At 40.5% G+C, this 144,179-nt stretch overlaps 2 protein-coding genes across 5 annotated transcripts; one reads left to right on the top strand and one right to left on the bottom strand.

The window, feature by feature from the left end:
• The first annotated feature begins 32,815 nt into the window (after nucleotides 1–32,815).
• On the top strand, nucleotides 32,816–48,026 carry MSH6 (mutS homolog 6). 3 transcript variants are annotated; one of them, XM_065835354.2, is made up of 10 exons: nucleotides 32,816–33,141; nucleotides 34,574–34,776; nucleotides 37,425–37,594; nucleotides 39,051–41,595; nucleotides 42,901–43,166; nucleotides 43,740–43,857; nucleotides 46,000–46,089; nucleotides 46,809–46,963; nucleotides 47,169–47,368; nucleotides 47,857–48,026. In XM_065835354.2, exons 1-10 carry the CDS (start codon nucleotides 32,864–32,866, stop codon nucleotides 47,936–47,938), a joined length of 4,107 nt encoding a protein of 1,368 aa, XP_065691426.1. In that variant the 5' UTR covers nucleotides 32,816–32,863; the 3' UTR covers nucleotides 47,939–48,026. The 3 variants fall into 3 exon arrangements, with proteins under 3 accessions (XP_065691426.1, XP_065691427.1, XP_065691428.1); XM_065835355.2 differs by having other exon boundaries at nucleotides 32,817–33,141; nucleotides 39,054–41,595; XM_065835356.2 differs by lacking the exon at nucleotides 32,816–33,141 and adding an exon at nucleotides 33,272–33,380.
• Nucleotides 47,993–123,403, bottom strand: FBXO11 (F-box protein 11). 2 transcript variants are annotated; one of them, XM_065835357.2, is made up of 23 exons: nucleotides 122,925–123,403; nucleotides 86,816–86,943; nucleotides 86,615–86,696; nucleotides 79,831–79,975; nucleotides 77,779–77,908; nucleotides 76,678–76,761; nucleotides 76,469–76,601; nucleotides 71,678–71,784; nucleotides 71,471–71,582; nucleotides 66,339–66,445; nucleotides 66,112–66,249; nucleotides 56,570–56,787; nucleotides 56,143–56,228; nucleotides 55,967–56,061; nucleotides 54,805–54,927; nucleotides 54,629–54,714; nucleotides 54,218–54,294; nucleotides 53,961–54,104; nucleotides 52,937–53,047; nucleotides 51,326–51,433; nucleotides 49,915–50,023; nucleotides 49,410–49,508; nucleotides 47,993–49,329 (listed from the first exon to the last, which is right to left on the bottom strand). In XM_065835357.2, the coding sequence occupies exons 1-23, from the start codon at nucleotides 123,031–123,033 to the stop codon at nucleotides 49,200–49,202; spliced, it is 2,661 nt and encodes an 886-aa protein (XP_065691429.1). In that variant the 5' UTR covers nucleotides 123,034–123,403; the 3' UTR covers nucleotides 47,993–49,199. The 2 variants fall into 2 exon arrangements, with proteins under 2 accessions (XP_065691429.1, XP_065691430.1); XM_065835358.2 differs by having other exon boundaries at nucleotides 79,831–79,972.
• Nucleotides 123,404–144,179: the final 20,776 nt, after the last annotated feature.

Raw genomic sequence — 144,179 nt, 5'->3', positions numbered from 1 at the left:
ATGTGTTAGGATTGCTCAAAGCCTCTTTATGGTGTTTAAATTCATGAGTGACCGCAATCACAGCTGATTTAAAATCACTCTGGGTTCTCAAGGGAGACCTAAAGTACCATTTCATTAAAACACCTAGCCAGTTTTTAATTGTCTGAAAGGTTATCTAGTTTTTCATGTCTATCTGATAAAACATATTTTTTCTCCTTATTACCCTTGGTGTTTCTCTTAGACCAACAGTACTACTACTGGCACTTTAAAACACTCGGTGCTGAAAAAACTTAAAAAATCAATGAGAAATACAAGAACATTGAAAATCAGGGAAAAATACGTAGCTTTACTCTGTGACAGTTTAGAGGGAAATAAATGCATTGGGTGAAATTAAAATAGATTTCCCCGGAAACCAGAAGATTTATTGCAGGAAGATAAAAGCTGTTTGGAGGAATGGTAACCCTTACAGGTATGTAGTCTGCAACTGTGAGATCCTGGAGAGCTGCAGAGATCCTGAGTCCAGCCATGTCCCAGCTCTGTACTAGGGCATGACACAGGCATCCAGCATCCTCCTGAGAGCAGAAAGCTGGGTGAATGTGCAGGATTTCCAGATCTAGGTAGCTTTGCTGTCTCCTGAAAGAATCATAGTCACAGAATCACAGAACAGTTTGGGTTGGAAGGGACCTTCCAAGCTCATCCAGTCCAACCCCCTGCCATGAGCAGGGACATCCTCACCCAGATCAGGTTGCTCAGAGTCCCGTCCAGCCTGGCCTGGAATGTCTCCAGGGATGGGGCATCTACCACCTCTATGGGCAACCTGGGCCAGGGTTTTACCACCCTCATTGTAAAAAATTTCCCCATATCTAATGTGAATTTCCCCTTTTTTAGTTTAACACCATTACCCCTTGTCCTATCGCAGCAGGCCTTGCTGCATAAAATCCTTATATCTTATGTGCTGTGTCCAAAGGGCTTTGCAACATCTCATACTGGATTTCAAAATAAATTTTCTCCTGCTCTGCTTGTATAATTTTCAGCTCTAACTCTGGAAATGCCATAAACAAAAACTGAGGGACTGGAATCATGGTTATAACTCCCTGCTTGGTTTTCATAATGTAGATGTTGGTACACAGAAAATGGGGGCTTTTTTGCAGTGCCTCTGGAAGTTTTTTTGCTCCTTGAATCTCAACCTATTTACATATTGGGAAAAGACCCAGCTGAGCAAGACAAGCAAATGTAGCACTGACAGTCACAAAACTACAACAGATATTCATGACCATTGCGTGGCCTCCAGAGAGTGAAGAGCTTCCCGCTGTTAGAAATTATCTACTAGAATATTTCTATGTTTTGAAGCTTTTGACAAGAATTAGATTAACCTTAATAAGTTACTTATGAACTCAGACTTATTAGAACTCATCTGGCAGCTATCTGAGTGTCTGAGAAGATACAGTGAGCTCCTAAACAATTGCTTTAATTAAATGCAATTAAGGACTAAGAGATATCAGATGCGTGCAATCATATTCTCTTGATCTAGCAATTCATATTAATAACTCTCAGAGAGCATTTTCAAATTTGTTATTTGCTGGTGCTCACTCTTTTTTATTTTTTAATTTTTAATTTATTCCCATTATACATCTCGTTGTTTCCAGCTGGCAAATTCTGCTTTATTACACTGCTATTCAAATCCTGTTCAGGGAATATAAGCCATGCCTAGCAAATCCAAACACTGAAGGATTCTCTCTGTCCAGTGGAAGCTACCCGAAGACTAAAAATAGTAGCTCCAAAAGTTCTCTGTGAGTGTAAAATGGAACCCTTAACGAACATGTTTGGACTCATTGGGTGAGTAATGTGGTTGTGCTAACTACGTTTATTTGCTTTGTCTGACACGTAGATTGGCTACCAGCTCTGTCTCTAAATAATTTTTGCAAAAGTAGCACGGCACCCTTACAAAAAGCATAGCTTGAACCATATTATGAATTGAACTATTAAAAGACCTAGCTAGTAATTCCTTCCTAGCAGATAACAAAGTAGAAACAAGTATCAGAGATTTACTATAGAGGGAAATTATAATTTCAAAGCTGATTCTATAGATGTAAAGTATTAAGAGAATTAGACCTGTTCTGGAAAATGTTTAACCAAATCACTTTTTCCACCCATACAATTGATATTTCTTTTTTTAGGTGATGAACAATCTACATTGTGGTTGATATATTGCCTCTTAGAAGTTCTTTAACCCACATCCCAGGAATAATTAGACTGAAATAACTCTGTTCAATGCAATGTAAAATAAAGATAATAGTTCAAGGATCTGGCCACCAGTCTTGTCAAATTGTCAGCACTCATTAATGACAGGTTTGAATCCGAAAAAACTAGAGAGTCTTTCCACTTAAAAAAAACCTAAAAAATATACCTTTGGTAGGTGATCCCTTGTTCACTGAACATGCCAGGCAGCTTGAGCTGCTGAGACAGGTGGGTGTGCACAGAATGGCACCCAGGTAATCCAAGTCTCCATAGGTGCACTGCAGAGAAAGGCTTAGCTTTTCTATAATGGCATGACTTCCTTCCCAATCTTGTCACAGAGCACAAAAGGACAATGGCCCACCAGGTTCTGCAAGAAATGTCCCCTGTGAAGAGGGGCCATGCCCACAGCTGTCAGTCTGGGGTTCCTTGAACTGAAATGCGGCGATTAGGAACGACGCATACCGAGATGCAGACAGAGATTCAATCAGAGACAGAGATCTTGCTCTGGAAAAAAGCACAGAGCCTGGCCCAGCGGAGAGCTGACCTAGGCTGCTTTCTTTATTCACCATCGACAATTTATAGAATTTACAGGTACAGGCCTGGACTAAGATGTTTACATAAGATGTTTTTGCACTACTTGTTATTAAAAACACACTAAACTCATGTCATGTTTGTCTCACTTGTTTTTCCACTCATTCACAGACCAGGCCCAAGGACATTCACACATCCCATGCACTTGGGGGCAGTTATCAGGCCCAAGATACCATTCTCATGAGTCTGGGCTATAACTCTTTACAATTATGAGAAATGCACTTTAACACAATCTCTTCAAGGCCCTCTGTATTTTATTATGATCTGATTATGTTAGTATTATTCTTTGACCATCCAGATGGTCATGTTAGTATTGATCTTCTTTTATCATCCAGGTGGCTGGAACCGCACATCTTGCTTTCCCACATTTTTACTTTCCAATATTTCCCCCTTTTTTGTTTTAAAACATCAGGTTCTCAATGAGCCCAATAAGGACTCTGGCTTTGTTCTTCTTTGCATTCTGTATCATTCTCTGGATGACTCAGAAGACTACAAGAAAAAAACATCACACAAGCATATCCAATTCCCACAAAAACCCATATATGCAGATTGAGACGTGAGAACAAAGTTTTTCAGTCTAATCACTTTATGCTATTAGATAATGTTAGCCATTATGTCTTACAGTGCTGATTCTTATGAACTATGCAACTATTTTGCAGACTACTGGCTTAATCCTAAATCAGGCCTTGTACATTAGCTAAGACTGTTGTTTTACTTGATATCACTCATAAACACTATAATTCAATTTCAGTGGTATTATGCATGTTTAGCACTCTGATAACAGAAAATACAGGTTCAAATATCAGCTAAGGAGATTATTGAAATACAATATCATAAGAATAATGAGGATCCACAACGTGCATGTAGTCACTCACAAGAAACAAAACTAGAGGCCTTTTACTTCAGGGTACTCACAAGAAGTAATCACTCACTCAAATAAGGAAGTGAGGTGTTATTAAACCCAGGAAGTTTCCTTAGATGGTATTCCCGTCTAAGGAAAGGACTCCAGTTTACAGACCCGCAGCTCCGAGAAGACCACTCAAAGGGGGTCTTCGGCGGGAACCCCGTTTCATTGTTTTGCCAGATGTGGCTGTGGGCATTACAACATAGTCCAGAAGCTTCTCAGTTAGTCTGGGCACCTCCTTTGCTAAGGACCTTGTCAACTGACCAAGGGTCCTACCCCTCCTGACCCATCAGTTGGTAAAGGTGAAGCTGACTGACAACACCTTGGTACCATTCTAGATGTATGTATGTGGGGACAGGCACAGTGGGGCATAGAAGGTGCTAAAGAGCCATCAAACTCCTCATTGAAAGCTCCAGATTTCAGGGGAATGTGCAACTGCCTCACAATCCAGCCTGTGACCACAGTCATCTGACAAACTACTTTGGAGTGGTGGTGCAGTCACCTCTTGCCTCCAAAGTCAAAAGGGGGCATTCTGTCGGTGAGTTTGAATGCCCACTGTGGATCATCATACCTTATGTGTCATTTTCTTGTTGCAAATCAACCTACAATAGAACAGAATAATACAACAATTACAAATATTGGAGAAAGCTGGTTAGCCATCCTAATAAGGAAAACGAATGCATTGAAAGATTTCTTTTACCAGTTAATAATCTATACAATTCTGATATGCTAATACCTCTAATTTAGAAGCTCAAAACATCTTCCATGGTTACTTCGGATACCTTACACATTAAGACCCAGAATGGAAACAAAACCAAATTACTCTGAACTACATCTCCATCCCCCCATCCCTGATAAAACAGACAGAACTTCTCTGACAAACAATTATTAATAGGTTTTGTTGTAACATTTTAGTTGTCCCCAGGTAACATCACTGGCCTCCTTCTTCATTCTCTTCTGTTTCTTCATTACCCTCTGCTGCAGGGACAGTTGCTGCATCTCTGGTATTGGGTCCTGCATGGTGTTTGTCCAACTCGTAGAAAGGTTTAACATATTTCGCAGGAAGCCACTTTGGTCCTGTTGGAAGAAGAACACAAGCATACCCCCTCCCCCAGGTGATTAGTTCTACAGGCCCTTGCCACTGACCATTGTGCAGGGAATCCTGGTATAAAACCTTTGGTCTCTGAGATACTGAATTTGGAACACGGAAGTGTTTTTCCACTGCTGTGATTGATAGAGGAGGGAGGCATGGTACGGTTTAAAAAATCAAAAGTATATGTTGCATTGTCTAGTTGTTCTTGAGGCGTCATATTCCCCCTTTTTTGGTTCAATAACACCTGTTTCAGTGTGGAATGTGCTTGTTCAATGATAGCCTGTCCAGTGGGAAAATGTGGAATACCTGTGACATGCGAAACACTTCATTGCTGTAAAAAATATTGCGTGGATCTAGCAGTGTATCCAGGACCGTTGTCAGTTTTAATCTGTTGTGGCACTCTCAGCATAGCAAAACAGCGGGTCCAGCGACACTGAACATCTCTGCTTTTCTCGCTTGGATGCACAGATGCACAAAGCATACCTGAAAAAGTATCTATAGAAACATGTACACATTTCAAACAGCCAAAAGATGAAACGTGTGTGACATCAGACTGCCAAATGGCATTAGCTGGGAGCCCGCAAGGGTTAACTCCAAGGGAGGGTGAGCTTGTAATCAGACCTTGACATTCTGGGCAAGGGCACACTATTTCTCTCACTTGCTTGAGAGTGAGACCAAACATCTTTTCTAAGGCAGCAGCATTCTGATGGAAGAAAGCATGTGAAGCCCTGGCAGACTGGAAATGGACTGTAGTTACAGTGTAAGAATCTGCAACTGCATTACCTTCAGTTATGGGACCTGATAAAGTTGTATGAGAGCGTATATGAGTAACAAACAGTGAGTGTTTGCGAAGCTGTAATGCAGTTTGCAATGATACAAACATATCAAAGAGGTGCTGTTGTGAGATTTCTTTAAGAAAAGCGGAGGGGATGTGCTGTAGGACCTTGACGATGTACTCAGAATCACAAACCAAATTTAGAGATTCCTCCCTAAAAAGCTCTAAGGCATGCAAAACTGCAGCAAGTTCCATTAATTGGGTTGAACCTTCATCAGTTTTAACAGAATTATGCCAATCATTATCTTCACGCCAGACCACTACAGCTTTATGAGGCTTCCCTGAACCATCAACAAAAAACTGTGTGAGCATTTGGGATAGGCCCGAATACAAATACAGTCTGTGGTCTGATATCAAAGACAGGCAGATTCTGCAGCAATTTACATTTAGGCATGCCAAAAGCTATGCTGCTAAGAAAACCAGCTAGCGCAATTTGCAAGGACATAGATTGTGAATAAAAAAAATCAAAATCTGATTTCACAAAAGGTACATATATGACAGATGGATCACGGCCCACTAAAGCCTGAATACGTTCTCTGCCTTTTTTGATCAGAGTAACAATCAATTCCAGGGGCTGAGTAACAGTTTTACAGAAAGAATTGGGCAAAAAAATCCATTCCAAGTATATCAGTCTGTTTGCATTCTCATCATACTGTCCCGCAATAGCCACAGGTTGTTTCTGTGTTGTAGCTATAAATAGGCAAATCTGCAAATCGAAATGAATGCAGTCAGCCAGTAAGTTTGTAATTTTGTGTGCTACCAGCTCTAATTCTCTTTGTAAAGTGCAAGGAGATGTTAAATCTGAATCTCCCTTTAGCAAATTAAACAAGTGCTGGAGTTCATGGTTAGAAATTCCAAGCATGGGTCGTACCCAGTTAATTGTACCCATCAATTTCTGTAAATCATTCGATGTCTTAATGTCATTATTAATTGCCAAAGGCTGGGGTCTGATCATAGTTTCTGTTAAAATCCAGCCCAAATATTTCCAAGGAGGCATAGTCTGCACCTTTTCCTGTGCAACTTGTAAGCCATGAAGTTTCAGAGCTTCAAGTAAGTGTGTTACCGCACCCTGGAGATAATCAGATTGTTCAGCACAAACTAAAATGTCGTCCATGTAATGATATATTATATCTTCTGTAAATGCCTCACGTGTAGGCTGCAGAGCGGTACTCACAACAAGCTGGCAAATTGTGGGGCTGTTCATCATACACTGAGGTAAAACTGTCCACTGATAACGCTGCATAGGCTGAGCATTGTTAATGCTGGGAACTGAGAAAGCAAAATACTGACAGTCGTTAGGATGTAGCGGAATGGTAAAAAAGCAATCCTTTAAATAAATAATCTGTAGTGTTCAGTTTCTAGGCAGCATAGTGAGATTTGGGATGCCAGGTTGTAAGGCTCCCATATTTTGCATTACTGCATTAATTGCACGTAAATCTCATAGCAAACACCATTTCCCTGATTTTTTCAGGATAACAAAAATGGGAGTATTCCACAGAGTTGTGGAAGGTAGTATGTGTCCTGCCTGCAGCTGTTCTTGAACTAGTGAATGAGCCTGGAGCAATTATTCCCCTTTCAAGGGATACTGGTCGACCCAAACCAGCTTATCTGACAACCAAGTAACTTTGAGCAGGGGTTTTAGATCAGCGACCCTTAAGATAAATACGTGTCTGCAGTGGTTAAAGTAACATGCCATTGCTGTAGCAAATCCCTACCCCAAAGGTTGATAGCAGTCCGTAAAACATACGGCCGAATCCAAGCTGAAACTTTATCTGGGCCAACAACCTGCAATACCCGAGCACTTCTCATAGGTGTTTGACTTCCTCCAATTCCAACAATTGTGGTCATAGCTACTTCCAGGGGCCAGTTTTCTGGCCATTGTGTTTTAGAAATGATAGAAACATCAGCACCAGTATCCACTAGCCCTGTAAAAGTTCTGCCCTGAATTGAAACATTAAGCATGGGTTGCTGTGTAGTAATCTCCTGGGACCACAATACTTGTGGTTGGCCAGAACTCCCAAAACCAGAATCACCTCGTCCAGCTGTAGCTGTCTGAGGGACCCAGTACGGCAAAAGCAACAGTTGTGCAATTTGCTGATTAGCTAGAATTTTGCAGGGAATCCGAGTCGCTGTGACCATGATTTTAATCTCTCCGAGATAGTCTGCATCAATTACATCAGTAAGGACAAATATACCCTGTACACTAGCACTAGAGCATCCAGCAATCAATCCAAAAAATCCATTAGGTAAAGGTCCCCATACAGAGGCACCTATTGTATATACCCGGGAGTCTGTAATTAACAATTCTGTTGCGGCTGCCAAAGCCAACCCGGCGCTGCCTGCGATTGCAGGGGTGAGATCACAGACTGTGCGCCGGACTGCGATACTGTTGCTGCTCTGGGGGAGAGATTGTTCTGCGGCTGGGAAGTTGGATTCTGAACCCTGTTGGATTGCGGGGCACCGGGTTTTGCGCCCCTCTTGCCGTTTCCCGGCAGGGGTTTTCCTGATCTATGAAACTGAGATTTGCCAGAATTACTCCAGGAATATCCTTTCTGACAGCAAGGGCACCACTGTGGTGAGCATTCTCTTGGTGTTTTATAGCGCTTTTGAGGACAGTTTTTACTGACATGACCCTCATTACCGCAAATAAAGCACTTAAGACTCGCTTGATTTACACTGAGCTGAGACAACGCGGACGCTAATACCAAAGTCCGAAATGTTTCATTCCCTATATTCTGACAAGCCTTAATGTATTGCACGATATCAGTGGCTTTACCTTTCACCAACAACAAAGCAGCCTGGCAGTCACAGTTAGCATTGTCATATGCCAGTTGCAGCAGTATAACTTTTGCTGCATCTTCATTTTCAACCTGTCTTGCTATAGCAGTTTGCAATCTGTCGACAAAACTTACATAAGTCTCCTGCGATCCCTGTCTTAGAGTTGCAAACGAGCTTACGCGCTGCCCTGCCTCTGGGATCCGACACCACGCTGTAATAGCAATGCGAGTTGTCTGTACAAAAACCTGCCACGGAAGCCCAGCCTGCGCCTGTGGAGTGACATACTGTCCGGTTCCTAGCAACATATCCTGATTTATCCCTGCTCCTGATGACAAATTTTCCAGGACACATTCAATCGCAAGATCACAATACTCTAATTGCCACACAGAATATTCCATTGGTGTCAATACTGTTTTAGCAAGCAATTTCCAATCCCATGGAGTCATTACGTACGTAGCACCGATACCTTCAACAATCCCCATTGTAAAAGGACTATGTAACCCATTCTCTTGCACAGATTTTTTTAACTCCTTAACCATTGTATAAGGCATTGCATCGTGCTCTGGTGGTTGTTGTGGTTTGTAAATAACTGGAGAGGTGAAAGAAAAATCGCTGTGCTCCATAGCCTTTTCACGGCATTTTTGCATCACCCTTTTGTGTTCTGCTGTCTTAGTCATGAAGGGGTTACTGGGTGTTGTATAAGTGTCATTAAAATCAGGCAAAGGAGGTGCTGAAGGCAAAGTTTTAGACTTCTGACCCAGCTCCTCAAAAATTCCTGCCTTATCTTTACACGGCTGTGATGGCATTAATGATGGATATAGAACTGACTCTTTTTCGAGACCTACAGAGCCTGACTCAAAAGGATTAGTGCTGTCAGTACTGTCGAGATTCAAATTATTAGCAACCTGCTCATTTGTGTTTTTCTGGTCATCCTCCCCTGTTTGCCCTTGCAGTATGTGCTCTGCTGACTGCAACTGCGATAGCGCAGAGTACACAAATCTCCAAGTAATATGCAAACTATCGGGAACTGCAAAACCTGAATTCTTTTGTGCGTGTAGATGTTCCCCGACCTGTTTCCAAACTTTACTGTCAAACGTCCCCTCACTTGGAAACCAAGCACAATTCTCTTTCACCCATACCAGGAGCGAAGCTACCTGCTTCTCAGAAATACGATACCCAGAAGAACGTAATACCTGTAGTAAAACCTGCAAATGCAATTTGTGTTCCTGAGAAGCGGCTTGCCCCATACTAACACAATCTCGCAGCTCTCTCATTCAATGAGGACTGCTTGTCCCTATGTATATCGTAATGCAGCTACAAATAAAGTTTACTCACCCGTCGGATTGCGTGGTTGCTGCCAAACGCACCGCTCGACGAAGAGCCTCCAGGGGTCACACACTCATACGGGGCACCATTTGCGGCGATTAGGAACAATGCATAACGGGATGCAGACGGAGATTCACACAGAGGCAGAGATCTTGTTCTGGAAAAAAGCACAGAGCCTGGCCCAGCAGAGAGCTGACCTAGGCCGCTTTCTTTATTCACCATCGACAGTTTATAGCATTTATAGGTACAGGCCTGGACTAAGATGTTTACATAAGATGTTTTTGCACTACTTGTTATTAAAAACACACTAAACTCATGTCATGTTTGTCTCACTTGTTTTTCCACTCATTCACAGATCAGGCCCAAGGACATTCACACATCCCATGCACTTGGGGGCAGTTATCAGGCCCAAGATACCATTCTCATGAGTCTGGGCTATAACTCTTTACAATTATGAGAAACGTACTTGAACACAATCTGTCCAAGGCCCTTTATATTTTATTATGATCTGATTATGTTAGTATTATTTCTTTGACCATCCAGATGGTCATGTTAGTATTGATCTTCTTTTATCATCCAGGTGGCTGGAACCGCACATCTTGCTTTCCCACGTTTTTACTTTCCAACACTGAAATGCTTCAGAACCATCTGAGCTGACACACACATGGGAGATTTTACCCAGTTTTGTAATCCCTGTACTGTTTGAATGACTTGCAATAATGTTAGCTCTTGTGCTGGTAGTGCTGTTCCTCTGTAGGAACATTTAGGGAATACTGTAAATCCTTCAGTAATGTTATGGCCAAGGCAGTATAAGACAGTTATTTTGGGCTTCAGTTCACAGTGCCATAGGATTACATCAGAATCTGCATTTTCAGAAAGAAAGGAAAAAAAAAAAAGAAAAGACAAGTTTCTTGCCCTTACAGAAAGATTTAAACAAAGAAGAAAAGCTTTAAAATATGAAATAAATGCAATGTCATCTGCCCAAGGGCCTGAAAGAAGAGCTCTAAAGAGACTGATGCAATGCAATGTGCTTGACAGCCTGCAATGTGCTCTGAAGAGTGTGAACCCCAGTATGCATCTTCATTTCATACTTATCCCTCAATCCCAACAAAGCTAGTGGCAACCACCCTTGCAAAGAGCAGTGAAGAAACAGGAATGGATAATTGTGGTTTCATGGAGGCACCCCAAAAATCAATTTAGGCAGGTGATAATCTCCAAACAGATTTTATTCTAACCAGAACTCTTTAGTGAAGAAACCAACTAGAAACAGGGTTTACCCAAAAATTTTTCAGCACTCTGGCAACATTTAATAAGCTGCAGGTTTGATATACCAGTTGGGGATATTATTACCCTACGATCACACAAGAATAATGATCCACAGTGCGCAGGCACTCACAAAAACAAGAGGCCTCTTTCCTCTAGAAGACCCAAAGGAAATAATCACTCACCTGGGCAGGGCAGGGGTAAAGGCTCGCTCAAGGATATGTCCAGAAAAATCAATCACCAAGGAGAAGGGGAGGGCCCTCAGTTCAGAAAGTCTCCTTAGATGGTGTCCGTGATCTAAGAGGAGGGCTCCGATCACAGTCCTGCTGTTCCAAGAAGACCACTCTGAGGGGGACCCATTTTATAGATAGGTCAGATCGGTCTGTGGACATTACGAGCATGGTCCAGAAGCTTCTCTGGGCCTGGGCACCTCCTTGGCTAAGGACCCTGTCTGTCGACCAAGCTGAGGGGGTGGATAATGAATGTGAGGAGTCACTGTGACCCAGGCAGGGGGGGTGTGACGGTTGGCATTGACCCTGGTGTGTAGGTACCTGAGGGCAGGCACAGGCACAAGTAGGTACAAAAGATGCTGAGGACCCATCGACTGTCCTATTGTAAGCTCTGGATCTCATTGAGGGGTGTATAACTGGCACATGTGGTAAGGCCTGCCTACTCACTGAGTCACTGTGCCCTGTAAATTAATGTAGATATTACAGGTTATTATCCTGCTGCTCTTGCTTCGTCTCTTACAAAAAGAAAAGGTTCCTGTTCTCCACTGCTACTTTCACTGATTAAGTAGAATTATGACAGAAGCCTACAGAGCCATAGAAGGCTTGATGGCAATACATATGGGCTCTGGATTACCTTATTCTAGCCACCGTGTATTGGGAATGTCATTTAATAAGAGGATATAACATGTTGACATAATACAAAGCAATGTTGAAAGTTCATGAATCTTGCATAGCTTGGTAAACTATTATTTTTCTGTGTAAAGAGCCCTGGAAGTACACATGGGGATAAGGAAAGAGCTGAATCTGTTAGGAAACTGCATTGAACAATTATGCAATTACAGCTAGAAGCAGAAAAAAGCCGGGACTCTGCAGAAAACTAGAATTAATGAAGCCCATTCTTCCCTTTGAGCCATAACGTTATCAGCCTGCTTTTCTCTCCGTTTGTAGAACTGGCTCATCTCCATTTATTAAACTCACTTTTGTGGTATAACTGGAGGCATCATCTGGCCTTTTGGTATTTGTTACTATTTTCATCTGTTAAATAATTTAAGTGTTTTTGTAACTAATAAAGGCTTCTAAGTGTTTATTTTTTAAAGATTTTATTTTCACTTTGGGCAAAGGTGTTTTAATTGTTCAACTGCTAATCAGCTAGTGGTAGTTGGTTTCGATATTTGTGATCTGACAGTGTATTCTTGAGGGACTAAAACTATGCACATTTCTGATTTACTAGAAGTAACCATGACATTTAACTGACTGAGGTCTTGAACCCGCAGTGAACTTAATATAACCTTTGGTATAATATTGGCTTGCAGAATAAAGAAAACCTTGACAGGGAGTTAAAAGACGATAGAACTGAAGAAAGAAGTCATGGTAAAGCATCTGGAATAGAAATAGGAACAGAAATATATCTGTATGCATATGCATTTTTACTTATTTTTACTTCTCTCTCATTATCCCCATTTCTGTGGCTACATTTTTTTTAAGTAATAGGGAAATAAATGGGAAATAAATTGAAAATAATAAAAGTACAAAGAAGGGAAGCAGTAGCAGAGGCCATGCCCAGATTTGCTATTGTGCCTCCACCTGGGTAAGAAATTATTGCTAGAGCTGCTCATTGCCACCCCCCTCCTTGATGTTACTGCCTCTCCAAGATCTGCATATGTAACTGAATCTGCAGATTTGAGTTGTGTTGTCTGACTTTGGGAAGCCCCTGGGTGTGCAGCGCTGCCAACAGCTCCAAGGTCAGTAGTTCTGCAGGGGCAGCAGCACATGTCTGAGGGTCTGCCTGCTGACAGCAACCCCACCACTCCAGCTCAGCCTCTGGGACAGTGCTCCTGACCACCCGCATCTGTGTCAGTCCAACACCACCTGATTTTTACTACTGTAACTAGGAGCAGAATTTTACAAATGAAAACTGCAAACAGAATGGGAGTGAAAGTGCATCAGTTTGGAGGAACAGGAAATTAAGAACTTAAGAGAAAAAAAAAATAAATGAGGCAGAATCCGCTTCAGATGTATAAACCATCTGTAGCTTGTTTCAGTGGAGCAACAAAAGATCTACAGCAATACAAGCTTTGAGGCCGTGTGAAAGAAGAAGAGACTGCAAAATGCAGTGGTTTGCTTGTAAGTGAGAACCTTTTCCAGAGGAATCTTTGGCAGTGATGTTCTTCATGGGCTGGCAGTGAGTCTACAGGTGCAATTTAGGTGTAGGCTTCTTTTTTTTTTAAGTTAAAGGAAACAACATACTCCCTTTCCCAGGTCAATATATCCACCCTAAAATGTAGCTCAATTCTGCAGAGCAATCCTGGATTTTTCTGCCTGGGAGTGGATCTCACAGCTTTGTCAATAAACTGTGAAATCCCTCATTTCATGCAGCACAGAGGAGTGCGAGTGAAGGTGCTGGGGTGAGACACTGAGAGATCACTTGAGTAGGAAGCCTTACAGTTGTGATGTTCTCAAGAGATATCTGTTTTGATGGGGAAACAACAGTGACTGTTCTCTCAACAGCCAGTTGAATTGTGGGAGGGTGCCAGTCCTCATCACAGTAATCCTATAAATCCAAAGAAGTTAATGGAATAAAGAGCTTTCTTTTATTATTTGGGAGCCCCCTGCGGCTGCAAATTTGGCAGGGGTGTCTGTCTTCATGTTCCAGAAATCTCATGAAAAGCTTTACAGTGGAAAAGCGAGGCATAATAGATCTCTAAGCCTTTGATATGTATTTCTCATCATAAACCCTAGTATTTTTTGTCCTTTTCTACAGGCTTGTGGATTAGCTTTGGATGTCTTACATAAAGACTCTGCAGCTTAGTTTTCCATATTATTTTGCCCTCAGTGCATACTTGCTTTTATCTCCTGCTGGCAGTATTGGCACCCCATAGGCAGTCCAAGCACCTGACATTGTGGGATGGCTTTTACACCAAGAAGGGAGGTGTCTTGTGCCAGCCCAATCCCTTTGCACCTTAGTTACTCATTGTTATTTATTACGGAATCAGTACTTTTCAAATTGGCTTCCACAGTCATGAGCCTTTCAAGTACAATGCAGCTTTGAGCTACCATTTGGACAGGGCTGATGACTCAGACGGGAGTGTGTTGTTCCTAATTCTCACTTTATCCTGTATTTAAAAAAGCACCGCAGAAGGGACCACCACTGTCTCTGAGACTTCTGAGAAGGGACTGAAATATTCACCCTTCAGGGTGAAAATGAACATGATCAATCTACTCACTGCCATTCCATGGCTTTCACACACAATCTCAGTAAAATCTTGCTCTCATGGCAAAACTTCAGACTGTGCCCAGCTCCCATGTCGGAGCCCTGTGAAGGTAGCAACTATCTGCTCTACTCCCTACCTGTAAAACTGCTTAGTCTGGTGCCAAACCCACCCTGCGCTGAAGTGGTAGCTCTACTGAGCTACTTTTAGTACTGACGGTGTTGACCAGCCCATGCTCTGATGGGTCCAAGTGCTGGGACATTCCAGACCCAGTGCTCTGTCCCCAGCACTGACAATAGGAGAGGCTGGGCATGGAGAGCACCTTCCCACACCCACTTTCGGCAGCACATTCACCCCTAACTTCCTGAATGCCCACAGCTGTTGGACTGAGGATGCTGGAAGGTTATGTCCCCTTAGTGTCTGCTGATGGAACTGAAGACAATTTGTCTGTGCCTTTTTTGTGCTTGCTGAGAGCGGCAGAACCACAAGGTCCTAGGGCAGCAAGTTCCAGAAGATCAGACCTTGCTATGTAGAGCAGTACATATTATTTCATCTCTTTTAAACCCATCTCCTACTAGTTTCATTAGTGACCCTCAGCTCTCACATTGCAAGACATAGTGAACAACAGTTTCCCATCCAGTTTACTGTGACTCTGTAAACCTTGGTCATCTCCCGCTCCACCTTCTCTTCTCCACACCAAACAGTCCCAGCCTTTTTTGGTCTTTCTGCACAAGAAAAGAGCTCCATCCTTTGAAAATTTAATTGCAATGTCTAGCTCTTCCCTGCCCACAATGAGGTGCACAGGCCTACACTCAGGGACCAAGCTGTGGGTTTGCTGCAGTCCTTCACAGTGACCCCGAGACATCACCTGTTTGGTGGCCAGGACCATTTCTGGTGGTGCCCTGGTGGTGTTTTGCTGCTTTTCCAGCTGCTGCTATGCACTGAGCCAGTGATTTCGGTGACCTGCCAGCAATGGTGGCAGGAGCCCTTTCCCAAGTGCTCTCACTGCCTGTTTGGAGCTCCATATCATATAAGCGTGACTTAGATATACCAACTACACTTTTTATCTGCACTGGAGCATATCTACCAAGTTTTTGACACCTTCATTCAGTTCCCCTTCATCAGCGCATCATTTGACTGTTAATCTCCGTATTTTGGGGATTTTGCTGTCTGCCGCCCTCTCCAGGTCACTGGTGAAGATGCTGAAGAAAACCAGTGTTGCATCCAGATCCTGAGAGATGTTGCTCTTGGCCATTCTCCATCCTGAAAAGCGACAGTTTTGCCTTTCTTTTGCTTCTTATCCTGCAATCAGTTTCAGACCATGAAAGGACCTTTCCACAATCCCGTGGAAATGTAATTTCCTTAATAGTTTTTCATAAGGATTCTTGTCAAGGGCTTTTCCAAAATCCAAGTGTAGCATGTCCACTAGCAGTCTTTCCTCTAATTCACAAAATCCTCCTTGTCCTTGTAAATCATCAACATAGGGACCTACCACACAAGAATTAAGCACACTTATTGTTTGGGTTAGAATTAGAAGCACTTTTAAGTTGTGTGCTTTTATTCTCCAATTGCATAGTGCAAGGAACAGTCCAGGTTCCTCTCCTATATGATGTATCTGCTAGCAGCACATAAGTGATAGAGCCTAATTCAAGCCGCATTTTGTTTATTGGCAGCTCAGAGCATTTTCTAAAATGAAATTTGAAGAAAGAAACATATTCTTCATTTAAATAAACAAGCTGAACAAATACATGATTTTTAAAAGCTAATTGTTTAATGTCAACCTAAACAAAGGCTGGGGTTTCATTCTGATCCAGATACAAAATAACAATGATTGGTAGGTCAAACTAAATAGTTTTGAAATCCAATATTATTTCTACATTAGATTTTAATATACTTTCATGCCTTCTTAAATAGTTAACTCATTTTTGAAATAAAACCTTATTTTAAAATGAAAATGTGGCACACCTCAGTATAAAATATTATATTAAAACAAACTGTTTCCTATTTCAGTGATTTTCTGTATTTGTTGGCTGAAGCTTACTGGCCAAATTTCAGTGTGAATTTGCAAGGAGTTCCAGTTTATTTGCATTGTCAGCAACTGAATTTTTTGTATGAAAAAATTCAGCTAACTTTATATACAAATATATCTATTTGCAATGGTAAACAAAGTGATATGTGCTACAGTATCATGTGATCTATTATTTGACTGAACATCAAAGTAGAATGCTGTAATCAATGCACAGAGAAGTCTAGTTTGAGAATAATTCACACTTCTTCCTCTCTAAACTGCATAAAATCAGAATTTCCAACTGCTTGTCTCACACACTTACTGACATATCACTTATGTTGTTTCCATGCTATTAAACTGAATGAAACTAGAATCTGATTTGCTAATTTGTGGTAATTCTCTTTCAGATCTCAGTCCTCTTAGAGGTATAGTTGTTTTGTGCTTTTTTTCTCTCCTTACATTTGACAAAGTCTGGAGTGTCACCTCTAGGTATGCCCCGTATTGCATCCATCTTCTGATAATTTTTACTTACAAGCTCTTAGGTGTCCAAGCCACAAAGGATTATTGTCAACACACAGGCCAAAAAAGCCAGTCAGATGGGGGATTTGCACAGGGTGCAAATCTGGTATGAAATAATGATAAACTATTTATGAATCACACTTTCAAAAGAAAAATGCAGGTACTTGGTGATCTAACCACATGACTCAGGGGCATTTACATACCAGTGATGTACTCTTCAGAATTTAATACTGTATATGCATTGGGAATATCATTTATCAATCAGGCAGAATTTCTTCTAGCTTAATCTTTTTCCAGTTACCTTGCTCTACAATTAAAAATGAATAATGATCTAACTTTTACTTAATAAAGATACAGTAAAAAGATCTTTAGCGTTGGTAGGGGAGCTCTCATTTACCATGCAGAATTTTGGAGATATGTTGAACTGTACAGATATGAACTGGCCTGCCTTTGACCAAGAGCAATAAAACTATGGAAAGTGGGAACAAAAAGTTAAGAGTGTCAAAATGTGTAAGCAGGGGAAAAAAGACAATTTCAGCATGGCAAAAATGACATACATTTCTTAAGAACCCGCAAGTGACTGTACTTACTGGCAGCGCTTTAAAGTCCTACCAAATACAACAGGGACAGTGTCCCCTGCTTATTTCTTTACAACACTATGTACAATTGTAATTTTCCTGTATTAGAACACTGTTCAATTTTACAAATGACCCCAAAGGGTTTTGTAACCTTTGAATCAACACAAAGTCTTGAAGCAACAACATTCTGCAGCCTGCTTTTAAAAGACACTTATTTCCAGGCGATAAAACCAAACTCTAGTAAAACTTCTTCAAGTACAATTAAAAAACCATGCAAGTGACATGTAAACATGACTGTATTTCCATGAGTGTGTAGCCTTTACAGGAGCCCTCTAAGAAACAGGCACATACAGATATAAGAAAGCACCATTTGACCCTTCTGTTTGTATCATTTGATCTCTCAATGCCTTTAGAAATCTACATTTTGAACTTTTTTCTCTTTTTTTTAATTACCTTTTTTTCCTGAAAGTCCAATCAGGTCGAGATTCAGCACTTCACTATGTTAAACTTTGTTTGCTCTGTAACAATGCCATGAATAATATTGTATTGACCTGTCACAATTGCATTCAAAGACAATAATGCCCGGTGGTGATGGTAAAACTTTAGCATTTGGGGCTAGGAATTGTTTTTGTTATTAGATTATTTCTTTCAATATATCTTACTGCATGAAGCACATGGAGGTATCTAGTGTCCTAACAAGCAGACTAACATATTACTGGAAGATAAGAGAATAACAGAAATATCACAGAAACACTGTAAATCATGTTGTGTACTCTTGCAATTATTCATTTTCCTTCAGAGCTTTGGTCACTGCTGCAGACAGGCATTAACAGGTAAACATAAAATTGCTGGAACATAGTTGTGAAATGTATCTAACCTGTTAGCTGAGGCAAAGTGACCCACAACCATCTAACAGAATAAACCCTTTTGGGAGGGATTCTGTGTACCCCCTTTCGTTAAGTTTCTTACTGGGACAGCTTTGATTTTGTACAAATTAAATAAACTGGTCCTTCGTAGTTATGGAGGAGGCCTGAGCGTTCGGTATGTGTTTCTGTAGACGATTTCCCACCCAAGCAAGGGAGAGTTCACTTGGCTGAGCGTTCTCAGAGGAGCAAGGCAAGTGCAATGTACTCTATCAGTTATGGATGGTGATGATGTGGCTCCCCCTAGTGCAGTATCCTAGAAGGTGTTCCTGGTGCCTGCCAGGGATCTCTGGCTTGACCATGAGAAATGGAAACAGTTGTTTTAAACAAAGACAAACCAACCAACCCCAAAGATTACATTAATAAACTTGGCTCACTAAGAAACAGCTTTACAATTCTCCGGAGTATGACGAAGATATACCCCATTTCATATAGCAGAGCTGGCAGAAAGACAGAACACTCCACTAAAAGTGGAGTTGGAGCCTTGTGGCTCTTTTTAAAGCAGGTAGCTGCCTTAAGGAGGTGGTGTGTTCCTCCAGAAGAGCTCCAGATACTGTTTCATGTCTCTGGAGGTTCCTTTTCCTCCTGTTTCCACTGATTACCCTGCTCCTTTTTCAGGTACTTTTCTTTTTCTCCCCTGTGCCCTGATCCTTGTTCTCTCATTCTGCTTCTTGTTTCCCCTTATTGTTTTGGGCTTATTTTCCCTTTTTAATCTTCTTTGTCTCATTACTTCTTTACAAGGCAAACTACTTGGAAAGGAGTTGTGGTTTTTTTCTGGCAATAGCAGGGACCATTGTCACAAAATCCTTAAAGTGAAGAAAAATGCACTGGCAGCCCAAAAAGAAACTGTTTCAGTGTCCTGATGCTGCAGTGATTACAGTTCACCAACACCGTGAAAACTAAGCATTAACCATCTTCTGCCACCCATACAACCCCCAGAGGCAGCATGCTGGGGACCAGGGTGCAGATCTGTGTCATCTGTGTGCCCTGCCTCAGGGTGGTGTGACAACAGCGTGGCCTGTCACCTCTGTGCTACACAAAGCTGGTCTGGTCCCAATTAATCAAGTAGAAACAAATTACTGAGGACTGGGGACTAGTCTATGACTGGATTAGACTATGACCTCATTAATGTTTATAAATATATAAAGGGTGAGTGTCAGGAGAATGGAGCCCGGTTCTTCTCAGTGACAACCAACGGTAGGACAAGGGGCAATGGATTCAAACTGGAACACAGGAGGTTCCACTTAAACATGAGAAGAAACTTCTTCTCAGTGAGGGTGACAGAACACTGGAACAGGCTGCCCAGGGGGGTTGTGCAGTCTCCTTCTCTGCAGACATTCAAAACCCACCTGGACGCCTTCCTGTGTAACCTCATCTGGGTGTTCCTGCTCTGGCAGGGGGATTGGACTGGATGATCTTTTGAGGTCCCTTCCAATCCCTAACATTCTGTGACTCTGTAATTCTGTGTCTACATTTAGCACTGATGTGGAAAATGATTGAATGGCAATGTGCAGTTATTCTAACCACGCTTATTGGAAATCAAGATGTAAATCTACGCCTACTTTGCAGACTCCTGGGATGACTGTGGTGCTTGTGCAGGAGGTCACCACCTGGTCTCTCAGCAGCAGAGTAACGCTGCATGTTCTTCTTTCATATCTTTGCAACATCAGTGAACATCTGTGATTTGAGCTCAAGTCTAGCTTTGCAGTGGAATTAATTGGCGCTGAAGTTTCCGCATGGCTGCCTCAATCTGAAGCAGATGTTGAAGGTAATGACTGGTAGATGACTCTGGGTACCGAGCTCTCTTGCCATTTTCAACCACTCCAGCTCGGTGCACGACAAGATGTACAGCTACCCCCTGAGCCTCTCCCTGCCTACTAACAAGTACTTTCTCCTTCTCAGTGGACAGGCCATGAAAACAGACTTACCCCTCATACACTGCTGGAAAGATGGTCACCTCAGGAAAGGCAGCTCTCTGAATTTAGCACCATGTGTCTATGTGCATGTGCATACCTATGGGCACACGAACTACATACACTCCAGTGAGGGTGCAGAACTGCCCTATTCTGTACCGTCAGCTGCACAGTTGCAAATAGCAGGTTTTTTTTCCATTAAATTCACAATGCATTATACCTTTTTATGAAAACCCAGTTTCCAAATCCCCAGGATGACATGAGAATTCAGGTTTTTATTTGAAAGGAAGGCAGGTTCTTAGCTTTCATCCTTCCAGAGAAATATTTGAAAATTAGACCACTCAGAGCTGGTAAAATCACAAGGCAAATTTAAAAGTTCATTACACTTTAAAAAGTTGTTATTTTTTTAATGCCTGAAGCTGGCAATATAGCATAAGTCCTATCCTGCTGTCAGCTCACAGATTTTACTTAAATTAGATACTAAAGGAGTTCAGCAGTCCCCACCAAAAAAATATGGGGCCATCTGTTTCCGAGAGTTTCTTCTAAAATTATGATCCCCATCGCGAGTGCTGCTCAGCTGTAACTGGCTGAGAGGTAAGTAAGCCACTGCCTGCTGGGGGAGAAAAGACAGTGAGCAGGAACTTTACACAAAAAATTAACAAACTATATTTCAGCTATTTAGTAATTTTTTCCAATACAAAAGTGTTTCAAATTAATGAAGTGCATTTTCCAATCACAGAAAAATAAATGTGTTTAAAAAGTGCACCAACTGGGTGAGATGAAGCAGCATTTTCTTTAAGAGACCCTGTGTTAAGATTTAAGGAAGAATGTAGGAGGAGATAGCAGATGCTACAAGACAAGTGAAAATTATTTAGGTGTACTTCTGTTAGTACAAAAACTGCACTGTATTACTATGAATGCAGGATATTCAAGACACACGGTAACAGACAAGTCAAGCAATGATGTGGGAGTCTTCCTGCTGAAGTTACTTTCTTGAAACTAAGAAGAAAAGATAATATGTCAAATAGAAGACCATTAAATGTGAAACAAAAAAACCAGTATTGAAAAGGTACTGTGTAAAATGAGCCCTCGTCTCCCAGTAGCCCTGAGGAAAAGTCAGATTTAGTGACAGAGATTATACCTTAAATTATGCATGAATGAATGTCACAGCTAGGAGCTTTGATTTCTGAAGTTCAGGCAGCACTGATAGCAGACTTGCCATGCGACTAGTCTAACCTCTCAACTGCTCAACGTCAAATTTGTGAAAATGCCAGTGGCTACAGAATGAGCAATATAGATATTTTCTGTCTGGTACAGGCACATGAACTCACATTTCTGATGAAAATCACATTTCACAGGTTATAAAGCCACATAGGCAAGATACTTATTGTTCATGGCTACAGCAGTTCTGTTTAGAGACGGATCATTTTCCCACTACAATTTGGCAAAAACCTCTAAACCCATACACATTTTCAGTGTCTCTTTAAAATCTAAACTATTTACTTTGTATGTTTTTGACACTGTTGTTACATGTAAAATGAATATAGGTGGTGTACACCATTTTTAAACACCCATCAATGTCCTGAAATGGGTTAGTTTAACTTGGTTCTGCAGAGCAATGTAGGAAGCCCATAGGCAATGTAGGAAGCTCTTGGATAAGGAAGAGTAGCACCAGGGTCATCCAGTATTTGGGGAGGGGGACCAGCTATGGCCAGCCTGCATGTGCTCTGGATGACACAACGGGGCTGGCTGCATGTCTGTCCCAGTGTCAGTGATGAGCATGGGAGGGCTGCCTTCACGTTCCTGCCATAACTCCATGCAGCAGGCAACCTGCTCTTGTCCTGGCAAAAAGCCTCACATGCATCTCTTCCAAATTCTCCACAGGAAAGCAGTGAAGAAAATACTACAGTCATCCTAAAAATGAAGCTTCAGATAATGTTCTTGCTCAGTGCAGACCAGCAGATTTGCATTGAGTCCCACTGTGTGGTTCCATGACAATGCAGTTGTCTCTGGATCATGACTGAATTGTTGGCTTTAGCAGGCAATTAAAGGAAGGGGTGAAGAAGGTCGTTTTTATATAGTAGCCTATTTTAGATATCAATAAATCTTGGGGATTTTTTAATTAAAATAGAAACTTGCTTGAGAAAGGAAATATTATTTTAGAGCCTGATCTATGGAAAGAATAGTGTGTTTGGCACTGTGTCCAACTTGTGAAGACAGACCTTTGGCCTTACCTGAAATGCATTTAGTTTTAAATCTCCTGCCTCTCCAAGCTGTGGATTCCAGATGCACAAATACATCTAATAATTCCGTACTGTACACAAATTGTCCTTAATATCACTCCTTGCCTCCCTGGTTCCCCGCCTGCTTAATGGCCATATTGTATCATGAAATAGCATGCCATCCAGATACATTTAATGTACTCCTATTTTCTTCTAACAACTACAATAGGAGATTACCAAACTGATTGCAGGTTATAATGTAACTTACCCACAAATAAACTCTGTACCAAAACAATCATACCAGCAACCAATTTAAATTATAACTATTAGGTACCCATTAGAAGATCAGTACTGGTTGCGTTATTGGATGCTTTGACAATATTTTGCCTTGAATTTAAAGCAGTATAAAAAATCATGAACTGGCCTTTATATCCAAATGTGGAGGTATTTGTCTGCAGGGTTTGCTGCTGTTTCTGTTCAGTTATGGTGGGCAAAACTTTGTAAAAACTAGGAGGGGAATGAGGACAGATTTATAGCTGCCTACAGATCAACACCTTACAGCATAACATTGCCCTGACATATGTCGGTTTTGAACAGCAGCTTGGCGGAACATATAATGTTAGCACCCTGCATGGTTTCCTTCTCAAAGAGAAAGAAAAGAAAAACAGCACCAAGGGGAGCTCTTCGCAGGGATTGGAGATTCCTGTAGGAAATAGGAAGGCTTTCAGAAAAAATGAAAGAATGGGAACCCAGCATGTGAAGAGAGATGCGGTACACATATCAAATAAAGGAGATAACCAAGGAGAGGGTCCTAAGCTTGTAAGGGATGGCAAAAATGGTATGGAGAAGGGCAAGTGAGGTGACACACAAAGCCACTGCCAGGTATGGGAAGGGGAACAGCATGGCACAGAAAGGCTTTGCCACCATGGGGGTGCATGCGATGAGAGCCCTGGTGTCTTCATCGAGAGCTCTCAACCTCCATGTTTCCCCAGGTGAATATTCTACCACCCATCCAGGGACTGATCCCTGCTCTACCTCGCAAGTTGTGTATCCAAGTTCAAGGAGTGGTCATTACTGCCATATCAGTGACAGTGAAAACCAAGCTACATTAAAAAAGCAGTGTTCTAAAACTGAACCATCTTAGAGTGAACTGTTGAGTTAGAGAAATATGTATTGAGCCAGCTGTCTGGTGCAGCCACAAGCAGACAGGCAGTGATTTTCACGAAAACTAAGTCTTGTTAATTTGCATTCATCTTTGAAGTCCTTCACACCTTTTGCCCTTCGTGCTACTTTACAAGCACTAAGCTGGCCATTATGGGGAAAATTAATTTTTAGACTCACTTCAGTCAATAAACTGTCGACTGTCACTACTCAATGTATGCATACTTCAAAAATAAATCCACATAAAGCTGCTAACAAAACAGAAAATTCAGGAAAGAGACTTCCCAGAGTGTCTGCATCAATAAGTCTCCAAAATAGGGCTAAGAGTAGTAGATCTAATAAGCTATTAATTCCCAGTAAGCTGACTGGTTATTATTTCCCAGTAAAAGCATACTCATTCAGCAAAGGTTCATAGTTGATCTACATCTCTCTGCCTGTGAAAACCAGCTGTCAGCTGAGGTCTGAGCCAGGGGACGGATCCAGCGTGGACAGGGCTCAGTAGGAGCAACACTATATATTAGCATATATATCCAGTGTGAAGCTCAAAGTATTGCGTCATAGCAGAACACCGCCTCACCCCATGCCACCTCATCCTTGTCCCCATCTGCACCTTCAGCAGAGAAACAAGTTTTAGAAGATATTTCCCAGATTTAGTACCAATGCCACTTGGCAGGAGATTAGCTTCCCATAAGGAACAAAGCTGTAGATTGAAGAAGAAAATCAAGAAGTGTCTTTTTTTTTCTTTTTTTTTCCCCGCACATGCTAATTAGTAGGAACTAATCTTTGGCTATCTGAGCAGTATCTGGCAGGGATGCAGAATTGAAACATTTAATTCTCCAAGCGGTGACCGTACTTGTTCTTCATCACTGCACTGTTTTCCCTCTGCCTCTCTCACCCGTCATCAATGCTGACAGGTGATAGCCCTGAAGAGAACATCAGTGATACAAAATACAAATCCTTTCTTTTTTGAAACACCAATTTGCTAATTTGGTGCTGGGAAAAAGAACTGGAACTTGTTTAACACTATACATCCGGCTCAAATATATGTTCCCTGTCTCGACAGCTGCAAATATCTCATGATACTTAATTAACAGACCATTGACATGATCTGTCTTTGCAAACCTTTATATCAAAACTATTTGTTTTCCTCAAGAGATTATCTGATTTAAGCAGGGATTAAGTCAGGGAAATCCATTGCCCTGTGCTATGCAAGTCAGACTGTTTAATTACAGGGTTTTTGTCTGTTTGTTTGTTTTTCTGGATTTATGAGTTATTCTTTTCTTTGCAAATCGAAACCTTTAAACTGCATCATTAAAAACCCACAAGCGTTCACACTATTAATAGATGCACAATAAAACAGAAGGTAGGAAGCAGGATAACTGTGGGTGGCTACTTATACTTTCGAAACGCAGGAGCATCTTGAACCCAACAAAATCAGCAGATGAACGTTCCTGCTCTGTGGGAGCAGGATGGAACCATGGAGAAGAGTTTGATCATCTTCAGCCCTGGCCCATTTTTCGTTTGTTTACTGCCTTTTTTTTTTCTGTTTTTCAGGACATTCTATTATTATGCACAAATCTATACTGTATCACATGAGAAACATCATGAGTATGTACATACATGAGTATGTAATTAAAGGGAGCCTAAATATACATGCATTTCTTGCTTCATTTCTTGCTGCTCTTCTAAAGATGGCAAAAGGAAGCTGCATGTCTGCAGACATGAAAAAAAAAAACCAAAAGCCAAGAGGAAATTAATTCTCTTTTGTTACTAAAATGAAGGTGGTTTCTCAACCTAACTACAGAACAATGAGCTACTGAATAAACAGCAGTCTTTGACTTATTTTGATATTCTTGCTTAGCCCTTTAAGTATGCTGGATGCTGAGGTGGAAATTGAAAAGTAGTAAACTTAGTCCTGGGGAAAAAATGGTCTTTAAACATGCATTTACATCGCCCTTATATATTCATTTTTCTAAGCCTGCACAAAATTAGTATATTAGGATATCCAATTCTTACCAGCCTACCAGATCAATTATATTTAGGTCAGAATTACCTCAGTACTCATTAACATTTTGTCATGGTCGTATTTTTCTTAAGTTACCTTATTTACAGTGTTAAAAACACAGGGACATCTCAAGCTTATATTCTCCTTTGGGGGAATTTCTGAGCAAGGTTAACATTGTCTTCAGCCCTGTCTATATTAGCTTGACAAAGCTACTTCTGTAAATCATTCCACCTCACAACCTAAGATTGGTCCGGCACCCTTTTTCATGGAGGTAAGGCCTATAAAGCATTTAGCACTGCTTTAAGTTTACTTCCGATCATCACACCTCTATGGGTATAAAACAAGTTCAAGTCAACCTCAGAGCCTCAGAGAAAGGAGAAATATTCATAAAATGAACCAGTAGATTCTTCTTTCCACTCTCCGTTTGGCTGTTTGCATGCCAGAGTTATTTCACTTGGTTTTGACAGAATTACTGGGTGTTTGCAGCCCTATAAAAATAGTTAAGACCCACAATCTTCCTCCATAGTCAAGTGTTGAGACAAAAAATAAAAGTTATTAAAAAGTTATCTGAAAATGTGTTTATACTAAAGGGGAAAAGTGGAAGTTGTTACATTTGTCCCAGTGGGACAACTGCAGAATATTAGAATGAGAAAATCTTGCAGTTTTGTTCAAAATGAAAAAATCCTACCTGTGATAGCCAGGTTAGTGGGGTTTTTTTGTTTGTTTCATTGGGTTGGGATTGGTTTGGTTGGTTGGTTGGTTTGGGTTTTTTTCCCCCTCAGTTTAAGAGACCTTCTCTTAGCTCTGGAAGATGAATTTGTTACTTTGGTCAGAAGACACATAAAGAGGGGTAGCGCACGTACTTTGTATGTCAAACACCCACCAAAGCAAAATTTTCTACACTGCTCTTCACATTAACTAACATAGATATAACTCTTTTGCTAACGGTTTAGCAAATCTTGCCTGAAGAACTTCCAAAAGTTTGTTCTCATTAATTTGTTTGCCCTGGGCACCCAGCCCCTGTCTGAGTTTCGGTTGTGCCTGCTTGCAGCACCGCTTGCCTGCTGGACCCGGGATCTGATCCACTCCCTCGCCTGGTCTGGGCTGTTGTGGTTCTCAGTGCCCTGCTCTGCTTGCACCATTCAATGCCCAAGTGGAAACCAGTAAGAGTGGTGTCCCTCAGGGGTCTCTACTGGGACCAGGACAGCGATTGTTCCCCTGTACTGGGCACTGGTGAGGCTGCACCTTGAATCCTGTGTTCAGTTTTGGGCCCCTCGTCATAAGAAGGACATGGGAATACTAGAGAGAGTGCAGAGGAGGGTGATGAAGCTGGTGAGAGATCTACAGCACAAGTCTGATGAGGAGTGGCTGAGGGAACTGGGGCTGTTCAGCCTGGAGAAAAGGAGGCTGAGGGGAGACCTTATCACTGTCTGCAACTGCCTGAAAGGAGGTTGTAGCATGGAGGGTGTTGGGCTCTTCTCCCACGTAGCAAGTGACAGGAGGAGAGGAAATGGCCTCAAGTGCAGCAGGGGAGGTTTAGATTGGGTATTAGGAAATGAGGAAATTCTCCACAGAGAGGGTTGTTAGGTGTTGGAACAGGCTGCCAAGAGAAGTGGTTCAGTGACCATTGCTGGAGGTGTTTAAAAGACATATAGAATCATAGAATCATCTCAGTTGGAAGAGACCCTCAGGATCACTGGGTTCAATCATAACCTAACTCTAGCTCCAAACCATGTTGCTATGAACCTCATCTATATGTCTTCTAAGCACCTCCAGGGATGGTGGTATAGATGAAGTTCTTAGGAACATGGTTTTGAGGTGGACTTGACAGCATTAGGTTAATGGTTGGACTCTATAACCTTAAAGGTCTTTTCCAATCAAAACAATTCTATGAATCTATGATCTTCAACAATGACACAGACAGTGGACTGAGTGCAAGTTTGGCAACAACACCAAGCTGAATGGTGTGGTCAACACACTGGAGGGAAGGGATGCCATCCAGAGGGACCTTGACACATTTGAGAGGTGGGCCCATGCAAACTCCATGAAGGCCAAGTGCAAGGTCCTGCACCAGGGTCAGGACAACCCCCAGTGTCAATACAGACTGGAGGAAGGATTGAGAGCAGCTCTGCAGAGAAGGACTTGGGGGTACTGGTGGATGAAACATTGGACACGACCCAGCAATACGTGCTTGCAGTCTCTGAAAGCCAACTGTATCCTGGGCTGCATCAAAAGAAATGTGGCCAGCAGGTCAAGGGAAGTGATTCTGTCCCCCTACTCCACTCTGGTGAGACCCCACCTGGAGTCCTGCATCCATCTCTGGAGCCCCCAGCACTGGAAAGGCATGGACCTGTTGGTGAAGGGCCAGAGGAGGGGCATGAAATCGGTCAGAGCTGGAACAGCTCTGCTACGAGGACAGTCAGAGAGAGCCGGGGTTGTTCAATCTGGAGAAGATTCTAGGGAGACTCTTCAGTATATAAAGTGAGCTTATAAGATGCAAAGAGACTTTTTATGAGGGCCTGTAGTGACAAGACACGGAGCAACAATTTTAAGCTGACAGAGGGTGTATTTAGCTTGGACATAAGGAAGAAATTTTTTACTATGATGGTGGTGAGACACTGGAACAGATTGACCTGGGTAGTTGTGGATGCCCCATCACTGGAAGTGTGCAAGGCTAGATGGGGATTTGAGCAACCTGACATAGTGGAAGACGTCCCTACCCATGGCAGGGAGGTTGGCCTAGATGATCTTTAAAGGTCCCTTCCAATGCAAACCATGTGTGACTTTAGGATTCTACAATTCAGATGCTGTGGGTCTGCACCCTGGCCAGTGAGGGCATGGCCGTGCCAGGAGCAGCCTTGTTCCTGCTGCTCCCTAAGCCTCAACAGTTTGCTCTTGGCTGTACCTGGCAAGTTCAAGAACAAGATCCCTCACCTGGGGAATGATTCTTCCTTCCTGTCAAATGTTTCTTCCACAGAATATATCAGAGATAGCAAACACTACAGAAGATAAACAAGCAGGCACCTGCCCTCAAGTGTACTTTGCTTTTCTGTTGTGGCTACTTTTCTAGGTACCCTTCTACATTATTTCAGTTTTCCAAAATGACCTCAAATTTACCCGGTTACCATTTTCCTTATTCCAGCATCTAACAAGATAGAGATTATTAATTCCAAACTCCAGAGGAAAGCCTAGGTATAGCAGAGTCACTGCATTGCAAGCTAGCTCTTGGATCCTGCTCCACCACTAACAGTCCATCATCCTTTTCTGTATCAGCTGTAGAGATGGTACTGAATAATCTAGGTTTATCCAAAGTTGTTTCAGTTTCAAAAGTGTTGATATATTATCTTGAAAAAAGTCAAACCATTGCCACTTCCAATGTTCCTAGAATGGAAATTGTTCAGAACAACTTAGGGAGCTAAAAAGCACAGTTGAAGGCCATGTGGGAGTATTTGCATATGCATTGGCAGGGGGAGAGGGAGGAAAAGAATTAAGATAAATACAACACTTTTTGGTATTCAGCTGAGCTTAGTGTAAAGTCTGCACTACAGTGACTTAACAATTCCCTGTGGTTTTCTGTTCAAAAGAGGATATTCAAAAAAAAGGGGAAGGACAGAACTGTTTATAATGTCTTCAGTAATGTCATCTTTTATAGCCTCCTATCAAACAATTTCAGGCTTTCATATTTTAATTATTCTATAACCTACATTGCTGATACTGGAAGAAAAACAAGTAGAATTATATATGTTACTAGAGAGAAAGTGAAGACCGTGTCATAAAAGCCCTCTCTCTGTGAGTTTGCGTGTGCGGATGGAGAAATAGGTACCAGAAAACAGGAGGCTGAAGAGAGGGAAAGCATGTGCCAAGCAGGAGCATGTGAAAGTCTGCCAAGAACTGATAAACTCCAGAGTCCCACTGAATCCACAAAAAACTGATAAACTATGAACACTGAGACTCTGCTGAATCTGTCCAAATCCATCAGCATTAACCATGGGTCATATAACCCAGGCTACATCTAAGAACGCTCTGTATGCAAAACTACAAGATTATCTGTCTATCTGCCTATCATCTATCTATCTATCTATCTAAATACATAAAATACACACACAAAAATACATACATACATACATACAATGGAACAAATCACCTGGAGGGCTTACTGAGCACTCACCTTAAAGCCCCTGGCACATCAATACTTGATTCTGCATTTAAGTAAAGAGCTGGGGTTGGTCTCCCAACTCTTGCTCCACTTGGATATCTGTTAGTGCACATTTGTGAACTGTGTGAGGGAAAAAGGGAATAAGTGAATACAGCCTGTGATGAGTCCCTTGCTATTAATAACAGCATAATGAAAGGCTGTCTAATGAATACTATTGTGATCTGTGCTTCCTCCAGCCTGATCCCGACGGAGAAAAGGGCATGTACAATAATGCAGTATTGCAAAATTTAACAACTACATTTTTGTGTATATCAAAGTGCAGAGCTACCCCACCCTGGGGAGGGTGCCTGACGTTGGATCCCGACTCTAAAATACAGACATAGGTATGTTTCCAATGCGGCGTTTTTTAAGCGGCTATCACCATACAGGAATGCCCAGACCCAGATATGGGGACATCACAGACGTGGAGAACTGGTATCACTGCATGGGACAAATTAAAAAGCTGTGAACCAAAGTATTAATCTTCTCACAGGTGCGTAACCCAGGCCCCTCACTCCAGCTTCTGGATCATGTGGTCCACAAATTCCAAGGGCCATAGTCTCTTCTGGAGACCTCCACTGTTGTGCCAAATATTAATATGCCCCTCTTCCAGCAGAGTCACCAGGACTGACCCACGTGCTCTTGCCAGCCTGGAGAAAGCCCAGGGCTACCAAAGCTGACTCCAACACCACAGTGACTTCTGTGGTACTCTTACCATGTTGGCTCAGGAGGCAACCGAATTCACCTGACCCTTTGTGTTTTTCTGTCATCTCCATTCCTCATATGAACTGACAACAGCCACCTCCAGGGAGAATCTATCAGTATCTATCAGGAGTCTGCTCAAAACTGATTTCATCTTTAAAGACTGGGTCTGTTTTCAAGCATTTTCCTCTCCCTGCCTCAGCCAATCTCTCCGCTTCTACTTGCCAGATGGATGATCAGAATGTAACTGTCCAGACAGTTACTAATTTAAATATAACTGCCTATTTCCTGCAAACAATGGACAAAAAAGTACTACCCAGGCATTTGTGCAGGAACCAGTCCTGGCACGTGTTTTTGATAGGAATAGCAATACCTGCTGACTGGTTTTCCCTGCAGCGTGTTCCACTCCCAAGTGCTTCACAATCTGTGTGCATTGGAACAGGACAAAGGGCAATGGGTATAAACTGGAACACAGGAGGTTCTGCTTAAATATGAGAAGAAACTTCCTAACAGTGAGCATGACAGAGCCTGGAACAGGCTGCCCAGGGAGGTTGTGGAGTCTCCTTCTCTGGAGACATTCAAATCCACCTGGACACCTTCCTGTGTAACCTCATCTGGGTGTTCCTGCTCTGGCGGGGGGATTGGACTGGATGATCTTTTGATGTCCTTCCCAGTCCCTGACATTCTGTGATTCTGTGTGAAATCCCCAGAGTTTTCTCAGCTAACTACATGCAGCTGGTTTTCTACTTCAGTTTGAGGTGTGTGTAGCTGGGGACACACCAGATAGTTATGAAAGCAATAGATGATAGATTGAACGTGAATTATGCTTTGGATTTAAACGGAAATAATTATTTTAGAATGAACATACTTTTTAGTCTTTCAGTATCGTCTGGGTTTGCGTGACCTCTGGTGGCCAAACCCCTACCTTGCAGGTCCACTTTTTACTCGCGGTGAGAGAGCGCCTGGGGCATCTTTGGCTACAGTTGTGCTGAACGGCAGGAGAGGTTTTGGCTTGCAATATTAACCGTCAATTTTAGTGAAAGAAAAAGCTATGCTAACAGACATCTAGTGACAGTAAGTAATTTTTCTCTGAATGTATGATGATAAAAATAAGTTCTTATTTTTAGAATCATAGAATCATTTCAGCTGGAAGAGACCCTCAGGATCACCGAGTCCAACCATAACCTAGCCTAACTCTAACACAACAGTGAAGAATCATGACATGGATTGTATTCTGATGCATTAAAAAGTGTTTTAAAGGACATAGCCTCACCTGTGAATATTAAAAAAAAAAAAAAAGTAAGAAGAACAGAGGAAGAGATCCCATTATTTTAGTGTAAAGTCTGCACTACAGACACTTAACAATTCCCTATGGTTTTCTGTTCAAAAAAGGATATTCGAAAAAAGGGGGAAGGATAGAACTGTTTATAATGTTTTCAGTAACGTTATCCCTTATAGCCTCCTATCAAAAAATTTCAGGCTTTCATACTTTAATTATTCTATAACCTCCATTGCTGAGACTGAAAGAAAAACAAGTAGAACTATATATTTTACTAGCGAGAAAGTCAGGACCGTGTCATAAAAGCCCTCTTCTCATCTCTACTGTGCATGTGCCAGCAAGGCCGGCTGAGAAGGACCACGGTGCAGCCTGGCGGCAGGGACAGCAGCTGGCCGAGCTTCTCTTCCCTGCTGCTCCCGCGCTGTGCTGCAGAGGCAGCAAACGGCTCCAGTGCAGGTGCCGCAGCCTCTCCTTCCCCGAGGATGTTTTTGCGGGAAGGCTCATCCCATCTCAACATTAACCATAACCCCTGCGGCCTCACTGCAGACGCGGGGCAGGGTTACACGGGCTGTGTTCAGTACGGACAGCCCCTGCTCCGAGCTGCTGGAGGCAGTCTGCCACACGGGAGGCCCTGAGGCGCGCCAGGCCCTGTGCCGGCAGCGGGGAGAGGGAGGGCGGGCAAACACGGAGGACCCGGCAGGAGGGGCTCGGGGAGAACCTCCGGGGCCGGGGTCCGGGCTGCTCGGCGGGCACGGGCGGCATCGGAACCACCCAAGTGCCGCTCACGTGCACCCGCGGCGGTGGGCAGCGCGTGCCGGGGGGCGGGGCCGCGGGGTGGCCACGCCCGGGGGCGGAGCGTTCGGGGGCGGATTTGGCGCGCGCTGGCGGCGGGCCGCGCTTCCCGCCGTGGCCATGTCGCGCCAGAGCACCCTGCACCGCTTCTTCACCAAGGCCTCCCCGGCACCGCCACGTGCGGCAGCGGCACCAGCAGCGGCACCCGCCCCCACCCCGCCGCAGGCCGGAGCGGGGACCCGCCGCCGCGCTTCTGGGGAGCAGAATGGCCGCGAGGCCGCCACCAGCCCCCCCGGCCCGGCGAGCAACGGCACGCCGAGCGGCGGCGCGCCGGGCGGAGCCGCGGCCCGACGCACGGAGGCGGCGGATAAGGGCGGACGGGCCGGCGGGGCCCGAAGGTGACGGGCGGGGGGAGACGAGGCCGCGGGGGGCGGGGCGGCAGCGGCAGCGCACGCGGGCCTCGCGGAGGGGGCGGGGCGGGCGGAACCCGCGGGGCGCCGGTGTCGCCCCGTCCCCACCCCCGGGTGTCAGCGGCCTTCCCGGCGCGGGGGGCGGGTTGCGGAGAGCCCCGCGCTGTTGGCCGCCTCAGGGTGGATGCGGGGATGCCTGAACCCCCAGCGGGGTAACGCCGAAACGGGTGAGAGGGGGTCTGAGCTTTGGTTTTTCCCGTTCCGATACCCTGAATTGCCCCTTCGTGTTCTGTGTCGTGGGGGTAGGTGTTTGAAACCCCCAGTGGAGGGGGCGTCGGCGATGGTTTGGCCGCAGCCCACGGAGATGCAGAGTGTGGAGGTGGCTGGGCTGAAACCTTGGGGGAGAAGGAGACAGCGAGTGGATGTTGCATCAGGTGCTTTGCACTGGTGACAGAGTGTTTATTTATTAATTTATTATATGTAGCCTTAGGGTTTTTTGCAATCTGACCCTTTTCCCTTAGGTGCCATGTTGAGAATTAGTCTGTACAGGAAAACTTGCATTAGTTATGTAGGTTGACAATTCTTAATCATTGTGGTTGGAAGAGACCCTCAAGATCATTGAGTCCAGCCATAACCTAACTCTGGCTCTAAGCCATGTCCCTAAGAACCTCATCTATGTGTCCCTTAAACACCTTCAGGGACGGGGATTCAATCACTTCCCTGGGCAGCCTGTTCCAGTGCTTCACAACCCTTTCCATGGAGAAGTTTGTCCTCATAGCCAACCTAAACCTCCTCTGGTACAACTTGAGACCATTTCCTCTCATCCTGTCATTTGCTACTTGGGAGAGGAGACCAAACTCCTCCATGCTACAACCTCCTTTCAGGCAGTTGCAGACAGTGATAAGGTCTCCCCTCAGCCTCCTTTTCTCCAGGCTGAACAGCCCCAGTTCCCTCAGCCGTTCCTCATCAGACTTGTGCTCCAGACCCCTCACCGGCTTCATTGTCCTTCTCTGAACTCTCTCCAGCACCTCAAGTACTTATAATATGTAGTCTGCAATCTTTTAGTTACCATCTGGTTGGACCCGGTTACTCTCTCCTCCTCCCTCAAGAAATCAACTAAGAATCTTGTTATACCTGGATCTAGGTGGCCCTGCTGGGGCAGGAGGTTGGGCCAAAATGAACTTCAGAGCTCCCTTGCAAGCTCAGCCAGTCTTCTGTGACTATAAAACGCTGTGGGGACCCAGTAGAACTTGGATTAAACATTGTTTAAGAGAAGTATTGATTGTGGTAGAGGAGGACTGTATAATCCAGGATACTCCACCTAGGAGCCTTCCTTCAGAAGCAGGGAGCAGTTATGCTTATGAAGAGAGCTGTTCTAAATGTTCAAGTTCCTTAAATTACACACCTGTTGTCTTTGCAGTGTCTCCTGTGAGTATTCACCTGGTGACCTGGTCTGGGCCAAGATGGAAGGTTATCCTTGGTGGCCATGTCTCATTTATAATCATCCAACTGAAAGAACAATCGTCAGAGGAAAAGGGAAATCCGCTCGTGTCCACGTACAGTTTTTTGATGACAGCCCTACCAGGGGCTGGGTCAGTATTAAATATCTGAAGCCATATAAAGGTAAGAGAATGTCAATAAACTTTTTGAAATGGAAGTATGCCACTTGTTTTGGAAAAACAGGCATGGAGTATGGGGTATGCTGTTCTCCATAGTGAAAAAGCAGCAAAACAGAGACTAGCATTGAGTGGGGAAGCATGTTTTGCACTTTGTGAGTTAGAGAAAACAAGTTTTTGAGGGTTACAGGTGTGTTTATGGTTATGCAGTTCTTTAAACATCAAATACTATGCTCTCTTGTTCATTAGATTAGAACACAAACCTAAAGTTTGCTTATGTTTTAGAGTTTTTTCCTTCATTTCTCTTGTCAATACAAAAATACCTAAAACATACCACTATTTCAGTTTTAGCCCTGATACCTTTAAAATATTAGGAATGTCAGCCCCAGGTTTTAAGCAGGTATTTAGGAACTGCAGTTTGTCCAGAATCAAAAGACCTGTCACAGGATGTTAGATAACTAAAATGAATTCTGCTGTGGTGTTATTTCTTTTAAACAATGCAGTACATTTTGGTTAATAAAACGTATTACGTGAGAATTCAGAGCTCTTGTTAGGGTAGTGCTTGTAGTGACAGAGTAGCGTTGGTGTTTGTTATCTTGAAGAAATGACTTGGCTGACTAATGAAAATCAAATGTAATCAAGAATTATAACAACATTTTGCATAACATCTCAAATTACTAATAGTTATGATCTGGTTTCCACTCATTGTGTAATGTCACTGTTGCTGAAAACGGTAAATTGTTGTCTGTACACTGTCAGGTGTAAATCGTGTTGCTGGAAGCTGTCTTGTTAGACAAACAAGTATTTTGGTTCTAATGTGGTATTTTTGATACACTGTAGGATTTGCTTATGATGTCAGTGAAACAACTGAATTTAAACAGTTTCTTCCCTATTACAAGTTTGAGTTCCATCTCGTGATCATGTAGTCATCTTGTTTTGGCTTATTTATACTGCAGTGTGCTGCACTTAAGCCAGTTAGTTTTAAATTAAAAGAGTAATATTATTACCATAAGCATTAGGATAATTTTATGCAAGTTTATGTGTATCTTTCCTGAAGGTATTTTAAAAGAATCAAGTATATTTTAGCAGCTTGCAGTTGCACTTAGAGGCAAATACAGGTAAGGAGAATTGATCTGTTTACTAAAGAAAACTGGAAAAAAAAAAGTATTTGAAATGTTTAAGCACAGGAACAAGGAATGTGGTTAAGAAAATGTGTTAAGAATGTGGTAAGAAAATGGAGAAGCTTCTTACATTGTGTTACTTTTTAACTGAGTGAGTACGGAGAGTGCAGGGCTCCAGCAGTGAGCGTGCAAGCGGAGTGTTACATACCAGTTGGTTAAGTGAATATGCAGATGTTGCACACTTGAGTACGCAGTTAAATTATATGATGAGATTTTTCTCCTTCCACTGTTAAATTGTCAATGTTAAATGCAAAATATTTTAGATTGTCTCACTGCATTTGCAAAACTAAGGTGGAGTTCTGGTTTGTTAACGTGTTGCACTTGTGCTGTGGAAGCAGCTACTTGTAACTCTGTGCTTTGTTACTGCCAGCTCAGAGCGGTGAATGTGAGGAAGAATTCTGCTGGACTTGTTTCTGGGGTAGTGGGCAACCCACAAGTCGTCTGCCTTTTGTCTACTGCTGACTTGGAGCTGAAGGTTCAGTTCCAAGCCGCTTGCGGAGGGATTCACAGGAGCAGGTGTAAGGACCTGTCAAGCAGATCGTGCTGTAGCATGCAGACAGCTAAACTGAGAAGAGCAGAAAAAGGGATCGCCCTTCCCCATCTACAGCATACTCTTATCTCCCCTGCTCTCTTTCCGCAAGCTGAAGATTATTCCATTTTTATTCCATTCCATTATTCCATTATTATTCTATTTACTTTTTGAGCATGGCATTAAGGTGGATCTCAGCACCTTTGGTGATCCTTTCTAGAAAATCAGTCTGTAAGTTGGTTGGCTTTGGTTTCGTCTTCGTTTACAGGTAGTGGAAGGAGGAACTGCGTTGCTCAAGGGATCCGAAAGAGGATGAGGGAACGGTGAGGTTATTTATAGTGGGCTTTGCTTGATACCTTGTGGTGTCAGGATAAATTGCCAGCGTGATTAATGGCCAGCTAATCGGCGTTGGGTGTGGAGGCTGTTCTGCGCTTACAGGAGCAGTGTGAGTGGCCGGCAGAGCTTTAGCCAAGAAGTTTGTGTCACAGATGACTGATTCCCATAACTTGAAGATAACTTTACAGTTGCACTTACCTGGCGTTACTAAAATAGCCAAGTGGTCTCAGGTCTGCTGCACTGCTAGTGTAAAGTGTTGCTTTTCCATAGTGACTATAGTTAGTGTGAGGGTGTTCAGAGTTTAGCTTAGAAGTATTCAGATGTGGTAATGAGTTACAGAAATAGAAGCAATTCTTCAAGTGTTCATGTCCTAGGTGGGCATTTAATTTGTGAATGTTGATACTTTCTCTCAGGGTGGTTAATCAGGCTGAATGAGTGATGGGTTGCTGTATTTAAGATGTGGTGGGAATAACTGATAACAACACAGAATGTGAGGTGATTATACCAGATGTCTGAATACATTTAAAAGTGAAGTATGAATCCCAACCAAAGGACTGACTAAATACCAGACTAACTTCAGTTTCTGACCAATTATTTGCGGTTTTACAGGTTCATCAGATGGGGAGACACTGAAGGGAGGTATGTTTTATAGCACAAAGCCTGAAATCAAAAAAGCCATGGTGCTAGCAGATGATGCAATGAGTAAAGATAAGACTAAGCGGCTTGAACTGGCAGTATGCAATGAACCATCAGACACTGAGGAGGAGGAAGAAGTGGAGGTAAAATTTTTCCTGCTTGCTGTCATTTTCAGAAATAGTGCTAGAACTCAGAAGCTCTCTCTTGCTGATAAGCATGGAATATCCTGCGGTTCTCTGGTACAGTCATCACAGCTCTTTAATCGTGCATGCATAGTATCCCTTTGTCTTTTTTTGTACTGCTTCTGTGGTGTTTGGTCATACACTGGTCTCTTACTTTTTCCAGTTGGAAAGACAAGTCTAGTTTCTCTGGTGTTCTGTATAGTAAGGACTGACCTCAGAAATTACTTAATTTCTCTAATATATATAACATCTCTATATATACCATTGATTACTCCTAGTTAGCCCAGGTGACCCACTTACTTGCTCATAAAGTACTCTCTTTTTTTTCTAGTGCATCTTTTTATCTTCTCTATCTGCTATTTGTATTCCAGGTTCCCCCTGGTTCTTAATCTGGAGTTTTCATTTGTTGTAATGCAGAGATTTCTAACTTTGAGTGCCTGTCTTAAGGTGTTAAATTGGATTTTTGGAGCCTGCTCTCATCTTGTAGAGCAGCACTGAAATAAAAGTTCTTGTACTGTTAACGCTAACCTGTTGGGGGGTAACTAAAATGATATCTTTTATTCTGTTGTATCCACGTATTGTGAATGATTCAAATATTTCATAGCACCATGCGCATTGGAACAGATTTCTTTGGAAAGGAATGGTGCAAGGAAGCAATCAGTGGGACAGTGGTTTTCCTTATCTCCTGTCACCATGGCCCATCTACTCTTTGTCCAGTGTGACGTTGCCCTGAGGGACAGGTACCACTCCAAGCATGGTGTCACGTTTGTGGCAACAGGGCAGTGGGTGCCGGCACTTTGTACTCATTGCAGCCCCTCTGCTGCTGTTTCTCTCCAGCACTGATGCTGGAGTTCTTAAAGTTTCAGGCTGAAAAGGCAAATACTGGAGTTTGTTTCTTTCTCCTAGATGTGTGTGATGTTCTTGAAGGTTACTGTAAGTTAGTATGGTGTAGGTGGAAATAGGTAGTTGAAAAAAAGGGGGAGAGGAGGCAGGGGACAAAACTCACATAGGCTAGTACTAAAAAGGCTGCAAAACGCAGTCACATTTCTGACACAGGTCAGCAGGAAAAAGAATTACAGCACGGAGCTTATGGAGGCGTTTCTCTTTTGCGCTGAATTTCTTGTACCATATTCCTTCTGTCTAGTTTAAATGTTTTGTTCATCAGTATCACTTATGCGAAGTAATGAATGAAGCTGTAAAGAATACAAAGAGGATTAATTATGCCACTGGCTGGTAGCAGTTCATTATCCAGAAAAAAAGTATTTGAAAGCAAACAGAATTGGCTGTGGCTCTGCTGTCTCTTGCTTGAAGCAGAATAGCTACTGCGTTATTGCACATTTTTGCACTTCTTTTCGCAGCAGCGATACTTTGTTTTGTAGCCAGGGTTTTCTAAAGATAAAATTATTTCTCTTTCCAGCAGATGAGTGAAAGCGCATCAGGCAACAGCGATGACTGCAATAGCGAGGAGGATGTGAAGAGCAATAAGCGAGTCATGAACAGGGAAAGTGCCATAAAAGCCAAAAGAAGAAGAGTGTTGGATTCTGACAGCGATCACGATGGCTCTGATGCAGAGTTCAAGCCTGATGTGAAAGAAGCAGCAAGCAGTGAGGAAGCTAGTAGTGGGGTGGATGAAAATGAATCTACCAACACAGAGACAGATGAAGAGAGTGTCGCAGAAAGTCCCGTAAAAGTCCCTTCTAAACGAAAGAGAAGAGAGACAAACAAGCCCGCTAAAAGGAGTAGCGTAGAAAATGAACGCTCTGAAACGCTCAAGAGAGCAGCGCCAGTTTCTTTAGAAGCCAAGTCTAAGCTGACATCATTCGCAGCGCCTGAAGGTTTTGAATCTCAAGCAAATGCTTGCAGTGGAGGCAGCAGTGGCTTTGCCGTGTGGGAACACGAAAAGCTCGAGTGGCTGCAGGAGGGGAAAAAGAAGGATGCACACAGGAGACGGCAGAACGACCCCGCTTATGACCCGTGTACCCTGTATGTACCGGAGGACTATCTCAACAAGTGTACACCAGGAATGCGGAGGTGGTGGCAGCTGAAAAGCCAAAACTTTGACGCTGTGATTTGCTACAAAGTTGGAAAATTCTATGAGTTGTATCATATGGATGCAGTCATTGGCGTAAATGAGTTGGGCCTGATCTTCATGAAAGGTACTTGGGCTCATTCGGGTTTTCCAGAAACTGCATTTGGCAGGTTCTCGGATGTTCTAGTGCAGAAAGGCTACAAGGTAGCCCGTGTTGAGCAAACAGAAACTCCCGAAATGATGGAAGCGCGCTGCAAGTCAATGGGCCACCCAACAAAATTTGACAAGGTTGTACGCCGAGAAATATGCAGAATCATCACCAAAGGAACTCAGACTTACAGCATTCTGGACTGTGATCCCTCCGAGAACCACAGCAAATACCTTCTGTGCGTTAAGGAAAAAGAAGAGTCCTCTGGACAGCGTGTTTATGGGGTCTGCTTTGTTGACACGTCGGTGGGGAAGTTTTATGTTGGCCAGTTCTCAGATGACCGGCACTGTTCGAGGTTTAGAACATTAGTAGCACATTACACTCCTGTGCAGGTGCTGTATGAGAAGGGGAACCTGTCTGTGGACACGCAGAAGATACTGAAGGGCTCACTTGTTTCCTGCCTTCAGGAAGGGCTGATTTCTGGTTCCCAGTTCTGGAATGCATCTAAAACACTGAAAGTCCTTCTTGAAGAAGAATATTTCAAGGAGAAACAGAACTCTGAAAACGGATGTTCTCTGCCCTCTGTCATCAAATCTCTGACTTCAGAGAGTGACTCGCTGGGATTAACTCCTGGTGAGAACAGTGAATTAGCTTTGTCGGCTCTTGGGGGATGTGTCTTCTATCTCAAAAAATGTCTGATTGATCAGGAGCTGTTATCACTGGCAAACTTCGAGGAGTACGTCCCCGTGGATATCGATACTGCCAAAACCATTAGTTCCCGTAGTTTCTTTGTCAAAACTGACCAGCGGATGGTGCTGGATGGAGTCACCCTGATGAACTTGGAAGTCCTGCAGAACGGGACCAACGGAACCACAGAAGGTACTTTACTGGAAAGGATTGACTCGTGTTGTACGCCGTTTGGGAAGCGACTGCTCAAACAGTGGCTCTGCACTCCGCTTTGTAACCCTAAATCCATCAACGATCGTTTAGATGCTGTTGAGGACCTTCTGGCGGTGCCACATAAAATGTCTGAAGTTAGTGAGCACCTGAAGAAACTTCCTGACCTCGAAAGGCTGCTCAGCAAAATCCATAGTATTGGATCACCACTTAAAAGTCAGAACCATCCTGACAGCAGGGCCATCTTTTACGAAGAAATCAAATACAGCAAAAAGAAAATTGCTGACTTTTTGTCTGCACTGGAGGGGTTTAAAGTAATGAATGAAATTGTCGATGTCATGGAAGAAGTTGCCAGTGACTTCAAATCTAAAGTCCTCAAGCAGCTGCTCACCCGCAAAGCCAAAAATCCAGACGGCTGCTTCCCAGATCTGAGTGCAGAGCTTAAAAGATGGGATACTGCTTTTGATCATAACCAGGCTCGAAAGACAGGAGTGATTACTCCAAAGGCGGGTTTTGACCCTGATTATGATAAAGCACTACAGGATATTAAATCTGTTGAGGAAGATCTTCACAAGTACCTGGATAAGCAACGCAAACTGCTTGGATTCAAATCCGTGCTGTACTGGGGGACAGGCAAAAACAGATACCAGATGGAAATACCGGAAAGTGTAATATCACGTAACCTGCCTGAGGAATACGAGTTGAAGTCAAGCAGGAAGGGATATAAACGTTACTGGACCAAGGAGATTGAGAGGATGCTGGCTGCAATGGTGAATGCCGAGGAGCGCAGAGATGCGGCGCTCAAGGACTGTATGAGGCGTTTGTTCTACAACTTCGACCAAAACAGCAAGGACTGGCAGACAGCTGTGGAATGCATTGCTGTCTTAGGTGAGAGGTTGTCTCCTTCTTGACATATAGTAAAGATACACTTGTTTAGTAAATGATGAAATCTCATAAGGCTCATTGCGAGCTCTTAATTTATAGTTTAAAAACTCCAGTTGTGATAACAGCATTGATAAATAACAGTGATCACTTGTTTCCTTCCTGTCGGTAAATGGCAGAAGAGTTGCTGGGTCTTGATGTTTGCAAGCTCTTTCTTCATTCCTGCCGTGTGGTTTGTGGGTGTGCAGCTGAGTGTTCCCACAGTTCAGCATAGCCTGGTGGGTCTCTCACTGCTTCCAGGATTCTCACATAAAGATCAGCAGCTTTTTATTAAATGAAGGCAGTGATGCAGGTGGAGGTGTGAAAATCTAACCTGCTTGTCATCTCTTTTCCACCTGAGCGGAGTGCTTTATCAGCAGCCTTTAAAAACAATAAAGTGATCATTTTTACTGCATCGAAGGAAGTAATCTAGTAGGAAGACTTCCCCAAATCTTCCTTAAATTTCTGGGGTAGAACAGTCTCTTTTTTCCCTTCTCAGGACCAGCGTACTCTGGCACTGTGAATTTTCCTGTGTTCCGGGGACAAATGAGAGCGCTCTTGAATGCCCGTGGGGCAGACAAGGGAGGACGGGGGGCAGTGATTTTCACTAGGAACCGATTTTCTGAGTGAGCTGGGAGAGCTGGGGAGCACTTACATGAGCCACACCACCCTAACGTCAGCTGAGAGGGCTCAGCTGTAATACATGTACATAAAGGTTCTAAAATCGCATAACGTGGTCTCATTTTGTAGGTAATCGGTTTAGATCCTTAGAGCGAGGCTAATTGAGGGAGGGAGCGCTGCTACTTTCTGCTAGGCCAACGTAATTTTAGTATTTAGATAAATTTATTCTGACAACTTTCAAGCAGTATTATGATTCTTAACAAAATCATTTGCTGTCAGAAAAGCTGATTTCCTCTTGTTCCAAATTAAAAAAAAAAAAGCAATAAAGTACTTTATACATGTATATTAAAAATATAGCCTTTGGAGTGAAACAATGCAGATCTTAAAGACCTTTAAACTAAAGACTAGAGAGGAGGATTTTTTAATCTAACATCAGTAGAAATCTGGAAGGAATGAGGAAAGACATTGTGAATATCCGCACCTTTTGTTTGTTCTTCTGGAGTACCACTTGGATATTTTCCTTAACAGGAAAATGGAATGGAAATAGAAAATTGTGTTTACAAAAATGCTGTTTGATGAGTAAATGCATTCCAGTGAATGAATACAAACAGGTGAAAGCGTCGCTTACTGGAATTTCTCTTAATGTTATAGATGTCTTGATGTCCCTTGCTAACTACAGTCAAGATGGTGATGGACCACTGTGCCGACCTGTAATTCTACTGCCTGTGGATGGTGCTCCTCCCTTCCTGAAACTTAAAAATTCACGCCATCCGTGCATTACAAAAACTTTCTTTGGGGACGATTTTATTCCTAATGACATCGTGATAGGCAGCAAAGATGAAGAAAGCAGTAGTGAAGCTTCCTGTGTGCTCGTAACTGGCCCGAATATGGGCGGCAAATCTACACTCATGAGACAGGTGATTGACCATCTATGTAAGATCAGATGTTCCAGAGCACCTCTGCGTTTTGCATACGGGAATTATGTGGCTGTTTGTAAATGTTAAAGCAGGTCCCAGCAGTGGCCTTCAGGGTGTGCAGCACAGTACAGCAACCACACTGTAAAGGTGAAATGTAATCTGGTAGAAAATGGCCATGTCTGGATAGGAGATTTTCTACTTTCACTTATTTTAGTGAGGAACAGGTTGTATTTCTCTTATGAGAGATAGTTGGGGAAAAGTGGTAGAGTATCTTATCCAGGACTTGGTATCATCTGGGAAAAGATGCTTCTGCAGGTTGAACAAGATGAAAATAGTGATCAGCAGCAACTGGGAAAGCAAGAGGGAGTTTGCTGTAATAACTGGTGTGTTGAAGCTTTCAGAGTAGGTCAGTCCTACTTGAGATTATGATGCTGCAGCCTGGAGCTGCTAAAACAGTAGGAAGCTGTGTGTACTCTAGCCTTTGTTTTAGGGGAAAGTTCGTTCCAATTCCCTCGTTCTGTGTGTGGAACTGAAGCTCCAAGCACGTACATGTTTTTACTGTTTATTCCGCAGGCCGGTCTACTGGTTATAATGGCTCAACTGGGATGCTATGTACCTGCTGAAGTCTGCAGGCTTACACCGATTGACAGAGTATTTACCAGGCTTGGCGCCTCAGACAGAATTATGTCAGGTGAGTTTCTGTTGCCACTGAGGGAGTTTGTTTTCTTGCTTCGAGTGGCAGGTCAGAGAGGGACAGTCTGCTGATTTCTCAGGGAGAGCTGGGCAAGTAATCTGATGTCTCTCATTGTTCAAACAGGATAAGCTTGATTTGTTTGATATGATTGTACCCCACTATTTCTGACAGACACATAGGACCGCTTTTTAATGAATTTTAACATTAAAAGCCTGCCTTCCAGCTGGATGCAAGTCAGAGGAATATCTCTTTGGATATTGTACAGCTGATTGTGTATCTTCTTGCAAGTGTTCTGGAATAGGACAGGGGTGGCTGTTGCAGAGGAGCTGTTCTTGTACCTTCTCGCAAGGATGGGAGCTCCCTTGTTTCGATCGCAACACCTGCCTCATGTCTGAAATCCGATTTCTTCAGAGGGACAGGCTTCCTTCTTGGAAGCAGTAGTTGAATTTTTGGAGTATTTTATTTATTCCGTGGAGAGGAAGACAGAAGTGGAGGATGACACAACTGAAATGGGAAAGTCTGCCTGTCATGGGAGGCAACGTGTCGTGGGACTAGAAAAACAAGCTACTTTTTTGTGGTAATAAGAAGAGTATCACAACTCATTTAGGGAGGGTACAGATTTTTTGTTGTCTTTCTGCTGGAAAATGTGGGTCAGTGAATATGAAAGGAATCAAGTCTACTGAACTTGTTGCACAGAAGGAATTTGGAAATGAATCATTCTGAGTTCTTAATTAAAAAAAAAATATTTACACTTCCCCAAATCAAAACTTTTCTTTGCAGCTAGAGAATTTCATTAAGGCTTTCTTTGCCCAGCTATTTTCCATTTAGTTTAGGTACAAAAGTCTTAAGAATGGAAGAGCACTTAGGTGGTTATGGTAGAAGATAGAGGTGGTCTAGAAAAGGTAGCATTTCCCGGTTTTATTTTTTCTATCAGCTGAGAGTTGTTCTTTTCCAGATACCTGCACCAATGTTTTAACATTTCACATAGTGAGGCTGAATGCTGCACAGCAGAACTGGCTTTGAAATATGTTCTTGGTGCATTAGTTTCCACACTCTGCAGAAGTGAAAACACAGTGAAAGTTGTTCCAAGGCAGGAATTTTGTAATGGATGTCAACAGGACTTTCATGAAGTAAATTTTAAGTAATACAGTTTTTAAATTGCCTATGACATTTTAGGGGTTTATTTTCTGAAGTGAATAGATGGTTATTCCCAAACATTGTTGAAAACTTATCCAATCCTCGAAACATCTTTAAATAAATGCGGAAAATCAGGTTTGCTGGACACTGCTTAATAGCTCACATTGAAAAAAACTCGTTAGAGCACAGCAGTGCTCGTGCAGTGTGAGTACAGGTGGTAAATACTTGTCTGCTCTAAAATTACATTCGTTGCTGCTGCATGTGATTGTTTGGAATGAACCCTACAAAGAACTAGTAAGTCTGGGCTTCATACGTGTTGATTTATCACATGCAAGGGTCTAAATAATTGTGTACTTCTGCTTGTAAGCTGCTAAAAAACAATTTCAGGTCTAAATTTCAGGCCTTGTGTTATCTAGGTTGCTGGGACTCCTCTAAGATGTTCAGTCCTCATCAGCAGTATATTTCATTATACTTAAGTAGAGTACATATGAGTACAGCCTTAATTATCTGAATAATTAATTACCTTATGACATCAACAACCAAACCAATAAGTCCAGTGTCTTAGTTTTTTTTTTTAAAGATTTTCTGCTTGCTTTTTCATACAGAAAAGCTGCACACCTCAGGCCTGCCCTCATCTGCATTTAAGAGCGAGACAGGGCAAAAGATTTCTCCCCATCTTGTCCCCTTTGTGCCCCTAGTTTTGTCCAGCAGGTACATCTGACCAGTGCTGTTAAAAGTAGACACATAAGGTGGCCCTGAAATTATTTACTCAATTAGTTATACTTGTGCCCATGTCTGTATTATTAAGCAACCAAACCCTGCTTTTTCTAGCAAATGGAATCTCACTGCTTCCATGCTGTAAAGAAGCTTTATATTTTTGTTCATAGCTTGCTCTCAAGCTTCATTTTAGTTTGACTGAGGCCCAAGTACAGATTAAATGGAGTTTTGGTTGCGCTTTACAGATATTTGACTAATACTTCGTGGCTCTTTTTTCTTTTAAAGGTGAAAGTACCTTCTTCGTTGAGTTGAGTGAGACTTCCAGCATTCTCCAGCATGCAACAGAGCACTCCCTTGTTCTTGTGGATGAACTGGGTAACAAGCCTGTTTTGTAATAGATTGAAATTAAATTTCAGATTCAAGACTAGGTGTTGGGTTGTCTAAATGGCAACCAAGTACACAGGGGTAACTTTATCTTAGAATGTTTCTAATGTTTGACTGGTTAGTATATGTAAATCTCTCTAAAGCGTGGGTGTCAAACTCATTTCCCCCCCCCGGGGTCACATCAGCCTTGTGCTTGCCTTCAAAGGGCCAAATGTAATTTTAGGACTGTACAAATGTAGTAGTAGTTACATGTATGCAGTCCTAAAATTACATTTGGCTCTTTGAAGGCAACTATGAGGCTGATGTGACCCCTGGTGAAAATGAGTTTGACACCCCTGCTCTTAGCCATGTATTTTTTAGGTGCCCTGGCAACTAATACAGTACCCACCCCATCCCCAATCATTAATAGTCTATTTCTAGCAGAGTTTTCCTGCTCTCCTTTGCATAATTACTTGCAGCAAACCAGGAGCAAGTCCCAAGAGAGCAGAAATCTGTGGTTTTGCGGGTTTGTGTTGTTTTGTTTTTCCCTGCAGTGCAGAAGTGTGATTGTCAGAAGGCAAATACTGAGGTTGCTTTGCCCTGGGGCTGGTGGCTCTGGTTCCTCACTGCTGTGTGTCAATCTTCCACATAGCAAGGAGAAACACAAACCACATTGATATACGGCAAGCAATGCATTGCATTTGTCTTTTGCTTCCCAATTTCTCATCCAGGCAGAGGCACAGCTACTTTTGATGGAACAGCTATAGCAAGTGCAGTTGTGAAAGAACTCGCGGAGCGTATCCGGTGCCGGACTCTGTTCTCCACGCACTACCACTCGCTGGTGGAGGATTACTCGCACAATGGGGCTGTGCGCCTGGGACACATGGTGTGTATAAGCTGTAACGCACAGCTTGTGGGCAATAACGTACAGGATTTATCCTTGTGGCTGGTGGAGCTCCTGCTGTGCGTGCTTTTCTGCGCTCTGCTGCCCAGTCACAGAGGCATCCTGAGAAGAGAATGTGATGTTTCTCCATGCATTTGTAAGTTCGTAAGTAAGCAGTACATCCTAACTCATAACTTATGCTTTCTAGGCATGCATGGTTGAAAACGAGAGTGAAGATCCCAGCCAGGAAACAATTACGTTCCTGTATAAGTTTATTGAAGGAGCATGTCCAAAGAGCTATGGCTTCAATGCAGCAAGACTGGCTGATATTCCAGAGGAGGTTATTCAGAAGGGGCACAGAAAAGCAAAAGAGTTTGAAAAAGCAACTATTTCACTGAGAATATTTAGGTGAGGCCTTGGTTTTCCATTTTTAACTTGCACATTGCTCACCAGGCATCCATTTTAAAATTTGGGCAGTGGCTTTTGCTCATAGTCTCACAGCAGAGGGTGAAGTTAAAACTGTTTTTGTGAATATCTGATACACTGCACAAGCAGTGAGGGAGAGAAGTACTAAAGCCTGACTCTAAGAAGGCAGATTTAATCACTAAGGTGGTATTTTAAGCCTTGGGCCACTGTGCTACTCTCCAGTGCTGAGAGCTTAATTTGTAGAGAGGTGCTAAGCTGGCTGAGCCAAGCAGAGGGAATGTGTGAAGAAGGCCAGTGCTACTGGGGGCACTGCAGGGTGCCACAGTCATACTGGAGCCCCTGGCTGCTGCCCCATCGGGCAGTGACAGCTCCTGGCAGCTTCAACACCATGCACAAAATGGCATCTCTGTCTGCTGAAGCTGTGCAAGAACAGAAAGGTTGGGCTCTGCTGACTTCATTATTTCCCTTAGGTATCTGTGCCAGGTGGTGGATGGTGCAGCAAGTGACGCAAATGCTGTTCAGAAACTCACCGCTATGATCAACCATCTTTAAGAACACAAGTGTTTTTGTACTGGCGGTTTCTCAAAAAGGTGGTATCAGACAACGTTATGATCTAATAAACTTTATTTTTTAAAAATGACCATTTTTCCATTGTCTTTCCTAGGAAATTAAACCCTTTAATTCTTACCTACCCTCTACATAATGGTTATTGAGTACTCCACAATATATTAAGTCTAGATGTTATGGTACATGCATACACTTTCAGGCTGTTGATTACCCACTGTCACCAATACACATAAATGGAAAAAAGCTATGAAACTGTATAGGGCTGTATATATACTTGTCTCAGCTTCATTAGAGCAGGAAGTTGCTGTGATTTCCAGCAGGTTACATAAGTAATGTCCAGACTGTTCAAAAAAAACTATGAACAGAGTAAAGTACAAGACTGTTTTGAGGAGACTTTCTACTGTGTACTTTAAAACATAGTAAAATTTCATTCACAAAACTTAGTTACATGGGTACTTTGTTTTATAGTGCATTAGAGTCTAGGAAGTCTCATTAAAACACTCGCTTTTTTTTGTTAGGGTGGTTTGAGTACAGACTATTGCTGGGGCAGGGAAGGAGATTATTCTAACTTCAGAGGACACCAGAAAAATTGCTGGATATAATTTAAGATTAGTGTTTTCTCTTTCATAGAAAGAACGTACATACTGGGACATGAGTACAGTTACAGCAAGTCTAGGTGTGCTAACAAAACAGGACACATTCAAGTACAATAAGATTTTTTTGCTTGAAATTAGAAACAAACTACATGAGATTAAAGCATTAAAATCATATTTCTCAATCTGAATAAATGTTAAAAAAAAATCAAAAGAAATGCAGAAGTGCTAGCTCACATTTTTTTACCATGTTACAAAAGCAATTGGTACCCATGTCCATAAAGGCAGCAACAAAGAATGCTGCTCGTCTACAGAATAGTACTACTGCAAATTGGACTGCGTTTCAATGCTACTTGTAAAAACACCAGCTTTCAGAAGTTGGTATCTGTACAAAATTGCAGCTTATTTTTCTTCACTTCTGTCCCTTCAAAGTCTTTGTTTACACAGTAATGCTAAAACGCCCAGTTCTGTTATCCTGAGTCAACATATTGCCACTTTCTTTTTTGGTAGGTTGAGCTCCATAGTGTCAACACCTCACACATCCGCTTTAATACAGTCTCTTTCTGCAGAAATGGGCAAGTATAACTTCCTCCAAAAAAAAAGTTTTAACAGTTATGATATTAGAATGGCAGGACTTTCTTTCTGAAAGGAATTCAGTTGTGCTGCAATGTATTAGATTCTATAGGTGGAGCAGAGTCATATAGTGTATCTGTATCATGTGTAGGTTCTCCAGCAAGCGTACAGGGGTTAGACAGTGTTCCAGCACCACAGTCACAGAAAAACCTACGAGGAAAAGAAAAGCTCTTTAGTTTCTGCTTTACTTGTGTTGTCAAAACTGCTCAACATACTCATTTGAAACATACCTATCATGTCTAATGAATTCTACGTCATGTCCTTGATGGCACTTCTTGATGCAGTTCACGCATATGGCATTGCGGTCTGTGGTGTTACAGGTGTGACACCTGAGGTAAAATGCATCACGTTAGGCACAAATCAAAACTGATGCGCTGAGTAAAGTGCTTGGGGAAGGTGTGGGGGAAAATGAACATCAAGGAAAGGATGTGTGCAAAACACTAGAACTTGGTAATTTTACATGAACTAGGATTTCACAGCATACTTTTGTTGCTTGTTTCAAAAAAGCAGCTCTGCTGTGGAATCCCTCAGGTTCATAGTAACAACAAATTTCCCTCAAACCCACCGTAAATTCCAGACAACGGGAACTTGTTTAATCCCCTTCTGTTGCAGTTGAGGAAGGGCACACATTTGTGTGTTAACAGACATAGGGCAACTGTTTTAGGGGTCTTGCTGAAAAGAAAAATTGTGTTTGTCTGAAAGCACTGCTGTAGGTGACAACAAATAACCTGTTACCTGTAGAAGTCATGCATCGGATAGCTGGTGTAACTGGATATCTTGTATAAACACTGGCCTCTACTGACAGCTTTTTCTATGGCATCTTGATTGTTCATTATTTTGTTATCTGTTGGGGAAAGAAAAAAAAAAAGCCAAGAACTAATCACACCTGGATCAGTGACTTCTTATTTCTTGAGGTGGTAAAGCAGAGAGCCCTTCCCACAGCTTTTTAAGAGCTAAACCTATTAGAACCTATGCATGCATTTTAGTTTTGGCGTTTAGGCATATCAAATCCTCAGTGCCAGAGGACAAGGCAGATGCCCAGACAGCACAGTGCATTCAGACCAGAGAGACTCTTCCTCTTTGCATGTGCGTAAAATACCCGATCAACGTTTAAATACTCTTTGTGAACTGGTTTTTGAATAGACGGTTAGAGAAACAAGCCTGTCTCCTGGGCTTACATTTTCTTTTGAGAAGTTTGAAACACAAATGTTGGAAAGCCTCTTGCCTACCATTAGGACTTTTACACACCCCTTCGGACGCAGAACAGCCCATCTCTTCCCCCCCAGGTAGTTTAAGGCACCTTCCACCACAACAGAAGTGGGAATTAGGTCTGACCCCCTCCAGCATTTAAAAGGTGTGTCCAACCCACAGCAAATTTGATAACCCTCTCCTGCTATTCAGCTACTGGATCGTCTGTCAAGTCCCAAAGCGCACCTCAAACTGGTTTTGTCTGCACCCAGTAGCATCACACAGACTGACCTAGGAGCTGTGAAGCGCAGAGCCAGGGCTTGTGTTCACAGTGGTGTAAAGAACTATCCAGGTAAAGGCAAACAAGTGCAGCCAAAACCTCTGCAAACCAAACCTTTTTCTTCTAGGATAACCTGCCTGAGCTGTCTGGCATTCACAACCATCACTCCAACCTGCTCCAAGAGGATCTTGTTTCATGCACACTCCCTTACTACATGTGGGCATTTTATGCATCTAAACTGTTCCTATTTTCTGAAAAAGAAGGATTGTGGATATTCATGCTTTTACATCCCAAGAGCCAAGTGAGGCATGTTTCTTTACTGGACACTTGTTTTCAGATATGTGGCAAAAGACTTTCCGTTATAGTAACTTAGAATTGGAATTCAAGATGGGCCATAGACCAGTAACCATTTCAGGAAAAATTCTGAGACAAAAGAGCTACTAGTAACAGAGCTGAAATACGATAAGAAAACCTGAAGTTACCTTTGAAAGTTTCTGGTTTAGAAAAACAAACTAAAATAGCTTAGCCTTCAGCTGAAACTCTTAGTTACAACTCAGCTTAAGGCGGTAGCAAATCTGAGCCAAAAATGGAAAAAAGTGGTATAAGAAACCCAAAAAGCAGCATCAAATAAAAAAAAAAAACGTGAACAAACACAACCAAAAAGGGCTCCAAGCTCACCTTTCATCGTGACATTGACACCAGATGCTAGAAATAAACCTCCAAAGCGGTTGTTGAAAATCTGATTGCCTTCTAATGTTGCAGTCGCATGATTTGTTATTTCAATACCTTTATTGGGAAAGAAAAAGAGGGAGAGGGAGAGGGAGAGGGAGAGGGAGAGGGAGAGGGAGAGGGAGAGGGAGAGGGAGAGGGAGAGGGAGAGGGAGAGGGAGAGGGAGAGGGAGAGGGAGAGGGAGAGGGAGAGGGAGAGGGAGAGGGAGAGGGAGAGGGAGAGGGAGAGGGAGAGGGAGAGGGAGAGGGAGAGGGAGAGGGAGAGGGAGAGGGAGAGGGAGAGGGAGAGGGAGAGGGAGAGGGAGAGGGAGAGGGAGAGGGAGAGGGAGAGGGAGAGGGAGAGGGAGAGGGAGAGGGAGAGGGAGAGGGAGAGGGAGAGGGAGAGGGAGAGGGAGAGGGAGAGGGAGAGGGAGAGGGAGAGGGAGAGGGAGAGGGAGAGGGAGAGGGAGAGGGAGAGGGAGAGGGAGGTTAAAGCCTTAGTGATTGTGCAGTTGTACCTTTCTCATGAACTATAATTTATTTTTTTTAAACCATCCTAAACTCAGGAGGAAAAGGAAAATGACATCCCTAGGAACCGCACTGTAATTTGCTATAAAACTGAAGTCCAAATACTTCCGCGGAATCCTTTCAAAGAGCTACAGCTGGCTTGCATGGCTTCTGGCAGTAATAATATACACTACTGGTTTATCTGATAACAAACCAGTACTATGATCAGGTATTTTCAAGGGGGATATGATTTTTTGAGTGCTTAAAGATGTCATCTTTACATATACTTGAAAGTTCTTGTGCACATACCTTACCCTTTTAAAAATATCTTTTAAAAAAAGTTCAAGATGGGCACCTAAAATTCATTTCTTTAAATCTCAGCTTTTATCAGTAACCTCTGTCTTCCAAGTCATTTGTCCAGGACTGCTCTTGACAGCAACCTATCCTTCCCCCCCACCACACTGAAACAACACCTTTAGAGGCTCTTCTCAGAAAACTCGCTTCTTCTGAAAGAAAGACGGGAGAAAACTCAAGAATGCAAGTTTAGTTGAAATGGGATGGAATGCAAGTTGGATGGAACTGCGATCATGAAACAGTAAATTGCACAAAAATCACTATTAAGCATTCTTTATCTCTTTTGGAATAAGAAATGCTCATCTTAATAATTTTTCAAGTTTGTGGAGTGAGAAAGTTTAACTTGAGATGCAATTCAGACCTTCTTAGTGTATCTGCTCTGTTTTCTAGGTTTTAAAGCAGTGATAAAATATTCAAATCACCATCCAGCACATCAACTATAAATGTGTCCTAGACAGTTTTATCAATTACTTCTAAAATAAAATAATTAAGAAGTATTTCAGAGAAAAATGAGAAGGCAGAATATGTGTTGTTTCTCAACATGTTAGTAATTCCAGAGACTGCTGTAAAGATTCTGGCTCCAGTTCTGAATTCTTAAATGATTTCTAGAATACACTGAAGGATGTCTAAATACTGTGGGGTAAAGAAACTCAGAGTTAGCTTTCTGAAGAGCTTACTCTAAGCTCTAACACTTCAAAATTCGATCTAAGCAACACAAACCTGCAGCAAATCCATCAAATATTCGATTTTTCCTTAGCACAGGGTGGCTGTTGGTGCTGATAAGAACACCGGCTTGAGCATTCCTGAAGATATCATTTTCTTCCAGAAGACCTAAGACAGACCGAACACAACATGTCAGCTTGTTAACATTTCCTTGCCTGTAACCACACGGTTAAATATTTTCAAAAGATCTCATGTTATCATCATCCTTCTAACTCCCTTAATTTGGCAAACACCCACCAACATCACTGAAGTTTGAAGTCATCCTCAGTGCATAATCACATCAGTGTATTTTTTCAGTATAGAGAACAGAATTTGGGATTGTAGGTACCATTACAGAAACATCAAGTTTTTACTTTTGAGGAAACACTAAGTCTTTTCATTTTCCAACCTTTTCTTCACTTTTTCTAACATCCTTCTGTTCTCACCTTCTAAAACAAGCAGCCTGCCAAAGAAAAGCTAAACTTGCATTTTTGTTACTGCGAGACAGGATTACTTTAAAATGCTTAACTTAAAGCTCATTTCCAGCAAGTGATTATCTACAAAATATCAGAAGCTGATTTCAGGACGTGCAACAGCTGGGACTGCAGAGGAAGACTCCTTCTAAATTTACAAGTGCACAAGAGATTCCTTAAAGACCTGTCTTCTTTTCCCCTAAATCTCAGACACTGGCAGAACCTGAACTGTTCAGATGCACAATTTTGGCTATATGACTTGAACTCAATACTGTCTTTCAGTCCAAAGACAAAGCTTACAAAAGCAGATGGGATAAATGGACTGTCCTAAGCAACAATCTAACAGTCTTAGATGAGATTATAATTACCTCTCTGCCTCCCACAGAGTTCAGCATTACTGATGTAATTGAGGCTAAAAAGCACCACTGTATGTTTGTTATAACTATTTTATTACTTCAAAAGACAAGACCTAGGTTTCTAAAGAGCACTTTGAAAAGGACAGTACTTAATCTTAAATTAAACCCTCATCCAGAATATACGGTATATGCCAGTAAGGGAACAAAAACTACCTCTTCCCCCATTAAATATACAGATGCCTCCATCTCTTCCATCATGGATTTTATTTCTTCTTAGTGTAGGATTACTGTCTGTTTTAATCCATACACCAGCCATTGCATTATCAAAAATTTCATTGTCTTCTATAAATCCAAGCCCTAAAATTGAAGGAAGGGTGGAAAAAAATAAAATCAAAAAGGATAATAAATGGGAAAAGATAATATTGCAGAACATAAACAATTCTGGATAAATGTGTAAAAACCAAACCTACCAGAATTATAAACAAGAATACCACCATTCTGACCACCCCAGATCTTGTTGCGTCTAATTTTGGGGTTGCTTCCAGTTCTAGAGAGAAACGTAAGCAAATAAGTAATTTTAAAGTTTACTATCTCCCAAGGCCAAACATTTAAAACACCTCTACCTCTTACTAAAATACAGTTATTTCCAAACAGGTAAACAGATTTTAGCTTTACACACTTCAAGGACCACAGATTCCAGTCACTATCCAGGCTGCATTAGTAAAGCCTTCCTTGTAAGTTGAAGCAGGGGATATTCAGACATACTGGATTTCAAAAAAAAGGTATTTTTAGAAATAAAATGACAGGAACAGTTAAGAGAGACATAAAAGAGCACAAAAGCAGCTATGTCTGTTTTGACATAAAATCAGAATATGTTTTACCTTATCTGAACACCCGAGTACATGTGATTATAGATGTCGTTGTCTTCTAACACGCCATGTCCGTTGTCATAAAAATAAACTCCGACCTAACACGTGAAGAATTGAATTATTAGTTCCAAAACCATGGAAGAACTTCCTTCTTTATGGCCCCCTTGTAACCACAGAGCAAAACTCACCTGTTTCCCACTGTGTATTCTGTTTCTCCTCAAGACTGGAGTGCTCCCTGTTGTCACCCAGACTCCAGCCAAAGTATTGCTGTAAACTTCATTTTCCTCGATCACACCTTGTCCTTTTTCATGCTAAATAAAAACAATTTAAGAGTTGAGAAAAACTGCTACCTGTCAATACTGTACATCCAGCCCTCCCCAACACAGCTTCTTTACTGCGGCAAAAGAATTTTTTTCTATTTGAGTACATGCTTTCAGAGGTGTTGTTTGTTTTAATAACAATACATCACGACTTTGAATGGTTGCCGTGAAATGAAGGACCAGTCTGCATGTAAATCACTGCATTGCAAGGCTCTGCAGCAGTATTTGCACATCTCTGCTGGCTGTTGGTGGCAGAGGCACCTCCGCAGTGCCAGGCAAGCAGGTGAAAGCTGCGGCACCCAACCCTGTCCGCCAGACTGACAAAAACCCAGCACGCCTCTTCACTAACTCTTTACCATGTGTTTGTGCTTAAAAATAAAGCAACCGTGTTCTTGATCAGGGTAAGCTGTTCTGGTTAGATTTACAGAATGAACTGCTGAAGCTGCACACTCGCAGCATCAGCTGAACCTTAGGTGAATTTTGGCAGAAAGATATGCAAATATTTCGCAAAATCTAACGCTGGTTAAGGGAACCTGACAGCTCTTTCAGTTCAATTAGCAGAGCCTTTGCACATGCTGGAAACTGCGCTTTATTCCTCACTTTTACAACACACGACTGTACAGCAATTGTAAATCATCCTGGAAGCAAAAAACAAAAATTTCTGAGGTAAGTGGTAAACACAGCACACTCCAAAAAAGCTGAACAAATTCCTAACTTAAAAAAAAAATAATTACAAACTACTATGAAACATAAATGTTTAAAAAGCTTTTCTCCAAGAAATGGTGAAATTCTATCTTCTATCGCATTTTACATTTTTTTATTCTCTAACAGAAATAATTTAGTGACATTCCTAAGAGACTTCATCTTTTAAATATCAGCACCAGCTTCAGTCTATAACAATTAACCTAGCTTATAACATAAGAAATGCAGTCATTGTAAGTACAATTAAACATTTTACATAGAGTGACCTTTTCAAACCTTTATATGAAAAAAAAATAAGTATGTGTGCCTGTTTGTGGGTAATACTTACCACATAAATTCCACCATGCTGGCCATCATGAATCTTGTTGTGTCGAACTATGGGACAACTGTTTGTTCGAATCTGTATTCCTGCTAATGCATTACCTGTTAACAAAAATGTTATTTAATACAACTTACATACTCATTTTACTCTGAATTCAAGATGCAATGAGCAAATTAGCTTACCATAAATGTCATTTCCTTCAATAAGGCCTCTTCCATCACCAAAGATATAAACACCACCTTGATTCCCATTAAAAATTGCATTGCCCCTAAGAAACAGAAGTATCCACATTACAAAATGATTATAATACACCGTGCAATCCTATACGTTTATGTAGTGTCTAGGACTGTACCATATTCAGATTTAAAATAAAGAATTTAATGTTCCGTCGCTTTGAGAAATACATACTTCATACTTACATACTTGCTTACACATGTACATACAGGCAAATTAAAAATACAGTTCAATGGAACACAGACAGTAACTTCATTTTTACATAGACAGGAGCATTTACAGTTCATTTTAAAAAAATGAAATAAAATTGCACTTCTCCCATTCCCATCAAATCTCTTCTTCGAAGAAGTAAAATATCAATGAGGAAAATAATACCTTATTGTTGGGTCACTGTTTGAGGTAATCCAAACACCTGCAAAATTGTTTGCATAGATTTTGTTCTCTATGAATTGTCCTCTTCCTTTTTCATGAACGTAAATTCCTCCAGTCTGGCCGTGATGGATTTCACACCGAACTACTGTAGGATTGGCATATGCTTTCACTTCAAAACCTGCTATCCTGTTTCTATGTATGTTGCAGCTTTCAAAATAACCCTTAAGACACAAAAACATGCAGTTTACTGTAAAAGTCCTTTTTGAAGTGAAAGTTATTCCCCTACCTTCCCTCCCCTCTAAATAGAAACCTCATTTAAAAAGAAACAGTACCAAAATTGACAATATAGAACTTACACAGCTAATTAAAACAGCTACTGATGCTATATAATTTTTTTTCCTCCTCAAGTAAAATATTTTCAAAGACACAGTGTTTGCACCACTATTTATTACTACCCATGGAATTAATTAAAAAAAAAAAAAAGGCCACTCTGGATATAGCACCTCAAAGAGGACTGAATATCAGGTTTCCTCAGCAGCTCCTAAGGATCAGACCCCTTTCAAAAGCCATAAAGCCCACAGGTTCAACAGAAAAAGGTGCTATGGAGAAGACTAGCTACTTATTTTCAGATACAGAACCACATATATTTGGTAATATGATTTATTTAGGAAGAAGTGTCCTAAATTTCTTAGGCATAACTAGTCAAAATAAATACATATTGACATAGAGATGTGGGAGACAAGTAACTTTTCCAGGGCTGGACTGGTCTGAGCAGCCAAGTGGCAAACTTTTTTTCCCCTCCCCTTTTTTTAAAATGAGGTACACTTCCATTTAGGCACTGCAATAGTAATAGCAGGCCTACAATAAAACCATATTTAAACAAATGCTTTATAAATAGCATAGCTATGGAGGAAAACAAACAAACCAACCAGCAAACCCATCCCAGGCATGCTCCTTCTGTTATGTCAACAAGCACTTGGGTAACAGCACGAAGAACCGATCCACCTGAAAACTCATCTGGCAAAAGGGTTGTTTTCTGCCCAATGATTTATCTGATCCAGTTCATTCAAGGGCCATGCAAAGAAACTGTCATCAGTCCTTGCAGAGCATTTTTCTGACAGAGTTTTAGAATGTTTTGATACTAAAATTCAACCTAATTCTTTGAGGTGAACTTTATGGCATTACATGCCCATTTTGCCCAACTACAAGAACAGAAACCAAACAACTGAGAGGACACATCTCTTATTGCAGATGGAAGAAAATCACCAAGTGATGTTGTTTACTTTGTGGAAAGCTTGAATGCAAGGCTCTGGAAAGCTCTAATCCAGACTGTCTCCAGCTGCAGAAGGGAAAACTGAAAACAGAGCACACAACACTGAGCGCAGGACTCTGCTGCTGACAAAGCCACCAAAAATGCACTGTTCCTTATGTCCACGAATGCACCGTTGAAAGATAATGTGAACCAGTCTTAGTTCTTCCTTTTCACCTGGATCTCCCTCTGTACTCTGCAAAGCCATCTATAGCGTGAACCATCTATATGACTGTACCTATAGTTCTAGCAGCATCAGTGCTTGTCATGCGTAAGATTGTTTAATGAACTGATACATTTATACAGCTAAAACATTTGGCGCAAAAGGAAAGGGCCTAAACTTTCACTCATTTTTTTCACCCTCAAAGGCACCTCCTACTGCTCAGTGTAACACAAGACCTACTACCAAGGGTACTTCAGTCTTGGAGTTTCTACTACCTACTCCATGGAAATTACTCAAGCTATTGCCAAGCTAGGTAGAAAGCATTCTGTTTCACTGTTGTGTTACTTATGTGCTGTGAATTGCTAAGGGACTTGAAACACTTTGATTACAAAAATGCAAAAAATATCTACAGTTCAATAAGGAAATCAAGACAGTACACGCTTTTTCCTGCTTGGAGGATCGCAGCCAGGAAAAGCACTGCGTTGATTAAACATTCTCCAAAAAAGTGATCAGTGCACACAGCATGGCTCCCCAGGCCCCTTTGGGTGAAAAACAGAAGAGTCAAATGAAAAAGACTACTTTTGTAAATACTCAGAATATATTTCAAGGATTTTGGATTAGCCTTCTTCAGAGTAAACTAAGATGTTTTCAGAGATCTTGAGGAAGCTACACACCAACAGATAGGGGAATGTAAAGGAGATCTCCTCAGAAATACACCTTCATGCCAACAGGCAGTCTTCAGGACTTCTTATCCTAAAAGGAAACACTTTTTTTCCTCATCTTCACTTAAAATGAAGCCATAAGAGAAATTTATGTAAGATGAGAATTCGGTACAAAGTAAAGTTTAATCCTCTTCAAGGAATACATAATTTAAATTAAAATACTATTACACATGGTCTGGTATCTTCACACATTACAGCTACAGAAACATGGCAAAGGAAAAGAAGTATTTCAGATGCACTTCATCACAGCCCTTTCAGATGCCATATAGAAGCTGCAAACCAGCAGAGCCTTTATCATGTGGTCAGCAGTATCTTTGTGAGCTTCAGCAAGCACTGTTATTCAGTAGTAAGGAAATTTTGGCAAAATACTTTTAATTCTTTAAAACAACACTATACACTGTCCAACTTTAAAACTTGCTTGGAAACGAAGTGAAAGACAAGTCTACTTCACTTCTGCTTGTTGTTCCAGTGCATATACACAATATGCAACTTCAGAGAGGAACAGAAGAGGTACCTGCAGATTAATTGTACTCTGTCCACTATGTCCTAGAATCCCATAACATCACTTGATGGCAGGGTGCAAGTGTAATTTCTTCAAAAAGCAGAAAATAAAGCCTTCAAAATTACTGCTTTTCTAACCTTCTTGAAAAAAGTAGGCCCGCTGATTCAGAATAAACTGAGAATTTGTCGTAAGCCTTTTTGAAGAAAGTGCTCCTCAAAAGGAGGAGAAGAAAAACAAATATTCTGCATCTCGGATTCCTTTATAAGGCTGACTGCTGGGTCAGAAAGTCAAGGCCATCTGCTGGGTAAGATCCTATAATATTCAACATTCATAAAGAGAAACTGCATTAAAAACTCCAGTCCACCTCAACCAGAGATGGCTTAAGCTGAACTGCTAACTTTGAGCTGATGCAGTTAAACCCAGTCTATTTCTGCACTTGGTTGAGACGCTGTAATTATTAAACTGAATTCAGTTAAACCAAGAGAACTGCTGTTTGTCAGAAAGATGTGCTCCTCCACAGTCCTGAGCATTTCCCAGACTGCCTATTTCCTACACCGTTCTCTGTTGAAACCAACAACTTCTTCGGCCTAAATTCACCCCCAAAGGGAGAAGGGCTGAATTTATCTGTCTTTAAGATACTCCCAGACAATCTTCTCCAGTCACCACAGCTTCTCCCCTTCAAAAGGCATAGTTGTTCCTTTCAACTATGTTTTTTTTTTTTTAGTGATGAACTTATGGATCCAGCAAATCACATATGGTTTCAGACAACATTTTCTTCTTGTAAAGTTAATGAGGAAATAACAAAGAAACTGTGTTTCTCAGTATAGAGTTAAATCATCTATTATCCATCAGGCCCAGTAATAGTGTTTGCAAACCCAAACGTTACTGCCTCCTCCAGGTATAATCAGTAACACCATCAGAAACAGCCTGTTCCTTCCGTAATACTTGTGTCTAACAGCACGGACAACCTGCAGCTCTCAAGCTCTGTCCAGCCGTCAGGCAGCTCAAGATCAGATCCTTCATGGAGACTCTGTCAGGCAACTATTAAGGTCAGGAAGTTTCAAATATTCCTCCTCTGCACAGAGGGATTGTGTTGTATCGCCTCCATCTCCTTCTAAGAAGGATTTTCAAGTGTGCTGGGTATTTTACTTCTGTGTTTTCAATGGTTTCTGGTTTTAATTCATCAACTAGCAGAAGAACCTGGAGGATGCAGCATCTGGGAGTGCCAGGACTACTTAGTAAGAAAAACAGGTCACTGTGATTAAGAAGGAAATAGGAATAAGAGATGTGCATGGAAAAAATACTACTATCTTACACAAAAATACTAAGGAGACTCCAAATACCCTAGCAGTAGCGTTCTGTTTGAAAAATCCTAAATCACAGAACCACAGAATGTCAGGGATCAAGAGATCATCCAGTCCAATCCCCCTGCCAGAGCAGGAACACCCAGATGAGGTTACACAAGAAGGTGTCCAGGCAGGTTTTGAATGTCTCCAGAGAAGGAGACTCCACAACCCCCCTGGGCAGCCTGTTCCAGTGCTCTGTTATCCTTACTAAGAAGTTTCTTCTCAAATTTAAGTGGAACCTCCTGTGTTCCAGTTCAAATCCATTACCCCTTGTCCTATCATTGGTTGTCACTGAGAAGAGCCTGGCTCCATCCTCCTGACACTCACCCTTTACATATTTATAAACATTAATGAGGTCACCCCTCAGTCTCCTCCAAGCTAAAGAGCCCCAGGTCCCTCAGCCTTTCCTCATAAGGGAGGTGTTCCACTCCATCATCTTTGTTGCCCTGCACTGGACTCTCTCCAGCAGTTCCCTGTCCTTCTGGAACTGAGGGGCCCAGAACTGGACACAAATACTAAGAAGCAGCTCTATACACCAAAAGTTTCTGAAGCACCAGGCAAAGCATTAGCTGTGGGCACAAGGTGACAGTTACAGTAAGTATGGGCAAGAACACATGCTGCAGCCTGTTGAGATCTGAACAGAGACAGTAAACGTGAACAAACACCACAGAAATGGTAGTGTTGGTGTTTCCATACACTACTTTGTGTACAGAAAAAACTAATGTCATGACAAAGAAGAGTTCCTGCACAGCTGCACAAGCTCAGAGGATTTCTTAAGACATCAAGGCTAATTCAGGTTTTATTTTTCTTCATTTTATCTAGTTATCTAGTCTAACAAATAACAGATACTGCTTAGAAACAGATTAGGGTTAAAATTTGTAACTGATGGGATCTTGTTCACTGCTTCTCTTCTCAGAAGAATTTTTTTTTTCCATATATTTCTAAAAGGGTTTCTTTCCCTTCTCGGTCTCAAAGATCACAACATTACAGAAACACAGAAGTATTTCATGTATACTGTGAACAATACACATATTTAAAAAACCAAAACATACATACATACATATATATACACACACATATATATATGTATAAAAACAAAGAGAGAGAGAGAGAGAGAATTGTGCAAGCTTTAAAACTTCCTAAATATTGACATTTGTATTCCCAGCAAGACAAGAAAAGAGAAGACCAAGATATAAAGAAATGAACTGCTACAGAGTATCTGCCTCTGTACCGACTTAATTAAATAATAATAATAGGTGTGCCTGACAGCATAAAAAAAATTATGTGTATAAAAATTTGCCTACCAAAGCCTGGAATGGTCTTTATTTGAGAGTTCTTGGATTTTGTAAGAATCAAAATGCAACATAAAGAAAACTACATTCAAGATGCAAAACACTTTTTAGCGCAAAGGAAAAAATTGCTATTGCAGCAGAAGGCCAACTGAGGTTTTTATGTTGTCTGTATAAAACCTGGAATAAGCTTCATTTCTATTTTTTAGACTGTACATACACACTTCTTGAAAATTATCTGATTTGTAGTATTCAAAAGACTGAGCTGCCAACTAGCCACCATCATCCAACTGAGACACATGCTACTATAATTTTCCTTCATCAAAAAGAAAAAAAAAAAGCAATTGTGCTACATTTCTTATTTGGGAACAAGGAAAATGAAGACTTATCGCTAGATCTCAGCTTTAAACTGTAAAATTATGCTTATTCTTACAGTAAATCAGAACTGTGATTTGCATACCACTACTAAATACAATTTATGACAAATGTCTGGTAACTCATCTCAGGCAAGCGACAAGAGCGGTCAGCATAAGGCATGAGGGCTGCCAATGCCACGCTGCATTTTTAATGCCTGCTTGTCAAACGTTTGGCACAAACACTACGGTAAATGTCAGAATATTGCCAGTTCAGAAGTAAGAGGTTAAGTTTCTACAAGTATCAAAACACAAAGAACATTCCGAGAGCATGAAACTGAGAAACAAAGCACTCTTGAACCTTTCAGAGCCAGTAAAGAAGCCCACGGGAAAAGAACGTGTAGGGTTGGAATTCAGCACTGGAATGTACTTATCCCACTTCACAGTCGTAAGCAATGGAAAAAAAAAACCCAACCAACCAGACAACACATCCCCAAAAACAACAGAAGGGAAATGAGAGAAGTGAACATAGAAAATACATTCATTTGTTTAGGTGTGTAGAATTTGTGTCACTGGAAGAGTATGTGAATATTGCCAATTATGTCATTTCATCAACTCTATTACTGGCATGATACACAACACAGGATGCTGCCAAAAGCAGACTTTGAGATGGAAGGGGAAAAGCCTTTCAAAGGAGTTTATGACTAAGAGACATCTTAATAATATTTGCAGTTGAGATAAATATTATTCACATGTTCTCTTTAATGTGCTAGAGTTTCCTTTACAAAGAAAATAAAAAATTGTTTCTCTTTCATTTTGCTTGTAATATCACGCTGGTCAGAGCATTGGAACAGGCATTCCACCAGTAAGAAAACTGATCAAATTCATTTGAAATATATCAAGTGTATCAAGAATTCGGAGTCTGTGGGTTTTTTTGTTAGTATTTCAATACTCATATATTTAATATTTATACTCCAGGACTTAAGCAAGAAGCAGCTCTTAGCCTTGATTTTCAACTAACCCTCAAGCCCACAGACAGACATATCTCCTCCAGGAGTTATTGAAGCACTTCTCCTTTACCAGCTTTTCTACAGCTGAAATCACTTCATTACATGTTTCTGAGCCTGTTTAAGTCTTGGAGGGATGTATGGATATTATGTATCCACTGAAGAAGATTAGAAGTGCTTATACAATATGTTAGTACAGCTTAAATGAGGCAGTGGAAGTGTCTAAACAGATAATATAAAACAAAGACATAACATCTTAAAGTTTGTCACCATTTTTTGCAAAACGGCCAAACAACTACATCTCTAGAGAACACAAAATGACGTAAGGAAATTTGTCAGAAAACTGCTGGAAGGGCATTCTTCTGGGCTGGTATAATCTTGGTCAACACAGAACAAACACACTCCTTAGGATGTAACAAAGAGCGGTTAAGAGGCACCTAAGACATCAGAACGCCACCATGTTTGGCTTCCCAATGGCAAGAAGATTTTGTGCCAGCAGCAAAAAAAATCACAGCACTCCATGACCTGTTTAGCACCTACTGAGACCAACTGCAAATGCAACAGCTGCAACCAGCGCTGCAGTGCTGTCTGACCCCACAGCTCCCCGAACCCGGGCTGGGAAGGAGAAAGGGCTCACTTGTTTCTGTCCACACTGGATCTCCTGGTAATGCTGGTTCCAGGCTACCTACACTCACCAGTTGGGTTAGACCTAAAGCATCAGAACAAGAACTAGAAAGGGAAAGAGGGCATCTGAGCAAAAAGGAAACGAGATCCAGAATTCAGTGAGCTGAAAAACACCCAGTCAGGGATCGAAATACAGATCTTCAAAACTAGCTGCTTCTCTTCTTCCTCTTACCCATAACAAAACATGGATTTCTTTTTTCCTGAAAGCTTGCTACATTATACATTAGCTATAATTACATCAATCATTCATCAAAATTATGGAAATTTATTTCCCTAAGGAAATGTCTTCTTACGAGACATTATTATTTTATTCAGGCATCTGAGACCCAGCCAACAGTACCCCAACACATCACACACAGTGTAGAAAATCCTCATGTAGAACTTGCATAGGAAAGCTAAAGCAATTTAGTATCTGAATTAATAAACATTTTATTTAGGAATAAGACTCCTTTAAAATGTTGGACTATAGGTTCCTTGTAGCAAGCACTGAATGAGTAACTTAAATCGATTTCTATTGTAGCTAGATCTCTGAACATACTAAACCTGGGATGGTGGTGGTGACAGCAAGATAAAATACATGAGGGATATGGGAAGAAACAGTGGATCCGAAGGTCAGAAGATAACGTGAGACAAATTAAATGAGAAAACAGAGGTCCAGTCTATACCCAAGCTGTGTCTGCAAAAGCATGACTTGGGACTGACTTATCTGTCTCAGCTAGTCAAAGCCCTTAGTGTTTAACGCCTGCCTTTTTAAAAGTATTTTTGCAAGCATTATTTATCTTTCTCAAAGACTAAATAAGACCTACCAGCCAAACTGTTACTTAGGTGATAAAAAACATCTACTTACAAAGAGCATGTGTGGATAAAACACACCAGGTCTAATTACGGTCTTCTTGCCAAAGAACAGCCCTAGCACATCTTTAGCCATAGTGAGGCAGCAAGGCTAGAACAAAAATGTATGGAAGGGAATATGCACTGGTATCCACAGTACATGACATCTGCACAAGGCTGGCTGACCTCATTCTTCAGTAGCCTTCTGAAATCAAGCCCATTCCAGCCAGGTCTGCATTACAGCAGCAGCACAGCACCAGAGAAGAGGTTCCTGTTATCTACAGCACCTTTAAAAATGCAACCCCCAAAGCAATTGATGACATAGCTTGTTATTCCACGTCACCAAAGTTATAGGCAATGCATGCCCTGCAGTATCCAACACCTACGGCGAGATAATCAAGTTCTGTGATACCCTGTGAAGGCAAGAAGGAATCGGAAATCATTTTGATTTTGAACATCACACTTGATCTGACAGTAAGTAGTATTAACTTCAGCACCCCTTCGTTTGACATTTAGTTAACCATACTCAGATCACATTTTGTACTTTTTTTGGTGTGTGTAATTTTAGGATTGACTAGAAGAAAACTCTTCATTTTGCCAGTTGGGTGAGGGGAATTGGGACTTTGCCACTCAAGCAGGAAAAACAGTGATGTGGCACTGCTTGGAAGACATGCAGAATATTTTGCTAAAGCAAATAACCAAATAACAATTTTTAATTTCAGTGGCAAAAATCCACCCTGTTTACTTCAAGGACTACGCATGCTCATTGCTCACTATTTCATGAAGTTATCACCTTCATGCCACAGAAGCAAACAGTTTTGTGACAGAAGGCCTAAATTCTGCAATGAAATTCTGTGTTAAAATTACACGACTGCAGTCTAGGAAGTCCTCTTCCAGAGAAGATGGACATACCGTTTCAGATATTTAACATTAAAATACGACTGATTAAATCTTCACAGAGCATTTTATTTAATTCTTAAATCTTCTAGCACCTTATTTTTGGTCTGTTTCAAATGAATAAGGATGAAGTGATAGTGTAAATGTAAGCCTACCATTTACATCCTATTTCAAGATGTATTTTGTCACTGCAACATAATTCAATGTAACAGGCTGCCAATCAACTGCAGAAAGATTGCTTAAACCTCTTTCAGCTAAAATCGTCTTTAAAGTGAAGCTGCCCACTGAAGGGCAAGAGAAGAACAGTAGGCATATTTGAAAATATCTGCTCATGTGTAAAAACATGTTTTTTTAAAATATTTCTTCAATGACAGGCAAAATTTGAAAACTTTAACTATGCAACACCTGTATGTATTTCTTCAAAAGAAAACATATACATTACCATGCCATGGTCAAAAGTGAAAACGCCAACATCACGTCCATGGTGAATGTGATTCCGTCTGATAATGGGATTTCCATGGTTTTTAACCCAAATCCCTGCTAATGCATTATTGGAGATCTCGTTGTCCTCATATATTCCCTGGGAAATAAAAATGTAAATTAAGATGGGAATCAAGAACAGTAAACATTTTTATCAAAGGAAAGAAACTGATATTTAAAAAAAAATACCTGTGCATGGTCTGTAATATAAAGTCCAACGTTTTCACAGTCGCTGATGTTACAGTGTTTAATAGTAGGACAAGCTCCCTGGCCACTAACACATACCGCAGAGCCAACTGGAAGAAAACAGTACAGTTACCATAGCTTCAAAGCATCGCGTATTTATAAATAGTCTGGCAGTGCTCTTGCAGGAAAAGTTACCGTGAACTGATATTTAAAAAAAGATTCAGAGCTCACAGTGCCAACCCATTGCTAGCCACAGGCAGAAAAAGACTAATGCCATCATCTTGCAGATTTAAAAATAAACAAATAAATAAATAAATAATCACTCTGCCAAGGTTACACAGCTGCATGTGATTGCCAGAACAGACAATAGTTTATATAATAATTCATGCTTATGAAAGTTCTCACTCATTTACTTTCCTGTGTTAGGTCCACTGCACACTGACTGTCCACAACAGACAAAAAGTAACAGAAACATTAAATATTCTATGCTAATTATTGCCTTATTTTACTTCCCATAACTTTCATAACCCAGTACTTCAAAGAGTCCAAACAAATCGTAACTTCATGGCAGACAAAGACACACTAAAGATGAGCAGGAGACCAGCAGCACAGTCTCGAGTACAGAACTCCACATCAGAAACAAACAGGTCTGCTCCCAACTGCATTACAAAGCTCTTCATGATTTCAGCTCCCACACCACTGCCCCAAAACACAAACACTATTTAGGCAGCTGGGACTCAAAACTGCTCAGGACCTCATCAGACCAGCTCCATTCCCTGTACTCCACGAAGAATGAAAACATGAGATTCTGTGGTCAGCACAAACCAATGACAGATCCACAGTGATTTCAGAGGGTGAGACCTCACCTGAGGTTATCTGCCCTTTGCAACGCACACCTTCCCTGCAACCAAACATCACTACATGAACAAGCCAGCACACGGTCTGTTAGTAAGCTTTCATATTACCTTCTAGCGTAATACCACAAAGACTATACTTCAATAATTCATAGACTCATTTACAGAGCTTTTCTTTTTTTAATCCTAAAGAAATTATTTTAATTGTCTAGTCTGACCTTATGAATAATACAGGCTATAATAATTCCCTGAATTAATTCTTGCTTCAATTCTAGTAGAAGGAACTTCCACACATATCTTTTAGAAACACATTTAATTTTAATTTGAATATTTCCAACAAGTGAGAAACCACCATACAGCTTGTTAGCTGGTTACAGAGTTGTCACCCTGTTAATTTACACTTTAATTTCTCATTTGAATGTCTCCAGCTTTAGCACCCAGCTACTGGTTCTCTTTACACCAGCGTATGCCATACCCAACGCATGCACGCATTCAGTGCAAGCAATTTACTCCTTCAGTCTCCTTTTGATAAAATAAGTTGCAGCCAGTATGTTTTTCCATTACAACTGAATTTTTCTGCTTTATCTTTTATGACTTCTAACGGAACTGTTTCCATATTTTCAACATGTTGCTATGGACACAAGGAAAGAGTACTTCACTCTGGAGCAGGAGGAAGCAGAGGTGTAATACAGCCTCTCTACTTCTGCTCAATATTCCCACAAGCATAACTAAGGATCACATTAGTTCTTTTGGCCACTTGACTACACAAGGCCTCATGTTTAGATGTTTATCCACAGTGACTAAGCCTTTCCTAGAAATCCAGCCTCCCAGAAGATAGGTTTATCACTTAAACTAGGAACCAAAGTGAGTTGTGTGTGTAACTTCATACCTGTTCACACTACTGTGAATATTATTTGAGAGCCCACCTTCCAAAAAGGGCAGAGCAACCCATCCTCCTGGTTGCTGATAATAATCTCACATCTACAAGTTTCATTAATATGCATATTGTTTTTTTTAGCAAATCATTGATAAAGTGGTTCAAAGTCAAGAGGCCATCTTCGAAATAGTCACAAAAAAGCTGTTTATAATTAGCTTCCAGGTTATTTTTCATCTGTGTGTGCTCTGGTAATTCTGTAAAATTCTAATGTTTTAAGGCACTGTAGGTTGAAGTCAAATATTTTTTCAAGAATCTGATTTATATTGGGACTGCTACCTTCTTTAGTCAAAGGAAGCAATAAAAAAATGCTAACAGTGTGATGCAACCATTTTAACCCTCTGTAAATACACACTAATTTGCTTCAATCATAAATTTTAAATTCCTGATGGACCAAACCCCCACATCTATGACCTCATTGATCTACCCAAGATCAATAGCCAGTAGTGCTTGCCATACTTCATCCTGTTTACTCCATCGCCCCCCTCCCCAGGCCATACACCATCTCAAACAGGTTTCAAGTTACTGTTGATACACAATAGGAGCCCAGAAGATTTCTTGGCCAGTTCTTTTTAAACTCCTGCATGATTTTAGAATGTCTATTTTTACAGCTGTTTAACCTCATCCATAGTTACTGTCAGGAGTGGATGTATTTCATTTTCCCTCTAGGGTATGAGCCTTTTATCATTCCTGCCTATTCTCATTAAATATGGAACAAAAATTACACAACACTTTGCCATTCAAATTCTTCCGTATCTATGATGGATCAGCATCACTGCTGAAACTCCTTTTGTTCCCCAAGTTAAGACACAAGCAGTGTCTTTTCTAGACAGATGTTATATCTTGTCTTGTTTTTCAAGTTCTCCTGCAGGGTGGTGCTGGTATTTATTGGGGTGCTTGTATTTTTTGGGGGGGGGGGGGGAGAGTTTCCCACAGTTTCCTATGATTCCTAGTTTTCTATTTATATTAACTGTTAATAGCTTCTCATTTCTTATATTTCATAGCTGCCTTCACTCCCCTTTCCTCTACCTCTTTTGGTTCCCAGTGTGATGTTCTAAAAGCATAACTCTATCACATTTTGCTTATTTAAATGAAAGTAATCTTTATTCTGACTCACTTCACTGGCCTTCATTATTGATTGTGTGAAACTGGTCATTTTAGAGCACCAAGCACGTGTATTACTGGTTTCGGCTTTATTTGTTTACTCAGAATATAATGATTGCACACACTTATGCAATACTTTAAGAAGGCACATTTCCAATGCACTTACTGTTTCGTCTATCAAGGTGCAGACTAATACAGTTTTTCTCTACAATGTATGCAATAGAAGCTCCAGACTCAGGATCTTGCCATTCAAACTTTATTTTAAAATATTTCAAAAATGCTTTGGATTGGTAGCAGGAGATTTCCAGCTTAAATCACTAGTACTTACATAGCTCCCACCTTTACATATTATATACATTAAGAACTTCACATATGACACAATGTAGAAATATGCTTTAACGCAATTAGGAGTTCTAAAGAAAGGGTTTCAAGCATGTGCTAGGAAAAAGATTTTGAATGCTTTATGGAACAATATTTCAGAGATGTCATTGACTTGGAAACACTAAATGCCTTTTCTGGCAGATTGCCACTCCTCTTCCCTTTGTAACCTCAGGAAATCCTGAGTGTGTGTAAAGTGAGGCTTGGTAGGATTTAAAAAGTCAATAAAAATTAATAATCAATAAGTGATGATAGTATAGCCTACACACAGCCTCCAAAAATCGACCAGAAATTTTAAGTTTGGAGAAAGAGAAGCAACAATACAATGCAGCAAAAACACAGAAATCCGGAGTATTTAAAGGGCAGAAGTACCAAATTCTCAGAAACAGTCTTTCATAATTAAAAGTAGTCATGAAAAAAGTTAAAGCTTAATTTTAATAAACAACTTTCACCAAAACATCAAGACCTTACTACCTTATCTACAAGCACCTTTCAACATCAAGCCATGAAGCACTTCAAACTGCTTTTATAACCAAGCTGAACGTGGTCCAAGAAATGAATCAAACTCCTCTCAGTTGTTACCACGGTCCCCAATACTGGTAATATGTTGGTATATAGAAACTTCAAGAACAAATTTTCTTCATTTACTTCAGTGTCTCAGTATTTAGCATTAAACAAAGTCTAGATACTGAGAGCAGCTACCTGTCCCTTTGTTCCTCTTTTTCTGATTTTTAACACTTCCACACATTAGCTGATATGTCTCAAATAAAACAGATGGTGATGTAAAGCGTAGAGCTGCCTTGACCAAAAGTGAAGTTGTGTTTTATAGTCTGACACCTCTGAGAAGGAGCAGATCTTCCTCTACAAGGCACAGACAAGGAATCCTTCCACTGTTCTTATTACAGTTCCCTGCAGAATTCCCTCCTCCATAGTTCATACCCGAAAAGTGTAGTTTGTCTAGCTGAAGATCTTGTATCCTCACCTTTATAGTGAGCTGAGCAACCTTTACACGCAGCCTGCTGTAAAGATCCATTCTGTTTCGCTAGCTAAACTTAGGTACGTGAAGTTCATATTGCCATTTCCACACTAAGGCTCAATACCTTAATTCTCCGGTACCTCTCTTCTGACAGGCCAATTCCATTTCATCTGCTTGTATTCAAACACATTAAACTCGCCATGTCTTGTGCCTGTGAGCTGCCATGTCTTCCTGCCAACAACTGAACTGCCATCCAGGTTCTCACTTTCACTGCCTCTGACCGTTTCTTTCCAGAATCCAGATTACCAGTGTTTCCCAAATCAGGCAGTACAATTTGCTCCTTATTTCTGATGGCAAAATGAGACTAACTTTCCACACTATGCATTTCTTCTGCCTGTATAGCTAAGAATTCATACTTTGAGTATGTCAAATCACTCCACTCTTGACAGGAAAGTGAACTTAGCTTAGCGGTTACAGCTCATGACTGTTTTAATGCCATCAATCCCAACACTATATCTTGTAATGAACCTAATGTAGAAGTCCCATGTGTGCCCCCTTCAAATACGCTCTCCCGCAACTACAACTATACAGACCAAAACCAGGTAAGTTTATATAAACTGTTACTTTTCAGGTTTTAAACTAACTGCCCAGAAAGTCCAAACTGATTCAACTAAGAGACTCTTGGTTATCACAAGGGCCTTGTACACAAAGATGTCATTGTAATAATGCCATTTCAAAGCAATAAGGCTTGCAGACCTGTATTAAACACCCGCATCAAAATACAAAATATGGCAATATTGATAATAAATCTGTGTGCTGCTTTCATGTATGCTGGTTAGTTTAGTAACTTTAAACAGTGTTAATTTCAAACAATAAAAAGCCCACTAACCCGTACAAGTACTTCGAATAATACAGTGATCTATAATTGGACTGCAGTTCACGGTAATCTCTAAGCAGTGGTGTGCATTGTGGTGCTGAGCAGATTTGTCATCAGGGTTGAACTGAAAAAGGAAGACAACACAGAAATGAAGTATTTATTTAATTGCTTAGGCATTAAAATGAAGTTAAAAGCTCTGCTCAAGTTAGAGTTTCTTACCCTGATTGTCATATATCCAACATAGGCATCTTCAGAACCCTCCATAAAAACGAAGGTGGAATCTCTAGTGTTTTCTATTATAACTTTATCTGCTACTTTTCCAGGTGCTGTAAAGAAGACATTTAATAAGTCTTAGTTTATCCAGCTGAAAAAAAAACTTACAGAATTATCTTCAAAGTAACAAAGGAAAATGAACACTCTTCTTCATACATAGTCTTTATGTCAAGAATCTCAAAACAGACAAAGAAACTAGTCTTTAACTAAGCCAGTCTTGCACCAATTGAATATCTAGCAGCAATGAGAAAAATCTTGACTTGTACAGAGCTAGTTTTTGAATACTACTTATTACAGACTGAATGAAGAGTTTAAATACAGATTCCGGTCTAGAGGCACTGAAATTCTGTTACTAAGTACAATTTATTTTCGTATTCTAAATCCTTTTGTTAAATGTAAATACATAAATTCCATCCCTAATTCAAACCAATTTAAACAATTCCTTAGTAATCTGCTCATGACCTACAAGTAACCTCCCCACACTTCTCAAATGTAAGATTCATAGTTTTGAACTGATGTCTTCATTATTCTTCACAAGAAAATACTTTAAGATTAGATTGAACTATCCTTCTGTACAGAAGGTTTCAAAATGGTTCATTTGCAAGTTCTCATAATCTGCAGTTTGATTTCCCATGTTACAAGCAAGGCTCTGCTCTATCCTTCATCCTTAATCCAAGGGAAGGAGATGTTTACATTGGCCTGGCAACAGCCAGCAGAGGGAGCACAAGTTACCAACAGGCTTACATGGGTATAAAATCAACAATACTCATTCGCAAGCAAGATAGTTTGATTCAAAACTGCATTTCAAATACACAAGCCAGAAGAGGCCTTCCTCAATACATGAAATGTAAATATGGAAGTTTCATGTACTATAGCAGATAGCTTAGCTTACCTGACAGCAATTTTTAACCATTCCCAACTCCAGACACACAAATCTGACCAGGTATTTGCCCTAAATTCAATATTTTACTGAAGAGCCTACAGATGGGATTTCTCAGGGGCAGATCTTTTTCTGTTGTCTTTTGACACCAGTACAGACAAGCAGTATGTACTGTTCTTTATCACTCTGGTAGAAAGGTGCCAAGCAGAACGAAGCAAGATTTACATCATTATCCAGCTTGTTCTGACTATCTAAAAGCCAGATCTCTGCTCTCATTACTGCAGAGCTGCATATATTTTAAGGTAGTCTAGCTCTTCTTCATACCACTTGCAACTCAGTACTAGATAATAACTAAAAGAGGCTTTGATGAGGACACAAGAAGTATTTTTCTGTGGCCTGGTAACGTTTCTATATAATTAACTGTTTTTCATCATGGTGCAAATGCACTGGTTCTCACACTTCAGCATTTGAGAAAAACCCAGCACCACAGGATTGCAGGTGAGCCAAAACCAGAAAATAAATGGAGCACTTAACAGGAAATAGAAGAGCCATACATGAATATCAGAATTGTGTTCTCCTCTCAGGGAGACAAGGAAAAAACTGCACTTCACACTGGATGCTCTGAAACACTATCAAACACAGTGGAGAGTTTTGTGGAACTGTGCTTGGAGGTGTTTGCCGTGACTTGGATGATGTTCTCCTGTTCTCCGCACAAGAGTTACTTTACAGGTCTCCAAGCCTGGGAGTTCCCAGGATGCCCATTATGGAACACGTCAATTAGTAAGACCACTGCACTTAGATCCCTCCTAGGAAAAGGCTGGAGAGGGAACGGAACCTGCTCAAGCATTGTTTTCATTCTAAATGCATCAGTGAAATTCTCTGCAACATCCATTCCACTTTTGGCTTAAACCACTTTAGAAGAGAGACACCAGTATAAGAAACAGAAAAGGGCCACTGGTTTTGTAATCAAGCAAACCATAGCCCTCAAGAAATCAAGAATTTGCTGAAGTCTAAGGGAGTCATGGTCCACGGGACATGAATTCATGCTCAGTTTAAGGACCAAGATGAGACCATTTAGAAATAATTAGACAGAAAGTCTACAATAAGGGTCTGCCCAAAGAATTAAAAGTTATCTGGATGTTGCTGCAGAATTCCTTTATTCCTCAAAAGGAACAATTTCACTTTTCAGTACATTAATAGAAAAATAACTAGATTCTGCAGGAAATAGTTGTGACCCTAGTTCAATCGTATCACGCAAAAAAATACAGAGGTCCTTTTGGATCTTGCAGTCTTTAAAATCTGCTAAGAACACAGCTCTAGGCTAGTCTAAAGTATAATTTTCAATTCAAAGACACAGAATTGTTATTTAAGGAAGAGTTCAGACATGTTACAGTTCTCTTGCACTCAAAAGTAAAAAGAGACCCAGTTTTTCTACCCTTAAAATTATTTCTTTTTAACAGATTTTTTTTTCTTCATTGGAAAATCTTTAGTAATCCCTTTTTCACTTACTTCTACATTACTTAAGTGGAAAATAAAAGGAAAAAAAATGAAAACTGTATCTCCTAAAATAAATTAAAAAAACCCAACATATTTAGTGAAGATTCTCAGATCAGGACATGCATCTGTACTACTGCTGAAACTCAGCCACTAGGATGAGAGAATTCACATCCCGAATGAGAAGAGTTCTCTGCGGAAGGCTTGTGTTTCTGTAGTAATCTGACATCCCCTCCTCAATCCTGGAAAATTGAATTATTTTAAGAAATTCATAGGTATTTTTGTCCACCAAACCAGATGTATTCATCTCCCTACAGAACGTCTACTCTTGCTTCTTACTTGACATTTCAGATAAGCCACAATACTAATAATACCTCCCAAAGCTTCCTTCTTAACCTGACTCCTTCCCCTAGATTTTAGGAAACAAATTTAAAAAACCCAAAATGTAACAGAACCAACCTAGAATGCCAGATATTATTATGTAAGAATATTTTGCTTCTATGAGAAAGCAGAAGCTTCATGAAAGCTCAAGATATGTAAAGCTGTGTTTCTACTTCAGAAGTTAGCAGAGGAAACTATTGAAGAAATTTGAGTAGAATTGCAGAGAGATTTGGTGCTGCCTTAATCCTGCCATTTTGAAAAGCATGCCAGACTGAGCAGAGAAGAGGTAGTTCTCCAAGGCTTAGTGGTTCACTTTAATTTGTTTTCTTTTCCAGACAAATGAAAATTGACTCTCTCTACAATGTCACTGACCATTCAGTGGAGAAAGTCTGAGGAAGTGAAGAGACAGCAGTGCCAGAAACCAAAACATAAATACATCTAGCATTTCTGGATTCTTCTCAGAGCTTTTGTTCCCCAAGACAGCTATTTTGTTACAAAAATACACAATACAGATCCCTTGCTTTTAAAGAACTGTAGTTAACTGGTTTTTTCTGAGTAACTTAGGTTAATTCCAGTAGAAGGGAAAGCAGAGAGACTTTAAAAACTTAAAAGGAGCCAGAGAACATGTACAAGTTTAACCAGATATTTAAGCTGTCATCTCATGAAACTTAGGACAGTGCTGATCCAGCTTCGTCTAGATTTTAAACGCTTTATTAATATGTACTGGCATTTTTACTGCCATCCATCTGAAACAGAACTCAGGGGTATTTTGTTATTTGTCTGAAGGCATGCCTGCATTAGCAAGCACTGCAGCAAAACATGACTGGTACAACAGAGTGAAACAGTGCTGAGGATCAGAGATCCACACCATGTATATTGCAGGACAGGGAGCATAGAAGAGACTGATTTTGGACTAGTCCTAGCCTGGTCCCTCAGACTAGGCTTCAGAAATGTAGTCACAAACCAACAAACTAACATACCAACACGGCTGCATCTCGCAGATCTGCAAGGACAAGTTTTAAGGCTAACACTGGAATAATGTGACTGCATTGGTCCAAACCACTCTCACTGCCAAGGCTGTAAAACCCAGGCAAGAAGCACAAGAACAGATTAATCACTCAAGAACAGAACAGTTGATACACAGAACAGATACCTGAACAGAGGGACTTTTTTCAAAAACCAAACAAAAAGCACAATCAGCCCAGACTGGCAGTTATCTCAGAAAAAAAAACATCAGAAGCAGACAGTTCACTTCTGGGTCACCTCAGGAGCAAGCGCTCTGAGACCTCTTAACCAAGATCTCTACCAGACATTAACACAGGCTAAATTCTTCCCGTTCTCTCCTGCTACAAGGGATTAGCATGCTTACAGTGGGGACAGGAAAAGCAAACAGTTCCACAAGCACCACAATTTACAGCCAGGTGTATTACTCTATATTAACTTCCTAAAACTTTCCTATTCTGAAAATCTTCTTCTCCATAAAGGTTCTCCTTTATAGGAACAGCTGGGAGACAAACAGAGAAAGAACCTCCAGTCTCAGAATCTTTCTGCTGGATGCTCTCATTTACTTCCTCATGATGGAATTACAACGCTGACAAAAATGGGACAGATACTAATTTGGGCTTGCTCTCGCTGCTGGATTCTACTCTGGAGATAGGTTATATATAAACAAATTTTATAAGAACCACCTGAAAATTTCAACTGCAGTCCTGTAACTGAATATGCTTTCTGACAAATTTGATTTTTTTCTTCTAACAAAATAAAAAGATAAATAAGTTATTCCAAGAACTACCAAAGCAGACAACAGTACTTCAGTCTGAAGCATCAGCTGTTTTTTAGTTAGTGCCACTTGTACAGAAAACACTTACTTAATAGGCTGCTGAAGAAAGACAGACTTTTATACTGAATATTTAGTACACCAGAATACCTTTGTAATTAACACAGGTCATACTTTGAGACAAAGACGCTCTCAGTTTAAATACCTGCACCGATCATGGTGATTGGAGATTCTATATATATCCATTCATCTGTATATATACCAGAGTGAACAAAGATAAGTCCATCAAAATGAGCTTCTTGAACTCCACCAAGAGCGTCCTCAATGGTATCGTAATACTAGAAGAAAAGGGACAAGTTCAGAGAGTAATAACCATGCAGATATATATCCTTAAAAACTGCTTTAGAAACATACCAACATATTTTCTCTTCCTTTATATCTTGCAGGATTACTGTAGAAGTGTTCAGCAAAACCTGGCTTGACATGTGCTCCTTTGTACTGAAACATGGAAAAAAAGTTTATGATAAGCTTGCAGATAGGTGGATCTGAAAGCATACACACAAATCCTCTAATTAGCAAGCCATTTGCTGATACTGGTTTGTTCCAGGAACTAAGGATCATATTCTGATCTCCCATATGAGGCACCCAATTTGAAATGGCAACACCAAAAAAACATCTGAGGCTAAGAGAGTGATCTAATAAACCAAAAGGCTAACCTACAGCCAGAAGCCTCTGAGTGGAAAGCCTCATATACCTTATACACTCCGCAAAAGATGTTCTTTTGATTTTCTAGCAGCTTGCCACAAAACAAACTGCATTTATATGGTGAGGAAAACAGAATCCTCTATCTTCACAATTGAGTACTGAACAAAAAAGCCAAATCAAGTATTTGTCCTCAACAAGCTTCAGAATTTCATCAATCAATTACACACAGCCTCATATAAAACACTGTCCTTGGTATCTATTTCTCTTACTTTTGTTTTTCAAATATCATGCCCAGCCATTCTTAGAATACTTTTGATGCTTTGGATTAGAGGTTCAATCACTTGTGTAGCTCCAGTCACATCAGCTGAAATGGTGATATCAATATATACTGTTTGGTTTAGTACAGGAGTATGCATATGAATCTGACAACTAACATGCACACTAACTTTATAATATATTATGAAAACAATATATTTCAAGTTTATTTGTGAGTCACAGGTCATGAGCATCTCTCTCTCACAGAATTTCAGTGATGCAAAAAACATGAGGACAGCCCAAGATAAAAGCCAGATGCTCAAGCACTCCTCTTCCCCATGATGCGTCTGCCTAAGGTGGACCCCAAAACAGGACGTAACTTCAGATCTCCCTCTGTTGCGTAACACAACACAGATGTCTCCCCACCTCCTCAGTCCCGTCATCTTATTTAAAGTCTAAAACCAAAATTACTACTGTCAGCCACACTTCAGAAGTTGAGGTTTTTACTGTTATAAACCATCTTTAAATTGGAATATAAACGAATAATACTGTTACCAGTTGCTGAAAGCTTTCTTTCCAGGGATTTGGATGTTCATATTCTTCTGGATTAATCTGATAAAATTTACCAGGTTCGGGATGCATCATTGGACGAGTGTACTCAAATACTTCCATATACAATCTTTTCCTGAGCAGTGTCAAGTAGAAAATAAAATTAATGTATTTCTGATTATTTTTCCATTTTAATGTAACACACCCAATGTTGAAAACCGGGGTTTTTTCAACAGTATTTTCCAGTCTGTGACAGTAAATTTGACCAAGATCAGTACCAACCACTTCAAAACATTTCCAAAACAATTTTTCTGTTGGACTGACTTCTGTGTTTTTCCAAGAATAATTTTGACATGTGTTTCATGATCCAAGCAAGAGAGTTCTCAACATGTAACTTGCGTGAAGAAATTCAAGCTTCTACTCATGCTGTTTGTGGAATCAAAGTCTAATTCTACATTAACTACAGCATGACCTTAACACTTAGGAAAGCTAGTAGCATAAGAACAACAAAACTTAAGACAAAGTGTCCCACCAGCTCTTCCCCACCTTGCCAAAAAAAGGCTGAAAAATGCATTTGGAGAACAAATTGTGTACTGTATTTCAAAAAGAGTTACTCAGTGGATAGATTACAGTGCCTTAAAAAGAAGAACACAGCACATGAACTACACAATTGGATTCTTTTGATTAATGTCAGAACACAAATAATTGCAATGTCTGAGCCTGCTGATATTAAGCCCAGACTTACATGATGCCACTGAATCTCAGCACTGGGCACTGGTGAGGCTGCACCTTGAATCCTGTGTTGAGTTTTGGGCCCCTCATCATAAGAAGCACATTAAAGTACTAGAGAGAGTGCAGGGGAGGGTGATGAAGCTGGTGAGGGGTCTGGAGCACAAGTCTGATGAGGAGCAGCTGAGGGAACTGGGGCTGTTCAGCCTGGAGAAAAGGAGGCTGAGGGGAGACCTTATCGCTGTCTGCAACTGCCTGAAAGGAGGTTGTAGCATGGAGGGGGTTGGGCTCTTCTCCCAAGTAGCAAGTGATAGGATGAGAAAAAATGGCCTCAAGGGGAGGTTTACACTGGATATTAGGACAAACTTCTTCACAGAACGGATTGTCAGACACTGGAACTCCACATCAGTGGAGTCACCACCCTTGGAGATGTTTAAAAGGCATCTAGATGAGGTTCTCAGGGACATGGTTTAGTGCTAGAGTTAGGTTGGGTTACGGTTGGACTCTAGGATCATGAGGGTCTATTCCAACCAAAGTGATCCTATGATTCTATGAATCTCAGTTGTTGCAATTCATCTGACAAGACATCCCAAAAACTGTCTTTAGGACAGGAAAAAAACCCTTTTTTATCCTGTTATACTTAATTTTCTTTTAGTTTTAATCTTTATCAAAAAAAAAAAACACAAAACCAAACAACATCGAAACACACACACCAAAAAACCAAAACAAACAAAAAAACAAACATAAAAACAAACAAAAAAAAAACCCACACACACCAGCCTAAGAAACACATGTTATTTTTTCCTTTATAAAGTAATGCAAATTTAGATCCCATTTATCCAAGCTCTCGATAACCCTGGGTAAGGTGGATTCACATGAAGGAAAACAGCCTCAGTATCCAACCATTAAACAAAACAAAAATCAAGCCAAACCAACCAAAAAAACACAAACCTGTTAGTAATACTAGACAAAATTTGCATTGAACATTAAGAAATGCATAAAGGAACACAATCCCCAAAGAAGCGTGAAAAAGGTTAAAGAGAGGAAGAAGGAAAGGAATGGCTACTGAAGGAGTACCTCATTGATTTTTAAACTAGCAATTATTTAACTGGTATCTCTACTACTACAGAATCAAAAGTTTTACTATTTAACAGATATAATCAGAGATTTCTAAGTAACAAGTAATGCTTAAATAAACCATGCATATTAAAATACAATTGGTTTTAATTCAACTAATGGCAACCAACATTTCAATTTTTCTATTGTACTGGCATCTTGTGCAGCACATCTAATATTTCTCATGATAACAAGGAATAGCTTTTCACTTACCACAAAATTGGATCATTAGCCAGTTCACTGAAGCGTTTACACACACAAGCTGCTCTACAGAGATCCTGCTCCAGCAGGTAGGAAAAGATCTTCAGAACCACTTCATCTGGCAACTTCTCCTGAAGATATTGTTCTGCAGGTGCTGCTATTAAACAGTAATCTATATCAGATTATTGACATACTTAACCAGCCCAAATTGTGACCAAAATAGATCACCAGCTTGTCACTTGAAAGATTCGCATTTAAAACACCAATGAGCTCAGAGAAGGTTTGTTTTGTTTGGTGGTTTCTTTGGTTGTTTTTCTTTTTCTGTTTGGTTTTGTTCTTTTGTTTTATTTGGGCTTTTTTAAAGTACATTTAATCTAAAGGAAAAAAGTGGTAAATGGTTGACTCTGGAGTCAGGTAGAAGCTACAGACTTCAAGCATTCTTTCAAACTTTTTAGTTCACATCTCTTTTGTTGGAGAAATATACAATAAACATACAATTTATAATTGCAATTGTATATACAATATACATATAATTTACAATTTCAGATATTAAGTAGGCTACTGCAATTGTTCCAGATACACTGGCTCCACACAGCTATTAGCTTCATTGTGGTTCAATTAACTCTCATAATAATAATAATAATAATCCAGTCCCAAAGTCAAAATCTCTGCAAATGTTTTCAAACACAAAAGAATTTACTCAAACAGTCACTGCCTGGAAAAACTACTAGCAAAACTTCCTTGCTCTCCCACAACAAACACATTAGGAAAAAGGACATCTGGGATGCAGGAAGTCAGTAGCCAGCAGCAATTTCAAAGTCTCCTCCTTCCACTTACTCCCATTTACACTCTTACTTTTAAAAAGAAAAAAACCTAAGCCAGAAGAAGTGTTAGCCTTGCCAGATGTCCTATTTCTTGAGAGAGATTGGAGAAAGAGACATTCCCCTGTCTCTGTGTGGAGATGTGAGTGCACTGGGTCAAACTCCTGCTCTGAGGCCCACATGCACTCTACGTGTGACAGTTATTTGGGAAACCCCATCTGCAGTTTGTGCTCTCACGAGCCCCCTCTGCGGCAGATATCCTCACCCACGGGAGTTCTGTTTGCACAGCTCACTTGGTTATCGTCTTCAGGATCCTTTCTCAGGCAGAACCATAAAGAATAGCTTCCAAGTTCAGATGATTTGTATATGCAAGGCATTATAAGCTCCTGCTGCATTCACTACACAATTACATGCATGCAACGCCCCTTGCATTATTTGTTTTTTCCTAGAACATTTGAATCTAGGGAGCAATAAGATCATGATTTTGGCTATTACAGGAAGACTACTAAAGTGACCCTCAGAAAGATGAACTACTAAATTTGAGGGAATAACATTCTGAAAAATAGTCTTCCCTGGGCAAAGCAGCACAAATAGCTCCATTATTTCTAGCTAAAAGAAAGAAGTGGAGAACTGTGGCTTTTACAAATATGCTAAAAACTGTGGTCTACAAACTGTATCACCAGAACCTGTGTACTATGAGAGAACTGATTAAAGCTGTTTTTCCAGTGTGTCATACTTCTATCTGTGGTCAGACCAGCTAGAAGAAATTCTGAAATATTACTGACTCTGCAGTGACTTTCCCTGAACCTGTTCCTTGTTGCACAACTGTATGAATATCACCTTGGTGCCAGGAGGGCATTTATACAACTGATGGCTGCTTTTAAGAGTAACACAGATTAGTCATAAATTATAGCTACTTGCCACTTTATTCCAACAAAAATCCATGCTGTACAAAAACAACAAGTCTCACCATTTCACATGCCCATAGCTATTTGCTTCCAAGCTATCCTTTAGGTTGACAGCACTGATCATGTACAGAACAGAGGAGAATTTTTTTTCCTCAATTTACCGATCCTCCTCTAAACTATTTTTTCATGGATCAGCTTCTTGTACTTCTTTGCAAGGTACAGAAGTGTGAGCATGGGCACAAGGAAGGAGACTGGAATGAAAGTTCAGAAGCTGGGCAAGACAATTCATTTTTAATGCCAGATTAAGAAATTATTAAAAAAAATAACAAAAACTCAAAAAAAACCAACCACCACCCACAACACAAAACCAAAACAAACTAAAACATAAACTAAACAAACCCACCCCCCAAAACACATACAACCAAAAAAACCTCACACACACCCAGAACCACAAAACCTGATAAGCCAGCCTGAAGCCAGTAAGTTAGGAGATCTGGTGAAAAGCAAGGGAAAAGTCTGGAAAGGTATTATGCTCAAGAGGCTTTTGGAGAGCATACACCAGTAGTCTATCAGGTGAGCACAGCTGGGCATCACCAGAAAACGTTGCATGCACCATCAGTGCTGTTTTTTTAAAAGGTCTTTTTCCATAAAGGTTCTTTCCTGTGTGTCAGGCAAGCAGTAGCAATTAATTCTACAGTCCTAATTACCCTTGAAATGTATCACAAGTTAATTGAACACTGCTTTTGAATTCATATTTTTCTGGTAGCTTTCCAGTTAAACGCAGAGATACAGTCTTTTACTGTCTTCCAAGCCAAAATGCCACGTTGTGAACTCAAGGCAGTAAATCCTAACAAGCCTTCCACGACCTGGCTTCTCCTTTAAACACACAACCCCCGAGGCATACAATTCGATCTTATTCCCAAGACAATCAGTTACTTCCCTAAACAACCTGCAGAATTTTTTCCTCCTTTAAGTTTATCTATGTTAAGACCTTGACTAATATTTTATTGAAGAGGGAAGTTCATCAGCATAAGGCCTCCCATTGCTCAACAGTTCACGCTCCGATTTTCTTCCCTAGGACCCATCTCAAAATGAAATTCAAATCCAGGTGCATTTCCTTAATGCAAGAGGCAGGGACCAATTTGAAACTGCCAGAAAACTTCTTGCAATTAAAAAAAAAAATAGAAAAAAAAATAGAAAAAAAAAAGATGATTTTACAGGTGTTTGCTATCCTCACCCACCTTTAGCCATAATCCTGTAGAAGTGAGAGATTTCATTTAAATTGCCCTTCTGCTCAATTAAGATGAAGGGGTTGACTTAAGATTTCTCCACTCAAATCACTGATTCAGTGATTACTAGATGGAATTTTCCAGTATAATTTGAAAAAGATAATTCAGTTCTTAATGTAAAGACTTAAATCTCTCTGGGTCCAAGACATAACTCCATGGTTTTGTTTTATAAATTCACACTTCACATTTTGGGTATCTTCTAGTAATACGTCAGAGCAAGGATACATTCAATATGTTGTTCTTCCCAGCTGACAAAAACAAGCTGAAACAGTTTAAGAGGTTTGTCTGGCAAACCAGAAACATTTGTGTGCTGCTACTCCCAACAGTTTTACACCTATTGAAAAAGTGAAGGTTCAGTACAAAACACATTCTCTTATGAAAAAAATTGAGAGAATTTTCCAAATAAGTGTTAAAAATAGACAAGAATAAAAATGAAGTGCAAGAGGTCATCACCAATCTTTATCTTTGCCCTAGCATAAGTTGACAGTTGAACTATTTATAGTTTTAATAAAGTGTTAACTTACTAGACAACTGAAAACTAGAAATACAGCTGGTTAAGTCATTCTGTTTCCACAGGATATGGGTGAAGATAATTCGGTTTCAATTTTGATCGTTTAGCAGATAGAAACTAGTATTGTAATACCAACACAAAGGGCAGTGAAAGCTGACTGAAAGTGAATTTCTTTCTTTGTACAAAGCCCAAGAATGCCATTGCATGAATCCCAAACTGTAAATTATGTCTTGTATGGATACCATTTTTGTCCGTTTTAGTGGAGAAGATATAGACAAATAGCTTTTGCTCTGTAAGGAGGAACTTAGTAAAAATATTTTCTTGCTAAGAAGTAGAAATATGTCAGGAAACACAGCATGCAGTGTTCTTGGAAAGATATCTTACAAAATCAATAAGAAAAGAAAAAAATTTAAAAGGCACTGAGTTCTGTGAACTATGATCAGTACATGTACCTAATGTACAGAATGATCAAGGAGTGATCCAGCAACCTAGAGTCACAGTATCTACTGCAACTCCAGAGTTCAGTCAAAGAAAGAAATCACTTGTCTCTGAACCAAAGGCTTCTGAAGATGGTTAAAAACAAGCAAGAACTGCCCAGTATAAAACAGATATGCAAATGTAGTAATCTTAAAGCAAGAGAGGAAAAAACCTACACGGTAATAAACAAAAAGGAAGACTACATCAAACGATTAAAACCCTGGATTAAATTATGTGAGTAGACAAGTGGTACTAAAAAATGTGAATATCCTGATAAGCAGAAATGCACACTTATAGTTAAAGTAATGTAAGAAAAACATAATATTTCTTGATTTACAGAAATATTTAAATATATCAGCATATAATACAAGTATTTGGACTACAAACCTAAGAGTTGTAAATGTTTTTCACAGATGTTCAACAAATACTGAATTTGTAGGTTTAAGTCATTTGTGATGCAAACAACACAGCTCCATCATACCTTTTTCTTACACAAATTTTTGGTTTCTTCATTTTTTTGTATTCGACTGAAGGGCTTAAGTGAAAAATTATTTACATATTTTCTCTAATGTGTTGCTTTCTCATCAAGATTCTTGTATATTCATTAACCTTTCTTATCTCAGGACTGAACAACTCGTTGTCCATTGTGGAGACCACTGGTGGACAGGATTGCAAATCACAGAAAAAAACATGTCAATATTTCAAAATTCTGACGTGTTCTGTTTGATAGTATCTGAGACTGATATTTTTTTCCCCTTACAATTTCAAATAACACCACATTCTCAGCAACAGTAATTCTGAACTAAGTATTAAAATAAGGAATAGTCGTCTGTTTTTTAAGCTACTGGCTGCGCTCCAGCTGAAACTCTAATTGACTGGCATTTCTCCTCTCATCTCCACCAAATTTTTGTCAAATCAGAGCCCATAGAAGAAGGAATGGTCCTCCGCCAAGACATTTTCCTGTGTTTCTAGTCATCTACAGTTCTAAAATAAACAGCTATATGTTCCAGATGACAATATACTGTCTCCACCGATGACATTCCAGAAAGTCTCATGGTTACAACTCAGTGAGAACAGCTATCATTATCTATGCCAGCAAAAACCAGGAAGAAAAAAAAAATATCTCACTGCAATCAATACTTGTACAAATTTAGAGGAATATCTCAAACTCAATGAGGAAACTAAAAATAACCATCATCCATACTGGAAAAGAGATTAACAGAAAATGAGTTGAGAAGGACACTCCCTTGTTAAGACTGCGACTGGTTTGAATACAATCTTAAAGAGTACAACTATAAAATCATTGTTTACAATTCCTCTGTTAATTCCATGCTGGAGAAGCTTCCACAATCCCCATACTTTCCACACATGGGCACAAGAATGTAGCAAAAGGAATGCACAGTGAAAGCGTGGAGAATTCCTTTGGAAGTTACTGTTGTTCATACAGTAATTTGTACTACAGTACTCAGTAGATACCTTCACTAAAGCAAGGAGGTGGGTAAAAGTGTAACAAAGAACACACTAAAAGTGAATGACCTTGAAGAAAAACTAGGAACTGGCAAGACAAACAGAGTTTATGACAAGATGACTTTGCACAAGGCTTCAGATATCAAATCAGGAAATGAAACTGGAAGCAGAATGACACAGGTTTATGTTCAGCTGGTTCTGGCTATTGCAAGGATATAAATGTGAAGTTCACTGATTCTCAAACAGCTGCTGAAATTAAGAGCTAATCAAAGGCAGGGGGTGTGCAAGCGGTAGAGGACACAAAATAAAACAGAGGGGGAAAGAGACAGAGTACTCAAAAGATAAAACCCACACTATGGAGAAGATAAGCAAACAGTAGACTTCAACAGAAACAATGAAAACGGACTAAAGTCTTATCCCAGCTGCTCAGTTTTAATTCACAATATTAAGAGAGAGACGGACTGAAGCAAAAAAAAAAAAAATAAAGAAGAAAAGCAACAGAAACCACGTAAATGGGAGTTGGCAAGCACTGGTGTTGATTTTTACAGGGAAAAGTGACAGCACATCTGGAACTAGAGAGTGTGTCATGAGACAAAAAGGGGTAAAAGCGTAAAGCCTGAAAAGTGACGTAGAGAAAAGAACAAGCAGGATATATGCACCTATATATGCATGTGTATGTGCACACAGGCATATATATCTACAAATAAAGACACACACAACATATGTATTACATATAATGTGCATATAATTATTATATACACATGTATTGCATGTATGTCTTTAATGTACATATACTGTATATGGTTGGGAAATAGATGTACATAGATATGGAGGTACAGATGGGTTTTCTTCTGAACACACACAAACTCTCCCCCTCTCTCCACAACGAAGTGCTATAGTGGCATACCTAAACTACCTCTACACAGATACTGGAACAATACATCAGTGTGAGAAATGGTAAATAAGCCTAGTCAGAGTGCTGCACCACTGCAGCATGACTGCTGCTAACAGTAGCTTGGATACAACTACATAGCACTTTGAGGAGAACAAACAAACAAAAACAAAACTAAAAAAACACCTCACACCAAATGAACATCCTGCAGCGAAGCAGGGCAGACTAAAGGACCAGATTCTAAAAGTCAGATTAAAATCACGCTTCCAGTTTTTAAGTTCAGAACAAGCTTGCAGTTGTTCTTGACTACTGTTTCTTAGTAGGAGAACAGACAGAAAAATTAAGTTTGGAGGTGGTGTGTGGAGTTGTGTGTGAAGTCAAAATGTCTCCACCTTTTCTCTCCCACCTTCTTTTTTGTAGAAAAAAATTACCTGATAAATCCTGGGATTTTCCAGATACTCTGGCACGCTTAGCTCGGTGACCAAAGTTTTCAGTAGCTGAAGTAGAGGCACCCTTTAATGAAATAAATAAGAATTAGTTCAGTAATTAGGTAACTTATGAAATGAATTAGCCTCCTATTCTTGAAACAGTAAGATTTATTTTACAATTAAAAACAAACAAATGAAAGTTACCTCCATACTGCTCTTTGTAGGGCAAGCTGTTCTTTTAGGAAGAAGAGTTTTTCTGCGAAGTTGGTATGGACTATTTTGTGCACCAGGACCTGACTCTTCTGCAACCATATCTGCAGGTACATCATCATCTGTCAAGAAAAAAGGAAATTCGCTAATTAGAACTGTAATTTGGTTTTATATCACAAAAATACTACACAAATTTTCTGATAAATACATTCAGTCAGGAGGCCGGGGAAGAAGTGCAAGAGTACAGTGAACTTTTAGCTAAAAATATACCCAGAAATACATAAAAGTACATGAGAAAGTACATATGAATTAACTTAGGTTCTCTATATGTACACAGCAGCTATACCAAAAGCTGCTTAAAAACATACACACACAAATATCTAGGCTTTCAGTTTCTCTGTGAGCATCATATTCACTGTGCTAACTCCAGCATCTTATTACTTCAAATTTTTCACCTAACGCTATCAGCATGACGATGAACACTGAAGTTTCAATTATTAACTAGATGCTATCAAGAAGTCCTTTGGTAAACATAGCATTTAGTTTAAAACTCAAGGCACAATTTTCCCAAAACATTTCAGCAATAACCCAAGCCAGCATACAAATCTTTCTGCAAAATGGAGGTAACTTTAAATACACATTCTGTTTGCACAAATTATACTTCGGAAAAAAAAAAGTGCACAAATTGTGTAAAATTTTTAAAGGTTTTAATTCAAAAACTGATTTCAGTTTCAATTTTCCACATTTATATAGTTCTGGAACACTCTCAAAACAAGCAAGGAATAATTACGTATCACTGCACACCCTACAACTAGCACAAAGTCACACGAATTTTTAAAAATCCAGAACAAAAACCATCTAGAAAATAAAGCCCAGCTCTACTTAAGTAAAAGGTATACTTTCACAGATGCTTAACTGTGAAAAGAGAATTTTGTACTCCCTTTTCATTTTAACTGCTTTTCCACTTTTAAACTGAGTAAAACATGACGTAAAAGCAATAGCCAGAAAAGCAATACTGCAGAGTAAGCAGTTTTCTTGAATATATTAGGGTGAAGAAAGACCAATGTCAAAAAAACCCAACCTACCCTTCAAATATTAAACCAGCCTGTTCAAAATACAAAGAAAAGCAATTTTTAAAGTTCTAAACACCTCCTTACATTTCAAGATCTTAATGTCTTGATTTTCTTAAGGGCTGTTTTAGTTTTTTCCTGACATGAATTACAAAACATTGCATTTTTATAGGATTATGCACGTGATCATAGCACAAGCTGCTGTATCACTGACAGCTAACCAATAAAATTCTGCAGAAAAAGCTAGTTCAGTGCTGTCCTGCTCTGCTCTGGTTCTAATTTTTCCTCCACCTCAGCAGATACTTAAAAATGGCAAACATTGCCATGTATCATCAACAGATCACAACACTGCCAGGCCATCTAAATAAAGGGTAGAACTGGTAAAAAGATGAAGTTAGCTGGAGGAATGTGTGCAACCTCACACAGCTCAGGGCAATCAGCAGAGCCTAATCAGCTGGCTAATGCACCTGCAGACTAACCCTGCAAGAAACACCTCCATGCAGAGCCTTTAGCCAGCCCAGCATAGCCACAAGGAGGGGTCAAGGACCACACCACTCGGAAGAACCATCACCCTTTTTGCAGCAGCAGCACCAGTTTTTGAGGACAGGAGTGAACCATGAAACTTCTAGTAAAAAAACACCACTTTTTAAAAACAACAGAGCAACCTCCCTAACTTCAGCAGGAAGCTACCTCACCACACCTGGAATATTGTGTCCAGTTCTGGGCCCCTCAGTTCAAGAAGGACAGGGAGAGAGTCCAGCACAGGGCAACAAAGATGATTAAGGGAGTGGAGCATTTCCCTTATGAGAAAAGGCTGAGGGAGCTGGGTCTCTTCACCCTGGAGAAGAGGAAACTGAGGGGTGACCTCATTAAAGTTTACAAATACATAAAGGGTGAGTGTCAGGAGGATGGAACCAGGCTCTTCTCGGTGACAACCAATAAGACAAGGGGCAATGGGTATAAACTGAAACACAGGAGGTTCCATTTAAATTTGAGAAGAAACTTCTTCACAGTGAGGATGTCAGAACACTGGAACAGGCTGCCCAGGGACACTGTGGAGTCTCCTTCTTTGGAGACATTCAAAACCTGCCTGGACACCTTCCTGTGTAACCTCATCTAGGTGTTCTTGTTCCGGCAAGGGGATTGGACTGAATGAGCTTTTGAGGTCCCTTCCAACCCCTGACATTCTGTGATTCTCTCTCTCCCCCTCTCTGTCTGCTACTTGCATGACACACTTCACCAGCATCTGAGCATTTCTCTACCTGTGAACACTAAGTATTTATGTATGACACAAAAAACCTCAAAGATACAGACAGACTAACTTCAGTGCATGTCCCTGTGAAGAAGCATTCAGCCCAGCGTTGGCATCGCATGCCTGCAGGAGGTTACAGACCCCCAAGCAGACCCATTGCACACTTACAATTTAGTCACCTAGTTTTACCTTTTTCTTTCCATCTCCAATCAAAAATATCCTACCAATTCAACAAGGTATCAGCAGGTGGAAGAGTTAAGCTGCTGTGGGTGTTCCCAGCCTTCCCTCGCATGGCAGAGCAGGACAGGAGCTGCAGGTCTGAGGAGGCCCTGCCAGGAGGGGCTCAGGCACCACCAGCCAGGCTTTCTCATAACAAAACACACCGTAGCATGTAACTACTCAGCACCCCTTATTTCTCTTTAAGGTCTGCTACAGTAATTATGATTTCTGTTGCTAATATCCCCCAGAAACATGCTACTCAGGGATTTTGAGTGTCTTTCCTTCATCCTGTTCACCTATTTTGCACTGAAGATCCAAAATGACTGCCAGAATGGCAGGCGGTTTTTTTGCCCATTCTGGATGGTCAGTACAATAGTTCAAGATTGCCACATGGAACACAGCAGAAGCATAATAAGCAAAGAAAGCTGGGAAAAAAAGGAAAAAAAATCAAAGCACAGAATTTTGATCCCTTGGTATGCAATAAAAAGGGCAGGGACAAACCCCAATCAGGTCCTTAGAAGTAAATCCATGGAGGCCACTAAGGATAAAACATATTACTGCTGGAAAGAGAAGGCAGAAGCCTGTGGGGGGAAACAGAGGCAAAGGTCAGTTCAGCTGAAACACTGAAGGACTAACTAAGCAGAACATAAATGCCTTCACTTTCTTGCAGTGGATCTAGGAGGACGGCAGGAGTCCTGCTCAAAGATCACTTTTCTAGCACAGATGATATTAAGGGATATGCATGTATTCCCTCAGATTGACAGCAGGTATCAGTCAAATTTAAAATCTTCCTTTTTTCCATCCCAGCGGTAAGGAAGATGAGAGAAGGGCACCAGGGGAAAGTAGGAACCCAGGCAGCACACAGGAAGCAGAAGGTGCCCAGGGCGCTGCTGAGCGATGCAGGCCCGGAGGCACCGGTGCATGGGGAACACGTCACGACAGCAGCTCATGTATCATGAGAGCAGCTCGCAGAGAGGCCTTCAGGAACCAAGAGCCTCTAGCGTGGCCTTGCCACCAACCTACTAACTGCACACAGGTAATTTGCTGGCTCTAGGATAACCAGAGGCCAGCGAGCCACATCGCTTCCTTCTCACCAGCAGTTCTGCCACACTCCCCAGGGGCTGGCCAGCTGCTCCGTGGGTTTCTGACATTTCAGGAACAATAACAACTGATACTATTTTTCCAAAGTAGCCTGTGTAGTTGCTGTCAGGTGTGATCTGTTACACAAGTAGCCTCGGTGCTTGTTTTCAGCCCTCCACATGCTTCATTTAGCTCTCAATAGGCTAAAGCAGCTACAGTGCCAGCTTTCAGGTAAATGCACCTTAGAAAACAGTTTTTACTAAAGACTCATGTTACCCTTCCTGGAGCAATCAACATGACAACACTCATAATACAGACTGGGAACTGTTTTTTGAAAATCTTCCTCTAAAAAACAAAACAAAACACACTCATGTAACAGCCACGTGCCTGCTTTAAAACAGAAAAATGGACTTGAAAACACAGAACCTCAGTGCCTCCAAAATATTTTGAAAAACCCTATTTTAAAGCATAACAGCATCAGTTACTGCATCTAATAACATAAAAGGCATTTAATAACATTTGTTGATGGTAGAAGCATAAAAGTCAAACAAATTCGGGGGAGTGTGTGTCTGTGTAATATTAATACCCTAATACAAACACCTGCTGAAATGACTGCCAGATGATATCACCGTTTTAACCAAGTCAATATACTTGCAGTTTTTAAGATACTAAATTATGATGAGTCCATTCTCAAACATTTACCTGAATATTTTACACCAGTTACATATTAAGATAAAATATTTTCAAACAAAAGAATGTTTACTGAAAATCAAAAACCTTAGCGACACTGACAGGTCAAAAATCTAAGTATAAGTTAAAAAAGTACCCAAATCTGGTAGCTGAAAATGGCTCATGACAACTGAACCATAAACTACAAACTTTACCTCTCGCAAAGTCAAGACCACCAGTAAGCACAAATACATCCAGAAGAGGAACAAAAATAAAATTAATCCGCCACTCCATCAACTGCTATAATCAAGCCTATCTTGCATTTCCATAAGTGCTATGGAAGTGTGTACATTAAAGAGTACCCAATTAACTTATTTTATTTCATACACATATTGCAATTTATTTAAAAAAAAATAGTATTACTTCTAGATAAAGTTTATCATGTCCATACCATCTTCATTAGAAACACACATCATGTAGTTTCATGTCCACATGTTCAGGTAATATTTCCAAAATTTGTCTTAATATTAACAACTGTTGTGAAGACAGTTAAGGCTGACATAAAACCTTTTTAAAAAAAAATGGAAGTAGGTCCTAGAAGAACACTTCCAAAAAGTAAAGTTAACCCACGCTGAAGCTATTTGAATGAAGTGATGATTCATCTTGCCTATGAAACAAATTTCAACAGTAACAAGAGTTCACCACTGATTACCTTAAGTAGAACTGGTGCAATTTTGGAATGAAATCATAAACAATTAAGACAAAAAAAACCCTACTGTCCATCTTCAAAATGAGAAGAAAATCTGATAAATGCAACTAAAATGTGAACTGATAAAGCTCCGTTGCTTTGTGCAGAGTGAACCTTGCCTAATATCTGGCAAAACATGGATAAGGCACACTGCCAGCCTGTGACATGACAGCTCCAACTACCGCACTGCTGGATTAGTTTAGAATCACCATGGAAAAGAAAAGATAACACAAGCTTCGGGTAACAGAAAAGGAAGGTACACACAAGAGAGATAGTTATAAAGGCAAAATAACTTGCAGAACAGAAATACAAGGCAGGAGTTCTGTGTTTGCAGGTACAATAACTGCAAAACCATGAACATCTCAGTAACAAATTGTCAAACCGAAAAGCTAGAACACACCCACCCATTTTTCTTTAAAAGGCAAAAACCCAGGGAGTGAGCTGTTAAATAAATCTAAGTATCAACAGTGTGACTGACACTCATACTATGTCCTTGCAAACACTCTCGACAAGTGTCTAACACTCCAAATCAGATACAGTACCAAAATCTGAAAGATACCAAGTATAGAAATGATATATTCTACTGCAGAGTATAGAAATGATACATTCTACTTTCTACCTCAGCTTCTACTGGGGTGAGAAAATGCAGCTCTTCCTCATTACTTCAGAGTAGCATTTCAGGGTTAGTTTAAATTATGAATAGCAGGCTGCTTTTGAAATGGACACCATTTTGCTTTGAGAGCTACCTGAATATCTTTGTGAAAGCCACTAGCTATGAATTATCACCAGCACAAAAAAGGCAACACCAAGAGACCCCTACCAAACAAAACCAAACAACTCAAAAACAGAGACAGATGACATGCAGAGTTCACTGAGCCCATATCCAACACATCCTAAAGATGAGAGCATTTTGATAGTATTTCACTGTCAAATTCCACTTCTTCAAAGGAGGCTTCAAAACAAACAGAAACAGGAGGCATATATACAGCAATTCCCTTCATTCTATGCTTAATGTTAAAAAAAAAAAAAGGTATTAGAGTGAGAAGTAGCTGCAAACTCATCTACTACTAACACAAAGAGACTTTAATAAAAACTGTAATATATTTTACTTATCATTATGGAAAGAAACCCTGCAGTATTTTCCAAGCAATATCCAAAGCAGCTTGACTCACAGAGATAAAAATCTAAGAGGAGGTATTTTTGTAAGGTTCTGATGGCACAGGTCAACAAGAAGGATTAATCTCTGACAGGAGTCAGTGCTGTTGGGAACTGGAAGAGACCCAGCCAGAAAGATTCAGAGACAGATCTCCAGTCAGAGCAGCAGGCTTTCGGTTTGGAAAAGGGACAGACCTGACATTAAAAATGTACGCTTCCCTAAAGACTACAGAAAGATCAGACTTACTGAGCACCATATGGAATAAAGAGATTCTGCCTTCTGGGAAGCAACAACTAGACACAATAACCATTACTGACTACTATTTAAAATACACATACAATTTCTTACTGATAATAAACCAAAAATATATAACAATATGCAAGCGTATTGAAATTTGAAACAGTTTGATAAACAAAAAGTACGTGGAATACTTAGAATTTTTCCTGTATGGAAATTATTTCTTAAATTGAGAGAGTAAAAGTTTATGTTTCAAGCTAAAAGTCTTGGTACTTACAGAGCAAAATAAAAACCACACACCACACCACCCCCCCACCTTTTTGGAATTTACATCCTAAGCTTTTAAATATTGATACTCTAATGAGACAGTTTTTTACTCTTTGGAAATAGGTCGTGCAGTCACAATGGCCTAAAAAGAATAAGAATAGATCAGATGCTCATCTCCATCTGTATTTGCTCAAAAGCTCATGTTAGTTTTAAAAGACACTTAAATATATTTTCTACAAGCAGAAAAGCAACTACTACTTATATCTACACAGAGGTTCTTAAGGCTCAGATTACTTTTTGTGTTCCTCACAAATTCAGTGGAAAGAATCTTTTCTCCTCCTCAACTCATCATGAAGCCCACTACAAAAATCCTTCTTACATAGGTTACTTAAGTCAAACAAGAGAAAAAAAAAACAGCCCCTCAAAGGCCTATTATGTCAAGTAGCACCCTCAAAATACTGCATACTAAATACAGGCAGAAATTTGAGTTCTTAGACCTGGCACAAAGCAGACAGAAAGGAGACAACTGGGAAAGATAAATTGTCTGCAAAGCCCAAAACTTGTCCCCAACTATTTTTCTTCAAAAGTTATCAACAGCCACAAACAGCTGCTCACGTCTCTGAACCTTGCTCACTAGGGAGTTCATAGCCTAAAACTAGCACAAAACCCATGTGTGAACACTAGTTAAAAAGCTCTCCAAGTACTATGAAGAACATTTTCCCTTCCAGAAGCCAGGAGCAAAAAATGATAACCAGGATTTGATGAAAAATTCTATTTCCACAACCACCTCCCCAGAACAGGTGTTTAACACCAAGACTGAATTAAGAAAAAAAAAAATATTAGCACATGCATTTTTATTAAACATCCAGAATAACTGTGCAAATACCTACTGCTTGAGCTACCTGTTAGATAACTCATTTTGGAGAGTGAAGGAAAACTCTTTCTTAAAACAAGGAGCTCTAATAATTAGTGCAAGCAGGTTTCAAACAATATACCAACAAAAGAGCATGAAGATCGATTTTTCCTTTGGTATTTTTTTCAATTACACTGTTTTCCCAAACTGATGATAAATGTATTACAGCATCATCTATAACATTCAGCAAACTAATAAACAAATCTCGAGGTGGCTGCTTTGGAAGTATTTTATTAAGAGAATTTCCCTTCCTGCTTAAGAGGCAGCTTTACTTTGCTCTGACAAGCTTTCATTGAGAAAGGACAAGGATTCCTTTTTGGGTGCATTCTCATTAATAAAGCAATACTTCCAAATCTGTGGCCTTCCTGCACGGTCCCTTGATGTTACAGGGAAAAAGATTTTAAAGGTTGGGGAATATACAGTGCCTTTCCTCTGTAGTGCTGAAGAGCCTTTCCTCAAGAGATTCCTGAGAGATAATAAAGAAAATAGATTTGATTACTACAGTCTGATTTTTTTTTTCTGTTTTGACTATTAACTCACGTTTCCAGTGAGGACCAATTTAATCAAGATTTCTACCTGGTCAAATTGCTTCATTTGTTAGAGCAGTCAAGTTACCAGTCTCAAAGTTTATCCCCCTGTTTGGCTGAAATACAGCACCTTTCATCTCACTAGAAAAGCATCGCTAGCAACAACACTAAACAAGTAGCAAAAGAGGTTCAAGTATTCCAATTTTATTCTCTATCTGAATTGACCAGAAAGATGTTTCTCATCAACCACCACACTATAATTTCGGGCAGTACTTCAGGGTGCCTGAACACAGGCAAGAATGCAACCCTGTCACCACACCCTTGGAGCTACTGTGATGGGGAAGAAAAAGAAGGAAAAGACACACCAAAAAACCCCAAACAGAAACCCCTTCCTTCTCTTTTTCCCTACAAAATGCCCACCTTATCAGGAGATGGTATCTTGATGGAAAGGAATTATAGAATCTCCAGTAGCAACACCAAAGTGACCAGAACACATGCACTCTGGTGGCACCACAACAAAAAACCCCAACAAACACACACAAAGAAACAACAAAAAAAGCCCCCTCCCCCAACAGAAAACTCACCTCCCTGAACCATGCTGTTTGTAAAGCATCTGAACATTGAAAGGATGAACAGCAGCTTCCAAAACTTACATACTGGGTAGAGGGTAGGCTCTGATTGGGGTCAGCAGGGACAATTAAGTCAATCAGTTTTATGGAATGGTCATTAAGGCAAACCAGTATGTCCATGTTCTCCAACAGCCTGGCTCAGGCTAGATAACATTTTTCTGAGAAAAATGCCATAACTAGCATATGTAAAATAAATACATTTGTGAGGATAGGTTATTTCTAATAAGGAGAGAATAGTTGAGCTATAAAGCAGAAAAGCCTCCACTCTTTAATTAGAGTAAGTCTGGATATTCTTGATATCCATAAACGCCAAAAAGAATGAATCAGAAGTTTGTAAATTCCTGGTTTTATTAACTTCCGGTGATAATTATTTCCAACCTAATCTCATCCTGCAGGAGTAACTGCTTTTAGCGCTGCTGAAACTAAAGAATGAGCTTGACAGTTAATTTTTCCTCTGTTTAAGTTTATGCTGCCTTAAAAAAAAAAGAAAAAAAAAAAGAAAAAAAAAAAAAAGGAGGGAAACCCACAGTATAGCCATGAGTAAATTCAGTGAGAATACAAAGACTCCACTTAATACATTTTACACTTCACATTTTCTATGGCCCGTAACTGATCAATTTGCAGCTTTTCTGGGATGAGTGTGAAGCCAAGAGAAACCTTGCACAGGGAAACATGGCTCCCCATGAAAGGGCAGGAAAAATTATATGCAATTAAATAATCCACATAGCTACAAGTCTCATTATGACTATTGGAACTATTCAAGCATAACTCCCATAGAACATAATCTCAGGGCACAATCATTTCACCAAACTTTCAGGAAATGAAAGCCTCCCCCAGATTCCCCTGCCACAAGACACATCTGCATACCACTGTTTTAACACAGGCAGAAAAAAACTCCATGTTATCTCATGCTACTAAGAGTAGTAGCAGATTTGGAGATACTTGCCATGCAAAGCCATCTGCCTTGTACGGACTCCACATCAGAAGTGACTGGCATCTATCAATACATTGGCCCAGCTGGAACAGAGTTATGTCAAGGAGCAGTTTTGATATACTAAACTAGGAATTTCTTAAGGTTCTTTAGAATTAAAAGAGTTTCTGAAATGTCTATTATGACAAGGGAAGGCAGTCACAAGTCTGTATTGCAGTAGCAAAAAAAAATAAGGAAAAAAAGCAACCAAGATGAAGGGCAAAACAGTCCCTTCTGTATGTTGGGGGGAAGCGGGGTACAGTCAATATTGTTTACACCCAGAAATAAGCAAGAGGACGAAAAAATACATTATTAGTACTTTAAAGCTTACTAGGTTCTGCTGTCATTCTTCCCACTCTGTATCCTACTATTATGTTACATTAGAAGCAGGGCAGGTGGGGGGAATCAATCAAGAACCAGAAACCATCAACTTAAGCACTTTATATAATCTAGTATAACTGCAGAAAAACAGGATCACCAAGAAAATCTTAGTTTGAGTCTTGACTTCTTATAGATCCCAAATAACACTTTGACACCGCCTTCAAACACAATACCAGCCAAGAGACTATGAAGTGTAGTTTTCTGGAACAACCCCTACTGGCATAGATGGGCAAACACTTCCCGTACCCAAGTTTCCAAGTCATGTTCAGCGGCAGTGGCAATTCACCCAGATCACAGTCTAGGAAGAAGCAGAGGGACACTGAACAGTCCACAGGCAAAAAGCCGGAACTTGTAACTTTGACAGATAGTTGGGAGGAAAAAAAAAACACACACTTATAGCTAATAACACCATTTTAGATATCCAGCAGCATGTTACTAGAAAAAGTTAACTGCATGAACTGCAAAAGGTAAAATATTGATTCTACTACCTCTTTTGGTTATTTCCCCTATTTTACTATTACGATGATATTAAAGATACACACTACTTTCTCCTCCTGTGCAAGTACTACAATCAACACTTACATAAGTATTTCAAGTGTTACAGCTGAAATTAAAAACCAGCCCCCCCAAAGAAACATAAATACCACTGTACGAACAGCATAACCAGCAACATTATACTGAAAACCTAAATATACTGGGGGGGGGCAACAAGGACGGGAATAATTAAATCTCCCCAAATTATTGTTCTTTTATTTACCAAAGACAGACCCCCACTACAGCATATAGTTATTTTTAATCTGACTTTCAGCAACGCTACTCAATAATTATGCTAGAAACACGCACACACAAAAAAACCCAGAAAGCACACATTTATTATCCTTGGATTAGTCAAAAGTATGTTGTTTCTAATGTATTTTGTAATAAGGCTGAATTTTACAAGACTAACTGTGGCAAGGTTTGCATGCACCAAGTCAGACTTAACATGACTGTTCCTATTATTCTATTACTTGAATTACAAACTCCAAAGTGTCTGACAAGAGCAGGAAAGCATGGCTCTGTTTAACTTCAGGAAAATGACTGAGAAAACAGCATGTGGAACTAGAGTAAAGCCAAGCATCGTCAGGGCACAGGAGAAAATGCTTTGTTACTCATTACTTACTTGCCACCATATATTAGAATGCATTATTAAGAAAACAGTCAAATGATCAAACACCAGTGTAGTGAGTAAATTCTGATTCAAATCTGAATGTGTTAGAAGCTACCAGAAAAACAAACTGCTATCAACATCAAATACTGTAGCACTAAGGGCCAACAGCCTACCTAAACCTGAGCTGCTTGAAGAAAGAAAGCGTAATCACTGTAACAGAGAACAACTATCCATACTCAATCCTTCTACTCTGGGAGATAAGACTAAATAGATTTTCTGCCAAGTTTTACAATATTAATACATGATATAAATACAAATTGGAAGAACATAACTGTTTTCCATTGCCAACATGCGTTACAAAACAAACATCAGGAAAGCTGGAAACAAGGATTTGCATTATACGTTCAAGGAAACAGCAGCACATGCAGGACACACTGTCCTTCCCTGCCCTGTAGAGTAAGGATCTCCTACGCACCTCAGTCCAACAGTTACTGCTCTTGGACATCTAGAGGGGAAAAAGATAATTATATCCTGATTTTTCATTAGAAAACCAAACGGCATACTTTTGATAAATTATTCCAAGTTTCTATTCTTATTGTTTGCTTTCTCGCCTACAGATACAGAAGAAAAAAGAAAAAAAAAAGATTGAAAAGAGAGTACTGAAAGATGTCAACATTCCCTCGTGGCAGGTGCCTCACAGGGAGGTTCCCCTCCATCTCACAACTAAGGTTGACTCCCTCTCTCCTCCTCATATTCCCAAGAAGCCTGCATAGTTTGATCCTGCCCCTTTTCGTACTTATTAATGTTGACAAAAAATTAAACAAATACACAATAGAAATACAGCTGTTTGCATATGCATAGCTGTCCAGGCATTCTTCTACACACAATTTTGATATATATACAAAAATAGAAGATTCACAGGTGTACAGCCCTGAAACAGTTCCAAACACGCCCATCCATCAGAAACCTGTCATTTAGCCAAACTAATCTTATTTAGTACATCAGACTAGGTCAGTTGCAATACCTTGGTTGAGAAGGGCTGCCACTTCATAGTATTAATTTATTGTGGTTTTTAGGTCATCTCACTGTATCCTTAAAAGGTTGCAGGAATAAAGAGCATTAAGAAGGAACATAATATTACAAACAAGATAATTATCTCTTCTGGAGAAGAAACTGCTCAAATATTATTTAAAATAAAAACAAAGACTTCTTTGGCCCAAAGCACTGCAAAACCTAGGTTACAGCTCTTAAAAAAAAAAAAAGAGAAAGAGAAAGCATTTTAGCACTGCAAGGCTATTATTTTATAAAAAAAAGTTTCCACCTGAACTTAAAGAGACTTTATTTCTACTGTGAGAGTGACTGAGCACTGGCACACGTTGCCCAGAGTTTATGGAGTCTCCAGACTCTGAGCCCTTTCCAAAGCAGACACAGCTTTGCTAATACAGCTAATTTGAGTTAAAATAAGTTAACAGGTAAAAGATGAGCTCAAAACGCTGTTCCATCCACATCTGAAGAATGATCCAAGTTAGAATCCCAGACTCCCTATATAGTCAGCAAAGGGAGAAGGTACATCAGAGAATGATTCCTCTATTGCTCAACTCCAGTATTCTGATCAGTGAGGTAAAAACTCTTCCACTCCCTGCCCAACACACCAAGTCTTTTAAGTATTTATCCTCTAGATTTCACATTACATAGCCTCACTAGTACAATGATGCTCTAATACAACTGTTTTTATCCAAGGAATGCTTTGTTGGAAAACACACATTTGTTGTATATTAGCATCCCAAGAACCTTCAGCCCATTTTCACTCTGAGAACTCCACGCATCCAAAATCCACAGACATTGTGACATCAGGACAGGAAGATAGACCATAGTATTTTTAACCATACACATGTAAAACTACACAGCTTTACATATCTTACACAGCTACATAAAAATACATATTTTCTACACTGACAAGTGTTACTATGTTAAGCAACTGAAGAATCTGTATCAAAATATATTTTGTCAGCAAGAAACCTATTACAAAAGGATAAGAATAATATTTTAGGTTAAATCAAAACAGCAACTTAAAGACCTCATTAGAAGTACTAAAACACAACTTGTTAAAAGTGTTCTACAGTTACAGCAACTCCTTCTCTTAGATTTCCATAACATACACATTACCTCATTACTTGCCAGCTGTTAAGACTCTGCCTCATTTCATCATCTTCCTGTTCCAGAGGTTTGAAGGGGAGAAAACACCATTACCAAGCATTTTGACCAGGAGTTAGGTTGTAAAATATCATAGATAATTCTACACACTTGATCAGGTAAGGAAAACATCATCAAGCCTTTACAAACACACTATGTTTATTTAATGACAAATAGCAACTGATGAGGTATTTGTAACAAAAAACAATTTTAGAGCAGTAGCAACCCTTTTTACAAAACTGAATGCTGATGAGTAACTGACCAAAACATCACTTTGAATTTCTTTAATTATATCTACAGAAAAAATACAGAAGAGGTCTATCCCAAAGGTGACGGGTGTAAGTTTTAAGCAGGACAGTCAGGCTGCTTTCCTCCTATCTTCCCATATTAAAGACTTTTCCAAGACGTAAAGAGATATTTGCGTTTAGCCTGGAAGGCAGGCATGAAGACAGCCACCCAGAAATGAAGTGCTGCTTTACTGTGTGATCTCATTTACACTGCTCAAACTTGGCTATAAGAAGAGCTTTGATTACAAAAGTATAGGAAAAGATTTATCCCTTACCACTAGAGCTGAGAAAGAAAGACAAAGTCCAAGACATCCAACAGATCTTCCTTAAGACATCCAGCTGAGGCAACCTAGCCAGCTCTGTTCCCTTCATTCTCTTCCCGTTCCATCTCACGCTCTTCCAGCCATTTCTGTTCGTGCCAGGATGGATTATGTCCTTGGCTTACAACTATCACCTTCTTAAGGGTGATCTTCACAATATCATCTTTCCTCCCTGCAACGAAATACCTACGCTACTGCTATAGACCATCTTTGTACAAAGCCATGAATACCCTCCTGGTACAAGAGGAGATGATCCATTCTTCTTCCATATTATTTTTATAGACTCTCAATGCTTTTTTGTTTTCTTTTTTTTTTAAAAAAAAAAAAAAAGACCCACACCAAAAATCCCACACCAAGTGCTACTGTACCAATTCATGATTTCAGGGATCTTTGTAACTGTAAACTGAAGTCTGCTAGAACACATGCTGGCTGAACACACTGAAAAACTCACCTGCTAGAAAAGATCACACCAGCTAGAAAGCCAGAGGAATAATATACGCAACCTCCTACACCTTCACTTTAAATTACAGTCAATTTGCTAAAAGTGCAGCCACACACACTCTTCCTTACAAACTGTGTTCTCAAACTAATGAATCTACAGGCTGCACTAAGATGGTTACATAACATCAGCAAATCAAATTTATTTTCCTGGCCCTATTTTCTGTCAGTCTTTGTAACCATCATCTTAGTTTCAGTTTCCATCAAGTCATCCTATCATAGTTTTACCTGTTCTGAACTTCCCAATCTGACACACCTGTAAGCTACTCAATTGTTCAGCTTATTAATTTGCAGTAGCACCTGGAGACACAGCCAAGTTAGTCACTTCGAACACTTACAGCAGGGGTGGAAAACCCCAGGCTGAAGAGCTCATGGACGTGGTTGCAAGCAAGACTAGAGCAGGAGGAGCAAGACACAAAGTAATCATGTTGAGTTTGTTTTTACACAGGTTTATACTCGCATCTTAACTGTGCAGTGTTTGGGAGTTACAGGAACAATGTTCACATCATCCTCTCCCTGCTGCCTTGCTTACAGCCACCTCTTCTCATTGATCACCTGGGATGATGGCCACATAGTTTAAGAACTCTGCCCTCAAAGACTAGCTTGAAACTGATTGAGCCAATTCAGAACAGCTGCTGCCATCTCGATATACTCTACACGATTCACAAGCACATAATGTCTTCCAAGAGTAGGCAGGGAGGGTTTAAAAGACATTGCTGCTCATATTCTTCCAACTGCTGCTTCTTTCAGACATCACTGCTATACAGCAGGGGTAGAATAAGTGTTTTCTATGAACTCGTTTGAATTTAAATACCACTGAAAACTGATGGTGACAATAAAGCAGTATCTAGCAAGCTACAGTTTCCAATGTGTGATCTCAATTAATTTAGCTTGTTCTAACACAGGAGACTGATTTAGTACCAAAAGTCCTCCATTTCATTAACCACATTTATCCCATGCTTTTCTTGACTGAACTTGCAAACTATAGAGTCACGCTCATTACTGTGCAATTGAAACTTTTATAGAATGGCCACTTTTCCCTCCACTCTGAAGACAGCAAAAGCATCTTGATGTCATACAAGCATGCATTTGCTTCTAAAACACAGCACCCCCCAAAAGGCACTTCGGCAGCAGTGAACCTTGTGAGGAAAATGCACAGCCTATGGCTTCTCTATGCTCCCAAGCAAGGGCTGGATAAGCAGGCATTACCCAAGCTCTGTGAAACTCGGGTTTCCAGCCAGCAATGCTACAAGGCAGGCTACTTTGAAATAGAGATTACACCTTGATGAGCCCCATCATTGTACAGAAGCCAGCTGAAAATATTTCCCCCCTAAATGTCAGAACATATGCCACCATTGATCACTAACAAGTAAAGAACACAAAAAAATTTTGATGCACCAGTCAAGCCATGATTGAAAAACTATGAAGCCTGACATCAAATCAGGCTCCTATCTTTGAAGTATAATACTTAACAGTCATTGAATTATTTCATACCAGTGCTGTGTGGATTTCTGGTACTAGCACAAGACACGAAACAGGCCAGAGCCTGAACAATGATGGAATGGATCATCATCTCCCCTTGATAGTCACAGTGGACACCAGTAGCAGACAGACGCACTACACCATCTACATTTCTACCTGGGAAAATACTACAGCACTTGAAAGTGCCCAGTTATAACCACAAATGAACAAGTAAACAAAACTGAGACATCACCACAGAGATTTATTTCCACTAACAGACACCTCTCTGATATGTTTTCAAAGTATAAAAATATATTTCCAGAAGAAAAAAAATTCAACTTTTTAATCTCAGATGACTTATAGGAGGTTCTGTCTTTGGTGGGAGACCTCTGTCACAAAATAAGAGCTACACATGCGTGCATACAGATACTAGATATTAAAAAAGAAAGGATCTTAAATACTGAGAAGAGTCAGAGCCTGCTTCATTCTGCTCCTGTCCTGTCACCTTTCCTGCATATTTTGATCTGGGACAACTTCAGTGCTTCAGGGAACACTGGTGAATGTCAGTAGTTCATCCCCAATCCAGTACCAACCACCACTTTTAGACATGAGAGGTTTTTATTGCCAATCTAGCATCTTTACCTCAAAGAAAGCCTCTCTAGAGTGCCTAAGCCTTCCTAGAGGACAACCTTTCATACAAAGAACCTACAGACCAATGACACTGCCTTTTATGCAGCTGCTCCGTATGCCACACCCACCTTCTCAGCAGACCCATGCCTGCCATACGATAGCGACAGCATAGAGTGCAACCTCAGCACAACGTATGGCAATAAGTTTCAAACTGTACGCATACAAAACGCACAGGACACTGTCCATTTGGAAGCATAAAAAGCACCCATTACACAAGTGCATTCATACAGTCTGTTATATTTGAAGTGCAAGCACGGCCACAAATAGATTCAGTATCTCTGAATACTCAAAAGAAAATAATCCTTCATGAGCTGTTCTTAAAGTCGTGAGCATTCAAAACATTTTCAGCAAGTAAAACATATTTTGTGCACTCAACTTAAAGTATGCCACATGGGTCACAAGCACAGTTAAATCTAGCCTACTAATTAAGTGGATGTTTTCCTCCACTGAACTGAAATACACAATACTTCTCAACTATTAATTATATTCCATCCAGAAAAGCATCCTTAGATCGCTGTTGTTTGTTTTTCCACTAGCAAATCTGGGATATTCTAGGTGTTCAAATATGTATCAAGGATATTTCACAAGTGCATTGAGCTTTGCCATGTCTCCCCCTGTACTATGGTCAAGCATGTGGATATTAGCCATCTTTGTTATATTCATGCTCAACATAGCCACAAAAATTGTCTAAAGATGTATTCTAAGCAACTGTCAGACTGAGTTCTTGAAATGTTTATTCTCAAGCTATGGCTAATTTACAAAACAAACTGTACATAACCTATAGACAGAAAAAATAAGCATTCTATATCAAAAATGCCAGTGCATTTATTGAAGTAACTTGTTCACATGTAATTTTTATTACTATTTTACACAGAATACAGATTTTAAGAATAATTCTTTAAAATATTAACATTCAGCATGCATCATCTCACCATTCTGAAGTTAATTCCAAAATTTTCTACAGCAATCTTTACTCTTCTTCCTCAACATGTATCAATATCCATCCTATATCCAGATGCTATAAATACATTAGCTTTCTGGGGTTTAGTTGATTACTGGGTTTTTTGATCCTACCGATATACTAGTTTTTGAAGTTGGGAACAAGTATTTCTTCTAAGAACTTCCTACCTCTATTAAGAGGGGATGGTCAGTATTAATTTACCAAGAACCATAAATTCCTTTCCAGAAGACTCTCTATTTTTTTGCAACATGAAAACTGAAGAATTCCACCATAATCTCACCTCTTCCACATTTTCTTCATCGTTTGCTTACTTTCTTCTCCCATACCGAAGCAGAAAGCTGTGAGAAGCAACTTGTCCTTGGTTTTAGAAACCTGAACTATTTTTCCATCTGATCTTTGAATAATGTACCAGTACAAATTTACTAATACATATAAGATTAGATAATGAAAAGCTTCTGTAAAATCTGATGCTTCAATGTTTTGGATTACAAATTTCACTTGCAGAAAAAGCCATGGAAGGCAGCAAAGGAGGATTCCAAACCTATACATCTGTACATGAAGTGACCAGCCACCGAGGCCGATTCCCAAATATTTCAAAAAGTTTAAGGAATAAAGCACAAATAGGAAGAGCAAGCCTTCACAGCACAATTCTCCAGCAGATGGTACCTCTTTAAACACAACTTGCTTTTATCATCGTTTAGGCAAAGAAATAAACACACTTCAGAATACATCCATCCATTTCTAAGATTCTCTCCCTTCAATTTCTTCTTGTGGAAGCTTGATATATTTAGGCTTCACCCACCCATCAGTACCAACCAATATAAAACACTGTTAAGATCTTCTCTGCCTTTTCCTATTCATCAAATTGCATTTGCAACTTTGTGCCCCAGTAGAATCCACCCAACCACTGAGTAACCTCCACTTTCTGACCACGAAGCAAGCTTCTCCAAGTGAGGTCAAGATTCCTACATTTAAGTGTTCAGTTTTAAGGAACAGAAGAGGCTGCAGGACAAGACACTGGCCCTGAATCAGGACACTTACCTGCACTTGATTCTCTACTCCTACCATCCTTAATTGCAAAATTATAAACCTCTCCCCACCTTGCAGTCACCAACTAGTCTCTGTAGAATGGGGATACTGTGTTTTTTCAGAAAAAAGTCATCTGCCTCACTTGCATGGAATATTCAAGGTTTTGCGTTTCCAAATATCCTCATCCTCCTACTTTTTATTTCAGTGTGCACATGCAGCACATGAAAAATAAGACAGTTATAACAATACAGACTACAAAACCAAATACAATAGCATGTGGGGGAATATGAAATAAGAGAGAGACCATCCAAATAAGCAACCCAACACAGCCAAGGGAATCCATCACCAAACAGTGTTGTGACATTTCTTCTCCCACTGAGGAGCAAGTGAGACTTAAACTCTTGTGCAAGACTAATACCAGACAGAAGGTGGAAATGTGGAAAAGAAAAAAACACCACAAGACAGTAACCATCCAGAGTGTAGGTTATAATAATAATGTCAATATAAAAAGTTGGACCTCTACACCTTACAGAAATAAAGCTCTCTAACGAAGAAAAAAATACCACTTTTCTTTGTTCAGTACACTCCACTTCTCCTGAATAGGGGACAGAAGGAATCACTCAATACAAACTCATGAATTTATGTTTTCTAGTAACTTCTCCTGTAGTTTCAACTGAAGAAACTGTTATCCATACCTTCTTCATAACACCAACCCTTCCACCCCCAAAGAAAGAGCTCCACTGGTACTAGATAACAGCTATATGTCATACTGGTATATGACATATAGCAACATATGATATGGGCAATATAGCAGTCCAACAAAAAAAAAAAGTACATATATAGGCACCATGTATGAAAAACAGTCCACAAGCAATTCTAGGCCTTGCATACAGGCAAGAAGATACAGCTTCTTTAGGCAATATATACCTATTACTTTTAATTAAAACTTATAGATAAGCGATTCATATATATTGGGGCTCCAGCCTGGTACTAAGTAAAGCGTATGGCAATAAAATATTAGATACTTTCTGGATCAAGTGCACTAGTCAAATGCAGTTACCAGAATGGGAAAAATTAAACATTAAACATTTATAACAACCTAGAGTGGGAGAGAAAAAGTCATATTTAGAGCTCAAACTAGATTTACTGTCAGGCAGTAAACTGCTGAATACATCTAATTAAGCATAAACAAAACAGTATTATGCTAACAAGACTTTAAGAGCAGCAGTTAGGTAAAAGACTAAAACTATCTTTCATTGCAGCGAACTCTTCTACATTCCACGGGTGAGAACCATTTATGCTATACATGGTGCCATCTATTAGTCAAAATGTCAGTATTCCTACGAAGTGAAGAGCTGTGAGATAACGTAACAGGTTTTGAAAAAATTGTTAACCTCACTTGAGAGCTGGAGCCCTCAAACTTAAAAAGTAAAACAAAAGTAGTCACATGCATTTCTAAACAAAATCCAGTTTGGCTACTTCAGCTTAGATTTTTAGGCAAAAGAAAAAAGCATTTTAAAAGTGTCTTTTGTGTTCTTTAGAAAATAAATGAGAAGCTTTCTTTTAATGAAAGAGTAATGGATTGTGGCTGAAGATCTGCAAACCTTTAGTTGTGACAGTATTGTGAATGGAAGATAATCATACAAAGGGAAAACTTCTAGAACCAACACAGCAACAAAATTGCCAACGACACAAGTGCCAAAAAAAGATCTGGTTTGGTGCCCTTAGTGGACAAACACAGAGCTGCAGACATCTTGAGTAAAGAGCAGTTCAAAATGAATTTTCATCTTCTATAAAGCCAAACATTATTGCAAACTAGTTGCTCACTGCAAATACAGAACACTTCTGGATTCCCAAAGGAGAGATAAAAAGAAGTGGAGGAAAGAGTGGTACCAACATCACATTCTCCCCACTCATCAACACAAACTACACTGGAGACAGGACACCGATGTGTATTAAAATATAAGCTACAAATCATTAAAAAAAAAAAAAAGAGAGAGAGAGAGAAAAATAATAATACCAGGACTCCACAGCCTCTCCCTGCTGCAATGAGACAGCCTCAGACAGAACACAATGGTTGAAAACATAAAGCTGTCTGTAACGTATCTATCAGGAAGCTCAGTGCCTAAGATCAAAATCAAGGCATGGGCTTAAACATCTCAAAATACAGACAACATCAGGCAAAACCTTTATCAAAAATAATTACACTGCAAGTAATTTTAGAGTGCCACTGAACTCCATTTTGCCAGTATAAATGAGTACAATAGTTTGTCAGTGCCCTTCCTGGTACTTAAAATTGTTAACTTTTTATTTCAAGTCATTATATTTTTTTAAGTCAAATGTATTTTTCAGATTGGAAAGTACAGAGAACTAAATATAATTTCCTGGAAATCTGAAGCAATTATTAAAGACAAATGCTTCCACTATATCTGAAAGCAAAAAAAAAAAAGTTTCCCATGAAAAATTTGCTTTCACCTAGCTAATAACATAATTTAGTAGCACAGCTCTACAGAAATTTTTAATTCCAGACTGTTCTCTGAGCTACATTAAGCAATGAGATGCTTCAGACATGTCCTACTGCATGGTCATACGACTCCAAAATTAACAGTGTGGGGGGCCTACCAATTAGTTCTAAACCCTGGAAAGGCACAACAGTGAGACAGGTTCTGACACCCAACCAGTGCAGCAGCACAAAGTCAGCAAGAGCATATTGTACATATTCCCTTTAATGGTCTCTGGTCTACTGTATGTGCTAGAAGAATAGGGAGAAGTGGACAGAGTACATGTATGCCACTACCAATCATTATTATAAAGGTCCTCTTAGAGCAGCTAGCAGGGGGGCTAAGGCAGAGCAGAATATCATCTGCACCAGACCAGATTAGGATTGACAACTAAGAATCTGTTATTAAAGTTATGCTGTTTTCTATCCCCAACATGGTTGTACAGGATAAACAAGCAATAGCAGCTAGACTCCTGCAAGAGTCAATGTAAAATGCTATCCTGGGCTCCCTAAGACTTCCTGAAACCAGTAAACTATCAACATTCCTGGTCTTGGGGAGAGAAGAAAAAAAAAAAAAACAACACACAACAAAAACCCACACACAAAATTGTCAACCAATGAAACAAACAGAGAGGTAATAACACCCCTTCTTCTGATAAAAATATTCAGGCATTTGAAACTAAAAGCCATATATTGTTTGACTGCCAACTGCAATGTTTTCTCCAACTACTTGTTTTCCCAACAATTACCTTTCATAAACCCACATAGCCTTCCTCAGATAAAATTATGTTAGTGTTTTTTAATCTCTCTGCTCACAGCAATGTGTCTATAGGACCAATACCATTAAGAGTTCCCATGTCCTTACTCAGAAGCCTGTAAGACAAAGTTTCTAAAGAACTAGTAAAGTCCAAGTGTTTGAATCTTCTGCATGATCCTTTCTGTAGGTTGACTCTCAATGCACTTCTTTCAGTGTTCATGCTTTCACAACGTAACACTGCATTTTAGTAAAAATGTATTATTTTCTTGTGCCATATGTACGGTTCAATGCACCCACATGCACACCGAAGGCTTCACAACTGTCACATTCTTGTTATGTCTCAAAACCACAAGAAATACTCTATAAGGACACAGAATACAAGTTATACAAACGTAATTTATTCTCACAGAAATGCCCACTGTTCCTCTTGGGAATTTTTAAGTTAATTACACAAACAATTAAGGTAAGCCCTACTCTCTTCCTTACCCATAAAAAAGGGCTCTGACACACAGTAGCAAATTAAAATTAAAAAAAAATAAAATAAAACCACAAACAAACAAAACACCCAACAAAGCCTGCCAGCTGAAGCAAGCCTCAACCCTGCCAGCTGCCCCTTAGAATACAAGTTGTTGCCCCAATGACAGATGGCCACACAGCTCACATGGCAATTCAAGAGCAGCTCCAGTTTTCAGCCCAGCATAATGAAGCCAGACAACTGCAATTCCCATTTACCTTAACATGTTGCCCTGAAAGATTAAAGCACCACCACAAACATATTTTGAGACATTCACCGATCCATGCCTTGAACAGAGATCAGCTGGGAGCACAGGACAAATGACAATTGAGAGCAACAACTCCCAGTTCAACCAGTTTTTATCCTGGGAGAAGCTTAGCACTAGAGTAAATCCAGAAAGAAGACAGGTATTGTACCAAGAGAGACTGTATAGTTCAAAACTAGACTATACCACAGGAACCCAGAACCCAAGAGCATCATGTTCAAATCTGTTTTGCCACAGATATAGTTCCACAATAAAGTTAAACCAATTTAAGAGTATAATACTGCCAAAAAGGAGAACGCAGACCTTTTTCCACCAGCTCCCTCACACAGCGGCCAGTGATTGCACACGTGCACTGTCACCAAAACCAAAGGAAGGAAGAACCAAAGCACCACAAAGAAAATCCCTTTTGGTGGCCATCTGCAATTACACTGCTTAAACCAATGGTGAAACCATGCCTGCAGACTTCCATGGTGACTTTGGGCAAATTACGTCATTTCTTCACACTTCCATTTCCCATAAGTGAAGTCAGAACAGTGGTACTTCACTACATCCCAGGTGTGCAATAAGGACAGACACAGACATGACAAAGCCTGCAAGACACAAGAGTATTGCAAACATATCCAAATTAGTAAAACAATGGGGATCCTTTACCAGTACCTGAAATTACTCTAAGTTATCACTACAATCACTGTAAGAAAGGGTGTGATAAGAGGCATTTCCCCACATTTACTGCAACCCCAACACAAGACCTTCAGGCAGAGAGGAAGGATTAAAGCTGAACGCACCAATTAGTATCTTTTTATATTACTGAATGCTTCATCAGCTCTTTCCCAAGTAAATTCTCAGCATATACAAAGATAAGGATTTCTGTGAAGATATCAGTAAGCTGGGAACCTTCTGGACTTGAAATTGCCCTTTAGCCTCACTGTACCCCCTGTATTACATTTATAATATTAGAAATACTGAAAGAGGAAACAAAGAACCACTTAATTACTCCTCTCATTTTAAAGAAAAAAAGTTAAATATGCACACATACATTTCAGTCTATTCTTAGAATAGAAAAAGGCACTGAAAAAAGTTTTCTTATTTAAACCCTAAGATCATTAAGTCTTTTACAGAGACTCTCGCTAACAGACATTTTATCTAGGTGGGGAGACTTTCCCAGCTACGTTAGGAGAAAGGACTACTTGGGAATTTTGTCTTGACATATGTGAGAAGTATCTGATGGGGGGGAGGAAGAGGCACACCTTGGGAGGAAATGTATCATTTATCTATATTAATACAAAAGGAGCAGTTTGGGATTTAACTGATCTACAGAACCAACACAAGCAGGATTTGTGGATACCAAGTTCTCAAATCTTGCTATTCTGACCTGTCTCTCTTTGCCCTTTTCTCAAACCATGTTTTTATTTCACAAACTAGAGGAATTAAAATTAATTCTCTGTAGTACGTTTGGCCACTTCTGCAGTAATAAAGAAGTTGAGGGCAAGACTATATATCCCGGATATCTTACATAAGAAAACTTAACCAGGCTCCCAGCAAATATAATGCTTACTTACTATTTATATTACTGAAAAGTATAACCTTTCTGCCAACAGGACTCTACACACAAATGTTAACAAAAATCATAGTGAATGTTTTAACACACAGTATATACACATAATTTTAGTGACTACATCTGCATCAAAACATCACAAAGACACTAAAATACACCACTTCAGTTTGTCTTACTATTTAAAATCTGTTCATTAAACTTGCTCATTATGAAAGTGGTAATTATTTCCACCACTCAAGTGACAGAAGTAGTTGAAAATTTCTGCCTTGCCCAGCCATTACAGTGCTACTTCAACAGACTCTCTGTTTGCTAATAGTGGTAGTCCAGAGGAATGGTGGAGGTCCAGCCTCGCTGCCAAAGAAACATTGGGATGGCACCCAAAGCGTATTTAGTCTGAAAAGAAAAATTAAAGGGGAAAAAAAAAAAAAAAAAAAAAAAACAACCAAAAAAAAACCCGTTGTGCCCACTGTGCCCAGATCACTAGGATTTCAGAATGCTCAGCATTTCAGCTACTGTTCTTGATTTCACACAACTGTACAATATTTCTAAATCTTACACAAAACAAACAAACAAAAAAACCCACACACACAAACTCCGCAAGACTGGCAGTTCGTATTCATGTTTGTGATCTCATTCTTTAAGACAACTGAAATAAATGAAAAAAAAAATTTCATTCTGTTGGGATTTACCCAAGAACATGGTAATGAATCCATTCTGACAGCATCAGTGGATGGCTAGTAATGCTTGGTAGGCCTTTCAAATAGAGAAGTAAAAAACTAATATTTTTCCATATACTACCTATAACTTGCACTGTATTAATCACTATAAGAGCAACCCACAGCAGAGTGCACACCCAAGTCTTTAGTTTCTTAAAAGAGTTATCCAGAAAAACACGGGCTGAAAAATTCAAATGGTGAATGTGAAAACTGATCTGAAACTGGACTACCACAAAATAGCCATATAGAAAACTTCAAATAAAATTTTGTTGAAAATTTATTTTTCCATTCTTATTTTTCCCACATTATCCACATTTGTACAAATAATCTAACACTTCCTTTAAACTCACTTTTTATTTTCAGCCCAATTATGGAAGCTATAGCTAATAGCTATACTGGAGCAAGAAGCCTCTAAAATATAAAGTACTTATTCCAACATCAGCATGACCAATATATTTTCCTTTAAAATTATATATTAAGGTTATTTTGTCTATAACAGAAAATGAGAATAATTTCACCTCTTTTTCTTCTCTGGCATTAAAAAAAATAGGTTTAGAGAAGACAGAGCTGTCAGAAAACACTATTTCCTGTTAACACTTCTAATGTTAACAAGCTCAGATGTTCAAATGTTACTTAGACAAAATGGGAAATCCAGCATCACATCAACATGTACAATGACAACTTTATCTTCAGAACAGAGCTTCATTAGACACTCCCTAAACCTCCTCAGGTATGCCTCTTCCAGTTCCTTAAACCTTTTAAAAGTAAAATTTAACAATGGCAAGCATGCATACTGATACTGTCAAGTGTATCAACAGATTATTGATCACAAGCTCCTGATTGATGCGTGCCTGCTCCTAAGAAATTTGGAAAGATATGAACGGGTCTAAACTCATTATCAAATGCCACCTGAAGTCATTCTGCTATTATCCATTTTCACACCCATTCTTCTTCTAATCATCCAGACAGCAACAGCAACCCAAATCGTTTATCTCCTGCTTCCCCACTGATGTACTTAGTTAGCCAAATGACTGCACAACTTGTGTTGAAGGAGGTTCTCTCAACGAACAATCTGAAGCACATGCCTTAAAGGCCCAATTGCTATATGGTTTTATATAGAGTTAAAAATGGAGCCAGAGAGGACGCTACAAGTGGACCAGAATAAAATGTTTCTTTTGTGATGAAAAACCCACTACCCATTTTCATATACTGCAACGATGCTAGACCTTCAGTCTTGTGACATCCAAGGTCATAAAGGATGGAGCTCAGCTATCTTCTATCCCTACCCATGATCTTGACTTGGGCAGTTGCAGTCAACACAGATCAAAATGGAGCAAGTGAAATTCTAGACTTAACTCCCATTTTCTTTGAATAACTGGTCTTCAAATTGTTGTTGAAGAAGGTGAAGGGGCAAAACCTTTCAGCCAAAAAAAGATGGTCACAAATCTAACCAGCTTCAGAGAAAGGTGAAGTGTTGCCAAAGACTAAAATAACAACCATCTAAACAAAGTTGCCGTCATTCCTCCTTAAAGACAGCAACAGCTTAAGGAAATAACAAACATTAATTTGAACAGCTACTATACACAATTTAAACTGATGACCCAACAGCATTTGGGTCATCTTTCTGGTCTCCTGCTTTCCCAATAGCCAGGAAAGGCTTACTTAGCCAAAAAACATCCATTTTGTCCTCAGCTCTTAAAAAAATGATTCAAATTGGAAGTTTTCCTTAGCTTCCAAAGCATAAAGTTTTTTCTGAAGGTATGTTGACAAACTTCACAACTATTGTTTCTCAAAGGACTACAGCAAGTCTGCACCAAGGCCTATGTCTTAAGAAGACTGAATTCCAAGTAAAGTAAAAAGTCACACTTTTTCACTCCCTTTCCCAAGTACAAGAAGCTTGGGAACTGTAAATCTTACCCAATATCTCCTAGAAAGCTCTCACTGGCCAAATAAGAATGAAAAATACAGAGGAAGCTTTATTTATTTGTCATATACACACAGGATCAGTAGTGCAGTAATTAAGTAACCAGATTAATCTGTGGGAGAAGGGGAAATGAGGTAGATTCAAGGGGCAGTTCTGAGTTTCTCTTGGGAAGTCTTAGAAATTCAGTAAGGCAGCAAGACAGGGTGGCAATATCTAACTACTGAAAAGTATTTTTCCAGGTGTATTTAAGCAGTATTTTAGACTTTTAATAATTACTGATGAACCAGACTGGATAGCTACATACTTACTGTCGCAAAAAATCAAATTCCAAACAAGAACTAAGCACTAAAAAGAAAAAAAATCAATTGTTTTACCTTTCATGTCATTTCAGATCAAATTCAAGTGCCATTTGTGGTCAATGGGAATCTGTCAGCTACCCAGGATTTCAGTGGGCTATGAATCACAGAATCACATAACATTCAAAAGCATTATTGCAGTTAGAATTATTTCAATCACCAAGCATCTTCTGAAAGAACTCAAAGTAAAACCTACTTCTTTAAAAACAAGAAAGAAGTATACCAATACACTGTGAAACAAACTACTTATTTGTGAGATTTTAAAATGCAGGAGTAAAGCTTTTGTAAATTTTACTGAAGAAAAACAAACACACCTGGTAATTATAACATCCGACTGATTCTTCACGGTAGCATCTTTGTAGTATTCACTCCTTCAACAAGGTAGGGTCTCAAAACAGCAACAATACAGGAAACACTGGCAAAGTCCTCATGTTACTGTTGTATAGATACACCCAAACTAGCTTGGGGACAGAAACTGCCTTATTGTTTTAGCCAAGGCACTCCAGCAGGTCTAACAATCCACATGGAGAAGGGAGTGCCTTGAAAGAGCATAATGAAAGAGGGTCAAGCTAACTCAAATTACCTTCCATTTGCCACAGACTAAGAGCATACACATGAACAATTACTGTGAATCAGATACCACAGATCAGCTGACATATGGTAACCTGTCATCCTACAATAACCTGTCCAAATACAAAGATAGCTTGAAATCTAGACAGGCTGTAGAGATACAACTCGACCCTATTCAGAACACAAGAGGCTAAACCCTCCAACCTTTGCTTCTAGATGTCTAAGCTGAAAACAAGCAACAAAAAAGAACCCGCAAATCAGAGCCCTTAAGGCAAACAGGCTGTTTCCAAACACTACAAACTGGGATTACCAAAAGGAAATAGTTACTGTAACATGACCTATTCATGCTAACCAGTCCTTTGGTATAAAAGCATGCACACAGCATGACGACCGTGAGACTGCGAATTCAGCTCTTCTGCTGGTCTGGACAATGGCTATTTAAAACAAGTGTAATAATTTCAAGTAGTCGGTAATTTTGCCTCACGATGGCAATTCACAGCAGGACAAAACCCAAGCTTTTGCTTCCCAATCTCATTCCCAGGAATGCTTGTTTCTCTATGCTGTGTTCAGGAGGTAGGAACTGAACAGTTCTTTGGAACATAATAGGACTATCCGCCCAGTGGCCTACAGCTAGAACAACCCACATGTACTCTTATTGTTCACCCGCAGTATTTTCTCAGCCTGATAGCAATGTCTGAGAAGAGATTTAGTTGATTTTAAAAATCAGTTTTCACTAATAAAACCATCAAACAAACAACCCTAAACCAAACACCTACCAAGGTCAATGAAGCCAAGCAGAACAGAAAATCTGAAGAAAAACTTTATATACTTTATCAACACTAGACTGGCACTCACGTGACAGAGCTATACAGCTGAATCAGTTTTTTGGAACACAGAACCAGTTGCACAAGAAGATAAACACTACTATTATTTTGATATCATAATGCTAGTAATATCCATATGTATTGGAACAATATTTCTATATACTTTTGCTGAATAAACTGAGTCAAGAAAACAAAGCCACTTATCAGAAACAAACCTAGGAGCCTCAGCAACATTTCTAGGCAGAAAAACACTATGCAGTAAGTTTGAGCTCTTAGAACAAAGCTGTGCCTGAACTCTCACATTTATGAGATCAGGAGGGACCTGACAAACCTGGAAATGGAGTGGAAACTACAGGTTTCTGTTACAACGAACAGTAGGATTCATTGTACGTATCATAGTACGCATTGCAGAACGGAATCATGGCAGCATTTCGACAGCTCCTCTCAAATGGACAGGACCATCACCAGGCGCTGCAAGGCTCCAGTCTCACATGACAGACAGCTCAACTAACCTGACCTTGGCTGCAAGGCTGAGGGCCAGCTCCCCTTCCTTCCTCCCACTCCCAACTGCAGACCTGACAACCACATCTCTTACATACCCACCAAACTCTGCAGTTAGTTCAAAGAGCTACAGCAGCAGATAACTATTCAGGGTGTTTCGGAGGCTTTGTTTCCGTGGTGATCTGGTTCAGGGAGCTACAAATGCCAATGAAATGCAGGGGATAAGAACCCAAGGCTAAAAGCAGGAATAATGGAATGACCCCTTTCTCTAGCAACCAAGCTTTAAAATTAGTTATGTCAAAATTCAACTAAATGAAGTATCTCAGAGCAGAGCATAACAGTCCCTAAAAGCCTGCTGAAAGGACTGTATACTTTAGAAACATTTACTTATTGTTTGCATCCTCCTGTCTTCTAGGTATGGATGAAGAACATTTTAAGAATGGGTACAGAATAACCAGCAAAACTTAGTTATTGAGAAGAACCACAATAACCACTAGTCAAGTTATCTTTGAAGAAGTATTCCAGATTCAGAGATTTTAATCACCTCAAAAAAAGTTCACTAAACTTTCTAGCAAGAAGTACAATTTCAGTGATAGGAGATTCCTCTAAGGTGTTGTTTTTTACTTTAGAATCTACATCTAGATCTTGTTCCCCTCTCTAAAAAAAGAAAAAAAAAAAAAGTCTTTTAAATACTTGTCAAAGTAGCAACATAAAAGCAGATTTTTTATAGACATTCTGTCATTTCACTGTGTCTTTTAGTTTGCTTTCTCCCCCCCTTTATCAATAACTGAAGGACTCAGACTAAAATCCTAGGCTGTATTCAGATATTACAGTTTAGTACCACAAACAATAACAAAGATCACCAAGTACACTTCCCCTTGTATTCAAGGGCTGAACAGAGAAACACCACATAAGCAAGAAACAAACAGAAGTAGTTAACAACCAGAAAACATGAGCAGATTAGGTAACAACAAAGTCAACTGAACAAACCTTTCATTTTCTCTGTTTCTCTTAGTTCAGCCATGTTTTCCTCTCTTCTTCCCTTTTATTGTCCACACATTGCACAGTTCTGATTTACTTTTTCTACACCTCTATTATAATATGTTAGGCTAAATACATTTAACAGCACAATTTAGAAATTCTTAGAGGTGCAGAACACCTCCTCTTCCCAGGAGACCAAACAGTTCACAGACACAAGCTGTAAGAGGAAGTTTAAGGGCTGCCACAGGTGACCCATGTTACAACACACCTGGTGCATACTCACTCCCTTCACAGAAGCAACTCAGAGTAGAGGATGGGCCAAATGAGTTGTCCTTGATTCAGTGGCCTCCCCAATGACACTGCTGTGCATGTCCAGAGTTAAGTGTCCTTACTGGGCCAAATAAACACAGAGGCATAGCAGGCACCCTGCATGTGCACTGCAAATCCAGCCATTGCCAGGCACACCAGATTTACTGCGCTGGTGAGGAACGGCCGATGGAAAGCAAGCTGCGAGCCTGATGTTCCCAGGCAGCTGCTGTGCTGACAAAGCATTCACAGTGCTCCAATTCTATACATATATCATTAAATCCTCCATATCCAGTGCACCAAATGTTTATTACACTTAATGCCCTGCACACCTGCAGTAAATGCCCGACACATGTTGGACGGCTTTGGCCTAGTCCATGACCGTGATGCTCGCAGGAGGCACCAGAGCCAGAGGGGGACACAGAGCATGAACTTTCCCCAAAGCAGAAAGATAGCAAACAGACCAATGTAGGAGACTTCATTACCTCTCTACTTAAATCATTGGGCTGTGTTACAAGTTCTTAAAACATAGAAACTAAATTAAAAAAAAAAAAAAGTATTTCTGGAAAACTGTAACTGATGTTAATAGCCTTATAAATGATCAAACTTATGGGCAATGAACATTACTGTGTATACCAAGAACGAATACACTTGATTTTTATCTCTCCAAATCAGACAGAAAGCTTTTACATAAATTTAAGCACTTGTCCTACGTGAAGGACAAGAAGACATACCCAGACACTCCTTTGTACTCTATGATACAGTATCAGGCTTTGGAAAACACAAGTTGGAAGTACCGAATTTATAGATTCTAAACTTTTACCTATGAGATACGCTTTGTAAACTTTTCATTGCAGAAACAGGGATTACATATCCAGATGTAAATATATCTTTTCCCAGCCTAGGACTCTCTTTTAAGGAATATGGAAAAGCCTGAGTTAGACTTCTTCCACCTGGAGCAACTGATGCCTGACTTCTTGACTTCTTGCCATAAGGGATGATCCTACAAAAACTGAAACCAATTTAGGTATTCTGATGCAAGTCTGGGCATTTGCTTCAGAATAAGAGTCATTTAATTCAGTTACTGCTATGACCCAGCACACACCAATATAAGGCCTTTGGTGCACATATTAAAAAAAAATAATAATCACACACATGCACTTGAAATGCAGCCAAATAAAGACTCCTTAGCTTTCCTGAGATACTTATCTCAACATTAGAGAATTCAGGCTTTGCGAGCAAGAAATCAACTGGAGCTTAGTTTCTACATGTCTGTGTCCTACACAGCCTAACCTACTCTTTATCGCAGTACTTCAAGTCCTCATGTCCCCTGTACAGACAAATGACTAATTCCATTACCTTGTGTGCTGACAGGCCAACTGGTTGCTGCTTCTTGGCATGGGTAGAGAGGGTAAGTTATAAATGTCTTTCCCTCATTGTCGTCTTCCTCTGCCCAGCCAACAATTTCCACAAAACTTAAGAACTTCACACCCCTTTGTCAAATCTCTTTGAAATGAGCTAACAAGTTCAGAAGTTTCCAAGTGACAGACTGTATGTGTGCGTATGTCTTGTTTTCTTTGGAAAATAGATGGGGGGGGGAAGGGGGTGAGCAAATTTGCAAGGTAGGTTTACAGGTTATATTTATTAAATATGTCTCAACTCCAAAAGTATTGACCCAGCTTAACCCAGTCTACACCAGAGCTGCCAGAGTCCCACCACACCCACAAGCATTCAATGTTATCCCTTCCCTTCTACTGACGCTTGTGCCAAAAATCAACCTAGGAGAAGAAAAAAAAAAAGAAAAGCAGCTAGCGCTTGGCGCAGGCAGCTCTGGAGCCAGCTCACTGCCTTGTCACATGGACACTGCTACCACGCAAAAGGAACGCGCAGGTTTGTGACAGACGCAGCTGCCATGGTGCTACACATTTGGTACTTAACAGCAGACAGGATCCTACCCTAAAAGCACTTAATACCGGACCATAAAGCCCAGAATCTCATTAGTACCATACCCAGTAATGTGCTGACGTTATAAAGAAACACATATGCACTGTTGTAGCTATTATTTTGAGAAGAACAGAAAAAAAGAAAAAAAAAAATCAGGTGTGACAGCTCTGAGGTCAACAATTTTAGTTGCATTTTGGACATTTTTTTTTCAATAAGTGTTTAACCTTGTCTTCTTAAAACCGTAGCCAAATCTATATCCTCAAGAAATAATAAAAAAAAAGGCACTATAAGCAAACACAGGAATATTCAAACATAGACATCATCTAGTCCAGACTTCCTTTTGGGTAGGCCATTGTCCTGAAGAAAATGAAAGGTCCCATCTATTCTGTATCCTTCATGTGGAATTCCAAAACCACAGAATAAACCACTGGCAACCCCACTGGTGAAAGGGGATGGATCAGGAGGGAGAAGGTAAAGTAGAAGGAGCATAGTACAGCCAGAGTGGCTAATTTAGATGGAGGGAGGTGTGAACAGCAGAACATAAGGCAAAACATCTTGGGAAGTATATCCTGATGACATCTTATTTTGGCTGCACAACACAGTGAGTTTGGGGAAGAAAAATTTTATCTGCAATCATTTATGATTTCCCACACTAATCAGAGTATAAGTACATAAGCGTTGTTTATCAATGTATAATATAGGTAGTATAATCATACACTCATTAGATCTATTCATATTACATATATAAAATATATTCAAGTAAGAATTGCTTCACAGTATAAAACACAGCTTTGTGCGATTTTTAAAACCCTTACAAGGAACCTTTGATGGAAGATTTTTATAAAATCAGTTTTTCCTAGTGATCTATTTTAATAACAGGAGTCAAAACTTAATTTTTATCCAGTGGTGAAAACATAACAGCTGCTACACAGCTGCAAAACACTGCCTACTTACACAGCATTAAATAATAAATAAAGCTCAAGACCTAGTACACGTTTTACTAAGCAATCTACTTTAATGATATGAAACAATAAGTTCCGAAGATTAACTGTGCTACACTATCAACACTGCTCCATGATATTTGTACTTATAAGTACTGTGCTGTAATATGAAGAAGGAAAGAAATTAATAATAGCAAAGAATAATTTTAATTTAATCACAGCTGCACTCATGTTATCCAATGACAATTTTTAAAAACAAATTTAATCTAAGTTAAATAGAAACCCTTTCCCAATAACTTACACAGCTTCTCTTGTACAGCCTTTTTTAAGATGACCTACATTGCTTGGGAATAAAGGTAAAAGAAGTCCCCACTGACTTGTATGGCATAGTCTAACCCTAGTATATTAGCTTATAATTTCATAGTGTTATTCATCACCCTTTAGAGTAACAGCCCTGCACAAAGTGATCAATGTCACAAGTAAAACTGGCATTAGCTTCCCAAAATAGTGGATCAGACCTTGCAAGTTCTGAGACAGGAATAGGAACTGCACCAGAGATACTCCAAATGTAGATACAACACTAATAACAAAAGACCCTAATGCTGTTGATACATTTTTGGGCCGAGCACAACTGACCTTCAAAAATACAAGAAAAAAGCTAGCAGTGATCTATATGGAACAGCAATTTCAGCAAACTGTGGAACTAGATTTTGTTACAATTCTATCACCACTGACTGGTAAACAGCAATGAACAATCTAAACAAATAAAAACGTAGGTGAATGTAGAGTTCCACATAAAGTCAGAGTAATACAAATAAATCACAGCCTCATATTTTAACAGGAAAACTTTCTGCCTGTGTCTTTAGCAAATTAATAACATATGAACAATTTGAGACAAGCAGTCCAATGTAAAACTGAATAATCACAGCATTTAATCCACAAGCACACCTTTCCAGATGCCTTTTAGTAGTTATATTTTCATCTGTTTAAAAGAAAAAGTGAACTGTGGGGTTGAAAAAAAATCCATATTCTGCATATGAAACATGATGAAAATCCTCAGTGCATATAATTGAGACAAGGAAGTTATTTTCCTTGGTTTTTGTTGTTTGTTTTTTGTTTTGTTTTTAAATATCAGTATACCAGAGAAGTCATTTTAATTATATAATTACTGAAGATTTTGGAAGGTTTACACAAGACCCATAATTGGGCATAAGACATCACATCCTCTAGTTATATACACAGCAATCTGGTCTGGGTAACATTCTTTGCTCTGACCAATGTGTGCGGGGGGGGGGGAGTGGGGGAAGGAAGGGGAGGGAGGGGGAAGGATTGAAGAATTAAAAATACTTCCTCAGACTAAATTTTCTTTACTTGGTTTGCTTAAAAAGCTTTGATTGCATAAAACGCACTAAAATATTTATCATTATGCATCTCCGTAGTTAAAATACCTCGTTCTCGATGTGATATCCTAGATACTCAAACAAAAGACATTCAGATGACAATGAAGGCTTTTTTTTTTATTTTAAGAAGACATTTGTACATCTAAAACTGCACCACAGATCAGTCTCCTTTATCATGCCAGAGTTGTGACAGCCAACGCATAAAAAATTAAAATCCAATCCACCAGATAAGACATGCAAAATGTCTCCTCCAATCCCACCCCCATCTCGCCCTCAAAAAAAAAAAAAAAAGCCAGCCCTGCACATACGGAGCACACGCACACTCGCACCCCAAGAGCCACCATCGAGGCGACAGTGCCAAGGCTGGGGGATCGCCACCCCCTCGCCCCCCCGGAACCCAGCACCAGAGACCCCGCTCCGGGCTCCAAGAGGGGAGGAATAATCCCACCTCGCCGCTTCGCCAGCCCCTCAGACAATGGTGCTTTCCCCCATTAGCTCCGAATTGTCAACATTTTTGCGCTAGGCCCCGGCCCCGGCGGCGCGGGCGGACCCGCCGGGCAGGGCTGAGGCGCGGGGAGCCGGAGCCCCCGGTCCATTGCGGCCGGCTCGGGGCCGCCGGGTGCTGCGACGGGGGGGGGGCGCGGGGCGAAAAGGGGGCGGTGTGGCTGAGGTAAATAAATGGCCGATCAGCTACGGCCCGCGCCCCCCCGCCGGGCGCTGTAACCGAAGCCCGGGAGCCGAACTGCGCAGCAAACATTGCGCGGCGGGGGCTCGGCGAGACCCGGGCCGCCGCCCCCGGACACCATTTCGCCCACGGTAGCGGGGAAGGTGTCGGCGCAAGTTGCCCAGCACCGGCGCCCCCCCGCCCCGCAGCCCCCCGGGCGGCGCTCCCCCCGCACCCCGCGGCTCTCCCGCGTCACCTCTCCCGCGTCACCTCTCCCCTCCGCCGGCCCGGGGGCCCAGCCCGCAGTTCCCCGCGGGGAGGCACCGGCTTCCCCGGGCGAAGGCGGCTCGCCTCCCCGCAGCCCCCGGGGACGGGGCGAAAGGTTCGGGGGCCATTCGACCCGTTCCGTTCCGAGGGGCTGGCGGCAATCGGCTCCCCCCTCCCCAGCGGGCGTGGGAGCGCGGCCGGGGAAGGGGCCGAGCCCCCGCCTCCCTCCCGTTCGGCGGCAGGGCAGCAGCCCCGAGCCGGGGCAGAGCCCAAACCAAACAAAGCGCGGCCTGAGCGGGAGCCAAGGGTGAAGCAGCCTGGGCTTTTCCTGCCGGTGCCCAGCCGGGCGCGGCGAGGCCCAGCGCCGCCGAACCCCGCGCAGGCCCCCGATCGGCGCGGCGGCGCTCGGCTTACCCCGATCCCCGGCGGCGGCGGCGGCGTTGTTCCTCTCCTGCTGCTGCTGCACCGGGCGCGGCCTGGACACTCGCCTGGGTCTCCTGTTGGCGGCTCGGACCGAGTTCATTTGCCGACTCGTGTGGGTGGCGGGAGGGGAGGGGGGGAATCCTCCGGCAACCGATGCCTCGTCGGGAGGAGGGAGAAAGAGGGAGCCCCGGGGCGGCCGCCTCGCAGCAGCGGGCAGCAGGGAAGGAGGGGGGATCTCCAGGCGCGGGTCCCGCCGCCGCTGCTGCCGGCTCGCTCGAGAGGCAGAGGAGCCGCCAGCCGCTGCCTCTCCCGAGCGCTGGCTGTGGGGGACGATCGCGCCGCGGGCCCCCTCCCCGACCCCCCCGAAAATCCCTCTCTTAAAGGAGCCCCGCGGTCCTGCTCGTCTCAAGCCCGTCGCTGCTCCGTGGCAGGAGGAGCCATTGACACTGCCAGAGACACACACTCACGGGGAGGCAGCTGCTGGAGGCCGTGCTCCGCCAATCGCCGCCTCCCACACAGGCGGCTGGCGGCCGCGCGGCCAATCCCCGCGCCTCTTGTATGGGGCGCGGGGTGGGGAGGGGCGGGCGAGCGGCTCGGCGCGGGGTGGGGTGGCGGAGAGGGATATAAGGGCCGGGAGGTGGGTGGTGGCGGCTGCGTGGGGCGGTGCGAGCGGCCATGGTGGGGCTGGTGCTCTGGTTCGGTAGGCGCCGTTACAGCGTGAGGAGACGGCGCGGGAGCCGCACCTAAGGCGGGCGGGCGGGCGGGTGGGTGGGTGGTGGCGGGAGCGGGAGCGGGAGCGGGAGCGGGCTCTGTGAGGGCAGCCCGGGTGTGTGTCACTGCCGGTCCGCACCTCAACTGCTGCTGGGGCCGTGGCGGAGCCTTCCTGTGGGGAGCGCGGTGGGAGTGTGAGGGGCCCGAGGGCCCGCAGCCCTTTGCTGAGGCCGGATGTGCCACGGGAGGGAAGGAGGTAACATCTGCTGGAAGTGCCTGGCGGTATGACCGAGGGCCCTGGTCACACTGCTTTGGGTGTGGGCTCAGCCGTGGGGTGGTCTGGGCTGGAGGTGCCGTTTTCTTTAGGTTTCCATGTACTGTGTCATTTTCTGACTGGTTGGTAACAGCTTTTTCACTCTTCGGTTAGTGTGTGCACTTTTACTAATGCACTGATATGCTGCTTATCTTGGGCTGGCAGTTCAGACAGTGGATGTGGCTTCTCCTACTTTATTATGTTTGCCATGTTGGTGTTCTGCTGATGGGCTGAGAGAAAAAAAATGGTTGAAGCTAGTTGTGCTTTTTTTCCTTTTCAGAAATCACTCAGTAAAGTGGATGGTAAAATCTAAGAAGTAAGGAAGATACCTTCTCTTTGCAGGGTTGCTCAGGAATCTGCTTTTAACAGTGCGAAGGTGGGTTTGTGTGTAGTCCTACTTAAACTAAGCACTTGGAGTCTGCAGGACTAGGGCCCTTGTCTGTGCCTGAGAAGCAGAAGTGAATTATCTGCTGTAAAGTGTAAATAAATGGTTGTAATTAAAAACATGTTAGGCAGAAGCTTGTTCAAAGCTGACAATTGAAGGTATAATATAACTGTAGGAAATGACTCCTTTAAATAAGCCTTAAAAATGTGTATACTTGTGTTTCTAAAATAAATGACAGTGAAATTGTACTTTCAAGTTCATATCAGACCAGAAAAAATGTATGAGGACTCCTATAGTACTTGTTAAGGAGTATTACTTAGTATTTTGTTGTCATGAGGAATGATTGGAGAAACAGTGACAAATTGTTTTCTGTGCCTCAGAAAAATAATTCTTGCTACATTCTCTAACAGTAGGGAAGAAATAATGAAGCTAAGGTCTTGTGGAAAGAGTTTCACAGGGAAAGAGAATAAATGTCACTGCTTTGGGGGCCATACTCTGTTTCTCTTATAATGATTACCAGGTTAGTGTATTAAACATTCAGGAAAGCTACACAATGTATGTGTATATCTTAAAAATACTTTTTTCTTCTGATAGCATTGTGAAACTGCTTTAACTTTTTAATGGAAAGAATGACCATACGTAAGAACTGTGCCAAACTTACTATTTCATGTTTAGGGATTTTTCACATTTTACAAAGCTATAGTCTTTAAAGTATAGTATTTTAATAGTCTAACTGCTTTTCTGTTTGACAGTTCTAGTTGTGACCTGCTCACCAACATATAGCAAATGAATTCTTAGCATCACATGGTTACCTTAAATTGCTCAATATTGGTGTACTCCAAACTTCTAGCACTGTCTAAATGTTTGAAAACCTGTTCAAGGGTCAAGACAGATGACAGGCTAGTTTTCACTTAAAGTATTTAAGAATCTACAGCTTCTGATATTAGAATAAAACTTCATTGAAAACTTAAATCAGAGCAGGCTTTAGACTTTCTTAAATTCTTGAACTAACTGGAAAACAAATTGTCTTGACCAAAATATGCTTTTTGTAATTGACTTCTTAAGGTGGTAACTTGTGTTAGTAATGTGATTGTGGGAGCCTGGCAAAACTTACTGTAAATGGGGAAAAATGTATAAACAGTTCCAGTATGTACTCTCACTGACTTAGCCAAAATATGTTTAGACTCTGTAGGCTGAATAGGACAAACTTTGAAGTTACTAAATAGAGAAATAGTTACAGTGCTCTTGTCTATCCTTTGGAAGGCCAGACATTAGCCTGAAAACTTGTCAAAACAGTTTTGACTAGAACTCTGTATCTCTTCTCATAACAATATTAAATCTGTCCTATCTGATTTGTGACAATGGGACTTGATCACTGTAACTTTAGTTTAAGTCATTTTTTTAAATGTTATGCTTAGCTATCCTGTGCTTCCATTGCTGCTGTATAGCCTAAGAGGAAAAACACTTCTCTGTGATGAAAGTGACACTGGAAGTCCAAAGTAATATTAAGGCTTTGTTATATTGGCCACAGTGGAGATGCTTTAAGCTGTCCTGTATGGTGTACTAATAAACCATTTCTGAGTGTGAGTGTAATTTATACTGGCAAGATATTCTTGCCTTTGTTAAGACAGCTTTTTATTTAAATTGGTAAGAGAGGGAATGGAAAGTGGAACCTAACTGTACTGTGATTTTTTTTTTTGCATAATTGTCCACAATATAAATGCCTGCTAGACTGGTTATGTTGGCCACAAGTCACCTTTTGGTGACCCATGAACAACTTCACATTATGAACAGAAAGGCATAAGACCTGGTTGAAGAGTTTACTTGGAGCATTTACAGCATAAGACATTTGGGCAGAGTTGTCCACGCTAGATCATTGTGTGAGACTTCACTTCTAAGCTGCAACGAGTTCCAAATACATATGTATTTAACCATTAATAATATTTGGTTCTCCATATGTATGTGAAGAGTTGGGTGCTACTTTGAAGAGATCACCTTCCTTTCTGCATGGAGGAAGGGATGCCACAAAGTGCTTAGTGATAATAACAGTAACTTGTTAATTATGTGTTAAGGTAGAATAGTTAGAGCTTTGTAGCTAATGAGACAGCTTCACAGAGAGAAGTAGTGCAAGCTGTAGTGATGGAAATTGTCTGTGAGGGTGATGTGGAGAGATGGAAGAGTGACTTTGATTCAGCTGACTTGTGCTGAAGTGAAGACAGTTAAAACAGCTTGAAGATCTGATCAAGGTAATGGAACAACTGAGTATTCGTTTTCTAGACTCTCAGTAGAGAACAGATGAGAAACTAGAGATGGTGGGGCCATAGAATAAGCAGGATTGGGAAATGGGTGTGGGGCAGTGTAAGGCTGTGAAGTCAGCAAGGCTGATTCAGGCCAGGGTGATCTGCAGGAATCACTACTGTTGTAGTCTCTACAATGCACACATCCACTAGCCACCTGAAAAGCCTTGCTTCAGAGACTGTTAGAAATGCTTTGAACATGGGACAGATTCGGGTAAGTTATGATCGTTACTTGCCCTGAGGTTGTGTGTGTTGCCTTAACAGTTGATCAAAACAAGTCTGGGATAATAGATTTCAGTGAATGGTGATCTGTGGATTATTTCTAAGGGGTTCCCAAAAGATAAGAACAGACTTCAACTTGTATTGAAAGGTCTAAAGCTCTATTGAAAAATTGTTCAGAAACTGCAAATTGAGGGGGGGAAACAAACACACAGTTAAATCACTAGATTGTGCATTTTCCATTTGATTGCAGTATTTTCACTAGCTTTTGCTTCCTGATGTTTGTGAGAGAGCAAGAAACACTTTGAGAGCACTGTTGCAGTTTGTCACACAAAGCCCACTGCAGAGCCTTTAGCTACAGCTCATGGATTTGAGGGAGAAACACAAGAAGTCAGGTTTTTATCGTGCTTTTTAATCAGTTCAAATGACTTTGCAAAGGAGCCACATGTCTAACCCTCTCCTTACAGATGAAAGTAAAGCAAAAAGGGCTGGAATGACTTGTCCAGGAGCATTTACAGGTTATTAACAAGGCCAGGAATAGAACCCATGGTACAGGAGTCCTTATCTAAGGGTTTCTCTACAGTGTCATATTACTGCTTTGAGAAGCATAAGACTTTTGCCTATTATTTCTGTCTTATAAGCTGTTAATATATCCCTGGACTAAAAATACTGCATTGAAGATTTTGGACTAACCTGGTGTGGACTACTGACTTGAAATTCTTTAAACCTAGAGGGTTGTTTCTTACAAGCTTGGAAGCCTTTCAGAAATGGTGATACCTGGAAGTGGTTGAACCTACTTGCTCTGGCAGCTCAAAAATATTAATGCTGTTTTATTGCATTTTATCTGTCAGTTCCTCTGAGTTGTATTTTATGTCCCATGTAATGCAGCTTAAATCCTCCCGCTCTTACAGAAAAAGACTCTGAAATCTGCACTCCATTTACCTGGAATCCACCACTACTGAAATGTGATGTTAGCTGATCTTAAGGGGTTGCCTTTTAGGTCAATGTGGCTGGGATGATTTGTGTTGCTGTACCAACCTGGTTTCTGCAGGAAGAACAGAGACCTTGCAATGGGGAAATGTGTGTTTCCAATAAACTCATGTGACTGTTGCAATATGTTTATCTAATGTGTTAATTTTGATTCTGCCCTGACAAAAGCTTCCTGAAAGACTGAGTTGCACTTCAGGTCTCATTAATTTTGTTAATAAAAGTAACTCCTGAGAAAAACCCTGGAGGCATTATCAGCTGTGCTGATAGAAGTTTCATAACCAGATAGATATCTAGAACCATAGAATGTCCTGAGTTGGAAGGGACCCACAAGGATCATCAAATCCAACTCCTGTTCCTGCATGTGACAACCCCGCAGTTCACACCATGTGTCTGAGGGTGTTGTCCAGTCTCTTCTTGAACACTGTCAGGCTTGGGGTGTGACACCTCCCTGGGGAGCCTGTTCCAGTGCTCTACCACCCTCTGGGTGAAGAACCTTTTCCTGGTGTCCAGCCTAAACCTCCTTTGTCACATATTCCTGCCATCCCCTTGGGTTCTGTCATTGGTTGCTAAAGGGAAGAGTTTGGTGTGTGTCCCTCCATCCCCTTGTGAGGAAGCTGTAGCTGCCATGAGGTCTCCTCCAGGCTGAACAAACCCAGTGACTTTAGCTGCTCTTTGTATGGCTTCCCCTCCAAACCTTTCCCCAACTTCGTAGCCCTCCTCTGGACACTCTCTGGTAGCTTAATACTTTTTTTTTTATTGTGTGTCACCCAGAACTGCACACAGGGCTCCAGGTGAGGCTGTACCTGTGCAGAGAATATATGTATTGCTTGCCTTCTGGATTTTTTTGGGAAGTATTTTCAGGGGAGGGAGAAAGGGGTTGTGAAGCTCTTTTCATCTGAGGAATATCAACTGATAGGAAAAGCACCCAGTTTTATATTGGTGGGGTCATGAGCAAGGAGAGAGCCGTGGGGTAGGGGGCTGCTCTTACAGAGCTCCAGGTGCTGGTCTCTGGCAGGTCTCACATGGGGACCAAACCCTTGGCCCATGGGGGTCAGAAGCAGGTAACACACTGCTTGTGCAGCTTGATGTGCTGTATATGGGAGAATATGGGAAATGGGCTCAGTAGGGGCTCTTGTGTAAACAAAGTTTTGAGAAAATGATATGTTCAATCCCAGCTTTAAATTGGGATTCTGGATCTCAGTGAGGAAGGAGCAACAGCCTATATTAGAGATGAAGCCTGTGCGACAGTTTTAAGGTAGTATTGAGGCAGAGATGTCACTGTGCAGTCCAGGCTACAGCTCCTCCTGTATTGAGGAGCATGATGTGGCACATGTGAAGGCAGAATTGTCTCAAGCATCCAAGTCTACATTTTCAGCCTTGTTTTTCTGGTGACACCCACTGCCCTCCACTGAAGTCCCTCAGCTTGGTCCTCTGGATTACGCTGACTTGAAATGTTTCAGATAGTCTGAACTGATACGACGGTTCTGTGCTAAAAGTAATTAAAATATGTTGGGGTACAAGTCACGTTATTTTATGGGTGACCTGTCCAAATAGTATGGTTCTCCTGAATGATCTGTCTAGATACTAGTGGTGAGAAATATTTTGACTCAGTTGTTGTCATTCTTTCAAAGTTTGCTTCTCGCTACTCCTTTTCAAATGTGTGTACAGAGATAAAAAAAGCATGGACTACGCTTTATACTTGTAGCTCTGCTCAAGTTGTGGCTCAGATTTAAGAATTTCCTTAGATCTTGCTACTTCTAATTTCAAGTTTGTCTTGGACTCAATTTTTATTTCTTGGAGTCTACTTGTATTTTGCTCATTGCATCAGCAGTGTGTCCGTATGACAAGTTCTGTCTTCAGAGCTGGGGTTTCCTCCCCCCAGATATGACATGCATGTTGTTTACATTTCTTTGGAGAAGATACAGCCTGAACAAATCTTCCAATGTGGTGAATTGAGTCAGGCCCCAAATGAGGAAGGTTTACAAGAAGTATCTCCAATACCACGAACTGGAAAAATCAATCATTTTATTCCAGGAAACTGGAGTTGTATGAGAGCCTGCCTCCAGATTTAGGAAGAAAAGAAAAAAAAGGCTTATTTAGGGAATTTTTTGCTGGTTTGGAGGGTTGTTCTCCCCAAAAAATCCTATCAGTAAGACTCTGAGCTCCCTTTTTTTACAAAGCACTAATGCTATCTGATGCTTATCCAAGACAGGCCTAGAGTGGCAAGAGCAGTTAAGGACGCTACTTCATCTTCATCATGAGCAGCTAAATCTGAAATGAGCACTGGAAATCCAAGTCTTCATTTTCAATGTGTCAAAATGTTGGCAGCATTGTAGAGCATCCAAAGGGTGATTGTTAAATGGGATTTTGGTATTTCCGTACACCTCAGCAGAGGATCAGCAGCAAGAAGAGCTACCTCTTCCAGTCCTGGAGACAAGAAACTGCAGGTGTCTGTAGTCTTGCCACCAGCATGTGAATACATCTGGTACAATTGCCTTCGCTTCAAATCTTGAGAGCAGGTGGGTGTGGGTGCTATTGGTATTATCTGACTGGTTTACCTTATCAAAACCTGATTTTGTTTAGCGGTGGGAACAAGTGCTTCATACTAAAAAGGGAGAATGTGAGTAATACTAGATTTTCACTTTGCTGCCTGGTAGACCAATGTAATTTTAAATATCCTGCTCCAAAACTGTATCCTTTTCTACAGAGTTCTTTAAATATAGAGAGGTGGTGAAATTAATTCCCATGAATCCAACCAGGAAAAAAAAAAGTATAGCATGTCATATGTGTATGTATTGCCAGTTCGCTCCTTCTTGAGGCTGGGTAGCTAGGGAGGAGTCCATCTCGCACTCTCAGTTGGATCTCTCGATCATGGGTAATCTGATGAGTGGGGGGAAGAGCTCTAGTTAACCTTGTGACTGAAAGATATTTCTCCAGAAAGGGTTTTTGAATATCCTAGAGAGTGTTTTGCAGTTAAGGTCTAAACTATCATTGTGATTAAGAAGCAATCCTGTTCTTCACAGGCCTCTCTTTGCTGCCCCTGCCCTGTCCTGTGTTCTGTCAACCAGCATTTATGCAGCAGCACAGTTAGGCAGATCAAGGAGGTAATCCGACTGAAAACTAATCCAGCTGAAAGCGCAGCCATTTTTCAGGCACATGTGCGAGCGTTAGTGCAGAGAAGTGTTGGGAAAGGATGGCCCCTGTGTGGTTAAGGGAGTGTGTGCACAGAGTGGCTTACTGTGGTCCTGGCAGCATGCCTTTGGCAATTCCTGGGCCTTCGGGTGAAAGTCGCCTTTAATGAGATACGTTTTACTGGAATGCTCTCAGACATAGCTGCTATCCTGTAGGTTGTCTTTGAGTGGCTGCTGGAGTACCACATTATATTTCTTGATTAAGCTATCTGGTTAAGGAGGTGGCGGCACATGCTTAAAAGATGACCAATTTAGGATTGCACAGTGAGTACAGACATTAAGCTATGTAATGATTTTAAGCAGTACATTTCTCTTCGTTGCCACGTGGTGGTGACGTTGGTTGTTGCCCTCAAGGAGCTTTGGACTTCCACTGCTGAGAGTAAGTGGCAGATAAGTTGGCAAGGGATGTCTTGCAGGTCAATACCTATGATTTTTTCCAGCGCTGCATGATTTTTCCAGTTATCCGCATGGTGGGGACATTTGTGCTCCTATTTGTATTCCGTATTACAGGTGAACATCTCTATACCTCTGCAGGGTCAGCTTATCAACATCAGAAAGTATTTTGTTAAGGATAACTTTGACAAAACATAATAGAGTTTCAGAGTAGTATGCTGCAGCTGTCTATATTTGAATCCTTGCTCAGCTGTCATCCTAAACTATTCTAGAACCAGAAGGTTTTCCTGTCCCATCTTTACCGCATCAGTCAAAGGCTTGGTTGTGATCTTTTTGTCTTCCCAATGACCCTGTTTCTCTGGTGAGATCTGAACTGAGTCCTCTTGTCCTCAGTGGGTCAGCTCTCACCTTCTCCAAACATATCATTCTTGATGCCTTTCACCATGGTGTTGCTGGTGAAAGCGTCACCCTTTAGTCTGTGTCCATCTCAGGACTTTGAGTAAAGGTTGTTTTGTGTGTAACAATGATTTGTTTCACTCTCAGGGTGACAATCTTTGTAATGGGTCTTGAATGTTTATTTGCCACTAACTAGCTAATCTGGAGATGATGGGTGTTTATTCTTGTCAAGGTGAGTGGTGGAGTGGTAGGCTGCATCCCTGGAAGATTTTTGCAGTTGAAGGGAACTGAGTGCTTGCATTGCTTCCTTAGCAGAGTGTGTGGTATATGCCCTATAGGTGTGTGTGTTCTCCAGTCTTGACTATATGTGACTCAGCACGTGCACTTAAGTACCCTAAGATACATGACCTTTTCATTATGCAAAAGACATAAAAACAGGGATTCAGCCAAATTAACTGATAAAGAATAACCACTGTATATGGAAAATGCTCTCCTCTCTCTCAGTTGCCTATAAAAAATGCCTCAGAATCTCATCAGTTTTATGCTGACAAGTAGAGATGGAGGAGAGATCATCTGTTCAGATGAATGTATGTGGAAATTAGATCACTAGCACTGTAAAGTCCTCTATGGTGACTGTTGGTGATGAGCAGCAGTGTGATCTAGGCCTTGAAGAAATTTATATAATGTAGATAAATACATATTCACTGTAAGGACAGCTTACAAAACAACTGTTTTAAATATGTTAAATAAAGTCTGTTTTTTCTTCACTTGTCTATGCCCAGTGCTACAAACTCAGATTTACTGAGTCACTGAAAGTCTTACATCTTCTCATTCCTCAGCTTAAGCTTTTATGGTTTTCTCACAGCAAAGCAGAAGAGGAAAATGGAAAATCAAGATTATAATGTATTTTCAAGTCTCAGTTAGCCAAGATGGAAGGAAGACTTGAGTAAGACAAGACTAATCTAATTCCTGTTAGGCACGGCATAAAGTGAAGTGATGTGACTCTGCTGTTTTGTGTATACAGGTTATTGGCACTCACTGCAAGTGCGTGTTTGAGATAGGCAGACTACCTGTTGCTCTTGAAGTTGATAAATGTTCAACCTTTATTGTTTGTTTTGTAATCTCCATTTCCTAACAGCTGATCTTTGTCTTCCTTTTTTATCAAACTGGTGATCTTATTACTGTGTGTGATTAAATGGATGACTTTGTCTTGGAATGCTGCTTGGTGAAACCAGGAACATTTTGATGCAAGTTGTGTGGGGTTTTGTTGTTGTTGTTGTGTTTTTGTTTTGTTTTTATTTTATTTACATCTGCGTAGATAGCATTACTTCTGTGAACCACTTTCAGTATGGACTAGCATGATATTTGTTCACAACAAAAATTGGAGTTGGACGTTTTACTTCGCCTTTTTTTTTTTAAAGTGATATGTGATTCAGAAAACAACTGAGAAGAAGGAAAAACATCAAACCATATTTCTTTTATATAAACTCTGTTCCAAATGATATTAGTTGCAGTAGTGAATGTTCAGCAGTGCTTGGCTGTGGGATGTGCAGAGCAATTTTGGATAGCTCTGAACATGTTTGGGTGGACAGTAGAAATCCAGCTACCACAATCGTGGAGGTTCCACAGCCTGCATGAGCATCTTGACAGCTGACTATGTTCTTTTGCAAGGCACTGTGTTGGACTATGTATATGTAATGTTCCAATATGCAACCTGTGAGGTGTGGGAGAAAGAAGCTAGCAATCTGATTTATGAGTCAAAATTTTTGGAGGTGTGGGAGAGCAGCTGGTGAAGGAACATAAAAAAAATTGAAGATTGGGTAATGGAATGTTTGAGGTTGGTTTTAATTGGAATCATCCTGTTCATCACTCATAATGAGAGATACAGGAGGAAAAATATCCATTACTATAGCACACTCAAGAAAGAAATATTTGTATTAGTGAGCAATTCTGATTGACCTACCAAATATGATTGAATTGAAATACAGACATTACTGGAAACAGTAAGTGTATTTTCCTTATTGTAGTGTATGAGAAAGATACCTGGCATGATATTTATCCCTAATCTGCATGCCATCTAATGCTTTTTGTCTAAAATTCGTACTATTACTAATTCAGTATTAAACTTAGCAATTGTCTCTAGCCAAAAAAAAAAAAAGATAAAGCAATAAAACCCAATCCTTTCTGCCATGGACATGAGCTTCCTTGTGCCTCGCCCCTACAAAGGTAGAAAGACGGCACTTGTGTTGTGGCTAGAAGAGCAACTGTTATATAACGGGAAAGGAAGCTGATTGATGACTTTGAGAGCTCAGAGTTGAAGCTGCTTCTGGTTTTGGGGGGACCACATTGTTGTCAAGGAGCCACTGAACTTTGCTGCTCGTCTTCTCCTACATGTGATGCTGTGACCTGATGGGACAGGGCTGCGCTGCCCGTGGCTGCACTGGTCATGTCGAGTGGCCTGTGCTCTCATCCCTTCCAGCAGTGCAGCCTGACTGAAGTGATCGATGCTGTTACTTCACATGGTACTGGAAATTAGATTAGAATCTGATGCTCCTAGATCTGTTTAATTAGCTGGCAGTATCTTTAAAATACTTCTGGGAGCGTTTGGACTGTGATGTGGAACATGCATCGTCTTCTAAGGCTTAAACCTTACTAAATGAAGTGAAACAATCAGATCCTTCCACATGTCAAGGGGGAATGTCTAAGAGATTTAAATTCAAATCGTTCTATAGTTTAAAACTTAATAAATATCAGGATAAGAGTGTACAAGTAACCCTTTCATCCCCCAGTTGATACAAATTACTTTCTCACATTACATTAATGTCTCTGTATAGACTGTAGCTCTCTCTGTGCCAATTTTTTCTGACTAAAAAACATGGAAAGAGATGATCCAGGGTAAGTAATTTGAATTACTATCAAGCTGCCAGATGTCTTACATAAAAATAGTGGTAGAGAAAAGAAAACTTTTAATTTATTGCTTCACTTTTCTAAAATACACAGTAAGGCAGTTTTGACGTTATTCCATTCAGGTCATCAAATTCATATAAGCTACTGTACTACAATGTAAGACATACATTTTAGAAGAATGAAAAGGTCAGGAAGTTTGAATGATGCATGAACATAAATTTACTCATCTTTTACATAATGTCTTCTTGAGGTGCTGACGTTTTCAGTACATTAATTGTTCATAATTAATACTCTTGCATAAAACATTTCAAAGGTAATTTTCTGAGGCCAAAGAATGACTAAAAAGTTATTCACTAAAGAACAGTCAATAATCTGTATCCAAAGGAGACTCACGGGGTGTGAAATAAACTGATGTAACAGGCAAGAAGTTTGCTTATTTACAAGAATCTACCCTTTTACAGGTTCGATGCCCTAAAACAGAAGCTACAGAATCGTGGTTGGCTGATGCAGAAACAAAATCATTATGTTCTAATCATTTGCTATTGAAGACAACAAAGAAAATGGGTAAAATATCTGTAGTAGCAGAAGTCCAAGAGGTAGTTACCTCTACTGACGGTAATACGCCATTGCTTTTGTGCAATGATGAAAAATACTAATCAGTGAATATATGGTATGTTTAAAGAATATACTTCAAAATAAGGAAAATAAACTAGTTGATTTATCAGACTGCTTCCAGGCAGTAGTTTTTAAACAACTTGTCATATATTTCTGGGCTTTTACAGCCTCGCATAAGAGCTTTTCCTGATTCATAAGGAAAATTAATGTGAAATCAATAATGGTATTAAAAATTCACCAAGCATTTGCCATGCAGAGAAAGTCCCACTTTCAGAGTGTCACTAGTGCAACAGGCAGAGTGGGAAAAACACACAGACTTGACCTTAATGGTAAACAAAAGAGACTGCAGATGGGAAGTGCAGTGAAGAAAGATGCTTTCAAAAGCAACCAGGAGGAAGACCTGCCTGCTCCTCCACAGGAGCAAACCTCTAAACAGAGCATCAGCTTGCAGAAGTCCTTTGCTTGAAGATGTCTAGATATTATGCTGATTTTCAGCTGAAGGGTGCAAAATGACATGAACAGCAACAAAAAATCACATGATGGTGAAAACACCAACAGAAATACAATAAAATAAATTTTCTGTAGTATATCACAACCCTATAACCTGCTGGACTTCAGACAAGGAAGAGAAAATGTTTGCTGCTTCAGGTTGCTTTGTTCTACTGTCCCAGAAAACCTGGGATCATTGTGGAAATGGGAAGAAACAAGCCGTGTAATTTAATTTGTTTGGCAGTTTATTTTTTAACAGAAGCACAAAGAGGAGCACTAGAGTACGTGGTGCTCTTGTGGCTGTCTATGCACTTAGGCCTCCGCTAAAGAGGATGCGTTGTAGGTGTAAGTTGTACAAGTTAATACAGCTGCAATTACCTGCACTTGCCACATTCGATTGGTTAAAATAAATAGGATTTGTCAGTATTCCCTCACCTTTCTTCCCCAAAGCAACGCAGAGCTGTTTTCCTGCCTCTTTCACAGGGTTGTTTGGAGGCAGCAGAAGAGCGAGCGTGTGGGGTTTGGGGTGTCATGGTCTGTCCGGATGGCCTGAGCTGTTGCACCCAAGAGTGAGGTTCAGAGAGTTCGCTCAGTCTTGTCTCCAGACACCCATGCCCACGTTGGCTCAGTAACATTCAAACAGATTTTTAAAATGTGCTAGTTTATTACTCATGATTATTTCTAGTTGTGGGGGCTCCTGTGTCTCACACTTTCCCAAGGTTTTCTCTGAACTTCAGAGTTAGAAATTAGTTTTTAGGTTCAAATTCAGATTCACATGTAAGCACCTGACTCTGGAAGCTGTGGCTTCAACCAGCAGATAGAAGATTCCTGATAAAATTGGCAGGACTGTAGTGCTCTAAGCACTTTCGGAGACATATGCTGCTTTTCCTACTCCTGGAAGTAGTCCCGCAGATGTCTCATGATTATTCACTTGAGTCATGGTTGCAGTTTTTGGTGGTTTGCATTCCCAGATTCCTACACTGCATATTTACGGTGTTTAAAGTGCAAATTCTAATAGAAGACCTGCCTGTTTTGAAACATAGAGGGTATGTTTTACCAAAACCCAATGTTTTGAACTTAAACTAAATTGCCTCTTGACTTACAACAATATTTGGTCAAAATGAGATGTCTCAAAGGACAAAGAGACAAAAAAAAAAAAAAGGGGGGGGGGGCATGGCACACTGCTGTTAAAAGTTTTGTATTTGTTTTTCTTCCTCTTGTGGTTTTCACCAGTGCTATGGTTGTGGTATCAGTCACTAGGTGGTGCTCTCCTACATGGTCTTCTCCACTCTTGTCTCCAGGGTGCGAGCATGGCCCAGGCTGGGAAACTTTCAGCTGGAGTTTATTCTGGAAGGAAACTATGGGAATTTTAAAGCTAGACAGCAACATCTCTCACCCATTTGAACTGGAGTGAATTTTAAGAGCGAAGTTTCTCTAGGGAGCCTGGATATTGTTTTTCGGCTGAGACTCCTGAAATGAGAGGTTGTCTGTGTGCCATTTCTGACCATCTCTGCTCCCAGGTTAATGTATTCTGTAAGAAACGTGGTAGCACTAAGCCTGTACTTACAAGCAGTTTAGACCTGTGCTGCAAGGCTTTAATATCTAATGTATCAATACAATAACAGATTATTTTTATCCCCAGGTGGGCTTTTACTGTTAAACAACTGAATTTATTATATTTATTTGTATATACTGTACCACGAACAGATGTTAGGCAACTTGAGAAAAATTAGAGATTTCTCTCATTAGCTTTGTCTTTTTAAAATTGCATTTCAGATTCATTCCATCAAACACACACATATATATAATAGGACAGCAAATTCTGTCTGCAACAGACTTTTACAGAGTTCAAAACTCATAGATATGTCCTGATAAGAGAGATTTAAAGACTCATTGAATACTAGAGATGGTCTGAAAATGGTAAACATTTCTCAGTGCTTTCTCAAAACTTTCCACAGAGCTTCTGGAACATTTGAATAAACTTACTCTAAGTCAGTTCAGTTTTGAGGCAAGGAAAGTTGTTTTCTTTTTCCTCACTTGTAGTATTTTTACAAGAAGTGAGGGCAAGATCAGGCAGATGGAAGGGAAAAGAAAACAGCGTGAAGGAATTGCAACATCAAAATCCTTAAAACTGCATTATTAGTTTGAAAAATGAAAAAGTTAATTTTGTAGCTTCTGTGTCTAAATTTTAGGAAGTTTTTAAAATACCGTTTTAGTTTTTTATAATGCTGCATTTATTCAAAGAAGGCTGAGAATGAAAAATATTTATAAGCTCTACTAAGCGTTTTCATATGGAATCTATTTTCAGCCACATACCAGAAAATGTCTTTGTTATTTTTTTGAATGAGACCCTAATCTTGGAATGACTTTTCATTTATCAGAGCCTTTTAAGTCTGCTATTGTGTTTCCAGTCAGATCCTTTCAACTCGCTTCTTTTTTCCTGTGTCAGCCTCACCACAGGGCAAAGTTCACAGTTATTTTCCACAGGCACAAGGATTTCCCCTCTCAGGGGTGCACTTGGACTTTAATGCCATGGAAGCCAAGCACAAATTAATGCCAGCTCTCATAGTTTGTGATAAAGTTTCTTGTAGTATATTGTATTTAATAGTTAAACCTACAATTTGCGATTTAACTTGTTAGCAATTCAGAGGCCTTTGTTTCTTGTGCTGTTTAGTCAGATGAAATGGCTTAGAGGTTTCTTGCATCACCAGCAATGGCATTTGTCTCAGTGTTGGTATTTTTATTAAATGTTATGTTGGTGTTTTAGCTAAGCTTCCCACTTTGACAATAATTTAATAATGTTAAAATACTGCTTTATAGAAAGAAAAAAAAAGTTCTGGTATTTGTAGTTGGGAAGTTGGAAAACATGAGTGCAGTGAGCCAAAAATAACCCCAAAGAAAAATAACTGACTCCTCTTAAAATTTCACCATTTTTTTTTCCATTTTGGGGGACTAACAATATTGTAGCATTTAGATCTGTGAAATATGTCTATTTTAACTTGTTCCAGGGTGATCAAGTTTATTTCTATGTATTTTATAAGCAAGAAATAGCGGAAACTCTATCAAGGGATTAAAAAAAAGGTACAAACCCTGTTTTTTCTCCCCTGGTTCACTGTTACAGATTTTGTGACTCTTGGTAGCAAGGACGATTTGCGTTCATATCCTTGATTGAAATTTCCACCTCCCGGTCCTTGTGCAGCGAGGATGTGCCAGTTGCCAGCCCGGCTGCCATCTCCTGGCCTCCTACACCCGAAAGGAGCTTTTAATTTGTCTTTGCGATCCTTTCAGGTGAGAGATTGATCTTGAGACTGTAGTTCCTTGTATCAAATGTGCTTTTGTATTTCTCACTGGACATTTGTTGCCTTCAGCTGGAGCTGTTTGCCTGTGGCAAATGACTACCTGGAACAGGAGAGGAACAAGGGTGCATAGATCAAAAAACCATAGAATCATTTTGATTAGAAAAGACCTTTAAGATCATTGAGTCCAACCATTAACCCAATACTGCCAAGTTCACCACTAAAAAAAAAAAAAAGACAAAGCTATTCTGGCTAAGCATACCACGGCCTCAAATTGCTCAGTAATGTTTTACCAGGTACCTAGTAACCTATGCTACCTATTAGAGGCCAATAAACATTTGCATCACAAAATGAAAGGATGGGCAAGAAATCTGGGGATTTTGTGCAAGTTTTGTTTTGAAAGAGCCATCCTCATCAGTGTTGGGTCTCTGGAAAAGCGTCCCCAAAGCAGGAGTGTCAATCAGCCGGGGCTGGAGGGGCGGCTGCTGGCACAGGCTGGCACTGGCCACCATCCAGCCACCATCCAGCCCAGTGCCTTGTTCTGCTTTTCCTTCTGACATTGAGATGTGACCTTTGGCTGATTCCCTTCACATCTCTCCACACTCTGGTCTCCTCCTACCCTTTGATTGCTTTGTCTCGTTAGAGCTGAGTTCCCCAGCAGGGCTGAGCTGCCAGCTCCGTCTTGTGAGGTGTTTGTAAAGCACCCAGCACAATAGGACTGATCTTGGGTAAGATCTCTAGGCAGTACCGTACTACCAGTAATTGTTACTATTAATAACAAACACAACTAGTTGTAATACAGTGTGGAAAGGGCATTGTTAATGTCATCTTTAAAGAGCAAAAGTTCCATTTGTGTCATTACCTGTCATCCTCTGGAGAACTGTAAGCGTCTCCCTCAATAAGGATCCAGTTTCTGCCCTTACCCTGTATAACCTCATCAATTTCAAAACAAGATTTAATATCGTTAGAGAAAACAGGCATTAAAGCAAGGGATTTTGTCCAAGGAATTCAGGTTGCCTTTACTTATTTTTGTAAGCATGTATCATCAGAAGGATCACTGAGAAACTTAGCCCGACCAGCCTTTCTTTCCAGGTCTCTCAGGTCCAGGCTGTATCACCAGCCCTTTTGCCTGTGCTGCTTTCCATTCCCCTAAGTGGTGAGCACAAGATACTCCTTTAGGAACATCCTCACATAAAAAGGAAGTGTCTTCGTGACACGACATGTATGTTGGCATTTAACCTCCTTGCCCTAGCACCTGTGTAGCTGCACTCTCCTGTCATATAGATGTGTTCCAGGCATAAAAGCTGAAGACATAAGCATTTGATCTTTATTGAAGAGTAGGATGAATGAAAGATGTTCAAAACAACCCTGAGGTTTTTTTCAGAGGGCCATAATTTGTGAGATAATGTCAGATATAAAGAAAAATTCTGAAATTTGCAATGGGAATATTTCAGGTGAAATGTTTTCTTCTGAACCTGAGAGAAAGACAGAGGAATGATACCAGCTGATTTCTTGTCATAGATCAGCTGTCAGAATAAGCAGATAATACTTTCTTAATGGCATCCAAAATAGAGATCCTCCAGATCAATCTGCACAACCCCTGTAAAAATAACCAGGAAAAAAGATAATTTTGGAGTAGTTAAGCATTTGAGAGGCGTACAGTGACAAAACGCAAGATAGGAGAGAGCTCTCAGAGATTAACTAGTACAGAACATTTATTCTGCCATTTCTCTGATCATTTTCCTTCTACTCTCCTGCCTCTTCCTTTCATTTTTTCTAATACATATGCCAAGAACTCTGTTTCCAAGGAGCCAATTTAGACAGAGGCCGAGCAGATACCTAAGGGAGCAGCCTTTGGTAAGTCAAGTAGGAACGTATAGGTAGAACTAGAAATGAGTGGCACAGGCTGAACATGCCTGTATAATGGAAAGGTTTTACACATTCAGTCCCACAGATGCAGCATGGCAACAGGGATGTGACATATTGCTTATTTAGGAGGATGTGCCAGAAATTGTGAGGTGCAGATCAGTGAAAGTCTTGTGAAAGAAAATCAGACCAAATGGAGTCTTGTCTAATGTTTTTAATTAACTTAGAACTCAATAACTTGTTTCTAGAAAGGAGTGCTTGAGGGAATGGAGGCACTTGGATACAAAACCATCTTCCAAACCATTTGGAATTCACTCTGATATAAATGATTTTTGACTGAGCTGTATTTCCAGATAAATTTTAAAGCAAGATACCAGGCAATACAAACCTGTATGAACTGAAAAGAAAGAGGAAAATCCTACTGGTTTCCAATAACTATATATTGTAATGATCAGTCCAGTTACTACAATAGCTGAGCATCTCAGTCTTTAATGTGTGTAGCTTCAAAACTTCCATACAACTGAAATTGATTTTAAATGTCAAAATCAGCTTATTGAAAACCACTCAGAGTGTGAGAACCCATTCCTAAGAAGTATTTGCCTACATAAAACAGGTGAAGATATTTTGCAATATGCTGGTTTTTTCTGATGTTTTTAATTTATAAAAGATACCTTTTCCAGGCATACAACCAGCACAAAACCAAATATAAAATTCACATAATAAGCTGATAAAAAGAAGCAGAACATCTTCCATGACCCTTCAATCTGCCAGTTCTTATATTTTTCACCCACTTACGCTGTTCTCAATACATCTTTTTGCCTAGGGAAAAATGCAGTATTTATAATGTACCAAGAGAGCAAAAATCTCAGTCCTTGCCACACTAAGGTAAAAGTTTCAAGTAAAAGGATCATCTTCCAACACATCCTTATCTGTATTTATTTTAACCTAATCTACTCAAATTTTATATATTTTTAGATTATCTTCATCATCATGGTATTTACTTCCCACAGCCAGCATATGGGAAGAAATACTTTTGTATATGGTTGGTGGATATTTGGGAACAAATGGGAGTCCAAGAGGAATAAGCCTGAATGGCTAATGGCATCTTTAACACTTGCAAACATTTGCTCAAGATGCATCAAGATCTGATCTTGCATCAGGAAGGTCCGCACCTTGAGTGCTGCTGAATGATAAATGAGGAGCAAAATGCATGTGGGTTTTCAGTTCCCCTAAAGCTATAGTGGAAACTTTGAGCTGATCTTACGTGTTATCATGGGATCACTGCAGCGAGAGTCAGGGAGGGAGACAGGCAGGTTATGTGATACAAACTCACTTTACTTAGGTGTTTAATAAAGTAGGTACAGGGAACATTTGTACCATGCCTGTGAAGCAGCTATGGGGATGCTCAGCAGCAGGGGAGGACTCTGCTCAGTCCTGCTCACAGAATGGGCTACATGGAAAAGTTATGTCCAGGCAGCACAAGAGGGAGAGATCTTAGATACAAATCCACAGGAAATTCCTTTGTTCATGGAATAGTTTCTAGGCCTTGCGTGTTATTTGCATGCAGATACTGGAGTGAACGTGTGCTGCCTTTTTAGTAGTGTGCACAGGTCTATGAAAGAAGCAGCTCTATCCAGTCATTTGCTTAATGAAACCTGAAAAAAAGACGAGGTTGGGCTCTATAATGGCATGCTGACAAGCAATATAGTGTTTGTCTTTTAATCCTCTTCAGGTGTCTAATTTGGTGCTTCCCCTATTAACTTTCTTGTTTCTTTCTATGCAGTACATCAGAAGCCACTGTACCTCTTGTCATAATATTTCCATTTTATGAAAGGGCAGAGGGAGCAGAAAGTAACTACAAGATAGTTCTAAATCTTTCATCTTCATTTCTAAATCCTGTAATTTCTTTAAAGTACACACTCTCTTTCTTTCTTGCCACCAGAAGCAAGAACTTATTTAAATGTCAAACAGGGCCTTAGTAAATCCCACAAGATAATCATAGCAGCAGCTGTCCAAATTAGTTTCTATAAATAATTCCATATGATCTTTAAGTTTTTAAGTGCTGACTCAAGAGTCTGCCTTTTACTTCCTCTCACACACTCATTTGAAAACAGCGATGTTAGTTTACTAGCTAAGGCCTTTTAAGTGCTTCACCTTAGGCTCAGATTGTGACACTGAACACTGAGCTCCTCAAGTGTGCCAAATGAATTGAAGCACATAACCCTGAGGAGTGAGGCACTCCTGAGGAGATACTATTGCAGTCATTATGTTGGTGGTATAAATATTTGGAAATGTCTCGGAAATAATGTTAGCATTTGGCAAAGGTTGGCACCTCTAAAATGGTGGTTACTAAATAGTTTTCTGCTTTACTAACTTGGTTCATCAAAGTACATGTCTTAAGGGTTTATTACCTTCCCTAAGGAAGTGCTGAGTACATACAGTGTTTTTCCTAAACTCTACCCTTTAAAAGTCTCTCGTATGAAGAAGGGTAAATGACAGTACGTTGAAGTTTTGTTGCTTCGAGTTCTAACATCTGTGTGCTCTTTCCAGCATTAGCAGATGCTTATACCTCCCTTTTGAGCATAAAAGAAGTCTGAGAGTATTCTAAATTTGAATTGCTTTATTCGCACATACATACCAGTCGCAAAATGGGGATGTGCAGCCAGCATGCAAGGCAGTTCCTTCGTCTAGGAATCCTTGCCCAACATCTCTGCCTGGTTCCCAAGAGACGACTCTTAACACCAGAACTGATTTTACAAGAGTCAAGGCAGACAGCCAATTTTCAGGCTGTTCACGTTGCCTCCTCTTCTGAGTCTGCCAAAGCACAAAGTCCTTGCGTAACCTGAAGACTGAACAGCAAGACAGCAGGTCTCTCTAAGAGATGAAAGCCTGCTTGCACACTGTAAAGGTAACATCAGAAGATTTTGTAGTGATGCTATTATACATGGTGATGCTTCCCATATCGATACGCTTGCTTAGCTGTTAACAGAAAAAGTAATGGCAAAGCTTTGGAGCTTCACTTTCAACCAGCATTTCTGCATTTGGCTTCTTATCCAAATTATTTGTGTCTGCAAAACAAAGATGGGAATCAGCTTTCTCAGAGTACATTGATACTATTTCCATTGATACGGTTTCCATTTATCTTTAAAAAGTTTTCAGTGTGTTTAGTGACAGCCTT

This window comes from Patagioenas fasciata, chromosome 3, assembly GCF_037038585.1.
Source record: "Patagioenas fasciata isolate bPatFas1 chromosome 3, bPatFas1.hap1, whole genome shotgun sequence".
Taxonomy (NCBI): Eukaryota; Metazoa; Chordata; class Aves; order Columbiformes; family Columbidae; genus Patagioenas; species Patagioenas fasciata.
The sequence above is the reverse complement of the archived record's forward strand: the minus strand, read 5'-3'. Positions and strand labels throughout refer to the sequence as shown.

What these genes read in the sequence shown, in the direction of transcription:
- MSH6 (XM_065835354.2), top strand. Translation starts at nt 32,864, where the DNA reads ATGTCGCGCCAGAGCACCCTGCACCGCTTCTTCACCAAGGCCTCCCCG. An exon ending in CGGGCCGGCGGGGCCCGAAG is followed by an intron (nt 33,142 to 34,573) that starts GTGACGGGCGGG and finishes TTGTCTTTGCAG; the next exon opens with TGTCTCCTGTGAGTATTCAC. An exon ending in AGGAGGAGGAAGAAGTGGAG is followed by an intron (nt 37,595 to 39,050) that starts GTAAAATTTTTC and finishes TTCTCTTTCCAG; the next exon opens with CAGATGAGTGAAAGCGCATC.
- FBXO11 (XM_065835357.2), bottom strand. Translation starts at nt 123,033, where the DNA reads ATGAACTCGGTCCGAGCCGCCAACAGGAGACCCAGGCGAGTGTCCAGG. An exon ending in GAATACACAGTGGGAAACAG is followed by an intron (nt 54,715 to 54,804) that starts GTGAGTTTTGCT and finishes TTCACGTGTTAG; the next exon opens with GTCGGAGTTTATTTTTATGA. An exon ending in GAATTCATTAGACATGATAG is followed by an intron (nt 49,330 to 49,409) that starts GTATGTTTCAAA and finishes TTTTCCTCGTAG; the next exon opens with GTTTTTCTGTGACTGTGGTG.